The sequence below is a fragment of the Phyllobates terribilis genome, unplaced genomic scaffold (genome assembly GCF_046119375.1).
Source record: "Phyllobates terribilis strain yellow unplaced genomic scaffold, ASM4611937v1 Scaffold_5__5_contigs__length_657084704, whole genome shotgun sequence".
Classification (NCBI taxonomy): domain Eukaryota; kingdom Metazoa; phylum Chordata; class Amphibia; order Anura; family Dendrobatidae; genus Phyllobates; species Phyllobates terribilis.
In genome coordinates this window covers 231,728,523-231,872,701 of record NW_027362765.1, presented here as the reverse complement: position 1 = coordinate 231,872,701, position 144,179 = coordinate 231,728,523, and the positions used below count along the sequence as shown (strand labels likewise).

The following is a 144,179-nucleotide window of genomic DNA, read 5'->3' as shown; positions in this document are numbered from 1 at the left end:
TCCTGAGGGCTTATAGACTAATATACTCCCTGCTCCTATGAGTTTACAATATCATATACAATATACAGGGTGCTCCTGAGGGCTTATAGAATAATATACACCCTGTCCTAGTGACGCGCCCCTGGGCCTGTGTCACGCTGCGTTGCGCACGCGGGAGCTTACCCGGAGCCGGATCTGTTGAGGGTTGTAGTCTCGTGGCGGTGATCCGGTCCGTGCCCAGGGAGTCAGACTAAGTGGCGCTGTTTTAGCGGTAGATGTTGGACGACTACGCCACCCGTTGAGTGCAGCCAGGGAGCTGCTGCTGCAGGGCAGACCGCTGAGGCCGGTGGTAGGATTGTGCAGCGTGATAGTATAACCCCCAACGGGAGGGGTATGGCCTCAGGGCAGCCGACGTGGATGATGGGGGTAGCAGGAACCACTCGGAGACGGTACTGTGTAGTTCAGGGTCTTTACTGGTGACAAAGATAGACCCTCCCGGAGTACTGGCTAGCGATTGGGGCCTGGTCAGTCCTTGAGCAGATGGGATCTCCCCTGGCCAGGCGGAGTTGTAGGCCTCCCAAACTAACGATACTCTTCTGGCTACCTTGCTAGAGGCGGGTATAAGTAGCCCACGTCCCTGAGTGTACCGTGTGGTGCTCACCCGTATGGCCGGTGACTCGGGGCCTTCGGGTTTCTGGGCCAGAGGACCTGCAATCCCCTGCCGGTCGGTTTCTGCTGCTGGATAGGAGTTAGTCCCCACAGCCTCGGACTCCGGGTCCGGTGATAACTTCTCAGTCAGGGCGAGCTCTGCAGCTGCCAGCCCCTGACTCCTTGTAACACTGCTCCCACAGAGCTCCTGTTGTTTCTTCCTATATTTGCTTCTTTTCTCTGCTTCTTCTCTACTCACTCACCCTGCCTCAGCCCTAGGTTTATATAGGGGAAGTTCTTCCCCTCCCAGGACTGGGCAGGAGGTGTGGCATGCATAGGATCCCTGACCAAGAGACCTCCCACCTGCTCTCAGACATAACATTGCTGTTACAGTGGAAAACCAGACCCCTGGGGTGCCACACTAGGAGCTTACAATCTGATATACAATATACAGGCTGCTCCTGAGGGCTTATAGACTAATATACTCCCTGCTCCTATGAGTTTACAATATCATATACAATATACAGGGTGCTCCTGAGGGCTTATAGAATAATATACACCCTGTCCTAGGAGCTTACAATCTAATATACAATATACAGGCTGCTCCTGAGGGCTTATAGAATAATATACACCCCGTCCTAGGAGCTTACAATCTGATATACAATATACAGGCTGCTCCTGAGGGCTTATAGACTAATATACACCCTGTCCTAGGAGCTTACAATCTAATATATAATATACAGGGTGCTCCTGAGGGCTTATAGAATAATATACACCCTGTCCTAGGAGCTTATGTGGGTTCAGTCGCCACAGAGGTATAGCATCTCACCCAGAGGTGTGGTATCTCACTCTCAGGTAAGGAAGGAGTACTAATAACACCATACTCACAAGGATTTCAGGAACATCACGTCCAACTCCATTGAAAATCTAATTCACAAACAAGACTCTCAAAAATAAGAGAGCTTATACGACCAGAGTTTTTCAGAAAAAATAATACTTTATTTAAACATTACATATTAAAATATTATGGTGCTGCAAAAAGAGGGTACAGCTCACTCACATATTATTCAACAGGAGTATATGTCAGAGATATAATAATCCAGCGTCATTGAAGTGCATACGAAGTATATCAAAAGTGAGTGTTGGGCTATGGATAATATATGTCCTTCAACCATAATATAGAATCCAATCAATATTGTAATATAGCAGGTTAAAGTGAACAGTGCATAGTGCATAATAAGTCATGTAAACATTCACAACCTTGTTGGACTCATAGATAGCCCGTCGATTTATAACAGCACATTCATGTGCCTATAGATCTGTTAATCACTCTGACATTAGGACTATGCCTGGCATTCAGACCCTAATATAAGGTTCCACCTCTGTCAAGAATTCATCTGGCTAATAGCCATACCTCCACATATTAATCAAGAGTACCTACCTGTGGAGGTGAATGAGTGTCGCTCATGCCCTCACGCCCCTACGCACGTTTCGCCCTCGCTTCGTCGGGGGGCGGGTATCTTAGATATGAGCTCATATTGCCCGGAAGGAGTACTGCCCGGGACCCTAACACCTGCATCCAGCACTACACTTCTCCAGGCCAGCAGGAAGGGCAAGATGCTCTGCTACACGGCTGAGCCCTGTCCCTGGCTGGAGTGGGGGGTACCAAAGTAGGGGGAACCATGTAGTGGGTGTGGGTGGAGGAAGCAGATTAGGGGAGCACTTGAGAAGGAGGATATAAAAAGGGGAAGCCATCTTGTGAGGAGTGGTCAGTCTGCTGAGTTCAGTCAGAGGAAGAGTGTGTGGAGCAGGAGCTCAGCAGGAGCTCTGCTCAGGAGGTGGGCCTAGTGAGAGAGGCCCAGGACAGAAAGAACAGAGGAGAGGAGCAGGAAGGCTCCAGTAAAGCAGAAAGGATCCCAGGGGTACGGGCTGTGCAGGAGGCCACCCGTACGCCCGAATCTACCAGGCGGTGGAAGGATTGAGCCGCTGAAGGGAACCGGCCCCTAAACTAGCAGAGTTCTTCAAGTCTCATCTAGGTAACCGGAGGGTGCAGCATTTCAGGTGCTGCAGCCAAAAGCCAAATCTAACTAACCAAAAAGGTGGCCATAGAGGACCCAGGGGACAGAGAAGACGTCGCCCGACAAGGTCCGCGGTCACTGGCTTGGGACACTGGGTGTGAGGTGCAGGGAGACGGCCAGAAGGAACACACAGAAGGGGGTCCCGTTATGTACTCCGGAGGTACCTGTGGGTTTGCTGAACCCCTCCCTGAGTAAGCACAAGATGACGTGGGAAGTTACCCTGGCCCTGGTAACTTGGAGTCTAAAAATCGTGAGTAAAACCCTGAAAACTGCACACCACTGTCTCTGCGAATTATTATTGCGCCATCATCCCCTGCACTACACTGCACAGCAACATCTATAACATCACCATTTCCTGCCCTGGAGTTAAGCTCTGCCTGTGGAGAGCTGAACCAACTCTGCTGCACTAACATCAGCTCCAGAGGACCTGCTCCGCAGCGGCGGCTCCCTTTTGCCGAATACCACAGGTGGCGTCACGAACTTTATATAAAAATTATAAAACCCCTGTAAATGAACCCTTTTATTGACCCCCCTGGGTCACGGACCGGGTCACCACCACTGTGACATCTCCCCAGCCCAACGACCGGCCCGGCTACCGAGTACCCCACGGCCCAGGGGGCGCGTCACTTACAATCTAATTCCATGAATACTTTGCTGATCTAATAAGCAATAGATATTCTGCTGCCAAAGGTACATTTACACTCCACGATTATTGCGAACAAGTTATCTAGGGACGATCGTTCACGATAATTGTGCCGTCTAAACAGGCTGCCGATCATCCAATGAATGAGCAAAACGCTCGTACGTCAGGTGAAATGATCTTTTGTAGCGCACAAAAAGATCACCGTTCTTGGCAGCACATCATCCTGTGTAAACAGGACATGTGTTGCCGAGAATATTACACACTGAATGATTTATTACAGATCGTTCATTGAACATCTGAAGCCGAGTCTACCAGTGGGAATAAGCCGCACATCGGGTAATGTAATGCACCACAAGGATTCTAAACATCCATCCAAGGCCGGAGTTAAGGGCGCAAACTGTATAGTTTCCCATACACAAAGCGTCCCCCTGCTTCTGCCTGGCATACCGTATTTTTATAAAACGCACTTTTTTCCCTCCAAATTTGGGAGAAAAATGGGGATGCGTTTTATAATCCGAAGGTAGCTTGCAGGGGGGCAGCTGCGGTGGACCGGGTCACAGGAGGCCGGGTCACTGCTTCAAGAGGCCGGCAGCGGCAGGAGTGGGGCGATGCTGCAGGTCCTGGGCTCTCATAAGATGTCAGCGTGGGCTTTGGGACAATGGCCGCCGGATGTGTCGCATGCGCAGATTCAGATCTCAGGAGGTGAGATCTCATTTTCTCAGATCTCAGTCTCCGCATGTGCCACCTCCAGCTGCCATTTTCCCAAAGCCCACTGCAGGGAAATAAATTGGAAAGGGGACTCCGCTCACCGATGCCGACATCTTATGAGAGCCCAGGGCCCGCAGCATCGCCCCATTCCTGCCACCACTGGATTCCTGTTGCAGCGACCTTGCCACCTGTGACACTGCTACGCTGCCGCGCTGCTGGTCAGCTACTGTTAAAACGGACTATAAGACCCATCTCCATTTTATTTAAAAAATTTTTTTTCTATTTTTCACCCCATATCTATGTACAGTACTTATCCCTTCTGTCTGTCTGTCTGTCCAGGAAATCCCGCGTCGCTGATTAGTCCAGCCGCGGCCAATCAGTGACGCGGGATTTCAGAAAAAGATGGCGGCCGTTAGCGGCTCATCTGCCGCATGGAGGTCAGCAGCAATTTTGGCGCCAAATTTAAACACGCTCTCCCGTCTTCACTAACACAGTTCGCTGATTGGTCGCGGTCGCCGGCCGCGACCAATCAGCGATTATGGCGTCAAATTTAAACACCGCTTTGCTGATTGTTCGCGGTCGGCGGTCGCGACCAATCAGCAATATTGGTGCCAAATTTAAACACTGCTTTGCTGATTGGTCGCGGTCGCCGGCCACGACCAATCAGCGATTTTGGCGCCAAATTTAAACAACGCTCTGCTCATTGCGCCCGGTCGGCCGCATACATATTCTAGAATAACCGATACGTTAAAATCGGGCCACCATCTAGTATATAATATAATAGAGTTGCAGACTCTGAAGAGACTTTGATCAGACTGTGATCAGAGTGCATCAGTTTTGCTCGGAGGTGGAGAGTAAAGAAAAAAAAAATTTTTTCCACCCTCTCCATTTTATCAGTCTGTGAAAATCAGAAAGTATATACATGTATATGACGCGCCCCTGGGCCTGTGTCGCGCTGCGTTGCGCACGCGGGAGCTTACCCGGAGCCGGATCTCTTGAGGGTTGTAGTCTCGTGGCGGTGATCCGGTCCGTGCCCAGGGAGTCAGACTAAGTGGCGCTGTATTAGCGGTAGATGTTGGACGACTACGCCACCCGTTGAGTACAGCTAAGGAGCTGCTGCTGCAGGGCAGACCGCTGAGGCCGGTGGTAGGATTGTGCAGCGTGATAGTATAACCCCCAACGGGAGGGGTATGGCCTCAGGGCAGCCGACGTGGATGATGGGGGTAGCAGGAACCACTCGGAGACGGTACGTTGTAGTTCAGGGTCTTTACTGGTGACAAAGATAGACCCTCCCGGAGTACTGGCTAGCGATTGGGGCCTGGTCAGTCCTTGAGCAGATGGGATCTCCCCTGGCCAGGCGGAGTTGTAGGCCTCCCAAACTAACGATACTCTTCCGGCTACCTTGCTAGAGGCGGGTATAAGTAGCCCACGTCCCTGAGTGTACCGTGTGGTGCTCACCCGTATGGCCGGTGACTTGGGGCCTTCTAGTAGCTTCCGCTCCACGACGGCGGTGCTGGTCCCACGCGTGTGACCGTGCCTTCGGGTTTCTGGGCCAGAGGACCTGCAATCCCCTGCCGGTCGGTTTCTGCTGCTGGATAGGAGTTAGTCCCCACAGCCTCGGACTCCGGGTCCGGTGATAACTTCTCAGTCAGGGCGAGCTCTGCAGCTGCCAGCCCCTGACTCCTTGTAGCACTGCTCCCACAGAGCTCCTGATGTTCTTTTCCTATATCTGCTTCTCTGTCTCTACTTCTTCTCTACTCACTAACCCTGCCTCAGCCCCAGGTTTATATAGGGGAAGTCCTTCCCCTCCCAGGACTGGGCAGGAGGTGTGGCATGCATAGGATTCCTGACCAAGAGACCTCCCACCTGCTCTCAGACATAACATTGCTGTTACTGTGGAAACCAGACCCCTGGGGTGCCACATTCCCCCCTAGTGAAATTTAGTACTCCGGGACTAAACATATTTTAGAAAAACATAACAAGATATAACAATAACAATACAATAAAGAAACACATAAAGGTGGTCACGGCATGTCCGTAACCGGGTGCAGTCTTTGAAGAAAGCAAGGTGTCCATTTCACCAAAACAGGGAGACGTAACCAGGTAGGGGTCTGTCCTGCCCCGAGTCCTTAACAGTCTTTAGTCCGTCCTGGGTTACGCTCCAACTATGTACACAGGATTCCCGGTAAATCCACCAAAGACTCCTATAAACAACTGTTGCCGTCGCATCAGTGCCCGGATCTCTTTTTGGAGCACTCGCTGCTCGCCGGAGCTGGCGTTCTTGGCAACCTGCTGTAAAAGGAAAATCACCTCTTGCCATATGTCCGGGTTGATTACAGCGGCGGCAGATGGGTCGTCCGTCCTCGTTGTATCGGTCGCTGGGTCTTCCTCTGGCCGGTGGGGTCCTCCTTGGTCGACGCCACGGGATGTCCTCCGGTCCGGATGCCAGCTGGATCTTCCCTGGAGTAGAAACCTGTAAAGACTGCACAGTTCGGGTTAGCGCAGCAACGCTTTTAGCTAGCTCTTGGACCTGATGGTGCAGGTCTGGAGCCGGGTCATTGCTCAAAGCCTGCGCATCAGCTCCCACAGGCCCTGCCGACAAGGGCGCCGCCTCCTGGTGGTAAGTGGTAGTGGGGCGTCTGTGGGTCACAACGCCACCTGGTGCCGGTTCTCGGAGCACCCAGATGGCTCTGTCCTTGAACTGTGCAAATCCCAGATGAGGGTCCTGTAAGGCCATTGCCCGCAACTGGGTTCGGTGGGCATTGCAATATAAACCCTCTATAAATTGTTCAGTCAACAGCCTGTCCTCGTCTCCCACGCCGTCAGGGTCGGTCTGCTTAATGGCTCTCAGGGCTTCTTGTAGGTTTAATGCATAGTCCCTTATACTCTCATGTGCCCGCTGTTTGCACCCGTAGAATCTGAGCTTGATCTCGGCTGAGGTGCGGGTATCAAAGGTGTCCCTCAGCCGGGCCAGTATCCCTGCGACAGTCCTCCCCCCAGGTGGCCAGGACTTTACCTCCCTTTGGGCTGCCCCGGTTAATTGGGCCACCAGGATGCTCACTTTTTGCTCTTCTGTAAGGGGGTACACCTGGAAGAGGCTATCCAGCTTTTCTCTAAAGTCATGCAGGGTATGCGATTCCCCTGAGTACTGGGGTAGCCAGGCTGCCCCCGGGATATAGGGCATGGTGAAAGGCATGACCGCATCAGCGGTGGCGCTGGCGGGGGTTGAAGCGGTGAAGCTCTCCTCCGTATCCGACATCCTTCTCCCCCCTAGTGGACCGTGGCCTACCTTGCGATGATCCTCTTCCGTAGGCCGCGGCTCCGCAGTGGATCGTCAGGGTTGAGGACCTTCCGTCGCGCTCCTGTGACGTCGGCGTCTGCTGGGCTCCTTCCAGGACCTTACGCAACGTCCGGACGTGAGGCGGGACTTCAGTTCTCGCGCGCTTTCGGAGTCCACGCCCCTCTTCTTCCCGCGCGGCGTCCTCAAGATGGCGTCCAATGGCGGGAAACCTCCACGGATGGCGGGAAGAAGGCCGAAGATGGCGCCGGATGGCGGGAAAGCTTCGCGGATGGCGGGAAGAATGTAGAAGATGGCGCCGGACGGCGGGAATCTTCACCACTGGTAAGTTTGAACAGTCTTTTTCAGGCACGCAGTACCCGGTGGTTGCGGGCACGAAATCCTGCCGACTACGCCAAAAGTTGACGCGCCCCTGGGCCTGTGTCTCGCTGCGTTGCGCACGCGGGAGCTTACCCGGAGCCGGATCTCTTGAGGGTTGTAGTCTCGTGGCGGTGATCCGGTCCGTGCCCAGGGAGTCAGACTAAGTGGCGCTGTATTAGCGGTAGATGTTGGACGACTACGCCACCCGTTGAGTACAGCTAAGGAGCTGCTGCTGCAGGGCAGACCGCTGAGGCCGGTGGTAGGATTGTGCAGCGTGATAGTATAACCCCCAACGGGAGGGGTATGGCCTCAGGGCAGCCGACGTGGATGATGGGGGTAGCAGGAACCACTCGGAGACGGTACGGTGTAGTTCAGGGTCTTTACTGGTGACAAAGATAGACCCTCCCGGAGTACTGGCTAGCGATTGGGGCCTGGTCAGTCCTTGAGCAGATGGGATCTCCCCTGGCCAGGCGGAGTTGTAGGCCTCCCAAACTAACGATACTCTTCCGGCTACCTTGCTAGAGGCGGGTATAAGTAGCCCACGTCCCTGAGTGTACCGTGTGGTGCTCACCCGTATGGCCGGTGACTTGGGGCCTTCTAGTAGCTTCCGCTCCACGACGGCGGTGCTGGTCCCACGCGTGTGACCGTGCCTTCGGGTTTCTGGGCCAGAGGACCTGCAATCCCCTGCCGGTCGGTTTCTGCTGCTGGATAGGAGTTAGTCCCCACAGCCTCGGACTCCGGGTCCGGTGATAACTTCTCAGTCAGGGCGAGCTCTGCAGCTGCCAGCCCCTGACTCCTTGTAGCACTGCTCCCACAGAGCTCCTGATGTTCTTTTCCTATATCTGCTTCTCTGTCTCTACTTCTTCTCTACTCACTAACCCTGCCTCAGCCCCAGGTTTATATAGGGGAAGTCCTTCCCCTCCCAGGACTGGGCAGGAGGTGTGGCATGCATAGGATTCCTGACCAAGAGACCTCCCACCTGCTCTCAGACATAACATTGCTGTTACTGTGGAAACCAGACCCCTGGGGTGCCACATATATACAGTGGTGGCCAAAAGTATTGGCACCCCTGCAATTCTGTCAGATAATACTCAGTTTCTTCCTGAAAATGATTGCAATCACAAATTCTTTGGTATTATTATCTTCATTTAATTTGTCTTCAATGAAAAAACACAAAAAGAATTGTCCTAAAGCCAAATTGGATATAATTCCACAGCAAACCTAAAAAAGGGGGTGGACAAAAGTATTGGCACTGTTTGAAAAATCATGTGATGCTTCTCTAATTCGTGTAATTAACAGCACCTGTTTCTTACCTGTGGCACCTAACAGGTGTTGGCGATAACTAAATCACACTTGCAGCCAGTTAACATGGATTAAAGTTGACTCAACCTCTGTCCTGTGTCCTTGTGTGTACCACATTGAGCATGGAGAAAAGAAAGAAGACCAAAGAACTGTTTGAGGACTTGAGAAACCAAATTGTGAGGAAGCATGAGCAATCTCAAGGCTACAAGTCCATCTCCAAAGACCTGAATGTTCCTGTGTCTTCCGTGCGCAGTGTCATCAAGAAATTTAAAGCCCATGGCACTGTGGCTAACCTCCCTAGATGTGGACGGAAAAGAAAAATTGACGAGAGATTTCAACGCAAGATTGTGCGGATGGTGGATAAAGAACCTCGACTAACATCCAAACAAGTTCAAGCTGCCCTGCAGTCCGAGGGTACAACAGTGTCAACCCGTACTATCCGTCGGCGTCTGAATGAAAAGGGATTGTATGGTAGGATACCCAGGAAGACCCCACTTCTTACCCCGAGACATAAAAAAGCCAGGCTGGAGTTTGCCAAAACTTACCTGAGAAAGCCTAAAACGTTTTGGAAGAATGTTCTCTGGTCAGATGAGACAAAATTAGAGCTTTTTTGGAAAAAGCATCAACATAGAGTGTACAGGAAAAAAAAAGAGGCATTCAAAGAAAAGAACACGGTCCCTACAGTCAAACATGGCGGAGGTTCCCTGATGTTTTGGGGTTGCTTTGCTGCCTCTGGCACTGCACTGCTTGACCGTGTGCATGGCATTATGAAGTCTGAAGACTACTAACAAATTTTGCAGCATAATGTAGGGCCCAGTGTGAGAAAGCTGGGTCTCCCTCAGAGGTCATGGGTCTTCCAGCAGGACAATGACCCAAAACACACTTCCAAAAGCACTATAAAATGGTTTGAGAGAAAGCACTGGAGACTTCTAAGGTGGCCAGCAATGAGTCCAGACCTGAATCCCATAGAACACCTGTGGAGAGATCTCAAAATGGCAGTTTGGAGAAGGCACCCTTCAAATATCAGGGACCTGGAGCAGTTTGCCAAAGAAGAATAGTCTACAATTCCAGCAGAGCATTGTAAGAAACTCATTGATGGTTACCAGAAGCGGTTGTTCGCGGTTATTTTGGCTAAAGGTTGTGCAACCAAGTATTAGGCTGAGGGTGCCAATACTTTTGTCTGGACCATTTTTGGAGTTTTGTGTGAAATGATCAATGATTTGATTTTTGCTTCATTTTCTTTTGTGTTTTTTCCTTGCAAGCAAATTAAATGAAGATAATAATACCAAAGAATTTGTGATTGCAATCATTTTCCGGAAGAAACTGAGTATTATCTGACAGAATTGCAGGGGTGCCAATACTTTTGGCCACCACTGTATATAGGGTGTTGATGTCATTAGTCAACACCCCTCCTCATTACAGAGATGCACATCACCAGATTTACTTAATTGGTAGTTGTTTCTCAAGCCTATGCAGCTTGGAGTAGGACAACATGTATAAAAAATATCATGTGAACAAAATACTCATTTGCCTAATAATTCTGCACGCGGTGTATATTGTACATGTGATACAGTGGTCACCAGTAGTATTATACACAAGAATGTGGACATTACACTATATGATAGTTACAGAGGGGGACAGTATGCTAAATGGAGGCCAAAAAAAGCGACCGACGTTATACTAAATGGGGGTCTGAGAGGGGAGCATTATTCTATAGGAGGGCCAGAGAGGGGAGACATTATACTGTATACAGTATGAGGACCATACAGAAGAACATTATAATAATTATGGGCCACAGAAAGGACATACTATATGGGGGCAACAGAATGGGAAATTATATTGGAAGGCTGTCAATTATTGAGACATTATACTTTACGGGGACCAAAACAGTTGACATTATACTATATGGGGTCCAAAGAAAAGAACACTATACCATATATAGGCCAAAGAGAGACATTATACAGTCAGGGGCCAAAGAGGGCGACATTATACTACATGAGGGCCAAAGACGAGAATATTAAACTATATACTGACGAGCAAAAGGGTAACAATGTTTAAGCTTTTGACTTTCAGGCTCCATATCTCATCATCCATTACTGCTTCGATCATGAGACTACCATCATTTCATAGACAATCATCTTGGTTATGTCATACATAAATTTGACTTGCAACTATTTTGCATATAATTAGTTATGCAGATTCTTGTCATGTCACTGCATTGTTACCGTTTTGCTCCTGGTGGTGTAAAAATCAATTTTTTCTCATATACTACAAAATATAAACTGTTCTTACATTCCCTAATGGCTCAATGTGTTATTATGTTGATTCTCAAGGAAAAGGTCACTGGTTCGAATCGAGGAGCAGCCATGAAGAAGATTTCCCAAGAAAAGAGAAACAGCATCATCCAGCTCATCGATAGCAGCGAATAAAATTGCCAAACTGCATTATGTGAGTGTCATAAAAGTTGGAAGTATATGAAATCAAGTCCATCCATCCATTCAAAAGCCAAGAGGTAGACGCCCAGGCAAAATATCAGAGTCAACAAATCGGCTCATCACAAGGTCTATCAGTTCTGGCTCAACAAACATGGCAGTGAAGGTGGCTCCAAACATGGCAGTGGAAGTGCTTAGCCGGGACCTCCAGCTCAAGGGCACCACCCCACCATCAGTGGTAAAAGAACGCCTCCACTGGCTCCCAGGGTACACCCGTCCAGAGCCCCATTAAGTGCCAGATCAGCCGACCATAATTCCATCCTGAAAGTAATCATTCATATAAATTCCCCCCATAACAAATTCCACCAACTCCAAGGACCCCCCCCCCACTGCCAACGCAAACGCACTCTGAAACGTCAAGTGCGTGCGCCCCCAACCAACTCCAATGCCCGCTCCATCCCCTCCTGGATAGCGAGTACCCACAGATTTATACCAACTGCATTTAGATGAACTCTATCGTTTCTCCAGAAATTTCAATCACCCGTTTCAAAATCATAATGACGTACTCCGACACCCCCATAGCTGTGTTCAATTTAATCCTTGCTCTATTAATTCCCCTCTCCGATCTTGCTCCCCGCCAAACTTTTCTGGGCACTATATCCGACCACACTACTATCGTTTTTGGAGACACCGTCCAAAAACGCAAAAGGTCAAACCATATATCTTTAATCAGTTCCCTAACTGACCTAACCCCCAAGTCATTGCCTCCTACGTGTAACACTAGAATGTCAGGCATTCTATCCAAACGCGTCGCCTTATGCAGTTCCGGTAAGACCCTATTCCACACCATACCTCTGAATCTGAGCTATCTAATAATTAAGTTGTCTCTTTTGAAACCTAGTTGTCTGCCTTTGAGTCTGATATCAGGCCCCCCAATGCATCTAGGAATGGCTAAAAAGCCAGGCTAAATATGGACCTCCATCTGCAATAGATAACCAAATAACAAAATCGTCACAAACCAAACTGTCTAATCTTAAAACTACTATAACCAATCCGCATTAATGACGTACAGTGAAGTAAATAATTATTTGATCCCTTGCTGTTTTTGTAAGTTTGCCCACTGACAAAGACATGAACAGTTTATAATTTTAAGGGTAGGTTAATTTTAACATTAAGAGATAGAATATCCCCCCAAAAAATCAAGAAAATCACATTGTATAAATTAGATACATTTATTTGCATTTTGCAGTGAGAAATAAGTATTTGATTCCTCTGGCAAACAACACTTAATACTTGGTGGCAAAACCCTTGTTGGCAAGCACAGCAGTCAGATGTTTTTTGTAGTTGATGATGAGGGTTGCGCACATGTCAGGAGGAATTTTGGTCCACTCCTCTTTGCAGATCATCTCTAAATCATTCAGATTTTAATGCTGTTGCTTGGCAACTCGGAGCTTCAACTCCCTCCATAAGTTTTCTATGGGATTAAGGTCTGGAGACTGACTAGGCCACTCCATGACCTTACTGTGCTTCTTTTTGAGCCACTCCTTTGTTGCCTTGGCTGTATGTTTTAGGTCATTGTCTTGCTTCGAAAACCCAGCCATGACCCACTTTTAATGTCCTGGCGGAGGGAAGGAGGTTGTCACTCAGGATTTTACGGTACATGGCTCCATCCATTCTCCCATTGATGCGGTAAAGTAGTCCTGTGCCCTTAGCAGAGAAACACCCCCAAAGCATAATGTTTCCACCTCCATGCTTGACAGTGGGGATGGTGTTCTTTGGGTCATTGGCAGCATTTCTCTTCCTCCAAACACGGCGAGTTGAGTTAATGCCAAAGAGCTCAATTTTTGTCTCATCTGACCACAGCACTTTCTCCCAATAACTCACAAAATCATCCAGGTGTTCATTGGCAAACTTCAGATGGGCCTGCACAGGGGCGGACACAGACTGTAGTGGGCCCCTGTGCAAGAAATTTTTGGGGGCCCCCCCCCTGCGCTTCATAAGGCAACAAAGTTATGTAAACATAACCCCCCATGTGCAGCTCTCATCCCCCCCATGTGCAGCTCACCCCCCGATGCATCTCTCATCCCCCCCGTGCATCTCTCATCCCCCCCGTGCATCTCTCATCCCCCCCCGTGCATCTCTCACCCCCCCGTGCATCTCTCACCCCCCCATGTGCATCTCTCATCCCCCCATGTGCATCTCTCATCCCCCCCATGTGCATCTCTCATCCCCCCCATGTGCATCTCTCATCCCCCCCATGTGCATCTCTCATCCCCCCCATGTGCATCTCTCATCCCCCCCATGTGCATCTCTCATCCCCCCCCATGTGCATCTCTCATCCCCCCCACTCCTAGTTAATTAATTGTATTTAAGAAAAATAAAACTTGTTATACTTACCCCCATGCGATCCCTGCAGAATCCTGGCGCTCGTCCACGTCGCTGCCACCAGGCTCTCCTGACGTTCGGCCATGTGACGGTGCCACATACATAGCCAACAGCTTTTGTTTTGGCCAAAAGATTTTTAAAGCCGCCACCACGATAAGGTAGACTCTTCTGGCCGGGCCCTACTCTAACCTATTAAAATTTTCTTAAAATATCCAATACTCTTTTTAGATATATTTTTATTTAGTTTTCTTTAAGGGAATGTGTCATATACATTTTTTTTTAAAATGACCAATAATACCACATACAGGGAATACCGCCACACCATCACCAGACCACATATTACCACAACACAGTGACCGAATAATACCACACAGAAGGGAGAAAAACTGCCACACCATGACCAGACCACATATTACCACCACATTACTAATATTACCACCACATTACTAATATTACCATAAGTGTCATTATACACGGGAGCTCTATACATGGTATGTATAATGTAAGTGTCCAGGTAATCTAGTGATCACCAGTGACATTATACACAGGAGCTCTGTATATAGTGTCAGTGTACAGGTAATACAGTGATCACCAGTGACATTATACACAGGAGCTCTGTATATAGTGTACAGGTAATACAGGGATCACCAGTGACATTATACACAGGAGCTCTGTATATAGTGTACAGGTAATACAGGGATCACCAGTGACATTATACACAGGAGCTCTGTATATATTGTCAGTGTACAGGTAATATAGCGATCACCAGTGACATTATACACAGGAGCTCTGTATATAGTGTCAGTGTACAGGTAATACAGTGATCACCAGTGACATTATACACAGGAGCTCTGTATATAGTGTACAGGTAATACAGGGATCACCAGTGACATTATACACAGGAGCTCTGTATATAGTGTACAGGTAATACAGGGATCACCAGTGACATTATACACAGGAGCTCTGTATATATTGTCAGTGTACAGGTAATACAGTGATCACCAGTGACATTATACACAGGAGCTCTGTATATAGTGTCAGTGTACAGGTAATACAGTGATCACCAGTGACATTATACACAGGAGCTCTGTATATAGTGTACAGGTAATACAGTGATCACCAGTGACATTATACACAGGAGCCCGGTACATAGTATATAGCAGGGGTCTCAAACACGCGGCCCGCGGGCCGCATGCGGCCCCTGAGGCTGCTTTATGCGGCCCGCAGGCACCACAGAGTCAGACCCCTTGACGATCCCGACCTGGTCCAGGAGGAGCCGCCGACAGCAGCGCTGAATTGCCACACAGAGACTGTTTCCCAGCACAGCATTTCCAATGACAGCCGCTGGCCAATCAGAGGCCAGCAGCTGATATCTGCGTGTCGGCGCAGCGAGTATGACGTCATTGCCATATGCAGATGTCAGCTGCTGGCCTCTGATTGGCCGGCGGCTGACATTGAAAATGCTGTGCTGGGAGACAGTCTCTGTGCGGCAATGCAGCGCTGCTGTCGGCGGCTCCTGGACCAGGTCGGGATCGTCAAGGGGTCGGACTCTGTGGTGCCTGCGGGCCACATCTGCAGGAAGGCCGCCGAGGGAACGGAGGACAGGTGAGAATCATCTTTTTTTTTTTCTATTTTATGTGTGTGAAGAACAACACAGGGGGCACATAGCCACAAGAGGGGACCTGGATGGGGCACATAGCCACAAGAGGGGACCTGGATGGGGCACATAGCCACAAGAGGGGACCTGGATGGGGCACATAGCCACAAGATGGGGACCTGGATGGGGCACATAGCCACAAGATGGGGACCTGGATGGGGAACATAGCCACAGGATGGGGTCCTGGATGGGGCACATAGCCACAAGATGGGGACCTGGATGGGGCACATAGCCACAAGAGGGGACCTGGATGGGGCACATAGCCACAAGATGGGGACCTGGATGGGGCACAGAGCCACAAGATGGGGACCTGGATGGGGCACATAGCCACAAGAGGGGACCTGGATGGGGCACATAGCCACAAGATGGGGACCTGGATGGGGCACATAGCCACAAGATGGGGACCTGGATGGGGCACATAGCCACAAGATGGGGACCTGAATGGGGCACAGAGCCTCAAGATGTGGACCTGGATGGGGCACATTAGTACAAGATGGGCGCCAGGATGGGGAACGTTGCTACAGGATGGGGACCTGGATGGGGCACATAGCCACAGGATGGAGACCTGGATGGGGCACATTAGTACAAGATGGGGACTTGGATGGGGAACATTACTACAAGATGTTTTCCATTATTACTATATGATGCTAATTGTAAGACAATATTACTGTATGTGGCCAATTGGGGGAAATAAAATTGTAAAAAAAATAAAAAATAAAATAAAGCATGAAAAAATATTGGGCACTAAAAATGCTGTTTTATATGTAAACTAAAGTAAACACAAAAAAGTGCACGTTTATTATCGCCACATCCATAACGACCCAAGCCATAAAAAAATAAACACGGCAAAAATGTTCAAAAGGTGTATACAAAAAAAATGGTATCACTAAAAATGTCACATTGAACAAAGAATGCGGCCCCCCAAATTCAAATTTTTTCCATGTGCGGCCCATATACCCAGCCGAGTTTGAGACCCCTGGTATATAGTGTAAGTGTACATGTAATGCACTGACTCACTGATGACGTCTCTAGGTGAAGTCCTTCAGCTACGCTTTTCTCCTTCATCCAGCACAGACCGCCATCACGTCTTCCAGCCAGGACTCGTCTCTGCATAAAATAACACAGTTATCTAGAGCACATTCCCCAACTTCTACATTACGCAGCTGAATACAGACGTGCATCCACCATCAATATATGGTTAGTTATTATGCAACCTACCATTCCAAATATAAATTGTAATCCACCACGGTGCCCCCATTAACTGTAAATAGGCACTTAATATATAATTTAATTAGAACCTCTACTCTATACTTCCTGCTCCCCGCATTCATTATTTACATGCACCCCCTGCCCCAATTCATTATATCATGTCCGTGCTCTCCCCACCCCATCGTCATTTATCATTTACTCTCCCCCACCCCACATTCATTATGTGCAGCTCATTATCCCCCTACTCCTAATTCCCCCATGTGCAGCTCATTTTCTCCCAATTCCCCCATGTGCAGCTCTCACCCCCCCATGAGCAGCTCTCACCACCCCCCCATGTGCACATCTCTCATCCCCCTCCCCCACATGTGCCCCTCTCTCATCCCCCTCCCCCACATGTGCCCCTCTCTCATCCCCCTCCCCCACATGTGCCCCTCTCTCATCCCCCCCCATGTGCAGCTCTCACCACCCCCCCATGTGCCCCTCTCTCATCCCCCTCCCCCACATGTGCCCCTCTCTCATCCCCCTCCCCCACATGTGCCCCTCTCTCATCCCCCCCATGTGCATCTCTCATCCCCCTCATGTGCATCTCTCATCCCCCCATGTGCATCTCTCATCCCCCCCATGTGCATCTCTCATCCCCCCCATGTGCATCTCTCACCCCCCCACATGTGCACCTCTCTCATCCCCCCATGTGCATCTCTTATCCCCTTCCCCCACCCATGTGCATCTCTTATCCCCCTACCCCATGTGCATCTCTTATCCCCCTCCCCCATGTGCATCTCTTATCTCCCCCCCATGTGCATCTCTTATCTCCCCCCATGTGCATCTCTTATCTCCCCCCCATGTGCATCTCTTATCTCCCCCCCATGTGCATCTCTTACCCCCCCCCCCACATGTGCACCTCTCTCATCCCCCCCACCCCATGTGCATCTTTTATCATCCCCCTCCCCCCACGTGCACCTCTCTCATCCCCCTCCCCCCACGTGCACCTCTCTCATCCCCCTCCCCCCACATGTGCACCTCTCTCATCCCCCTCCCCCCACATGTGCACCTCTCTCACCCCCCCCACCCCATGTGCATCTTTTATCATCCCCCCCCCATGTGCATCTCTTATCACACACACACACACACACACACCTCCCATTCCCCCCACTCCTAGTAAATTGTATTTTGAAAAAAACAAAACTTGTTATACTTACCCCCATGCGATCCCTGCAGAATCCTGGCGCTCGTCCAAATCGCTGACACCAGGTTCTCCTGACTTCCGGCCATGTGACGGCGCCGTCACATGACCGGAAATCAGGGGAATCATGAAGGCGCTGCCGCAGGAGCGCAGCGCAGCGCTGAGATGTCCCGGACCCGGCGCTTAGCATGGGGCCGGGGGCCCCATGAGGAGAGAGACTCACAAGAGGGGGCCCCCAACGGGGCTCCAAGGGGGCCCCTACCGGCTGGGCCCCACACTGGAGTCAGGGCAGACATGCCCTGATGGCGGCCCTGCTGGAGGCTGGAGGGGCCCCCTCTCCCTCGGGGCCCCCGTTCAATGAACCGGCTGCACGGGCGGTAGTTCCGCCCCTGGGCCTGCACATGTGCCTTCTTGAGCAGGGGGACCTTGCGGGCACTGCAGGATTTTAAACCTTTGAGGTGTAATGTGCTACCAATGGTTTTCTTGGTGATTGTGGTCCCTGCTGCCTTGAGATCATTAACAAGTTCCCCCTGTTTAGTTTTAGGCTGATCTCTCACCTTCCTCATGATCAAGGATACCTCACGAGGTGATATTCTGCTTGGTGCCCAAGATCGATGTTGATTGACAGTCATTTTGTATTTCTTTCATTTTCTTACTATTGCACCAACAATTGTCTCCTTCTCACCCACCGTCTTACTTATGGTTTTGTAGCCCACTCCAGCTTTGTGCAGGTCTATGATCTTGTCCATGACATCCTTAGAAAGCTCTTTGGTCTTGCCCATGTTGTGGAGCTTAGAGTCTGACTGATTAATTGAGTCTGTGGACAGGAGTCTTTTATACAGGTGACTATGTAAGACAGCTGTCTTTAATGCAGGTAACGAGTTGATTAGGAGCGTCTAACTGGTCTGTAGGAGCCAGAACTCATAATGGTTTGTAGTGGATCAAATACTTATTTCTCACTGCAAAATGCAAATAAATTTATCTAATTTATACAATGTGATTTTTTTGATATTCTATCTCTCAATGTTAAAATTAACCTACCCTTAAAATTATAGACTGTTCATGTTTTTATTAATGGGCAAACTTACAAAAACAGCAAGGAATCAAATAATTATTTCCTTCACTGTATATATGACCGATAGCGATTAGAGTTCCACCTCCCTATTTATTCACTGTATTTCTTCCAGTCCAAAACCCCTGTTTGCTGCCTCCGTTGCTGCATATTTCTGAAAAGAGTGAGAAGCAAATCAAGAAGAATCCAAGCCCAACGTGTTCAAACGCTTCCGCATCACAGCCGTAAACTGATACCTAGGGAGAAAAGAACCATCCTCATGTCTAAGCAATGGGCCCCTTCTCTCCTTTCCCAGCCTTTTATATTCCATGAAACAATGCACTGGGCATATCACCGACCCAGCCACTGACCTCAGAACAACTCTTCTGCTCCCACCAGCCTGATCAGTTTTTGACCTCCTGATCCAAAATTCCAGAGAACTATCTGAACAACAAATGTCCTCCTGCAGCAAACCACCCTCTGTACTTTAACTTGGTGCCACTAATTCTCCCACTCTCATCGCCCCAAAGAAAGCCAATGAAAAGGCTAACCTACAGTACAGACCAAAAGTTTGGACACACCTTCTCATTTAAAGATTTTTCTGTATTTTCATGACTTTGAAAATTGTACATTCACACTGAAGGCATCAGAACTATGAATTAACACATGTGGAATTATATACTTAACAAAAAAGTGTGAAACAACTGAAAATATGTCTTATATTCTAGGTTCTTCAAAGAAGCCACCTTTTGCTTTGATGACTGCTTTGCTCACTCTTGGCATTCCCTTGATGAGCTTCAAGAGGTAGTCACCGGAATTGGTCTTCCAACAATCTTGAAGGAGTTCCCAGAGATGCTTAGCACTTGTTGGCCCTTTTGCCTTCACTCTGCTGTCCAGCTCACCCCAAACCATCTCGATTGGGTTCAGGACTGGTGACTGTGGAGGCCAGGTCATCTGGCGTAGCACCCCATCACTCTCCTTCTTAGTCAAATAGCCCTTACACAGCCTGGAGGTGTGTTTGGGGTCATTGTCCTGTTGAAAAATAAATGATGGTCCAACTAAACGCAAACTGGATGGAATAGCATGCCGCTGCAAGATGCTGTGGTAGCCATGCTGGTTCAGTATGCCTTCAATTTTGAATAAATCCCCAACAGTGTCACCAGCAAAGCACCCCCACACCATCACACCTCCTCCTCCATGCTTCACGGTGGGAACCAGGCATGTAGAGTCGGACTCATCAGACCAAAGCACAGATTTCCACTGGTCTAATGTCCATTCCTTGTGTTCTTTAGCCCAAACAATTCTCTTCTGCTTATTGCCTGTCCTTAACAGTGGTTTCCTAGCAGTTATTTTACCATGAAGGCCTGCTGCACAAAGTTACCTCTTAACAGTTGTTGTAGAGATGTGTCTGCTGCTAGAACTCTGTGTGGCATTGACCTGGTCTCTAATCTGAGCTGCTGTTAACCTGCGATTTCTGAGGCTGGTGACTCGGATAAACTTATCCTCAGAAGCAGAGGTGACTCTTGGTCTTCCTTTCCTGGGGCGGTCCTCATGTGAGCCAGTTTCTTTGTAGTTCTTGATGGTTTTTGCAACTGCACTTGGGGACACATTCAAAGTTTGCCCAATTTTTCGGACTGACTGACCTTCATTTCTTAAAGTAATGATGGCCACTCGTTTTTCTTTACTTAGCTGCTTTTTTCTTGCCATAATAAAAATTCTAACAGTCTATTCAGTAGGACTATCAGCTGTGTATCCACCTGACTTCTGCATAACACAACTGATGGTCCCAATCCCATTTATAAGGCAAGAAAACCTGACAAGGCACACCTGTGAAGTGAAAACCATTTCCAGTGAATACCTCTTGAAGCTCATCAAGAGAATGCCAAGAGTGAGCAAAGCAGTCATCAAAACAAAAGGTGGCTACTTTGAAGAACCTAGAATATAAGACATATTTTCAGTTGTTTCACACTTTTTTGTTAAGTATATAATTCCACATGTGTTAATTCATAGTTTTGATCCCTTCAGTGTGAATGTACAATTTTCATAGTCATGAAAATACAGAAAAATCTTTAAATGAGAATGTGTGTCCAAACTTTTGGTCTGTACTGCCAGTGGAAAAGCCAGACTTCACATGCCAGAAATGCAAGCTTGTGTCCCTGTTGGAGGAAAAGTTGCGAAATCTAGAAGAGAGGTTAACTACCTTGAAAATCATTAAGGAAGGTGAAGAGTTCTTAGACAGAGCAGAATTATCTCTTCATGATTCAGAAAGAGAAGAAATTCGAACTGCACCTGACGAAACAGAGGAATGGAAGCATGTGACCCACAGAAGCAGGAGGATCGAGAGGCAGTCAGCACCCATACTGCTCAGGAACCAGTACCAGGCTCTCACACAGGAGAACCATGAAGAAATACAGCAAGATAAGACTTTGCCAGCAATGAATAACCTTGTAAGCCCTCAGAATCCTCCTGGATGGAGAAAGAAGAATGTTGTGAAGAAAAAACGGAGAGTGGTGGTCATGGGGGATTCCCTGTTAAGAGGAACAGAGGCCGATATCTGCAGACCAGACATAACCTCAAGAGAAATGTGCTGTCTTCCAGGAGCAAAAATTAAAGATGTGTCTGACAGGATATCAAGACTCTTCAGACCTACAGATCACTACCCATTCCTGCTAATACATGTGGGGACAAATGACACCGCAAGAAAGGACCTGGAAACCATCTGCAGTGACTTTGAAGACTTAGGCAAGAAAGTGAAAGAATTGGGAGCGCAGGTGGTCTTCTCATCCATCCTCCCAGTGGATGGCCATGGAACAATGAGGTGGAATAAGATTCTACAGGTGAACAACTGGCTACGTCGATGGTGCCGTCAACAAGGATTTGGATTTCTGGATCACGGAATGAATTACCTATACGATGGACTACTTGCTAGAGATGGGGTGCACCTTACGAAGACTGGAAAACATGTATTTGGAAGTCGCCTTGCTACACTCATCAGAAGAGCTTTAAACTAGAACAATGTGGAAAGGGAAGCAAAAGGCCAGAAAAAGCCATACAGCTGACAAATACTATTGAGATCTCTGCTACTGGAAGTGGAAAAGAAGAACAAAGACAAAAAAATCTAAATAATAAAAATATGGGAGGAAGAGAAACCAATCACAAACTAAAATGTTTTTATACAAATGCACAAAGCATGGGCAACAAACAAGGAGAATTGGAACTACTAATGCAGGAAAAGGAATATGATGTCATTGGAATCACTGAAACTTGGTGGGACGATACACATGATTGGAATAAAAGGCTAAAAGGATATAACTTATTTGCAAGAAACAGACTTGATAAACGAGGAGGAGGTGTTGTATTGTATGTTAGAAAAGCGTATATCTGCACAGAGATTGAAGCTTCAGAGACTGGGAGTTCTGTGGAAACTGTTTGGGTAAGAATACAAGGAGAGAACAACGGAAAGGACACCATTGTAGGCATTTACTACAGGCCACCTGGGCAAGCTGAAGATATGGATGAACTCTTTATGTATCAAATGACCAAGTTCTCCAAAAAATATGACATAGTGGTCATGGGAGATTTCAACTATCCAGACATTTGTTGGGAATCTCTCTCAAGTAAAACTAACAGGTCAAGCAAATTCTTATCCTCTCTTGCTGACAACTTTATCTTCCAAAAGGTAGGGGAGAAAACAAGGGGATCTGCTACTTTGGATCTAATTCTTATAAACAGGGAGGAAATGGTTGAGGAGGTAAAGGTGGCTGGGACCCTAGGAGGCAGCGATCATGCTATTATAGAATTTTGGATAACTAGAGGAGGAAGACATGTGAAGACTCAAACTTCAAGGTTAGATTTTAGAAAGGCAGATTTTAAGAGACTCAGAAAGAGAATAGGAGGGATCCAATGGCTGGATGTCCTTAAGGACAAAAATGTCCAGGAAGGATGGGAAATTTTTAAAAATGAGATTCTCAAAGCACAATCGTTAACAATCCCGAAAAGTAGGAAGAATGGGAAGCATTTAAGGAAACCAGGATGGATGAACACAGAACTTAAACACATGCTAAAAAGAAAGAAAGAAATGTTTATTAAATGGAAAGAGGGAGGCATATCTAAAGAAGATTATAATGCAGTCTGCAGATCCTGTAGGGCACGTATCAGGTTAGCTAAAGCTGACAATGAATTAAGGCTTGCAAGAGATGTCAAAAGCAATAAAAAAGGATTTTGGGGGTATGTCAAAAGTAAAAGAAAAGTCAAAGATGCTATAGGATTTTTACAGGATGAAAATGGAGAAATGGTAAGAGAGGATGTTGAGAAGGCCGAACTTTTTAATTCCTATTTTGCATCTGTTTTCTCTCAGAAAGAAAATGTAACATCAACTGATCTTCACTGTCCTTTTAAAGGAATAGAGGAATCCAAGTTATCAGTAAACAGAAAGATTGTGAGGGAATATTTAGCTAACATAAATGAGTTCAAGTCTCCAGGTCCAGATGAATTACACCCCAGAGTACTGAAGGAGATTGTAGAAGAAATTTTAGAACCACTCTCCATAATCTTTGAAAATTCTTGGAGAACAGGAGAAGTCCCAGAAGACTGGAGAAGAGCAAATGTTGTTCCTATCTTCAAAAAGGGGAAGAAGGTGGACCCAGGGAACTATAGGCCGGTGAGTCTGACTTCTATACCAGGAAAGATCTTTGAACAAATTATTAAACAACATGTATGTAAGTACATGGATAAGAATGAAGTGATTAACCAGAGTCAGCATGGGTTTGTAACTAACAAGTCATGTCAGACTAACTTAATTTCCTTCTATGACAGAATCACTGACTGGGTGGATCAGGGAAATGCTGTAGATATAGTATATCTTGACTTCAGCAAAGCATTTGACAAAGTATCTCACATCATCCTTATTGAAAAAATGACCAAGTATGCAATGGACCAGGCAACTGTTAGGTGGATTCATAACTGGCTTAGTGATCGGACTCAAAGGGTGGTTGTAAATGGCTTCACATCCAGCTGGATGAATGTCTCAAGTGGGGTACCACAGGGCTCCGTCCTGGGACCTGTATTGTTCAACATCTTTATCAATGATTTAGATGAAGGAATTGAGGGTAAACTGATTAAATTTGCTGATGACACAAAGCTAGGAGGGATAGCTAATACTAGAGAAGAGAGAGAGAGGATTCAAAAAGACCCAAATAAACTGGAGCAGTGGGCAGCAACCAACAGAATGGTTTTTAACAGGGAAAAATGCAAAGTACTACATCTGGGCAATAAAAATGAAAAAAGCATATACAGAATGGGAGGAATAGAGCTAAGCAACAGTACATGTGAAAAAGACTTAGGTATACTAATAGATCATAGACTGAACATGAGTCAACAGTGTGATGCAGCAGCAAAAAAGGCAAATACAATTCTGGGATGTATTAACAGAAGCATACAGTCTAGATCACGTGAAGTCATTATCGGTCTTTACTCCTTTTTGGTCAGACCTCATCTGGAATACTGTGTACAATTTTGGGCACCACATTTTAAAAAAGACATAGACAAACTGGAGCAAGTTCAGAGAAGAGCGACCAGAATGGTGACTGGTCTGCAAACCATGTCCTATGAGGAACGGTTGCAGGATTTGGGAATGTTTAGCTTGCAAAAAAGAAGACTGAGAGGAGACTTAATAGCTGTCTACAAATATGTCAAGGGCTGTCACATTGTAGAAGGATCATCTTTATTCTCATTTGCACAAGGAAAGACTAGAAGCAATGGGATGAAACTAAATGGGAGGAGACACAGATTAGATATTAGAAAAAACTTTTTGACAGTTAGGGTGATTAATGAGTGGAACAGGCTGCCACGAGAGGTGGTGAGTTCCCCTTCAATGGACGTCTTCAAACAGAGGCTGGACAGACATCTGTCTGAGATGATCTAGTGAATCCTGCTTTGAGCAGGGGGTTGGACCAGATGACCCAGGAGGTCCCTTCCAACTCTACCATTCTATGATTCTATGATTCTATGAAATCTCTTTCAAAGGCCAAAACACAGACTAAAACCAATTGGCCCCCAAGTCTTTCCAAAATTTCAAATGATACCGGACTCCTTTTATCCTTCATTAAATGTCCCTTTCTATAACCTTTTAAAGCTTGACTAACCATAAACTCTTTTGTCACATCTTTTTGACCCCGAAGCTTAAAACCAAATGCCAATGCTGTTATAAAGCTATTAACTTTTGACACTGACCAGCTCCGCAGCTCGACCGACAAAAAACAACACAGCAAACATTCTGTCCATATCTGAAGTAGCATCGCTCCAATACATTAACCAGCTGCACCAATTCGTACGACTCCCATGTACGGTCAGCCACTAAACCGCAAATCAGTCGTCTGGCTCCGAGGTAACCAGTCTCCACAGGTGCCCTGGACATTCCAAACCAGACTCCTGTGCTTCCGTGACCAAGCTCCGAAAACGATCCCACTTAAAATAAAGAATCAGCAATAGAATTCTCAATTTCTGGAACATGAACCGCCACAATACTCGCATTTAATTCCAGGCACCGTAAAACTAATTCCCTAAGCAATCTTATTACAGGCGGGGATGAAGCTGTAAGACTGTTAATAATGGCTACCACCCCCATATTGTCACAATAAAACCTGATTCTATTATTCTTGAATACTTCTCCACAAATGGATACTGCTACCACAATTGGAAATAACTCCAACAAAACGAAATTCTTTAAAAAACCTTGTCTTCCCCATTCCTCCGGCCCCTCACCTGCACACTATTGCCCATTACAATAAGCTCCAAAGCCAGCACTACCCGTAGCATCCTTGTAAATCTCCAGATGAACATCATCCTGCACCTCGTTTTGAATGATGGACCGACCATGAAGTTGACGCGCCCCCTGGGCCGTGGGGATACCCGGAGCCGGGCCTGTAGATGCTGGGGGTTGTAGTCACCGTGGCGGTGACCCGGTCCGTGACCCAGGGCGGTCAAACCAGGGGTAGTTTATGTATATCAGTTATATAGTCCAACTACGCCACCTGTGGGATGCGGTTATTGGGAACCGCCGCTGCGGAGCAGGCCACTGAAGCCGATGGTGTGTGCAGCAAGGTGATGTGACTCCCCACAGGAAGAGTGGAGCTTCAGGGCAGCGTGTATGGATGATGGTGGTGATGGTGCAAGGTGTCGCGGTGCAAGAATAATCACAGAGTCCAGATGATGCAGTCCCAGATCCTTTACTCACGGTTTAAGCAGTTCCAGTTACAGGGCCAATGTAAGAGCCCACGGTGTCCTGTGCTCATGCAGTAAGGGGCTCGGTCGACCCTCAGGTATCTCTGGAGCATTTAGCAGGACCCCCTTCTGTGTGTCTTCTCTGGCCTCTCTCCTTGTACCTCACACCTAGCGGCACCTCTGTCCAGTGTCCTCGGGCCTTGGCGGGCGACGTGTGTTCCGTCCCCTGGCCCTATGTGGCTACTTTCCTAGTGGTTGGTGTGGGCGGCCGGCTGTACTTGAAGTGCTGCAGCCTCCGGTTCCCAGTTGAGTCTTGTAGTCTCTGCTGGCTGGGGGACCCGGTTCCCCTTCTTTGGCCTAACCCCCCTACCTGCTGGCAGCGGCAGGCGTACGGGTGGCTTGCTGCACGGCTCGTACCCCTAGGGTCCCTTCTTTCCTCGTCCTGGAGCCTCTCCTGCTCCCCTTTCCTCTCCTTTCTCCTTCAGGCTCAGGCCTCCTGACTAGGCCCACCTCTGGAGCAGAGCTCCTACAGAGCCCCTGCTCCTACATTCTCCTCCTCTGACTGAACCCTGATCTAAGATGGCTACTCTCTTTTATATGCTCCTACTACAGTGCTCCCAGGATCTACGTCCTCCACCCATCCACTACATAGTTCCCCCTCTCTAAGTGGTTCCTCCCCACTCCAGCCAGGGATCAGGGACACTTGTGCTCTCCCGTAGGAGCATTATCGCCCTGTCCCCCGGAAATGTGGTGTAGTGGATGTAGTGTTAGGGTCCTGAGCCATACTCCTTCCTTACCTGAGATTGAGATACCACACCTCTGGGTGAGATGCAATACCTCTGTGGCGACCGAACCCTCAGGGGCGCCACATAATTATCCAAAAACCTGCTCCAAACCGCCAAGTCCTCCCTATGGTCCTTTTTTAATCGCACATAATGGTTCGGGGCTCTTACTTCCGCTGTTGCAGCCGCCAACCTCCTACTAAAAATCCTGCCCATAGGCATAATCCTATATGCGAAATTCAACTTTCCCAACAATGATTGCAATTCCTTCAATGTCAATTTATGCAAATGCTGGGCCATTTTTACCTCCTGTTGTAACAACAACACCTTATATTCCGGAAGGCTACACTCCATGGCCACTGAGTCTATTTAGATGCCCAAAAAACACACGTATTCGTCCGTTCTGTTTTATCCCCACCTAAAGGTACTCCAAAACGTTTTGCAACCCAAAACATGGTTACTAACAAATTCTTACACATTGTCGACTCAGGTGGCCCTATGAATAAAAAGTCTTTCAGATAATGAATGACTGACCGGATACTAGAAACATGTTTATCTACCCATTCTAAAAATGATCTAAATGCTTTAAACAATAAACAAGAAATTGCGCAACCCATCGGCAAGCACCTATCCAGGTAGAAACCTCCTTCCCAAAAACAACCCAATAAACGTATACTCTCTGGGTGAACCGGTAATAACCGAAAAGACGATTCACTGTCCGTCTTAGCCAATAGCGTCCCCGGCCCATATTTCCGCACCCATATAACCGCCTCGTCAAATGACGTGTAAACTACCGTACATAATTCAGGGTCAATTCCGTCATTCACCGACAGACCCTTCGGATACGAAAGGTGATGAATGAGACTAAATTTATTCGGCTCTTTTTTGGGTACGTCTCCCAACGGTGACACAATTAAACCCGCTATTGGAGGAGATTGAAAGGGACCCGCCATACATCCTAACTGTGCCTCTTTTTGACGTTTTTCAGCCACAACCCCATAATAAAGCCGACCTTCAATTCTTTTTTTGAAAACGGAACCTGATGCTGCAGAGCTGGAATTTTAAAACCTTCTTTAAAAGCTTGGACAATACACTCTGCCCTCACCGTATCTGGGAATCTATTTAGAAAGGGGACCATCGCGGGAATACTCACCGGTGTCTCCCCCTTTTCTACTATTGTAGCCACCCCTTCCCTTTCCTTTATTGAAACACCTCGCTGCTCCATGTGATGAGCAGATATGGCTAAATTTACAACTTGCCCTATATCTACATTGCCCCTCATTGAACTGCCAGCATGCTCCTGGTTTCTCTTTTTCTCCTTGACTACCGACCACCCCCCGTTCCGAATTGATTCCCCCCACCTGTGCCCCTGAGAAAGGACTGCCCATACTGGTATGGCGCCATCACTTTTAGCCACAGTCCGATATCATTTTGATTCCATCTGATGCTGGGATGCCCCGCCTTCCTTTGACAAAATTGCTCGTCATAACAAAGCCAAGCTTGTCCCATGTATGTCCTACGCGCTTCCCCTATAGAGTCCATATAGAAAAAAAGAGGGGAACAATTTTCCGGTGCTTTTTCACCTACCACACTTGCTTAAGATAGCGAAGGCTTGAAGCCAATTTATAAAAGTCTGTGGTATCAGACGCCATCTTCGCTTTTCCTCCTCCTCTTTTTTGCTATCGTCCTTCTTTCCTTTTACTAATTTAAATTTTTCAAGTGGCAGCAAAGAAAATATTTTTACGTATTCATCCTTCCAAATTTTCTTTTATTTCCTTTTTAAATGTGCCCCCCTTCAAAACACACATACACCTCTCCTTTTGCTCTGTCGGCCAATTTTATAGCATCATTTTTTTTCTTTTTCAGTTTGGACTGACACTGACACCCCTCCCAAAACTGATTCCGTTCCCGGGCAAACACTACCACCTATATTCACCAACCCCGCCGGGTTAACTTGATTTGCTACCCAGGTCGCAGTTGAAGTTGGGGATGCTATGACCCCCAGACCCGATCCCCGCTCCACACGCACTGAGATCTCCCTCACGCTGCTTAATAACTCCCACACATCATACCTTCCACATCATTCCCACATTCACTAGGAGCTGCCATCTGGATCTATGACTGCCCCCCACCCCCCCGCTCTCAGTTAATAGTCTATTATTTGGAAATGGACAAAACATGGATCCATACTCACCAGGCTGCACAGTTGTTGAGACCCTGCCAGCCGTAGATCCCGCATCCAGCCGATCTCCCCTGGGTGCTCCTTGTCCCGCTGAGTCTTGCCCATTCCTGTCGACCCTTTGATCCTCACCCCTCACCTCCGATGAGGCCGGGGGTATTTGTAGTCCGCCTGAATTTTCTTCTTCCTTCAGGCCAGCCGTTTGCTGCCCACTCCTGCCCCCGTGCCATTGCTGCCGACTTCTCCCTGTGGCCCGTTTGTTTCCTCCACTTATTCCATCCCTCCTCCTCTGTCCCCGATTCCTCTTGTGATGAGCAGGCCCTGCCCCTGAAACATCAGGACCAGGACCCACCGTTCTCCTGCTCACTGCCTGTTGTCAAGCTGTGTCACCAGTCGTCATTCTGCCTGCAATATCCGCGGCTTCCACTAGATGTTCCTCTTGGCTACCTGTTTCTTCAGCCGTCTTCTTGCCTGCAGTACCCGCTGCTGCACCGCTGACTTCCGGTCTTCTAGGAGAAGCAGGCCTTGCAGCCCGCTCCCGCCGTGGCCTGCTTCCTTCTGCGGCCCCAGGCTGGCTGATCGGATTCCTCCCAGGATGCGGGGGACGTCCGGATGGGAAGTTCGTGCCCCCGCTTCCCGGAGCTTCCCAAGAGGGGCTTCGGAGCCTACGCCTGGAGCGTGGAGTCGTTTCGGGGCTCAATCTCTCGGGCGGCCTCGTCCTTCTAGACCGCCGACCAGCAATCTCCTGCACTGGCTGTAGCACTACTGCTCCCAGCAGTCCGAACAACTGCTCCTCCAGCCATGTCTCACTTCTAATGCCTGCAGCTGCTCTCAGCTGGCCCAGGACGGCTTCCAGGTTAGCCATCCCGTCTCTAGCAGTTAATGGGGGTTGATGGGGGATATACTGTTCACAATAGGATACCCCTATAATGGCCCCTTTTCCCGCACTTTTTCCCTTTATAACCCCTTTCATTACTCCACCCCCCTTTTTTTCATCCAATGCCCTAACCCTATACTCTCCTGGCCCAATCACAGTCATGCGGGCCTTTTCCTACAAGTATGGCTCCGGCCCTTTTTATAGACTAGGCTCTGATGGGTGCAAATGGCTCTGGGAGAAAGAAGGGACAAAGGGGCTAACAGATCAAGAAATTGAAGGAACTGTCAAGTTTGGTGGAGGAAGCCTGATGATCTGGGGTTGTTTCACAGTCAAAGGTGTTGGATACTTTACCAAGATTGATGGTGGCCTCAATGCTGAGCTATATGTGAGTATCCTACAAGACGAGTTACTTCGTACACTTGAGTACTATGGGTATGAAAAGGATGACATAGTTTTCCAGCAGGACAAAAAGCATACATCGAGATTGGCGAAGAAATGGTTCAATGACAATGAAGTAGAGGTGCTGCATTGGCCCCCACAGTCCCCAGACCTCAAACCAATCAAACACTTGTGGGTAGAGTTTAATAAAAAGCTGTATACATACTCAAGTGAATCGACCAGTATGCACCAACTTTGGGAACTTGTAGAAGAGACCTAGGATCAGATTTAGGTTGAGACATGCTTAAATCTGATCGAGAAGATGCCCAGAAGGATTTAGGCAGTGTTGAAAGCTAAAGCTGGATTTACAAAATACTAACAAATAATACAAATTAAAATTTTGATTTTTAGGAACAAAAGAGTAACAATGCAGTGACATGACAAGAATCTGGGGACATTATATAATATAATGGGGGCACAGATGTCACAAATAGTGGTGTACACAAACAGAGGAAGGCCACTGTGCAAGAACAGTATATGGGCTAATTGCGCTAATTGGGGATGGAAGGGATTTTTAATAAGAAGTAAAATGTAGAATTGCATGTTTTTACAAGCATTATGCTATTTTATTAATCATGTTCAGACAACCCTTTCAAAGAAAATTAAATTCCCATCTTTACTTTAAGACTATCGACATCTTTCTGAATCCAAGACCTAATTTGTGTTTTTTTGGTATTTTTCTAATTATAGAGTATGTGCTTGACGTATCAGCAACTCTAGAATTACACCAAAAACTGGCAGCATTTTGGTAGTCCTACATAGTAATATACTGAATTTCAAAAGGAATACATTTACAATCCTGTGTCCAATTTAACAATTTGCTATGTATATCTTTAGCCCACAACACAGTAAAAATGGTTGTCCTGTAAGATGAGGAATACATACACAAAATATTTATGGCTTGCTTGGTAACCCGACAAGACCACAATACTTACTGCATGATGATTCTTGTTGTCGGGTGTAGCCAGACTGCAATCTGGTGAGTATTTCCAAGTTTAGATGTTATTCCCTATCTGTGGATTGGGGAATAACTTCCCATTTGCTCGACGTTTGACTGCCGGGACCCAGCGGTTCTATATGCAAATGTAACATCACCTAGAATAAAGTTTTGAGTTGAAAACTGTTTGATTTCAGTGTGTAATAACCTGCTAATGCATATAATTTCAAAAATGACCATTTTTTTGTTCTTTATTAAAATGAAAAGGTTGAAAACTCTGCTGTGCATAATAATTTGGAACATGCATTTTGAGTGCAGTTTGAGTGTTTTATTTTTTTAAAAATATACTGTTATCATAGGCAGTTTGTACAAAAACCTTTCAATTGTACTCTAATAGTTATTTGACTGGAAAATTACAATGTCTGCAATTCATATAGGTAATTTGGGAAAATCTGAGAAAATATTATTTGCATAATAATTTGGAACACAGTGTACATATGTAGTGAAGAATATTTCCTTTGAAAACTATGTGTAAATGATCTAGACAATTCCCCTATGTAAAAGCATATGTTAAAATCGCATTACAATCGGATCGCATATGCATGACAATCGAATGTAAATCGGATGCTAGGTGAGAAAGTTGCATGGTACTTGCATGAAACTCGCATGACACTTGTCCGTTTTTTTGGTCCCGATATCGGAACGTTTTTTTTTCTCACATATGGGTATAAGCCCCTAGTTACATCTTCTGCACCAATCATGGTATCACCTACAATAGTTATGAGAAATCTTTACCTTGCGTTAGAATAAAAAACTTCTTTTTGCATAAAGAGAAATTTATTGTTGCTAGGCGACTGACAATTTAATAATACTGAAAAGCCACCCATAACATTTAAGCAAACTGTGCAATCTATGGGAACAGTAACATAGAAGCAATCTGGAGTGATCCAGTGAGGCCATGATCTGGAACTGGAGGTCTAGAATGGCTCATTGTCAATGAATCGTCTGAACATTTGAAAAGCCTCCAAAGGTTTGTCCGTCGGCACCATGTGACCGGCTCCCTGTCAATCAAAGAAAGGAAAACATTTAAAATATTGTTTTTTTCTAATATTCAGGATGTGGGATCTCCAGAGAAAGATTGGATTTTAGGAGAGTATTATACTGTGCTATCTAATGTTATTGTAGAAAGTAAGCAAAAAAGGAAAATCAGACATACTGTATATCAAGACAATAAATAATAAGTGTTAAGTCAAGGGCACCAGAAGTATCAGGGTGTGTGCACACATTCAGTATTTGCAGCAGAAAAATCTGATGCAAATATTGGACCGTTGGCTGGAAAAAAAATTGTTTTTTATGTGTCTTTTGATTATTTTCCCGCTCACTAGTATGGATGAAAAATGCTGCAAAAACTCTGAATGAATCAACATGCTGCAAATATGAAACTGGTTCAAGTCTGCAAAGATAAAATAAGCAATGTGTGAATGAGATTTCACATTGCCGGTACAGTAAAATTCAGAATTTTTTCTCTGGTAAAATGCACTGAAAAAACGCATGAGGAAACTAGTCAAAAACGCAAAGTGTGAATGTACCATAAGAAACTGAATGCAAAAGAGGAGAGGAGGCTTTCTTCCAGTGAGAAGAGACACTGTCACTGTATTATTGTGTAGAGGAGGTCTGTGAGAAACATTCATAGTTTGCATTGCCAGTTTATTGATTTTAATAGAAATGTGTCATTTCCCCCCACGATGAACACTTGCTGCCAGGCCTTCCCGCAAAATACAGTAGGGGTCCTAGCAGCAAGAGAACTTAGTTGGAAGGTGGCGTCTAACAAAAATATATTGTGACAAATATGTTTAGAGCTATTTTCTAGCAAATAAAAGTCCGGTATGAACTCTGAATGCTTTGGCTCGTGCACACGACCGTTTTAATTTGACAAGTGCTTTTCCTGGTTTTTACAGATAGCACTGTTAGGCCACGGCCCCAACTATCAGTATTTGGTCAGTATTCGGTCAGTATTTTTTCTCAGGAGTGGGAGCCAAAACCAGGAGTGGGTGATAAATGCAGAATTGGTGACTTCTTTCTATTATACCTTTTCTCTGATTGTTCCTCACCTGGTTTTGGCTGCCACTCCTGAGAAAAAATACTGACCGAATACTGACCAAATACTGATAGTGGGGCCATGGCCTTACTCATGTTATTCAATAGCGCTGGACACATGTCTGATTATTTTATCGGACTGAGTGGTCTGAAGAAGAAAAATCCCAACATGCACGATTTACCTCCGAGAATCGGATGGCATTCGCCCATTCAAGTGTATGGATCCTTGAAAAAAATCTGATGACATCTCAGTGAGGTCCAATTTTCACAGACTGGCATAATGGAGGATTGTGGAAAAAACTTTCTTTCTTCCACCTCTGAGAAAATTGGGTCCCACGCTGATCAGAGTCTGATTAACACAATCAGACCGATTTACTGGTGTAGAAAGAAAAGTGGTCGTATGTACCTGCCCTAACACTTAGAACAATAGGGAATAATTATGCATTAGCCACTTATCCAGTGGACAAACATACGAGCTGACACATAACCAAAAAGAAGTTTAGTTGCATTTTCTTACATTGTTTATTGCATTTACATTTGTTTAATGCTATTTAATCTTGTAAGTGTTCGAAATGTCTTTGATTAACGTTGCAGCATTTCTATACCTACATTCCAGCCACTTTTTTTTATTTCACTTTTTTTTAAATTAACAGGGCGAGAAGTTGGCAATGATGATAATTCAGAGTAAGTAAAGAATATACGTTGAGAAAATATAGCAACGAAAAATTAAGAAACAGAAAACTGCATGCAGTCCTGTTGTAAAGACCAGATGGAAAAAAAGACACGTCTATACCTTTACAGTTAGAAGGGTAAGGTTGGCATATTGTTTTGCGTAACCAGCAATCTGTGACTGCTTTCCTTCTTTGTACATCCAAGGATGGTATGATTTCTCTACCTTAGATAAAAAGAGGACATAGTGTGTAATGAGTACATATCAAAAATTTACTGAGTGGCAGAAATAGATCTCAGAGATTTATTACATTAGTCTTCTTACCTCTAGGTCAAGGTCATGCACAAACCACTCAATACCCAGAAAGTTGCACGCCATGTCTGTGTCTCCACTAAACACCAGGATGCGGTACTTCTGCAGGAAAGGATTGACGACAATTAGTAGTAATTTTCTGCATGCTTTCCCAGCAACAATGGGGTATATAATGCTCAAAAAAAGGGAATACTTAAACAACACAATGTAACTCCAAGTCAATCACACTTCTGTGAAATTAACCTGTCCAGTTATGAAGCAACACTGATTGTGAATCAACTTCTCCTGCTGTTGTGCAAATAGAACAGACAACTGGTGGAAATGATAGGCAATTAGCAAGATACCCCCTACAAAGGAGTGGTTCTGCAGGTGATGACCACAGACAATTTTTCAGTTCTCTTCCTTTTTGGATGTTGTTTTGGTCACTTTTGCATCTTGTTATTGCTCTCACTCCTAGAATTACAGTAGCATGAGGCAGTGTTTACAGTACAACCCACAGAAGTTGCTCAGGTAGTGCGGCTCATCCAGGATGGCACATCAATGAGAGCTGTGGCAAGAGGGGTAGCTGTGTCTGTCAGCACAGTGTCAAGAGCATGGAGCAGATACCAGGAGACAGGACAGGACACCAGGAGACGTGGAGGGAACCGTAGTAGGACCCAATCCAGCAGCAGGACCGCTCCCTCCTCCTTTGTGTAAGGAAGAGCAGGAGGAGCACTGCCAGAGCCCTGCAAAATGACCTTCAGCAGTGCACTAACATCCATGTGTCTGCTCAAACTATCAGAAACAGACCCCATGAGGGTGATATGAGGGCTTGACATCCACAAGTGAGTGTTGTGCTTACAGCGCAACACCGTGCAGGGCGATTGGCATTTGCCAGAGAACACCAAGATTGGCAGATTCAATATTGGCGCCCTCTGCTCTTCACGGTTGAGAGCAAGTTCACACTGAGCACATGTGACAGACGTGACAGAGTCTGGAAACGAAGTGGAGAATGTTCTGCTGCCTGCAACATCCCCCAGCATGACCGGTTTGGCAGTGGGTCAGTAAAGGTGTGGGGAGGCGTTTCTCTGGAGGCCCTCCATGTGCTAGCCAGAGGTACCCTGACTGCCATTAAGTACCGGGATGAGATCCCCAGACCCATTGTGAGAACGTATGCAGGTGCAGTAGGATCCTTCTGATGCATGACAATGCTAGGCCTCGTGTGGCTGAAGTGTATCAGACATTCCTGCATGATGAAGGCATTTATGCTCTCGACTGGCCTGCCTGTTCCTCACACCTGAATCCAATCGAAAACATCTGGGACATCAGGTCTTGTTCCATCCACCACAGACTGTCCAGGAGTTGATAGATGCTTTCATCCAAGTCTGGAAGGAGAACATCCGCTGCCTCATTAGGAGCATGCCCAGGCATTGTAGAGAGGTCATACGTCATACATGGAGGCTACACACACTACTGAGCATCATTTCCTTGTCTTGAGGCATTTCCACTGAAGTTGGATCAGCCTGTAATTTGATTTTCCACTTTGATTTTGAGTATTATTCCAGGGAAAATATATATTTTTGTACCATGTTAGCCAGTAGATAGAAAAATATTTAGATTTGAGAGTCCTCAATGGTTGATACTTTTTAATCGCTAACTGAAAAGATGTTAACAAATTGCAAGCTTTCGAGACTACTCAGGCCTCTTCATCAGTCATAGTATCATAGTATAACATGAAATCTAAAGAGTCACATATTTATACACAATAGGACAGAGAAATAATGCAATAGATAAGACAAGTGAAGTGAAGCAGAACTTTGAGTATAGGAGAGGGGATAAACAGCTGTGGCCGTAAATATTAGAGCAGTTCATAGATAAGGACTGTGAAAGTTTTACTGTTCGGTGATTGAAGTCTGGTCGAGTTTTGTGATGACCCCACAGGTTTGAACTGCACATTCCTTAGTTGATGCAGAATGACATAAATCCATGTGACACATTCATTCCAGCATTGAGTGTGTTGAAGGATGTAATAAGTTTATATTCCCAGACTCTTCTGTTTCTCTGAGATTTTAAATTACCTTTTAATACCAGTAATTTTATGTCCTTGGTGTTGTGCTCAGGGAGACAAAAATGTTTTGCCACAGGTAGATCTATTCTTTTTTCTTTTATTGTGTGCTACATTGTGTGCTACATTCAACAGTGTTTGGTCAGTGTGTCATCAGTGTTTTCACAGATGGATAAATACATTTCAAATCTTCTCAATCCTTTGCAATGTTAAATACGCATGTGTGCTGTACGTGTGCCCATAGACTTATATTGGCCCTTTTCATCTGTAATACCAGAGAAAATCGGACATGTCTCCATGAGTTTTGCACAGACACATGGTTCTTGAAAAAACATGGACACCTCCATAGATTATAATGGGCACGTGTTGTACCCATGACAAAAATGGATATAACACCTACAGTACAGACCAAAAGTTTGGACACACCTTCTCATTTACAGATTTTTCTGTATTTTCATGACTATGAAAATTGTACATTCACACTGAAGGCATCAAAACTATGAATTAACACATGTGGAATTATATACTTAACAAAAAAGTGTGAAACAACTGGAAATATGTCTTATATTCTAGGTTCTTCAAAGTAGCCACCTTTTGCTTTGATGACTACTTTGCACACTCTTGGCATTCTCTTGATGAGCTTCAAGAGGTAGTCACCGGAAATGGTCTTCCAACAATCTTGAAGGAGTTCCCAGAGATGCTTAGCACTTGTTGGCCCTTTTGCCTTCACTCTGCGGTCCAGCTCACCCCAAACCATCTCGATTGGGTTCAGGTCTGGTGACTGTGGAGGCCAGGTCATCTGGCGTAGCACCCCATCACTCTCCTTCTTGGTCAAATAGCCCTTACACAGCCTGGAGGTATTTTTGGGGTTATTGTCCTGTTGAAAAATAAATGATGGTCCAACTAAACGCAAACCGGATGGAGTAGCATGCCGCTGCAAGATGATGTGGTAGCCATGCTGGTTCAGTATGCCTTCAATTTTGAATAAATCCCCAACAGTGTCACCAGCAAAGCCCCCCACACCATCACACCTCCTCCTCCATGCTTCACGGTGGGAACCAGGCATGCAGAGTCCATCCGTTCACCTTTTCTGCGTCGCACAAAGACACGGTGGTTGGAACCAAAGATCTCAAATTTGGACTCATCGGACCAAAACACAGATTTCCACTGGTCTAATGTCCATTCCTTGTGTTCTTTAGCCCAAACAAGTCTCTTCTGCTTGTTGCGTGTCCTTAGCAGTGGTTTCCTAGCAGCTATTTTACCATGAAGGCCTGCTGCACAAAGTCTCCTCTTAACAGTTGTTGTAGAGATGTGTCTTCTGCTAGAACTCTGTGTGGCATTGACCTGGTCTCTAATCTGAGCTGCTGTTAACCTGAGATTTCTGAGGCTGGTGACTCGGATAAACTTATCCTCAGAAGCAGAGGTGACTCTTGGTCTTCCTTTCCTGGGGCGGTCCTCACGTGAGACAGTTTCTTTGTAGCGCTTGATGGTTTTTGCAACTGCACTTGGGGACACTTTCAAAGTTTGCCCAATTTTTTGCACTGACTGACCTTCATTTCTTAAAGTAATGATGGCCACTCGTTTTTCTTTACTTAGCTGCTTTTTTCTTGCCATAATACAAATTCTAACAATCTATTCAGTAGGACTATCAGCTGTGTATCCACCAGACTTCTGCACAACACAACTGATGGTCCCAACCCCATTTATAAGGCAAGAAATCCCACTTATTAAACCTGACAGGGCACACCTGTGAAGTGAAAACCATTTCCGGTGACTACCTCTTGAAGCTCATCAAGAGAATGCCAAGAGTGTGCAAAGCAGTCATCAAAGCAAAAGGTGGCTACTTTGAAGAACCTAGAATATAAGACATATTTTCAGTTGTTTCACACTTTTTTGTTAAGTATATAATTCCACATGTGTTAATTCATAGTTTTGATGCCTTCAGTGTGAATGTACAATTTTCATAGTCATGAAAATACAGAAAAATCTTTAAATGAGAAGGTGTGTCCAAACTTTTGGTCTATACTGTAAGTGTAACACAGATATGTAAATGAGGCCTTAGATGCAGTGTTTTACTATTAACAGCTCACAAGCAGTTTAAATACCTTTTTATTCAGAAGCTGAAGGTATTGGTCGCGTGCACTTTCAATTTCTATCTCAAAGTTCCTAAACACTTCATCGCTGTGAACAAACAGAAGTGGATTAAATATAGGCATTAGGATATAAACAGTTGCGTAACTAGAGTCTTATGGGCCCCAGTACAAGATTTGGACTGTAGCTCCCTCATAAATAAATTATGTGTACAGTATATGCATCCTCTATCCTATATATTTATTCATGTAAATCCCCTCTGAGGCATCGTTTTTCTAAGCTAAAGAGCTCAACTTTTTCAACCTCTCATCATATCAGAGGCTTTCCATTCCTTGTAATAATCTAGTTGCCGGCCTTTGAACTGATTGTAACGTCTGAATATCCTTTTTAAAATGTGGAGCCAAAAACTGGATCCCATATTCCAGATGTGGCCTCACCAGTGATTTATAAAGGGGTAACAATGTGTTGGGATCGCGGGATTTTATTTCTCTTTTTATACACCCTAAAATCTTGTTTGCTTTTGAGGCTGCTGCTTGACATTGAGTACTGCTGCTCAGCTTACTTGTAACCAGAATACCCAAATCATTCTCCTGTTCTGAAGTCCTGAGTATACTCCCATTTAATGTATATATAACAATAGGATTACTCCGTCCTAGGTGCATTACTCTACATTTATCTACATTAAACCTCATCTGCCAAGTGTTTGCCCATTCAGTCATCTTATCCAGATCGTTCTGCAATATCGTAATGTCAAGATCAGATTTTAATATCCTACATAGTTTGGTGTCATCAGCAAAAACTGACACTTTACACACAATCCCATCCCCAATGTCATTAATAAAGAGCTTAAACAGAATCGGTCCTAGCACAGATCCCTGTGGCACCCCCCACTGCTGACTACGTCCCATTTAGATAATGTACCATTTATGACCACCTTTTGTTTCTTATCATTTAGCCAATTCCTTACCCATTTACATATAGTTTCCCCAAGTCCTTGCTTCTGTAACTTCAGTTTAAGGCTGTTATGTGGTACAGTATCAAATGCCTTTGCAAAGTCCACATAAATCATATCAGCCGCATTACCATCATCCAGATTTGCACTTACCTCCTCATAGAACCCCAACATGTTGGTTAGACATGGCCTATTTTTCATGAATCTGTGCTGATTATCATTTATTATATTATTCTCTGTGATATAACTCTGCAGGTCATTTGTTATGATGCCCTTAAAAACTTTGCACACTACTGATGTCAGACTTACCGGACGGTAGTTACATGGATCCACCTTCTTACCTTTCTTAAATACAAGAGAGTCTAACAATATGAGATACAGCGGATTGTCAATTACTGAGCTCAATTCCCTCAGTATCCGTGGATGAATACCGTCTGGTCCAGGAGATTTTTCAATGTTTAATTTGCTCAGATGCAGGCGTACTTCTTTTTGTGTTAAATTACCGTATTTTTTGGACCACAAGATGCACTTTTTTCCCCCAAAATTTTGGAGGAAAATGGGGGAAAATGGTCCGAACCTTACCAGATACTTGCGCTGGTGGGTGCGGTGGCAGGGCCAATGCAGCAGAGCGACGGTGAGTGCGGCGGTGAGGCAGAGCGGCTGTGCTGCGGCGAGGCAGAGTGGATGGCAGCGCGGCGGCGAGGCAGAGCGGCGGTGGGTGCACAGTGATCTACAGGAAAATGGCTGCCCGAGCCGGGGAGCTCGGGCGGCCATTTTTCTGTGGATCACAGCTTCATGAAGATGGCCGTGGCCACTGGAAAGCAGCACCCACCACTGCTCTGCCGCACCGCTGCACAGCCGCAGCCACCGGACAGCAGCGCACGCCGCTCACAGGCCCGGGACTCCGCCCTGGCTCCATCCGGACCACAGACCCCAGCCAGGCTCCAGCCCCACCACAGGCCCCAGCCAGGCTCCAGCCCCACCACAGGCCCCAGGAATCTCGCATCTGTAGCGCCCCGAGGGTTCGGCCGCTACAGAGGTATTGCATCTCAACCAGATGTGCGATATCTCACTTCCAGGTAAGGATGGAGTGTGGATCAGGACCCTGACACCTGCATGCATTACACCACATTTCCGGGGGGCAGGGCCACCGATATGCTCCAAGTAGAGCACGACAGTCCCTGTCCCTGTCTGGAGTGGGGGGAGGGAACACTGAGGAAGGGGGGACCCTGTAGTGCATAGGAGGGAGAGGGCAGTTCCTGGGTGCATTGAGTAGGAGGTATAAAAGGTGGGCACCATCTTAGTTCTGGGTTCAGTTAAGTCAGAGAGAAGAAGAGAGAGCAGGAGGCTGGGAGCAGAGGCTCTGCATAGGCTCTGCTCCGCAGGCAGGCCGGAGAGAGCGGCGGGAGCCTGGAGGAAGGAAGGAAGGAAGGAAGAGGAGTGGAGGAGGCTCCAGGAACAAGGGAACGAAGGGACCCCAGGGGTGTGGACCGGCAAGTCGCCACCGCACGCCCGAATCTACCTGCGTAGGGGGGTCAGGCCAAAGGGGGAGACCGATCCCCGAAACTAGTGGAGGCGGGGAACTACCCTCAGCTAGAAACCGGAGGCTGTGACATTTTATGTGGCGCAGCCCCTCGCTACACCCGCTAGGAAGGCACCACATAGGGTCAGGGAAACGGCACCAACGTTTACCGGAGAAGGCCCGAGGCAGCCGGACAGAAGCGAGGTCACTGGCGGGGTATGACAGGCCAGAGAAAGGACACACAAAGGGGGTCCTGCGAAACGCTCCAAATTTATCCAAATTTATCTGGGAGTAGGCCGAGCCCCTCACCTGGTGAGCACAGTGCGACGTGGGACGTTATGACCAGCTGGAGTAACGTGGATAAAGAACTGTGAGTAAATACTCTGGACTGCATTAGAGGACTCTGTGTCATTACTGCTGCAGAAGGAGAAGAAAACCGGGGGGCAGGGTGTGGCTTGGATCAGTCTCGGCAGACCACACCCGGAGATGGCGAGCAGCACCGACTCCAGCACCCTGACGGGTGGCCTGCTGCAGGCCGAGGCTGTCCCGTACAGCCTCACTGTAAAAGGAAGTGTCCCAGGTTATACTTACATATAATGCCCTCACGTCGCCCCATGTTTCCCTCATATGAACGTCCCCCTTATAATAATGTCCCCATGCATATGCCCCTGATATAATATGCCCAAAGAGTAAGGTTCTCTAGGGACAGGTCCCCTCACTTTAAGGTATTTGCCACTTCAACCCTTGCTATTGTGAAGTTCGTAAGGGATGGATTGAATGTCTGTTAGAATCAGACGGTGTTTCTTCCCGCAGTCTACTTAGGTATTGTGACATCACTCCCTACTCGAGAAATTCTGTCCTGACTAGTAAAGATCTGCGTATCTGTTCATGGAGGAACCGCCTCAACGATCTTCTTTAATCAACACTACAGGGGAAGAGCAAAAGCAAAGTCGTTCCGGAGCAAAGGCAAAGTCGTCCCTGAGCAAAGGCAAAGTCGTCCCTGAAGGGAGTCGTGCCTCCGCTGAAAGAATGCTGTGAGGCCCAACTACAGACTGTGACACCCAGCAGTCTCATCAAGCCAGACATACTCAAAACCCAGCGGAAACAAGCTGTCGGAGAGTAACGGAAAGTCTGGCAAGGTGAGGGGTGTACACGAGATGATGTTGGCCGACCTATGGACTGTGAGGGTGAAAGCCAGTCCAGAGTCTGACCAGTAAAATGATGGCTCTGGGATAAGCGATTACCTGAAGATTGCCAGAACCAAGGAAAGACTGAGACGGAAAAAAAAAAAAAAAGACTTTGATGACAAAAAAACTTTGATTAAAGACCAAGAAAGAAGCCAGGTGTTTTCTATGGATGGAGACGTTAGATTACGGTGAACGGCAGGGAAGAACTGATGGCCACGTGGGTGATGTCTAAATACCAAAGTGCAGAATTAGACTTTATTCCATCCTGAACTGTTACCAGTTATTTTGAGTTTGAGTAGGCAAATAAATCCCAGTACAACACTTCCCTCAAATTTCATTGTCGTGTTCTCGACAACAGGGGGATTGTAAAAGGAAGTGTCCCAGGTTATACTTACATATAATGCCCTCACGTCGCCCCATGTTTCCCTCATATGAGCGTCCCCCTTATAATAATGTCCCCATGCATATGCCCCTGATATAATATGCCCAGGACAAGAAAGTCTGGGCATATCAAAAGAGGTGGACATCTGTCCATCTTATTGTCTGTGGCTATGTGCTGACATGGTCAATTACCATGTCAGTAGATAGTCACCACACTGCTAGGACAAAAAGGATGAATGAGATCCTTTGTCCTGGAGCAGACACTGCCTGCAGGGGTCTGAGCAGCAGCACTGATATAATCATATCAGTGTGGATGCTCTGCACTTCAAAGTGCCCTGCCGACAGGTCGCGCGCAGATACCGGCAGGGATGCGTGTGCCCAGAGATTTGCTAGGCTCTCGCACCCTGCATGCACACCTTCAGGAGGCAGATGGGGGTGTGGCCAAACGGGAGCGGGGGGTGTGGCCTAACGGGAGCGCGCCCCGCTGGATTTAAATACCCAGCAGCAGCAGTGCTCCCACTCTTCTTCTTTAGCTGACACCTGCCCTCTGTGCTTGCTCCCCTCTGTGTCCCCTCTCCTGCCCCACGTGTCCTGTCTGCCCCTCTGTGTCCTCCCAGCCACTGTCCCTCTGCCCTCTCCTCTGCAGACCTGCCAGCAGCATCTGTGTCTGTGTGCAGCAGCTTGCAACTGACCTCTCACAGCATTACACTCTGCTGCTCTGCTTCTACTCCCCTTCATCTCCCTACCTCTCAGCCCCAGCCTTAACCCTTTGAGTCCCCTTTTCTGCCTCTCCTTATTCAGCAGCACATCTGCAGCCAAGGCATCTTCAAGTGGCTAAGTATCACTGCTTGTAACCTCTTTTCCTCCATAGGGATAGTATAGTGATAGGCGGGTGGGCTGTAATTAATGTATGTATGTTTTTAGGTAAGTAGGCGGGACGTGTAACTAGGTTATTGTGGGGTTAATTGTATATCCGTATTATTATTGTTATATTCAGTGTCAGTGTGGTATTAAATAGTAGAATTAACTGTAGACTTGTGTAATAAATATATTTTATTGATAACACGGTTTTTGTCTCAGTTAGTCGCCATTTAGTATAGTGTATAGTAAAGGAATCGGAGTAGTAACAGGCAAGGTATTAGCCGGATATTGATTATTGATAGTCAAGCCTGACACTAATAATTAATACACGGAATACCGCCCTGTAACACTCACGGAGCTGATGGCTCAGCTCCCTGGAGAAGACCCGGAGTTCCTTCGGACTGCACTGGAGGATCAGGACCGGAGGATGGTCCAGGCGCAGCAGGAGGCCATAGTGGGATGAAGAGAGGAGATGGCCCGGCGGGTCGCGACCCAGCAGCAAGTGATGCCGCCAGCACCGGCCAGCGAGCCAGCCTCTGAGGACGAGGAGCAGAGGCTGGAAGCCGAGAGCAGCGCAGCCCTGGAAGCAGGTAAGGGGGACACCCCTGCCACCAGCCCTGATGCTACAGACCTGCCTCTGGACCCCATCGTGGAGCCAGACGTCCCGGGAGTCGCTGCGCCTCCCCCGCTCCTGCCGCCGGCACCTAGGCCCCAAGCCGCGAGCACAGCCGCCGGACCACGCCCCACGCCGTGCCCCGTGATCCCGGGTGTGGCCGGGAGCGGCCCGCTCCAGGCCCGGTCGCAAGGCCTGACCTCCCCAGGCGCCTTCTAACAGCGTGCGCCCCCGGTCCCGACGATACCACACCTAGGGACCGACCTATACAGCCAGCTCGCCGGGCCCGATGGAGAGCCGGTCCCCCTGCCACGCGGATGGGTTCACCCCTGCCACCGGAGGGACCTGTCCGCAGGGGCCGAAGCCCCGCCTGCTCCACAGCCAGTCGCCATCCCCCAGCTCCCTGAGGAAGAGGTCCAGATAGAGTGGGACCAGAGCGGGGAGGACCTGATGGGGTTCTCGCAGGAGACGTGGGCAGCCGAAGCCCGCAGGTGAGAATTCTGTCGCCGGGAGGTGGCGCAGCTGGAGAAGGAGGAGCAGACGCGGCGCCAGAAGAGGGAGCAGCTGCAGGCCCGGAGCGCGGAGGAGAAGATGCGGACCCGCCGAAACCCCCAAGCTGAACGCGGTCCCAAAATTACCAGGACCGTGGTTAAATTCCACCAGGAGAAGGGGTGGGGTTTTATCCGGGACCCAACGACAGACACGGACCTTTTTGTTAATAGAAGGGACGTGGAGAGCCACTTGCCCGAGGGTCACCGGGGATGGGATCTGTTTCCGGGGGACCTGGTGTCCTACACCCGACATCGAGGCCTGCGGGGGTTGTATGCCCTCAATGTCCAGCGGGTAGAGGAAGAGCACTACCCTGAACCCTACTACCCAGAGGACCCGGACAGGTCTGAAGAGTATGGCGAGGAGGAGGAGCGTCCACAAGAAGGACATCCCTACTAATGAGCGACAGTCTGACTGTATATAGTTGCCCGTCAGGGTGAGAGAAGAAAAAGTTTGATAAAAGTTCACCCCGGCTGGGGACTGTTAATTGTTGTTTTGTCAAAAGTTACCCGGAAACGGGTCAGTAATATCTGTCTGAGGACTGGGAGCAGCCAACCCTCTGTGAACTATCCGGCTGAGGACTGGGAGCAGCCAATCCATGTAAATAGTTGCACTTCCTAAAGTGCCCTCTATTGGTTTTATAAACGTTTCAACAACGGACCTCAGAACAAAAATCCGTTTGGCGTGGCGGAAGACGTGGTCCAACGACCGGATCACCTATGCCCTGCAGCCACGCCCAGGGCCTACGTTGAGGGTTTATGAACGGGTCCCTCATGTTCAAAAGTTTTGCCAAAAATTTGCACCTTAAGAAGAATGGACACCTGGTCGCGGAAAGGACTATGACCTGTTGAAAAGAGACTTCGCCGTCGATATGCTGCTGCTGATGTTTTATATGTTTTCTACTAAAAAGAATGTTTTATATGTAGGTGAAAAGAGAAACTGTTCCCCATAAAGGGAAGTAGTATGCAGTTGGCAGTTTTATGGTGTGAAAAGTTAAAAAAAAAAAAAAAAGATTGCATGTCCTAATTTGCATTGTCTTTTGCTCTGTTCCAGCCCGCGGACGTGCTGTGATTTACCAGGGGGGAATGTAGCGCCCCGAGGGTTCGGCAGCTACAGAGGTATTGCATCTCAACCAGATGTTCGATATCTCACTTCCAGGTAAGGATGGAGTGTGGATCAGGACCCTGACACCTGCATGCATTGCACCACATTTCCGGGGGGCAGGACGACCGATATGCTCCAAGTAGAGCACGACAGTCCCTGTCCCTGGCTGGAGTGGGGGGAGGGATCACCGAGGAAGGGGGGACCCTGTAGTGCATAGGAGGGAGAGGGCAGTTCCTGGGTGCATTGAGTAGGAGGTATAAAGGTGGGCACCATCTTAGTTCTGGGTTCAGTTCAGTCAGAGAGAAGAAGAGAGAGCAGGAGGCTGGGAGCAGAGGCTCTGCATGGGCTCTGCTCCGCAGGCAGGCCCGAGAGAGCGGCCGGAGCCTGGAGGAAGGAAGGAAGGAAGAGGAGCGGAGGAGGCTCCAGGAACAAGGGAATGAAGGGACCCCAGGGGTGTGGACTGGCAAGTCGCCACCGCACGCCCGAATCTACCTGCGTAGGGGGGTCAGGCCAAAGGGGGAGACCGGTCCCCGAAACTAGTGGAGGCGGGGAACTACCCTCAGCTAGAAACCGGAGGCTGTGACATTTTATGTGGCGCAGCCCCTCGCTACACCCACTAGGAAGGCACCACATAGGGTCAGGGAAACGGCACCAACGTTTACCGGAGAAGGCCCGAGGCAGCCGGACAGAAGCGAGGTCACTGGCGGGGTATGACAGGCCAGAGAAAGGACAGACAAAGGGGATCCTGTGAAACGCTCCAAAGTTATCTGGGAGTAGGCCGAGCCCCTCACCTGGTGAGCATAGTGCGACGTGGGACGTTATGACCAGCTGGAGTAACATGGATAAAGAACTGTGAGTAAATACTCTGGACTGCATTACAGGACTCTGTGTCGTTACTGCTGCTCCCGCGCAGCATCACCCCCAACATCTGCACTCGCTGCCCTGAGGCTATACTCCTCCCGTGGGGAGTTGTACTACTCTCTGCTGCACCCACAACACCAGCCTCAGCGGTCTGCTCTGCAGTGGCGGTTCGCTCTGACCTCAATCCACGGGTGGCGTAGTCGGACATTTAATCACAAAACCCCTATAAATAGACCGCCATTTGGGTTGACCACCCTGAGCCACGGAACCGGGTCCCCGCCACGCAAGGACTACGACCCCCAGCATCCACAACAGGTCCGGTTCCGGGTATCCCCACACAGGCGAAGCCCAGGGGGCGCGTCACATCCAGGGTCCACAGCATTCATCCACTTCCACCGGCTTCCTGAAGGACCCTGCCTCCTGTGACCCTCGCTCCAACGCCCTCCAGGTAAGATACCTATTCAGACTATAAGACGGACCCCCATCTTATAAAAAATATTTTTTTCCTATTTTCCACCCCAAAATTTGGGGTGCATCTTATGGTCCGGTGAGTCTTATAGTCCAAAAAATACGGTAGTTATATTAAGAGGTGAACTTTGATTTTTGCCCTGTTGAAAGATTCCTGGGACAGACTGTTTGTTGGTGAACACGGATGAAAAGTGTCTGTTTAATATCTCAGCCTTTTATTTGTCCTATATAATTATCTCGCTATTATCGTCTTTTAAAAGGTCGATACCATCTGATTTACTTTTTTTGGCATTGATGTATGTATAAAATTTTTTGAGTTTAAATTTAATGTCCCTGGCGATTTGTTGCTCTGTAGATAGTTTTGCTAGCTTGATTTCTTTTTTACATTTCTTATTTGGCCTTTATACTCCTGAAATGTTTTTTCTATATTCTCAGCCTTCAATAACCAGGGGAGGAGTCCTGAGGAGATAATTTGCATATTCCCACTGCATTTTGGGGTAAGTGAAGAGTCTCCGCGAGCTCAAAGAACACTGGATTTTGGCTGTTGGAGCTGAAAAGAGGACATCGGTAAACCGCGCGCCTACCGGCGCGCGCATTTTTAAGCTTTTTTTTTAAGCTTTTTTCACTGTTTTCAGAACATTAACAATAAGAACATGGGAGAGTCCAGGAGCCATTTGGTGAGCTGCATATCCTGCTGCATGTTCACAGACTTGCCAGTGGAAAAGCCAAACTTCACATGCCAGAAATGCAAGCTTGTGTCCCTGTTGGAGGAAAAGTTGCGAAATCTAGAAGAGAGGTTAACTACCTTGAAAATCATTAAGGAAGGTGAAGAGTTCTTAGACAGAGCAGAATTATCTCTTCATGATTCAGAAAGGGAAGAAATTCGAACTGCACCTGACGAAACAGAGGAATGGAAGCATGTGACCCACAGAAGCCGGAGGATTGAGAGGCAGTCAGCACCCATACTGCTCAGGAACCAGTACCAGGCTCTCACGCAGGAGAACCATGAAGAAATACAGCAAAATAAGACTTTGCCAGCAATGAATAACCTTGTAAGCCCTCAGAATCCTCCTGGATGGAGAAAGAAGAATGTTGTGAAGAAAAAACGGAGAGTGGTGGTCATGGGGGATTCCCTGTTAAGAGGAACAGAGGCAGCTATCTGCAGACCAGACATAACCTCAAGAGAAATGTGCTGTCTTCCAGGAGCAAAAATTAAAGATGTGTCTGACAGGATATCAAGACTCTTCAGACCTACAGATCACTACCCATTCCTGCTAATACATGTGGGGACAAATGACACCGCAAGAAAGGACCTGGAAACCATCTGCAGTGACTTTGAAGACTTAGGCAAGAAAGTGAAAGAATTGGGAGCGCAGGTGGTCTTCTCATCCATCCTCCCAGTGGATGGCCATGGAACAATGAGGTGGAATAAGATTCTACAGGTGAACAACTGGCTACGTCGATGGTGCCGTCAACAAGGATTTGGATTTCTGGATCACGGAATGAATTACCTATACGATGGACTGCTTGCTAGAGATGGGGTGCACCTTACGAAGACTGGAAAACATGTATTTGGAAGTCGCCTTGCTACACTCATCAGAAGAGCTTTAAACTAGAACAATGTGGGAAGGGAAGCAAAAGGCCAGAAAAAGCCATACAGCTGACAAATACTATTGAGATCTCTGCTACTGGAAGTGGAAAGGAAGAACAAAGACAAAACAATTTAAATAATAAAAATATGGGAGGAAGAGAAACCAATCACAAACTAAAATGTTTTTATACAAATGCACAAAGCATGGGCAACAAACAAGGAGAATTGGAACTACTAATGCAGGAAAAGGAATATGATGTCATTGGAATCACTGAAACTTGGTGGGACGATACACATGATTGGAATAAAAGGCTAAAAGGATACAACTTATTTGCAAGAAACAGACTTGATAAACGAGGAGGAGGTGTTGCATTGTATGTTAGAAAAGCGTATATCTGCACAGAGATTGAAGCTTCAGAGACTGGGAGTTCTGTGGAAACTGTTTGGGTAAGAATACAAGGAGAGAACAACGGAAAGGACACCATTGTAGGCATTTACTACAGGCCGCCTGGGCAAGCTGAAGATATGGATGAACTCTTTATGTATCAAATGACCAAGTTCTCCAAAAAATATGACGTAGTGGTCATGGGAGATTTCAACTATCCAGACATTTGTTGGGAATCTCTCTCAAGTAAAACTAACAGGTCAAGCAAATTCTTATCCTCTCTTGCTAACAACTTTATCTTCCAAAAGGTAGGGGAGAAAACAAGGGGATCTGCTACTTTGGATCTAATCCTTATAAACAGGGAGGAAATGGTTGAGGAGGTAAAGGTGGCTGGGACCCTAGGAGGCAGCGATCATGCTATTATAGAATTTTGGATAACTAGAGGAGAAAGACATGTGAAGACTCAAACTTCAAGGTTAGATTTTAGAAAGGCAGATTTTAAGAGACTCAGAAAGAGAATAGGAGGGATCCAATGGCTGGATGTCCTTAAGGACAAAAATGTCCAGGAAGGATGGGAAATTTTTAAAAATGAGATTCTCAAAGCACAATCGTTAACAATCCCGAAAAGTAGGAAGAATGGGAAGCATTTAAGGAAACCAGGATGGATGAACACAGAACTTAAACACATGCTAAAAAGAAAGAAAGAAATGTTTATTAAATAGAAAGAGGGAGGCATATCTAAAGAAGATTATAATGCAGTCTGCAGATCCTGCAGAGCACGTATCAGGTTAGCTAAAGCTGACAATGAATTAAGGCTTGCAAGAGATGTCAAAAGCAATAAAAAAGGATTTTGGGGGTATTTCAAAAGTAAAAGAAAAATCAAAGATGCTATAGGATTTTTACAGGATGAAAATGGAGAAATGGTAAGAGAGGATGTTGAGAAGGCCAAACTTTTTAATTCCTATTTTGCATCTGTTTTCTCTCAGAAAGAAAATGTAACATCAACTGATCTTCACTGTCCTTTTAAAGGAATAGAGGAATCCAAGTTATCTGTAAACAGAAAGATTGTGAGGGAATATTTAGCTAACATAAATGAGTTCAAGTCTCCAGGTCCAGATGAATTACACCCCAGAGTACTGAAGGAGATCGTAGAAGAAATTTTAGAACCACTCTCCATAATCTTTGAAAATTCTTGGAGAACAGGAGAAGTCCCAGAAGACTGGAGAAGAGCAAATGTTGTTCCTATCTTCAAAAAGGGGAAGAAGGTGGACCCAGGGAACTATAGGCCGGTGAGTCTGACTTCTATACCAGGAAAGATCTTTGAACAAATTATTAAACAACATGTATGTAAGTACATGGATAAGAATGAAGTGATTAACCAGAGTCAGCATGGCTTTGTAACTAACAAGTCATGTCAGACTAACTTAATTTCCTTCTATGACAGAATCACTGACTGGGTGGATCAGGGAAATGCTGTAGATATAGTATATCTTGACTTCAGCAAAGCATTTGACAAAGTACCTCACACCATCCTTATTGAAAAAATGACCAAGTATGCAATGGACCAGGCAACTGTTAGGTGGATTCATAACTGGCTTAGTGATCGGACTCAAAGGGTGGTTGTAAATGGCTTCACATCCAGCTGGATGAATGTCTCAAGTGGGGTACCACAGGGCTCCGTCCTGGGACCTGTATTGTTCAACATCTTTATCAATGATTTAGATGAAGGAATTGAGGGTAAACTGATTCAATTTGCTGATGACACAAAGCTAGGAGGGATAGCTAATACTAGAGAAGAGAGAGAGAGGATTCAAAAAGACCTAAATAAACTGGAGCAGTGGGCAGCAACCAACAGAATGGTTTTTAACAGGGAAAAATGCAAAGTACTACATCTGGGCAATAAAAATGAAAAAAGCATATACAGAATGGGAGGAATAGAGCTAAGCAACAGTACATGTGAAAAAGTCTTAGGTATACTAATAGATCATAGACTGAACATGAGTCAACAGTGTGATGCAGCAGCAAAAAAGGCAAATACAATTCTGGGATGTATTAACAGAAGCATACAGTCTAGATCACGTGAAGTCATTATCGGTCTTTACTCCTCTTTGGTCAGACCTCATCTGGAATACTGTGTACAGTTTTGGGCACCACATTTTAAAAAAGACATAGACAAACTGGAGCAAGTTCAGAGAAGAGCGACCAGAATGGTGACTGGTCTGCAAACCATGTCCTATGAGGAACGGTTGCAGGATTTGGGAATGTTTAGCTTGCAAAAAAGAAGACTGAGAGGAGACTTAATAGCTGTCTACAAATATGTCAAGGGCTGTCACATTGTAGAAGGATCATCTTTATTCTCATTTGCACAAGGAAAGACTAGAAGCAATGGGATGAAACTAAATGGGAGGAGACACAGATTAGATATTAGAAAAAACTTTTTGACAGTTAGGGTGATTAATGAGTGGAACAGGCTGCCACGAGAGGTGGTGAGTTCCCCTTCAATGGACGTCTTCAAACAGAGGCTGGACAGACATCTGTCTGAGATGATCTAGTGAATCCTGCTTTGAGCAGGGGATTGGACCAGATGACCCAGGAGGTCCCTTCCAACTCTACCATTCTATGATTCTATGATTCTAGATGTACCACGTCAATCTCATCAAGTTATGGCAAGACAGAGAGGTTGTTGAAGCTCCGTGCTTACTGGTCAAACCAGAAGCCGAGGTTGGAGGAATCGCAATAGCGAAGACGCTGACGAAGGCCCAAAAACAGCAGTGCCGGAAGTTACTGCAGAAGAACAGGGATCTGTTCTCGGAATTGCCGGGGCGCACAAGGGTCATAGAACACAAGGTTCTGACAGAGCCACATGTGCAGGTGAACTTGAAGCCCTATCGGATTCCTGAGGCCCGACGAGAGTTGATCTCCAAAGAAGTGAGTCGTATGCTGAAACTCGAGGTCATTGAGCAATCCAAGAGCGGTTGGTCGAGCCCGATTGTCCTGGTCCCAAAACCCGATGATGAATGGACATTCTGTAATGATTAGGAAAATGTTAAAAAATAGAAAATTTTATTGGGAAATTTTTTTTTTTAAATATGATAAAATAGAAACCTCAGGAGAACCTGACGCGTTTCAGGTGCAGATCGCACCCTTAGCCATAGGATTTCAAACATAAAACATAGAGTGATGTTATATATATTAGAGACCAATGTCAATGTCAGTGATTAAATAATTGACCAATACCAAGGTTGTTACAACAGGTGTTTCACACACGTATAACATGATTAGCAAAAGATGTTACCTAAAATAAACAACAATAAATCTCTATGATTAGTTTAGGATGCTGGAATGCAATAAATGCAATAGATAGTAATATCTAACAATATCTTATGAAATCGCTGAATGTAAATTTACATATCAAAGGACTGCAACATCCCACCTAGTCCGGACAAATAGAAGCATATGCAGTGTACTAAACACAGACAAAAGCCGGCGGTGACAAAGGAAGGCAGAAAAGCATGCAACAGACACCACACGTCCCAGCCAGACCAGAACCTGGATGAAAAGAGCACTGCAGTCAGTAACAAGGGAAGGCAGAAACACATGCAAAAGAGTTGTGAAACAAGCAAGAGGCACCACAGGTCCCAGCCGACCTGGACAGGAGAGATCTGCGGTCGATAAGGTGAGTATAAATTTGCTACAATAGTAGAGATAGCAAACGTGCCGATAATACAACACCGAACTAGACAAATGCCATGTTCAGAAAAGAACATGTTGTATGGTTGTCCTGAGGAAGGAGTTTGTGGACTCTGAAACGCGTAGACAATAAACCTACATTTTTATCCATACTAATGGTTTGTCGTTACTCCAGAGAGCGCAGAAACAACTTCCTTTATCAGCATCTATCTCTGACATATCCATAGGAAGCTGCAGCATTTGGAGTCCAGGCTTTATAGGTGTTGTGTCCCACACAACCCTACTAGGTGAGCAGTTTTTAATACTTTTGTGTAACATTTATTAATTGGATAAGACCCTATTGCGCTCTTGCATTTTTCCATATGTTCAGAAAAGAGACAGACCATATGTCCCAACGGTGCAAAAAATACAAAAAACATAAAAATGAAAATCAACATAATGAATTGAAATAAACCAAAACATAGATAAATCAACATGATAAATATCGCCATGCACTTAGGACTATAGGAAGCAAGCCACTATCTCGAATTATAATATAATGCATGAATGAGAAAATCATATAACAGTAGAACATGTAATGAAAATATTCACAAAGCAAACATATTTGTAGAAAAACATTCTAATAAATATATTCATGTAGGTGAAATACAATATATTATAGATAACACTATTTCACACATATCAGGAAAGTTCATGATAATTGATGAGAATCCACTGATCAATCAATACCCTTTTTTGTATACACTGACAACTCTTTTCATGATCCCTTGGTTAGTCTATAAGGAGGAATTAATAATGTGTGGTCTGTTGCTAAATGATGAAAGAAGATACAGTTCAGACAATTGGAAAAATGTGCAGCGCGTTAAATACAAAAACTGTGACACACACCACATAAATATAAGACAGCCAATGCAATTCCTAAAGGGGAATTTGTCAAACAAGAAGGATTTGCTCTAACAATGACAGTTTCATTAAAAAAGGCAAAATCATTACTGATAGACTTCTAGACAGAGGTTACCACAGATCCAATATTCGTCGCACATTTGAGCAAGTTAAAGGCACCCCACGGAAAGATTTCCTGTATGGTATAAAAAGTAAGCCTATAGTGTCCTCTCCTAGTCGTATTGTATTTTCTACGTCTTAGGGCTCTTTCTCACGTCAGTATCTCCGGTACGAGTGGTGACAGTTTCCACACATACTGGAGACACTGACACACGCTTACCTGCACATCTCAGTGTTTTTTCACGGACCGTCTGGCCGTGTGCTTCACATGGAGACAAGTCCATTTTTTTGCAGATACACGGTCTGCAAAACGTACCACACGGATGACATCCGTGTGTCATCCGTGTGACATGTACCGATGCCTGGGAATGGCGCTGTTTCCAAGCGCCGGTGCTGACCGCTGCCCTCATCATGGTTCCCTGCCGGTGCTGCGATCAGCACCAGCAGGGACCATGATGAGGGTAGTAGTAGTCTTCTCCCGGTATCCTCACCTGTAAAAAGAAGAATAAAATAATAAAATCCATATACTCACCTCTCCTTGGTGTCCCCAGCTGTAATCCATGTGACCGCTGAAGCCGAGAAGCCGGAGCTGCAGCTCAGTGACTGACAGGACACCGCTCCTTCTCCCTGGCTCCTCGGCAGCAGCGGTCTCATGGATTACAGCGGGGTACATCTAGGAGAGGTGAGTACATGGATTTGATTATTTTATTTTTATTTTTACAGGTGGAGACACTGGGAGAAGATTACCACTATCCTCATCATTGTCCCAGCTGGCGCTGATAGCAGCGCCGGCAGGGAACCATGATGAGGGCAGCGTTCACCACCCGGAGCTTGGGAACAGCTCTACCTGTAGCGCTGATTCCCAGGCGCTGGTACGTGTGATCCTGATATGGCACATGGGCTGCACACAAATGCAACGCGTAAAACACACGCGGACACACAGGACATGGATATCTACGGTACCGGAGATATGCGGACGTGTGAAACTGGCCTTATAGTAGACAATTTGAATCCATTAAGAATATTATCCTGAAATATTTGCCAATAGTGAATCAGGACAGGTGTCTTTGTACTATTCTGGCAGGAGGTTGCCAGGTGGCAGCCAAAAGGGGCATGACACTCGGTGCCATGCTATCACCCAGCATGGTGTGTAATACTAACCCACCAGGCTCATGGCTGTCTGTTTCTGTTTTTTTAAAATGTGCATTGAGTAGGTGTAATATGTGCCGATTTGCGGGTAACAAAAAAAATGTTTTTCACTCCTTGCAGACTGTCCCTCATCCAATACAACACATAAAATCTTTTATAAACTGTGAGACTAGCCACGTGGTGTATTGTATCTTTTGTAGTAGTTGCCAGATGCAATATATTGGCTATGACGCGCCCCCTGGGCCGTGGGGTGCTTGGCAGCCGGGCCTCTGGTTGCTGGGGGGATATCATGGTAGCTGGCCTGGTCCGTGACCCAGGGCGGTCAGTAAAAGGGGGGACTAGTTTATAGGGGATTTGGGAAAGTGTTCGTGATGCCACCTGTGGAATGCGGCTAAGGGGGTGCCGCCACTGCGGAGCAGTCCTCTGGAGCTGGTGTTACGGCAGCAGGGATGGTGTGGCTCTCCTTAGGTAGAGCTAGCTCCAGGGCATCGTGGGGTGTAATGGATGGTGGTGCAGGGGAGATGGGACCCAGCCGGGTCAGAGGAAGAACAGACACACACACCGGGGCTAGTTTCAGTACCTTTACTGCAGATGGTAGTCAGGTACGGTCCGGGGTACTTGTAGGTGGTGTGCACTTCTGGTCTTGCTCCCCAGTGAGCGGGTGTAAGGCCTCCTTTCTGTATCTTCCTGTCTCTCTCCCTGGAGCTTCTGACCTGCCTGGAACAGGGTCTAGCTCCCTTGATGTTTCTCTCACCCGTCTTGCTTGGCTGCGAGGGCTTTCCCACTGGTTACCACGATCCCTGGACGCTGGGGCCTTCGTGGTACCTAGTCCTCTGAATGTGCGGTATTCACGGGTGGACTGAGGGATATGAAATCCTCCTCAGTATGCCGGATTCCCTACTGGGCATAGAGATCCTAATAGGCTCGGGTCCGGTGCCCTGCTTGCAACAGGGGACGAACTCTCTGTGGTTCCTCTGTCCCTCATGGCTCTTCTCTTCCTTCTTGCCTTCTAGCCCATTCTAGGCTCTCACTGGCCAGACTAGCCCGCAGCTTGGGCCTAGCCTGGCTTTCAGCCACACAGACTTCAGCTTGTCTGGTGCTGCAGCATCGTGTTACACTCCCTGACTGACTTCCTGAACTCCACCCCCCAGTATATATATACCTGACAGGGCTCCATCTAGTGGACTTGGGTGGAGGTGTCTGCATGTATTGAGGCCACTGGGGAGAATCCCATCTGTGCAACACCAAGGAGTTCTGTGACAGCCTGCAGCTGCAGGGCGTCACAGCTACACCATACGAAAGTTAAAGAAAAGAGTTGCCGAGCACATCAGCAATATTGCCAGCAACAATCCAGGGTATTCTGGCGATGCAAAACACTTCATTGCCATACATGAAGGAGATATTTCATCCGTATCGTTCTATGAAATTGAAAAAGTGGATAATGTGGCTTGTGGTGACAGTTGGCAAAATCAACTGGCACTAAGGGAAGCGTACTGGATTTTGACGTTAAACACAAAGTACCTCAATGGAATGAATTTCAAAAACGATTTATTTTTTATTTATTGAACATGACCTTATTGTCGGTTTTTATGCCTGATACTTACCATCCTTAATACATGTAGAATCCATTCATATTTTGGCATAATTTATTGGCTATTTACAGTTAGGTCCATATATATTTGGACAGAGACAACATTTTTCTAATTTTGGTTCTAGACATTACCACAATGAATTTTAAACAAAACAATTCAGATGCAGTTGAAGCTCAGACTTTCAGCTTTCATTTGAGGGTATCCACATTAAAATTGGATGAAGGGTTTAGGAGTTTCAGCTCCTTAACATGTGCCACCCTGTTTTTAAAAGGACCAAAAATAATTGGACAGATTAAATAATTGTAAATAAAATGTTCATTTCTAGTACTTGGTTGAAAACCCTTTGTTGGCAATGACTGCCTGAAGTCTTGAACTCATGGACATCACCAGACGCTGTGTTTCCTCCTTTTTGATGCTCTGCCAGGCCTTCACTGCGGTGGTTTTCAGTTGATGTTTGTTTGTGGGCCTTTCTGTCTGAAGTTTAGTCTTTAACAAGTGAAATGCATGCTCAATTGGGTTGAGATCAGGTGACTGACTTGGCCATTCAAGAATATTCCACTTCTTTGCTTTAATAAACTCCTCGGTTGCTTTGGCTTTATGTTTTGGGTCATTGTCCATCTGTAGTATGAAACAACAACCAATTAGTTTGGCTGCATTTGGCTGGATCTGAGCACACAGTATGGCTCTGAATACATCAGAATTCATTCGGCTGCTTCTGTCCTGTGTCACATCATCAATAAACACTAGTGACCCAGTGCCACTGGCAGCCATGCATGCCCAAGCCATCACACTGTCTCCGCCATGTTTTACAGATGATGTGGTATGCTTTGGATCATGAGCTGTACCATGCCTTCGCCATACTTTTCTCTTTCCATCATTCTGGTAGAGGTTGATCTTGGTTTCATCTGTCCAAAGAATGTTCTTCCAGAACTGTGCTGGCTTTTTTAGATGTTTTTTTTAGCAAAGTCCAGTCTAGCCTTTTTATTCTTCATGCTTATGAGTGGCTTGCACCGTGCAGTGAACCCTCTGTATTTCCTTTCAAGTAGTCTTCTCTTTATGGTTACGCCTACCTCCTGGAGAGTGTTGTTCACTTGGTTGGCTGTTGTGAAGGGGTTTCTCTTCACCATGGAGATTATTCTGCGATCATCCACCACTGTTGTCTTCCGTGGGCGCCCAGGTCTTTTTGCATTGATGAGTTCACCAGTGCTTTCTTTCTTTCTCAGGATGTACCAAACAGTAGATTTTGCCACTCCTAATATTGTAGCAATCTCTTGGATGTTTTTTTTCTGTTTTTTTCAGCTTTAGGATGGCTTGTTTCACCTGCATGGAGAACTCCTTTGACCGCATGTTTACTTCACAGCAAAACCTTTGAAATGCAAGCACTACACCTCAAATCAACTCCAGGCCTTTTATCTGCTTAATTGAGAATGACATAACGAAGGGATTGCCCACACCTGTCCATGAAATAGCCTTGGAGTCAATTGTCCAATTACTTTTGGTCCCTTTAAAAACAGGGTGGCACATGTTAAGGAGCAGAAACTCCTAAACCCTTCATCCAATTTTAATGTGGATACCCTTAAATGAAAGCTGAAAGTCTGAACTTCAACTGCATCTTAATTGTTTTGTTTAAAATTCATTGTGGTAATGTCTAGAACCAAAATTAGACAAATGTTCTCTCTGTCCAAATATATATGGCCCTAACTGTATGTTTAGTCCGATGTTGCATCGCCAGTATATTTTTGCCACCTCCATTAGTGAAATAGATTCACATTTATTGCTACTGGCTGCGATATTTTTCCTGGTTTTGATATGGTTTGAGTGTAACCTGTGGTCCCCTCGGGCTGTCTTATATTTATGTGGTGTGTGCCACAGTTTTTGTATTTAACGCGCTGCACATTTTTCCAATCGTCTGAACTGTGTCTTCTTTCATCATTTGGCCACAGACCACACATTATTAATTCCCCCTTATAGACCAACCAAGGGATCATGAAAGGAGTTGTCAGTGTATACAGAAAAAAAGGTATTGATTGATCAGTGGATTCTCATCAATTATCATGAACTTTCCTAACATGTGAAATAATGTTATCTATAATACATTGCATTTCACCTACATGAATATATTTATCATTATGTTTTTCTACAAATATGTTTGCTTTATGAATATTTTCATTACATTTTCTACTGTTATATGATTTTCTCATTCATGCATTATATTATAATTCGAGATAGTGGCTTGCTTCCTATAGTCCTAAGTGCATGGCGATATTTATCATGTTGATTCATCTATGTTTCAGTTTATTTCAATTCATAACGTTGATTTTCATTTTTATGTTTTTTTGTATTTTTTGTACCGTTGGGACATATGGTCTGTCTCTTTTCTGAACATGGCATTTGTCTAGTTCGGTGTTGTATTATCGGCAAGTTTTCTATCTCTACTATTGTAGCAAATTTATACTCCCCTTATCGACCGCAGATCTCTCCTGCCCAGGCTTCGGTCTGGCTGGGACCTGTGGTGCCTCTTGCTTGTTTCACAACTCTTTTGCATGTGTTTCTGCCTTCCCTTGTTACTGACTGCAGTGCTCTTTTCATCCAGGTTCTGGTCTGGCTGGGACGTGTGGTGTCTGTTGCATGCTTTTCTGCCTTCCTTTGTCACTGCCGGCTTTTGTCTGTGTTTAGTACACTGCATATGCTTCTATTTGCCCGGACTAGGTCGGATGTTGCAGTCCTTTGATATGTATATTTACATTCAGCGATTTCATGAGATATTGTTAGATATTACTATCTATTGCATTTATTGCATTCCAGCATCCTAAACTAATCATAGAGATTTATTGTTGTTTATTTTAGGTAACATCTTTTGCTAATCATGTTATACGTGTGTGAAACACCTGTTGTAACAACCTTGGTATTGGTCAATTATTTAATCACTGACATTGACATTGGTCTCTAATATATATAACATCACTCTATGTTTTATGTTTGACATCCTATGACTAAGTTTGCGTTCTGCACCTGAAATGCATCAGGTTCTCCTGAGGTTTCCATTTTAGCATCATGTTTTAAAAAACAATTTTCCCAATAAAATTTTAAATTTTTTAACATTTTCCTGGTTAGATTGTTGGTTCAACTCCTTTCTACATTTTGTCTGCGATCACCAATGGGTGCGGTACCCACAGGATGGACTCCGGTTGAGGCTATTTGGTTTTCAACGTGGTAAGCTTCGAATCTCCATTTCCCTCTTACCTATGCTGCATTGATCTGTATTGACTATCGGAAGTTGAATGAGGTCTCCAAATTCGACGCATATCTGATGTTGCATATCCTACGCCGGACGGATGCTTCCAGTATGTCCGGATGCCATTTGGACAGCAGGGGGCCCCTGCCACCTTCCAGAGAGCCATGGATCGAATCCTTGCGCCCCATAAGAAATACTCCGTGGCATACCTGAATGATATTGTTATCTTCCGCCCAGACTGGGAAAGTCATTTGGAAAAGGTCCAGGCGGTGTTTGATGCTCTAAGGAAGGCGGGGTTTTCTATAAATCCGAAAAAAATGTGCCATGGGGAAGGAAGAAGCCAAATACCTGGGATATGTAGTGGGTAGAGGCGAGATCAAACCCCAAACCACTAAAGTGGAAGCAATCCAGATTTGGCCGAGACCGCTGTCGAAGAAGCAAGTTAGAGCCTTTCTGGAAATCGTGGGATACTACAGGAGGTTCATCCCAAACATTGCCATGATGGCCGCACCCCTGACTTCCCCTGAAAAAGGGGAAGAAATGCTAGGGTCACCCGCTGGTTTTTAGCCCTACAGGATTTCAACTTCCATGTGGAACATAGAGCAGGGAAGCTACATGGTAATGCCCATGCACTCTTGAGAATCCCCTGTCTAATAGTAGAAGGTGCCAAGCCCCATGGCTTTAGGCAGAGGGGGGAGGTATGTAAGGTGGCTAATGGACGCATAGTTGATGGGACGTATGTATCACAGAGATGGCTGTTCTCTGTGATGTAACCTGGAGTGTTGGTCTAGTGCACGTAAGCACTAAGAGGACTGCTTGGTGCACCTGGGACTGGGTTACGGGTAGTTTGAGAGATGGGCGAGTCTTGCTATCAACATACCTCCCCACTGGGTGTGGTTGACAACCTATAAAATGAAGGCTGTTGTTTGGCATATGGTCTGTGTTTGAAGGGAGAAGGCTTCCTGTGTGTTGTTGTCTCCAGATGGAGCCAGGATACTGGATGCTACCCAGCCTGTGTGCCCACAGGACTGGCTAACCAGAGTCATTGCTTAAAGGACTGTTTACTTTTTTTTTTGCCTGCACAAAAAACTGTTTGTTTTTCTTTTGCTGGGTTTATGAAGTAATAAACCGACATGGACATATCAATGAAAACGCTTCTTGTTTGCCTCCAGACACACTTTAGTGAGTAGAAATCCCACAGGGGCAATCACTTTTTCACACAGGGCCCTGTAGGTTTGGATTTCTTTTTCCCTTAATAAAGACCTTCATTTAAAAATTGCGTTTTGTGTTTACTTGTGTTATCTTTTTCTAATATGTAAATTTATTTTGTGATCTGAAACATTTAAGTGTGACAAACATGCAAAAGAATAGGAAATCAGGAATGTGGCAAACACTTTTTCACATCACTGTGTGTGCAATTTAAAAGGAAATCTGTAAGTAAGATCAAACACTCTCCCTCAACTGCATATGTAGACATTAAATAATTAAAAGCTAAATTCATAGACACCTTTATATATTCTATCTGTTGCTGCATTCCTAAAGATGCCGCATTTTAATTTGTATTGAAATGAGGCATTAAAAAATTTTCATGCTGAACTGGACACACAATGTAATAGTGGTTGCATAGCAGAATGATACGTCTTTGTTATTGCTTTATTTTGCCTCTCCAAAGCGGAGATATTAAAGCACCACTCCAGCTTTTTTTTTATTTCAGCTCTGGAGTGGTGGTACTAATCTAAGTTCCCTGCCCCAGTATTACACTTACCAGCCGACGTCTTCAGCTCTTCCCGGCGCTGCTCCAATCCTGTGCCGCCATCTTGTAACCACAACTTCTGACTGACCAAGTAATGGTCATAAGCTCTCAGTGCAAGTCTATGAAAATGTCATTCTGGCTCTTAAAGATTTACATTGAGTTGTGACTTCTCTTCTGTCCAGCAAGCACTGGAGCGATCTGGCAGGTCACAGACTGTTGAAAATGACTGGAGCGGCACCAATAACAGATAGAGATGGTGGCTGGTAAGTGTGATACTAGGTGCAGGGAATTAAGATTAGAGGCACCATTGCAGAGGTAAAATAAGAAAAAACATATGCTGGAGTGGTTCTTTAACAATGAAATTATTTGGCCCTTAATGTGTTAATTTTCATTAAGTCAAAGTAGATGTTGTCAGATAGTAGACAGTTTTCACTGTGGGCATGTACTTCTTCCTGTATGATGCTGACCAATCATAGGCAGCCAGCAACACTCATAGAAAAGAAGAAAACGCCTCCTCCATAGCTTATAGCAGGTTTCTCAGTGTTGGAGGAGGTGTAATAAGATTGCTCTCAGTGGGAAGAACAAAATGATAATCTTGTAGTTATGATACCTTTTAATTGGTAACAAAAATAAAATAAATGATGTTACAAAGCAAGCTTTCGGGACTACTTAGGCCTCTTCATCAGGCATGGTGTAACAAAGTATTTGAAAAAACACAAATACATCCACATTTAAATAAACAAACAAAATGAGTTTAGAGAGTTAATCCCTAATTAGATTAGATTAGTGGTATGAAAATTTTATGGTTCCAATATCTCTGTAAGATCAGAAACCTGGTGCCCTCCTGTCTCTGGAGCAGATTCTTCAGATATTAGTAGTATTAGTAGTGAGTAGTGTTGAGCATTCCGATACTGAAATATCGGGTATCGGCCGATATGCACTGTATCGGAATTCCGATACTTAATTCCGATACTTTTATAATATCGAATACCGGAATCGGAAGTTCCCATAATGCCTGCGCTCTGCAGTGTCTGTGAAGGATGACAAGCTGGGTGGCTGCGCTCAGCTGCGATCCAGCCTGTCATCAGAATGCCATCCCAGCGTGGGAGAATTCTCCTGATTGTTTAAAAGCCGGCGGGCGGTAAAAAGCCGCCGGCTTTTAAACAATCACACAGCCCCATACTGCTTCCCCGCAGCCTCCCACCCCGATCCTCCGCTCCCCTCACCACCTCCCATCCTGATCGTAAATTAGGACCGGGCGGGGAGCGCAGCACCAAGGAGTGAAGGACCCGGGCGGGGAAGCCGGCAGTGAAAAGACTTCACCGCCGGCTTTCCCGTTCTGTGCTGCGCTTTCCCGCCGGTTATTTCAAATGAACAGCTGAAGTCGCCGCGGTGCCCTCAGAGGGTTCATGTGAGTTCATGCTTGACTGCATTGCATGAACTCACATGAACTTTCCCACGGCCGCACAGGTCAGCCTCACCTCCCGGACCCGTCATGATTAGTGTGTGTGCGGGGTGTGTGTGCGGGGTGTGTGTGCGCGGGGTGTGTGTGTGCGGGGTGTGTGTGTGCGGGGTGTGTGTGTGCGGGGTGTCTGTGCGGGGTGTGTGTGTGCGGGGTGTGTGTGTGTGGGGTGTGTGTGTGCGGGGTGTGTGTGTGCGGGGTGTGTGTGTGCGGGGTGTGTGTGTGCGGGGTGTGTGTGTGCGGGGTGTGTGTGCGGGGTGTGTGTGCGGGGTGTCTGTGCGATGTGTCTGTGCGTGCAGGCAGACATAGGCCGATGTGACACTACTACTCCCATCGGCCTATGTCTGTCCCCCGTCCACTCGTGCCAGCAGGATCAGCTTGATGGGAGCAGTAGTTCCCATCAGCCTGATCCTGCTATTTAAATTGCCCTACTGTGTCCCCAATAAATGTTAGATACATGTCATTGGTGGCCAGTGGTTACCTAAAAGAAATTAGTTCATACATTACCTGTCCCCGCCGATCGCCACCTAAAATAAAGTAAAAAATAAAAAACTACACCTATACTCACCTAGACACCTAATTCCCCGAAGCCATCGATCTCCTGTAATAAAATATAAAATAATAAACCACAACCTTATCCTTACCCCTCCGTAGTAGTCCACGAGTGTCCCACGAAGATCTCCAGTTTAGAGCAGCCACATAGAATGTGACCACTCTGAACCGCTGCCGCCGCTAGAATGACGGGGCCGTAAGGGTTCACCGGAGTTCAGGCAGCGCTGCTCCGGTTAGCTCCTTTACGGCACTGCTGTATCGTGAGAAATTCCCACGGTACAGCAGTGCCGTAAAGGAGGTCTCCGGAGCTGCGCTGACTGAATGCACTCCGGTGACCTCAGTCAGTGGCTCCCGCTGCCGGGAGCGGACGTGTTCCCGGCAGCGTGAGCTTACAGCAGCCATGCACAGCTGTCACCTTCTCCAGATGTGACAGCTGTGCATGGGAGATCAGCGCAGGAACGTGGACAGGTAACTATTTTTTTTTTAGTAAACTAAGAATTAAATAAAATGGTGTGTTTTATTTCAAATAAATTATTTTTTTCTGGGTGTAGTGTGTTTTTTCTTTTTAACACTTTGTAGGTTAGTAATGGGGGTGTCATATAGACGGCCATCATTACTAACCTGGGCTTCATGGCAGCTGGCGCTGACATGAACCCCACCACTATTACCCCACTGCCACCGCTACAGGGCAGTGGGAAGAGCGAGGCTAAGTGCCAGAATTGGCGCATCCTATGGATGCGCCATTTCTGGGGCGGCTGACGGCTGGTGTTTCTAGCCTGGGAGGGGGCCAATATTCATGGCACCCTTCCTGGGCTACTAAAATCAGCCCCCAGCTGTCTGCCTAGCCTTTGCTAGCTATTAAATTAGGGGCGACCCCACGTTATTTTTTTGGGGGGGTTCCCCCATTTTAATAGCTAGTAAAGGCTATGTATTCAGCTGGGGGCTGATATTAGTAGCCTGGGAAGCTCCGTGGGTATTACCCCCTTCCCAGGCTTCAAACATTTGCCCCAGCTGTCTGCTTAACCTCCGCTAGAGCCTAAAATTAAGGGGAACCCCACGCCAATTTTTTTAAAAATAAATCCTTTATTTTAACACTAAATGACAAGTACAGTAATCAACACTGTCACTGTACTTCATATATATGTGACTGACATGTTTCTATCTATCTAATCTATGTATGATTCTCTATTCTTTCTATTCTAAATTGTCGGGTACAGATGCTGAATTGCCGGCCGGCTTTTTTAAAGAGACGGTGCACGAAAACACTAATATTTTTTTAAATAAATCCTTTACACTAAATGACAAGTACAGTAAGCAACACTGTCACTGTACTTCATATATATGTGACTGACATGTTTCTATCTATCTAATCTATGTATGATTCTCTATTCTTTCTATTCTAAATTGTCGGGTACAGATGCTGAATTGCCGGCCGGCTTTTTTAAAGAGACGGTGCATGAAAACACTAATATTTTTTTAAATAAATCCTTTACACTAAATGACAAGTACAGTAAGCAACACTGTCACTGTACTTCATATATATGTGACTGACATGTTTCTATCTATCTAATCTATGTGTGAAGCTCTATTCTGTCTGTTCTAAATTGTCGGGTACCGCTGCTGAATTGCCGGCCGGCTTTTTTAAAGAGACGGTGCATGAAAACACTAATATTTTTTAAAATAAATCCTTTACACTAAATGACAAGTACAGTAAGCAACACTGTCACTGTACTTCATATATATGTGACTGACATGTTTCTATCTATCTAATCTATGTGTGAAGCTCTATTCTTTCTGTTGTAAATTGTCGGGTACCGGTGTATGCGCTGATGAATTGCCGGCTTTTCATGTCATTCTACATTATTCTTAGTTGTTTTACTTCATGTAGAATTAACCTACAAGGAAAGAAAGGGTTTATTTTCATTCCGATATTTGTGTCCCATTGACTTGCATTGGTTTCCGGTATCGGAATCGGCGATATCCGATACTTTTTGGGTATCGGCCCGATCCAATCCGATACGATATTTCCTGATATCGGAAGGTATCGCTCAACACTAGTAGTGAGTCATAAATCCTCCTGACAGACTTAAGCCCCCGTCTCACATAGCGAGATCGCTAGCGAGATCGCTGCTGAGTCACGGTTTTGGTGACGCAACAGCGACCTCACCAGCGATGTCGCTATGTGTGACACTTTGCAACGACCAGGCCCCTGCTGTGAGGTCGCTGATCGCTGCAAAGTGTCCTGGACCATTTTTTGGTCGTTGCTCTCCCGCTGGTCAGCACACATCGCTGTGTGTGACCAGCGGGAGCAGCGATCAGGCTGGTAACCATGGTAAACATCGGGTTACTAGGGGCACACGCGCACCTAGTAACCCGTTGTTTATCATGGTTACGAGCCTGCTAAAGTGAGCGGTAACCTCCCGCTCACTGTAGCAGAGTGGTAACCATGATAAACAACGGGTTACTAGGTGCGCGTGTGCCCCTAGTAACCCGATGTTTACCATGGTTACCAGCCTGCTCCTGCTTCAGAAGCAGGACATCGTGGAAAGATTCTTTCCACGATGTCGCTGCTCCCCTGATCGTTGGTGAGCCTGCCTGTTTGACAGCTCACCAGCGACCACATAGCGACGCAGCAACGATCCCTGACAGGTCGTATCGTTGTCGGGATCGTTGCAGCGTCGCTTAGTGTGACGAGGCCTTTAGTCCTGTGTGGAGGGTATCAAGGACTCTAATCAGTTTGCATTTCCAGACCCTTTGATGTTTTTTGTCATTTGAGGAGATGTAATGATACAGCCCTAATCTCCTGGTCTAACCTCCTGCAGGAGTCACTTTGGAGGGAGAAGCAGTGTGGTTGAGTTACAGCTCTCCTCCTTTCATAGCACTTTGGCTGGTGGAAAGTGCAGTCTCCCTGGCCTGGACAGTTTCTGCCAACTGAGCCATCTGCTGCTGAAACTGTTGCTGCTACTGCTCATACTGTTGCTGCTGCTCTAATTATTGCAGATACGGCTGCTGCACATGGAACAACTGATTATAGTGAACCTGTCATCAGGATTTTGCTAAGTAAACTACAGGCAGTGTCAGGTTGGCACTGCTACACTGATTAAAATAATACCTTGGTTGATGAAATTCATCCTGTGGTTGTTGTTTAATCTTTGATTGCAGTTTGGAGATAATGATATGCTCGTGCTCTGGAGCGGGCCAGTGGGCGGGGCTTTTCTTGGCACTCTGTTCTCATATTCATCCATACGGGCTTAAATGACAGGTCACTTAGTGACCTGCCTCCTACTCTAAATACTGCATTTGCACAAATTCATATTGTGGTCTTTTCAAAAAAAAATTTTAACTCCAGAAAAATGGTGCCCATGCATGATCAGTAACATCTATCGCGCCGTGGCCATTTTGTTGGAGCAAAAAAAAAATTGGCTCCAGCAAAATGGCCACGGTGCGTGCACAGTAGCATCTATCAGCAAGTGATGCTCTTATTCTGCACAAGCCCCACCCACTGGTGGGCGGCACATGTGCAGTAGCATTTATCGCTTGTGGATACATGCTACTACGCACGCACCGCAGACATTTTGCTGGACCCAATTTTTTTTTTTTCTCCAACAAAATGGTCCGGCTCATGCACAGTAGCTGGCGACATTTTGCTGGAGTTCATTTTTTTTTTTTTTTTAAAAGACCACATTATGAACAGTGCAAGCGCAGTGTTTAAAGTAGAAGGCAGGTCACTGAAGGTGCTCAAGCATATCATTATCTCCAAACTGCAATCAAATATTAAACAACAACCACAGGATGGATTTCATCATCCCAGGTATAATTTTAATCAGTGTTCGGCACCAACCTGACACTGCCTATAGTTTACGTAGCAAAATGCTGATGACAGGTTCGCTTGGACAAACTTCTCCTTGCTTTCTGACTGTGTTTGCAATGCTGTAGCTGCCTTTACCCAGGACATTTAGTCTTTACACTGCAATCACCTGTGCTCTTTGGGACTTCACACCTGCATTCTCCACCAATTGTAGGGATTCACGCTCTCAGGTAGGCATTAGGTAGCATTCACACAGACAATGTGGTTTGGTGCAAAGTGCAGTTTTATTGCTTTAATAAAACTCCAAGGGATTCAAACCAAAATAGCTCCTTCTGGGCACAAAAGTATAAAAGCAAATAAACAGTTCATTCAGCAGGCACATATATGTCAGTGCGGGCTCACCCGAACAGATTACAGCTTCTCCCTTTCCAGATTACAGCTCTCTCTCTCAGCTCAGCTCAATCACCAGCTCCAACACACTCCACTCTGCTCAACTTCCCCAGCAGACTGAGAGACCAAAGTGAACACATGCCCTGGTTCTTAGTCAAAGTTAATCAGGTCCTCTAGTCAAGACCTGCAGTGCTAAGATTTAACTCAGGTCCTATCTGGCTTTCCTGTAATATATATGGTCTCTAGCTTTATTGCCATAGACACACTTCTTGCACAGGGGCCCAAAGTTGTATTGTCCTACCCTGAGATAGAAGGTTTCTATACATTTACATTTTAAAGATTTACATGCCCATACACAGTATGTGGTTTGGGGGTTTGATCTTGCTGACAAATTCCCCATGAAGGACTGTTTTTTTAATTATGTGAAAGCCTCAAATAGACACTCTAAGTAAAAGAAAATCTGTCTCAACCCAACTACTACTTCCACAATTGGACAATCAATTCAATAAAAAAAAGTGATATCAATGTGTCTCTAGTTTCAAGCCAACTGGTTTCCCGTCATCACTAAATAATAATGGTAAATTCTTCCATAATGAATAGGTAAAAACAGTGCCATTTAAAATAATTACTTGCAGGTCTCCCACCGGGGCAGTTCATTCGGGATGTGTAATGCTGACCGCACCTCTGGGTTGTTCATGTAGGTAGAGAGGTCTGTATCATTCATACAGGGAAGACCCAGTGATATTGGCTTGTTTAATCGAGATATATCTCTCAATTTCTGTCGAATAATAAAGGACAATTTCTAAATTAAATCAAAAATAACATCTACTGAAAATAGTCTTTTATCTCATTCAGATATACAAGGTCATGAGCAAGTGCAATCATTCATTAGCATGTCTTAGCTACTATCATTGATTTGCCTATTGAGTGCTTGGTATGTTTTCTTCATTTACGTACCTGACTGAATTGGGCATGACGTTCAATAGACATTGTGCCAGGGTGATAAGCCTTAATATGGTCCCCGTAGTCCCTGCAGACAGAAAATGTATAATTTCTTTTTTTTTATTTGTTTTTGGACTCCTGCTTAAAGAGAATATGTCAGCACAATTTTAAAATGTGAAGTAAACACATGTCTGTAATGGCGCTGTAACACTGATTATATTGATACCTTTGGTGAAGAAATCTGCTTTGTGGTTCTTCTTTAATCACCCTTTGTAGTTTTCTGCTAATGAGATTTTGGTGCACAGGGGCCAGACAGAACACTGGGTCTTCTCCTCCCTGTCTGTGATTCCATATACTTATAATGTCCCCCATTCACTTATTATGTTCCTCTTTGTGGCCCCCATAAACTTATAATGTTCCCCATTCTGGCCCCCATAAACTTGTAATGTTCCCCATTCTGGCCCCCATAAACTTGTAATGTTCCCCATTCTGGCCCCCATAAACTTGTAATGTTCCCCATTCTGGACCCAATACACTTGTAATGTTCCCCAGTTTGGACTCCATGCATTTATACTGTCGCTCATTCTGGCCCCTATACACTTATAATGTCTCCTATTCTGGCCCCCATAAACTTATAATGTCCCCACATTCTGGCACCCACTCACTTATGTCCCCCATTCTGGCTCCATACATTTTTGGTGCCCCATTTTGGCCCCCATATACTTATAATGCACTCTATTCTGGCTCCCATACACTCATGATGTCCATCTTTATGGCCCCCATACACTTGTAATGTTCCCCGATAAACTTGTAATGTTTCACATTCTGGACCCCATACACTTGTAATGTTTCTCATGTTGGCCCTATATTTTTATAATGCTCCTAAACACTTAAATTGTACCTAAATTCTGTCCCTATCTACTTATAGTGCCCCCCATTCTGGTCCTCAGAAACTTATAATGCCCCCATTATAATAATAATAATCTTTATATAGCACCAACTTATTCCGCAGCGCTTTACAATTCAGAGGTTCATATACAACAGTCATAAGTAACATAGCGAAAGATAATACAATAATTAAAGCAAAAATAATGATGACCCTGCTCGTAAGAGCTTACAATCTACAATGAGGTGGGGGTGACACAAAGAAGAGGGGCTTATTTACAATGATGGTAAGTAGTAGAGAATTCATATAATCCATCAAACTGAATCTGACAGGTGCTCCGCCCCTATAAAAGTGTATCAAATGGGCTAACCCCTCCCCTTTCTGCAGAGCGTGACCCCGCCCCTATGCTCCAATTAAATTGATAGTGTTATATTAGTGTATCAATTAAAATTCATAGGGTGCGTTATCAAATCATTTAATTTTGATTAATTGATTTGATAATGTTACTATCAATTAATTGTCCGATTATTATTAACACGTTGTTGTTCTGCACAGTAAATTTAATAGACACTTTATAAGTTTTAATGATTTTATTAAAAAAATAGAATGTATCAGACACATCACATTTTAGCCAAATTAGAGAAGGATATAAGGCATTACAATAACATAAGATGTTGGATTTAATAAAATATGTTTTACAAGCGTTCAGAATAACATATAACTAAAAAGTATTTCATAATATATAGTAGTATCTGCATTTTACAAGTGTGTCTCAGACCGCTGACCTCTACACATTTAGGGTGAAGCAGGGCCAGCATAATTTTCAGCACGACCAGAGACTGTTTTAGAGTGATTACTGGCTACGTGCCCTGGCTACCAGATAAAGTGGCCACTAACCCAGCACCGCCTCATCCTGACCAGATAGTGTCCAGTGTTAGCAGCTGATAGAGTGATGTGGCCGTGTGGACGACTTGCGGCCATCAGAGAGAGTAATCAAGAGACCCGCCGCCTTCATTATCAACACGGATCCCTCGGGGCGCCCCGGCCGACACTGGATATTGATAGTGCTCTGCAATGATAAAAAAGCCATATTTTTCGATAGCTACGGGTTGGAGCCAAATAATATTTTATTTCCCTGTGATTTTGTGACATTCTTGAATAGGAACTGTGCGACATATGCCTATCAAAATTGCCAGTTGCAAGATACATTTAGCAGTGTGTGCGGACATTTCTGTGTTTTTTTTCTGTATCATTTTGCCCGGGGACTGACCTATACCAAGATATTGAGCTTCTTCAATGCGAATTTAAATTTACAGATGCAATAATGAATTCTTTGACTGCAGACATAAATTAGGTTTATTTTCTAGTGCGTAAAAATATACTTTTTCTGTGTTACTCTTAGTATGGCGGCATTTAGCTGACAATGCGATGTATAATTGCTTTTAGCTGACCACACGGCCACATCACTCTATCAGCTGCTAACACTGGACACTATCTGGTCAGGATGAGGCGGTGCTGGGTTAGTGGCCACTTTATCTGGTAGCCAGGGCACGTAGCCAGTAATCACTGTAAAACAGTCTCTGGTCGTGCTGAAAATTATGCTGGCCCTGCTTCACCCTAAATGTGTAGAGGTCAGCGGTCTGAGACACACTTGTAAAATGCAGATACTACTATATATTATGAAATACTTTTTATTTATATATTATTCTGAACACTTGTAAAACATATTTTATTAAATCCAACATCTTATGTGATTGTAATGCCTTATATCCCTCTGTAATTTGGCTGAAATGTGATGTGTCTGATACATTCTATTTTTTTAATAAAATCATTTAAACTTATTAAGTGTTAGGCGTAGGGCGTTTGCTGGATTCGAAATGGGTTCAGAACCACCAGTGGATTCTGTGGTCTTCCATTCCGGTCCAGCCAGAGCATCAACGTCAGTCCCAATGCCTAGCTGGTGCAAGAGATGTACAAGTTGTCTCTTGGGTCTTTGTTCCTAGCAACATGAAACGTAGGTTGCGGAGGGAAACAGGGCTGCTACAGCCTAAGTCCAGGATTCACGGCACTGAGCATGCCCGTGACATGGCGGACCGTGATTGGTGGTTTGGGAGTCAGCTGATCCGGTGATCTGGCACCGCCTGATTGGTCGCGGGTGATGTCACCAATAGTGCGACGGTGGGCAGGGCTTAATCTTTCAATAGCCCGCCCACAAACTCTGATCATTGAGCAGTGATGGTGTTGTGTGGACGCTTGGTCGTTTAGGCTCCACGTGTGCTTTAGCTTGATTCAGGCAGGTATAGCGGGGGATAGGCAGCCTTAGATGGAGGGGGGCAGGTAGCTTCGTCTGACAGTCTGGCTCCGACAAAGGGCTCGCCATACACCCCGAACAGTCTGCAGACGCCGTATTCCCGGCACCGCTTGTAAGCCACGTGGAGAGATACTCCTCAGTCCGGAAGCACGCCGGCTGGGAGCACTTATACGCCGGCGTGTATCACACACGCATCCTAGCGCCTGCTGTGTAGTCCCTGTGCTGTAACAGGACTACAGATACATTATTTATCGCACATCTCTCGTGCAGTTAACGGAGATGGTGCGAATCCCTATTCCCGTTCCGGTGTGCAGTAACACAGAAGGGATTGTTGTTTAAGCTGGTTATTTTACCTTCTCACCCGGAAGGTGTTCGGCCGCAGTCCACCAGGCTGCATCGCGGACCCCGGGTTCGGTTGCTTTCCATTATTTAATAAAGTTGTTTGCAACCGTTCCCTTAACAATTAAGTGTCTATCAAATTTATTGTGCAGTACAACAACGTGTTAATAATAATCGGGCAATCAATTGATAGTAACATTATCAAATCAATGAATCAAAATTAAATTATTTCATAATGCACCCTATCAAATTTTAATTGATACACCAATATAACACTATCAATTTCATTGGGGCATAGGGGCGGGGTTAGCAAAAAGGGGAGGGGTTAGCCCATTTGATACACTTTGATAGGGGCGGGGCACCTGTCAAATTGAGTATGATGGATTATATGAATTCTCTACTATTATGGTGGGGCCATCTTGAGGGGATTGAGGGATAGATAAAGGCCGCATAAGCTCGTCACCAGCCAGTAACTGTAGTGCTTTTGGGAACAGTGGAGACTTATGTTTGGAGAAATAATGAATGGGCTATAAAAATATAAAAAGGACTTTGATTAGGGAACGTGATAGGCCGCCCTAAACAGGTGTGTGTTTAGAAAGAGCCTAAAACTGTGTAAGTTGTGGTTCGTCCTAATTTCTTGGGGTAGAGCATTCCAAAGAATAGTCGCAGCTTGGGAGAATTCTTCGAGCCGGGAGTGGGAGGTACGGATTAGTGCGGATGTTGGTTGAAAGTCGCTTGCGGAGCGTAGAGAACAGGTAGGCCGATAAACAGAAATGAGGGAAGAGATGTAGGGGGGTGCCACACTGTGGAGAGCTTTGTGAGTGAGAACAAGCAATTTAAATTGGATCCTGTAATTCATGGGCAGCCAGTGCAATGACTGACATAGATCGGAAGCATCTGAGTAACGATTAGCCAGATAGATGACCCTGGCTGCAGCATTAAGGATGTACTGGAGAGGGAAAAGTCGAGTGAGGGGGAGTCCAATTAATATAGAGTTACAGTAGCCAAAGCGGGAGTGGATCAGGGCAACAGTGAGGGTTTATGTTGTTTCCAAGGTGAGAAAGGGGTGCATTCTAGAGATGTTCTTCAGGTGCAAGTGAGAAGAGCGGGCGAGAGATTGTATATGGGAGGTGAAGGAAAGATTGGTGTCAAACACCAATGCTGGTTTTGCGTTATTGTGGTGCCACACATGGAGAGGGAGATGTCAGATTTAGGGAGGTGAGTAGATGGCGGGAGCAGAAGAAGTTCAGTTTTGGAAAGGCTGAGTTTCAGATAGAGAGCGGACATGATGTTGGAAACTGCGGCCAGACAGTCACTGATGTTCTGTAGTACAGTGGGGGTAAGGTCAGGGGATGAGGTGTATAGTAGAGATGAGCGGTGTTCGACTAGAACTGTTCGCCAATCTCAAATTCGAGCTGTTTTGGGCGGTGTTCGAGTTGTTCGACGAACCCGAACGATTTGCAAAAAATTCGGCTGTTCGAGGTTATGTTCGATAACTGTTCGTGCACCAAAAGCGTGTCCTGCATGTCTGGCGCTATTTAGAGCACCAATCATGCAGGGATTGTCTGCCACTCACTGTAATGCCACAGCCATGGTGGTTGTGGCATTACAGTGATTGCCCAAATCGATGGGAACAGTGCCAACAGTGAAACATGAAAAGCCGGCAATTCAGCAGCGGCATACACCTGTACCCGACAATTTAGAACCGAAAGAATAGAGCATCACACATAGATTAGATAGATAGAAACATGTCAGTCACATATATAAGTAGTACAGTGATAGTGTTGCTTACTGTACTTGTCATTTAGCGTAAAGGATTTATCAAAAAAAATAATAGTGTTTTCATGCACCGTCTCTTTAAAAAAGCCGGCCGGCAATTCAGCAGCGGTACCCGACAATTTATAACAGACAGAATAGAGCTTCACACATAGATTAGATAGATAGAAACATGTCAGCCACATATATACGAAGTACAGTGACAGTGTTGCTTACTGTACTTGTCATTTAGCGTAAAGGATTTATCAAAAAAAATAATAGTGTTTTCATGCACCGTCTCTTTAAAAAAGCCGGCCGGCAATTCAGCAGAGGTACCCGACAATTTATAACAGACAGAATAGAGCTTCACACATAGATTAGATAGATAGAAACATGTCAGTCACATATATATGAAGTACAGTGACAGTGTTGGTTACTGTACTTGTCATTTAGTATTAAAATAAAGGATTTATTATTAAAAAAATTGGCGTGGGGTTCCCCTTAATTTTAGGCTCTAGCGGAGGTTAAGCAGACGGCTGGGGCAGATGTTTGAAGCCTGGGAAGGGGGTAATACCCACGGAGCTTCCCAGGCTACTAATATCAGCCCCCAGCTGAATACATAGCCTTTACTAGCTATTAAAATGGGGGACACCCCAAAAAAAATGACGTGGGGTCCCCCCTAATTTAATAGCTAGCAAAGGCTAGGCAGACAGCTGGGGGCTGATATTAATAGCCCAGGAAGGGAGCCATGAATATTGGCCCCCTCCCAGGCTAGAAACACCAGCCGTCAGCCGCCCCAGAAATGGCGCATTCATAGGATGCGCCAATTCTGGCACTTAGCCTCGCTCTTCCACGCTGCCCTGGTGCGGTGGCAGGGGGTAATAGGGTTGGGGTTGATGTCAGCTTATAATGCCAGCTGACATCAAGCCCAGGTTAGTAATTGAGAGGCGTCTATAAGACACCCCCATTACTAACCCCATAGTCAAAGTTAAAAAAAACACAAACACCCAGAATAAAGTCCTTTAATTGAAATAAAGACACAATCCTTTATTGTTCTAAATTAAACCATACTTACCGTCACGCCCATTCCAGCTGAAGCCAACGATCTCCTGCAATAAAAGAAAAATAATAAAGCAACCTCATCCTTACCTTTCCATGGTTCCCACGACAGCTTCAGCTCTGCTACATCGAGATGACAGGCTGGACCGCAGCAGAACGCTGCCATCCAGCCTGTCATCCCGCAGACACTGAGAAGCGCAGGCTTGCTTGCGCTGCTCAGCGTCTCTCTGTGACGACATCCAGATGAGCCGAGTTCATGTCCAATGAACTCGGCTCACCTCATGCACGTCACTGACAGCGTGGGAAAATTCTCACGCTGAAGCGGTGAGTGCAGGAGAATTCTCCCACGCTGTCAGTGACGTGCATAAGGTGAGCTCATATCCAATGAACTCAGCTCACCTCCTGCACGTCACTGACAGCGTGGGAGAATTCTCCTGCACTCAGCGCTTCAGCGTGAGAATTCTCCCACGCTGAAGCGCTGAGTGCAGGAGAATTTTCCCACGCTGTCAGTGACGTGCATAAGGTGAGCTCATGTCCAATGAACTCAGCTCACCTCCTGCACGTCACTGACAGCGTGGGAGAATTCTCCTGCACTCAGCGCTTCAGTGTGAGAATTCTCCCACGCTGAAGCGCTGAGTGCAGGAGAATTTTCCCACGCTGTCAGTGACGTGCATGAGGTGAGCCGAGTTCATTGGACATTAACTCGGCTCATCTGGATGCCCTCACAGAGAGACACTGTGGAGCGCAAGCAAGCCTGCGCTTCTCAGTGTCTGCGGGATGAGAGGCTGGATGGCAGCATTCTGCTGCGGTCCAGCCTGTCATCTCGATGTAGCAGAGCTGAAGCTGTCATGGGAACCATGGAAAGGTAAGGATGATGTTGCTTTATTATTTTTCTTTTATTTCAGGAGATCGTTGGCTTCAGCTGGAATGGGCGTGATGGTAAGTATGGTTTAATTTAGAACAATAAAGAATTGTGTGTTTATTTCAATTAAAGGACTTTTTTCTGGGTGTTGTGTTTTTTTAAATACTTTACTAGAAATTCATGGTGGTCATGTCTAATATTGGCGTGACCCCATGAATTTCGGGCTTAGGGCCAGCTGATAATGCCAAGCTGGCCCTAACCCCTTTATTACCCAGTGAGCCACCGCATCAGGGCCCTGGATGAGTTGGGTACAGCGCCAGAAGATGGCGCTTCTATGAACGCGCCATTTTCCGGGGTGGCTGCGGACTGCAATTTGCAGCGGGGGTGGCCCAGAAAGCTTGGGCCTCCCTGCGCTGCGGATTCCAGCCCCCAGCTGCCTAGTTGTACCTGGCTGGACACAAAAACAGGGCGAAGCCCCACGTCAATTTTCTTTAAATTATTTCATGAAATAATTAAGAAAAAAAAGGGCTTCCCTATATTGTTGTGTCCGGCCAGGTACAAATAGGCAGCTGGTGGTTGGGGGCAGCCCGTTCCTGCCTGCTGTACCTGGCTGGACACAAATATAGTGCGAAGCCCCACGTCAATTTTTTTTAAATTATTTCATGAATTTCCTGAAATAATTTAAAAAAATTGAAGTGGGGCTTCGCACTATATTTGTGTCCAGCCAGGTACAGCAGGCAGGAACGGGCTGCCCCCATCCACCAGCTGCCTATTTGTACCTGGCCGGACACAACAATATAGGGAAGCCCTTTTTTTCTTAATTATTTCATGAATTTCATGAAATAATTAAAAAAAATTGAAGTGGGGCTTCGCACTATATTTGTGTCCAGCCAGGTACAGCAGGCAGGAACGGGCTGCCCCCAACCACCAGCTGCCTATTTGTACCTGGCCGGACACAACAATATAGGGAAGGCCTTTTTTTCTTAATTATATCATGAATTTCATGAAATAATTAAAAAAAAAGTACGTGGGGCTTCGCCCTATTTTTGTGTCCAGCCAGGTACAACTAGGCAGCTGGGGGCTGGAATCTGCAGCGCAGGGAGGCCCAAGCTTTCTGGGCCCCCCCCCGCTACAAATTGCAGTCCGCAGCCACCCCGGAAAATGGCGCGTTCATAGAAGCGCCATCTTCTGGCGCTGTACCCAACTCATCCAGGGCCCTGGTGCGGTGGCTCACTGGGTAATAAAGGGGTTAGGGCCAGCTTGGTATTATCAGCTGGCCCCAAGCCCAAAATTCATGGGGTCACGCCAGTATTAGACATGACCGCCATGAATTTCTAGTAAAGTATTTAAAAAAAACACAACACCCAGAATAAAGTCCTTTAATTGAAATAAAGACACAATTCTTTATTGTTCTAAATTAAACCATACTTACCATCACACCCATTCCAGCTGAAGCCAACGATCTCCTGCAATAAAAGAAAAATAATAAACCAACCTCATCCTTACCTTTCCATGGTTCCCACGACAGCTTCAGCTCTGCTACATCGAGATGACTGGCTGGACCGCAGCAGAACGCTGTCATCCAGTCTGTCATCCCGCAGACACTGAGAAGCGCAGGCATGCTTGCGCTCCTCACTGTCTCGCTGTGACGGCATCCAGATGAGCCGAGGTCATGTCCAATGAACTCGGCTCACCTCATGCACGTCACTGACAGCGTGGGAAAATTCTCACGCTGAAGTGCTGAGTGCAGGAGAATTCTCCCACGCTGTCAGTGATGTGCATGAGGTGAGCTCATGTCCAATGAACTCAGCTCACCTCCTGCACGTCACTGACAGCGTGGGAAAATTCTCCTGCAATCAGCGCTTCAGCGTGAGAATTTTCCCACGCTGTCAGTGACGTGCATGAGGTGAGCCGAGTTCATTGGACATGAACTCGGCTCATCTGGATGTCGTCACAGAGAGACGCTGAGCAGCGCAAGCAAGCCTGCGCTTCTCAGTGTCTGCGGGATGACAGGCTGGATGGCAGCGTTCTGCTGCGGTCCAGCCTGTCATCTCGATGTAGCAGAGCTGAAGCTGTCGTGGGAACCATGGAAAGGTAAGGATGAGGTTGCTTTATTATTTTTCTTTTATTGCAGGAGATCGTTGGCTTCAGCTGGAATGGGCGTGATGGTAAGTATGGTTTAATTTAGAACAATAAAGGATTGTGTCTTTATTTCAATTAAAGGACTTTATTCTGGGTGTTTGTGTTTTTTTTAACTTTGACTATGGGGTTAGTAATGGGGGTGTCTTATAGACGCCTCTCCATTACTAACCTGGGCTTGATGTCAGCTGGCATTATAAGCTGACATCAACCCCAACCCTATTACCCCCTGCCACCGCACCAGGGCAGCGTGGAAGAGCGAGGCTAAGTGCCAGAATTGGCGCATCCTATGAATGCGCCATTTCTGGGGCGGCTGACGGCTGGTGTTTCTAGCCTGGGAGGGGGCCAATATTCATGGCTCCCTTCCTGGGCTATTAATATCAGCCCCCAGCTGTCTGCCTAGCCTTTGCTAGCTATTAAATTAGGGGGGACCCCACGTCATTTTTTTTGGGGGGTCCCCCATTTTAATAGCTAGTAAAGGCTATGTATTCAGCTGGGGGCTGATATTAGTAGCCTGGGAAGCTCCGTGGGTATTACCCCCTTCCCAGGCTTCAAACATCTGCCCCAGCCGTCTGCTTAACCTCCGCTAGAGCCTAAAATTAAGGGGAACCCCACGCCAATTTTTTTAATAATAAATCCTTTATTTTAATACTAAATGACAAGTACAGTAACCAACACTATCACTGTACTTCATATATATGTGACTGACATGTTTCTATCTATCTAATCTATGTGTGATGCTCTATCTTTCTGTTCTAAATTGTCGGGTACCGCTGCTGAATTGCCGGCCGGCTTTTTTAAAGAGACAGTGCATGAAAACACTATTATTTTTTTAAATAAATCCTTTACACTAAATGACAAGTACAGTAAGCAACACTATCACTGTACTTATTATATATGTGACTGACATGTTTCTATCTATCTAATCTATGTGTGAAGCTCTATTCTTTCTGTTCTAAATTGTCAGGTACAGATGCTGAATTGCCGGCCGGCTTTTTTAAAGAGACGGTGCATGAAAACACTAATATTTTTTTTAATAAATCCTTTACACTAAATGACAAGTGCAGTAACCAACACTGTCACTGTGCTTCTTATATGTGTGACTGACATGTTTCTATCTATCTAATCTATGTGTGATGCTCTATTCCTTCTTGTCTAAATTGTCGGGTACCGGTGTATGCCGCTGCTGAATTTGCCGGCCGGCTTTTTTAAAGAGAGTGTCTTCTGAGCAGTTTGTCAGCTTTTGGACACCTTTGCAGGTGTTTTCTATGTGTTTCTATGTGTTTTTGTTTGCCTGCCATTGGTTTTAACGGTGTTTGACGGTGTTCTAAGGTGTTCGACGAACAGTTCGACGAACAGTTCCTCGAACATCCCGGTGTTCGACGAACCGAACCGAACCCGAACACTACGGGGGTGGCTCAACACTAGTGTATAGTTGTGTGTCATCAGCATAAAGATGATACTGAAAGCCAAATTTTCTGATGCTCTGTCCAATTGGGGCTGTGTAGAGAGAGAAGAGGAGAGGGCCAAGTACTGAACCCTGAGGAACCCCAATAGGGGGGAAGAAGTGGAATCAGCGAACGATATACTGAAAGAGCGGTCAGATAGGTAGGAAGAAAACCAGGAGAGAGCAGTGGCCTTTATGCCGATTGAGTGGAGCATAGAGAGTAGGAGGTGATGGTCAATGGTGTCGAAAGCTGCAGAGAGATCAAGAAGAATGAGGTGAGAGTAGTCACCATTACGTTTTGCTGTCAGAAGATCATTGGTTACTTTGATGAGTGCTGTTTCTGTAAAATGTAGGGGGCGGAAGCTAGACTGTGATGGGTCTAGTAGAGAGTGAATGGAGAGGTAACGGGTAAGGTGGGAGTAGACCAGGCGCTCCAAGAGTTAAGAGATGAATGTGAGATTGGAGACTGGTCTGGAGTTGTTTGTGCAGCAAGGGTCAAGAGAGGGCTTTTTTTTAATAATGGAGTAATGATGGAGTTTTTGAATGAGGAGGGGAAGATACCAGAAGAGAGGGAGAGGTTGAAGATTTTAGTTAGGTGAGTAGTGACAGCTGAAGAGCGAGACTGAAGTAGATGTGAGGGAATGGGGTCAGTGGTGCATGTAGTGAGATGAGTAGAAGAGAGGAGCCTGGAGACTTCTTCTTCTGTGACTGGGTCAAATGTGGAGAGTGATCCAGAGGTGATGTGGGGAGGGATGGGAGTCACGGCACTTGATGGCTGGGAGCTGATTTCCTGACGAATGGTGTCTATTTTCTCTCTGAAGTAGGAGGCCAAGTCCTCAGCACAAATGTCCGTGATGGGGGCCTGCGCTTTAGGACTGAGGAGGGAGTGAAAGGTGTCAAAGAGTTTTTTGGGGTTGTTGAATTATGAGATCAGGGTTGTGAAGTAGGACTGTTTGGCGAGGTGAAGGGCAGAGTTATAGCTTTTTAACATAAATTTATAGTGGATAAAGTTTTCTAGTGTGCGAGTTTTCCTCCATAGGCGTTCGGCACTTCTAGAGCATCGCTGGAGAAGCCGGGTTTGCGGTGTGAGCCAGGGCTGTTTTACTCTATGTTTAGAGGTTCTGAGGGTGAGGGGAGCTACTTCATCCAGGGTGCTTCTGACAGTGTCATTGTAGTGATTTACAGCCAGATTAGGACAGGAAAAAGAGGAGATTGGGGACAGTGATGAGTGAAGGGAGTCTGTAAGTATATGAGGGTTAATGGACTGTAGATTTCTGAATGTGTGATAGGTAGGAGTGTGCTGGGGCGGGCGAGGATTTGTGAGCGTGAAAGAGAATGTTATGATCAGAGAGGGGAAGAGGGGAGTTTTCTAGGTAGGGGATTGAACAAAGCCGGACAAAGACCAGATCAAGGATGTTTCCGTCTTTGTGTGTCTCAGAGGTTGAAAGCTGTGGAGGCCAAGAGAAGTGGATAAAGATAGAAGCTGGGATGTGGATGGGGAGGTGGGGCTGTTTATGGGGATGTTGAAGTCTCCCAGGATAAGGGCTGGTAAATCTGAGGACAGAAAGTACGGCAACCAGGCAGAAAAATGGTCAAGGAACTGAGTGGGTGAACCTGGGGGACGGTATACAACCGCTTCTCTGAGGGAGAGGGGATGGAAGAGCCTGATGGTGTGGACCTCAAAAGAAGGGAAGGAGAGTGATGGAACTGGGGGGATGACCTGGAAGGTGCATTGTGGGGATAGGAGTTAGCCGACTCCACCACCAAGTCTGTTCGCAGATCTCGGGGAATGGGAAAAATGCAAGCCGCCATGAGAAATAGCGTCAGGGGAGACAGTGTCAGAATCCTGGATCCAGGTTTCAGTGAGGGCTAGCAGATTGAGAGAGTTGGTCAGAAAGTAATTGTGCAGGAAAGAAAGCTTGTTGCATACAGCCCGTGGATTCCACAGTGCACAATTGCAGGAGGGAGATGAAAGAGTACAATTGATGTTAATAAGGTTAGCAGGGTTTCGATGTGTGATGGGGGAGGCGTTGAGGTTGGCGGAGAGTGGACCGGAGTTAGGAGAGATATCCCCTGAAGTGAGTAGCAGCACTAAAAGAGAAAGAGCAGATCGTTTTTGGATTTGTGACATGATTTCTTGTGCAATATCTTTGGATAAGATAGAGTGAGATTTTTCAGGAAATTACAAAGAGCATGGGAGCTGTACAAAGGAGAGGGCAGGAGAGAGGGGCAGATGTGGATGAGTGGTGATGGAGGGGGGCATGGGGCGGTGAATGTGGATGAAAAAAGCACTCAGGAATATGGACATAGGAATAAAGTACATAGTTAGAAGAGAGTACAAAGTGTGTGTTACCTGACTCCTGTCCTGAATGACTGCCATTCAAATGACTGTCAGACACTTGTTGAATAGGACACTTTGCTGAAGAGGACACGTGCTTGCACCCCACACCACGTGCACCCCTTATGATGCATCTAGATATACAGTACAGACCAAAAGTTGGGACACACCTTCTCATTTAAAGATTTTTCTGTATTTTCATGACTATGAAAATTGTACATTCACAGTGAAGGCATCAAAACTATGAATTAACACATGTGGAATTATATACTTAACAAAAAAGTGTGAAATAACTGAAAATATGTCTTATATTCTAGGTTCTTCAAAGTAGCCACTTTTTGCTTTGATGACTGCTTTGCACACTCTTGGCATTCTCTTGATGAGCTTCAAGAGGTAGTCACCGGAAATGGTCTTCCAACAATCTTGAAGGAGTTCCCAGACATGCTTAGCAGTTGTTGGCCCTTTTGCCTTCACTCTGCTGTCCAGCTCACCCCAAACCATCTCGATTGGGTTCCGGTCTGGTGACTGTAGAGGCCAGGTCATCTGGCGTAGCACCCCATCACTCTCCTTCTTGGTCAAATAGCCCTTACACAGCCTGGAGGTGTGTTTGGGGTCATTGTCCTGTTGAAAAATAAATGATGGTCAAACTAAACGCAAACCGGATGGAATAGCATGCCGCTGCAAGATGCTGTGGTAGCCATGCCGGTTCAGTAAATCCCCAACAGTGTCACCAGCAAAACACCCCCACACCATCACACCTCCTCCTCCATGCTTCACGGTGGGAACCAGGCATGTAGAGTCCATCCGTTCACCTTTTCTGCGTCGCACAAAGACACGGTGGTTGGAACAAAAGATCTCAAATTTGGACTCTTCAGACCAAAGCACAGATTTCCACTGGTCTAATGTCCATTCCTTGTGTTCTTTAGCCCAAACAAGTCTCTTCTGCTTGTTGCCTGTCCTTAGCAGTGGTTTCCTAGCAGCTATATTACCATGAAGGCCTGCTGCACAAAGTGTCCTCTTAACAGTTGTTGAAGAGATGTGTCTGCAACTAGAACTCTGTGTGGCATTGACCTGGTCTCTAATCTGAGCTGCTGTTAACCTGCGATTTCTGAGGCTGGTGACTCGGATAAACTTATCCTCAGAAGCAGAGGTGACTCTTGGTCTTCTTTCCTGGGGCGGTCCTCATGTGAGCCAGTTTCTTTGTAGCGCTTGATGGTTTTTGCAACTGCACTTGGGGACACTTTCAAAGTTTTCCCAATTTTTCGGACTGAATGACCTTCATTTCTTAAAGTAATGATGGCCACTCGTTTTTCTTTACTTAGCTGCTTTTTTCTTGCCATAATACAAATTCTAACTGTCTATTCAGTAGGACTATCAGCTGTGTATCCACCAGACTTCTGCACAACACAACTGATGGTCCCAACCCCATTTATAAGGCAAGAAATCCCACTTATTAAACCTGACAGGGCACACCTGTGAAGTGAAAACCATTTCCGGTGACTACCTCTTGAAGCTCATAAAGAGAATGCCAAGAGTGTGCAAAGCAGTCATCAAAGCAAAAGGTGGCTACTTTGAAGAACCTAGAATATAAGACATATTTTCAGTTGTTTCACACTTTTTTGTTAAGTATATAATTCCACATGTGTAATTCATAGTTTTGATGCTTTCAGTGTGAATGTACAATTTTCATAGTCATGAAAATACAGAAAAATCTTTAAATGAGAAGGTGTGTCCAAACTTTTGGTCTATTCTGTATAGGAAGGACTATAGCATCAGGTGAGAGGGATTGTGGGAGTTGCTTATGAATAAATTAGCAGCTGCTCAGCTCACCAGGGGAGTGCAGCACTGATCAAAGACTCTATGCCTGACACATTGTAACACCTTCCATCAGATAGAGTTTACAGTGATGGAGGGACAGACATATATCAGTAAATATTGAATACAATGCAACAGATAACATAACACAAATATAGCAAGCAGAGACATTATACCAAAAATTGTTTCAAGATGAAAATTCAGCAGATGAAAATTCATCCCATTATGGCATCCATATACTTATAATGCCTCCATACTCTTATAATGCCCACATTATGGCCCACAGACACTTATAATGCCTCCATTCTGTCCCCCATACACTTTTAATGCCCCCATTCTGGCTCTATATACTTATAATGTCTCCTTTCTGGAACCCATACACTTATAATTGCCCGATTCTGGCCCCATATACTTATAATGCTGCCATTCTGCCCCCTAAACTCTTATAATGTGTAGCATCGGCGTCTCTGCCCTCTGCCAGGCAGAGACGCCATCCCTCTCACCTCCTCGCTCCCCGTGCTCCCCGATCAGTGTCCTCCAGCGCTCCTCTTCCTGCTGCTGCCGGCGCGCGCAGCTTCCCGGGCACTGTGCTTAGGGCGCGCGCACGCTCCCTCTCTCTTAAAGGGGCCACGCGCGCCATCCTAAGGAGTCCCCGGCCAATTGCCGGAGGACCTCCCATATATAAGGCACCCCCTCCAAAATGGAGGTGCCCGAGCAACAGTTGTCGCACAGTATACTTATCTATGCTTCAGCCCTCAGGTCCCACTGCTAGCCTGACTAGTCCTGCCTGTTACCTGCCGTGCCTGCCAGCCCGCCTACCTGGAAGCACCTGCCTGTTACCTGCCTGTTACCTGCCGTGCCTGCCAGCCTGCTTACCTGGAAGCACCTGCCTGTTACCTGCCGTGCCTGCCAGCCCGCTTACCTGGAAGCACCTGCCTGTTACCTGCCTATTACCTGCCGTGCCTGCCAGCCCGCTCACCTGGAAGCACCTGCCTGTTACCTGCCTGTTAACCTGCCGTGCCTGCCAGCCCGCTTACCTGGAAGCACCCGCCGTCACTTGCCGTGACCACCTGCCAAGCCGACCCGGAGGCTCCAACCGTCACTTGCCATGACCACCTGCCAGCCTACCTAGAGACTCCTGCCGTCACTTGCCGTGACCACCTGCCAGCCCACCTAGAGACTCCAGCCGTCACTTGCCGTGTCTACCTGATAGCCTACCTGGAGGCTTCTGCTCGCCAGCCTGCCTGCTGTGCCTACCTGCTATTCCGGTCAGTCCCTGCCATCTGTACCGTGGGAGTCACCTGCTCCCTTACAAGGTCGTCCCCAGAGTAGCACCTGGTCCCTCGGCTCGGTCCTTCCCTGGTCACGGAGTCATTAGCCACCGTACGACCAGGGTTGGTCCGGGTTGATACTTAGTTACGCCCCTCTGGGTCTCTCCTTGCACCGTAGCACAGAGGTTCCACCCCCAGGACCCATAACATAATGTTCCCTGATCTGGCCTAGTACTCTTATGTGGGGGCCGGAATGGAGGACATTACAGGTATATGGGGGTCAGAATGGGGACATTATACTTGTAATGTCCCCTGTTGTAGTTCTCTTCACATAGAAAGTAATTAAAAACAGCTATACTTCGCACCTGTCCTCGCTCAAAGGACAAGCGGCTACTTCTTCATCTGACATACGGGGCATAATGAAGTAATGTCATTGCTTTGCCTATGATGACCCCACATGAGCTGCTTGCGTCTGATAGGCTGGCGGTGTGTAAAGCTATTGTAGTGCAGGGAGCCAGTGGCTCTCTGTACTCCAATAGAGTTCAACTGGATGTGTGTCCAAGAATGCACATCCAGCTGAAAATACAACTTGTGTCGGCAGGATCCCAAGCGCTCCAGACCAAGTCGCATCCTCAGTGACCGCTGGTCTCTACCAATATAATATTTTACAACATCACTACATCATCTGAAAAGATTATTCTAGAAGGTTTGCCCTTTAAGTATGCCACCACCTTAGAGTGGTCTGTAAGGTAGAAAGTGTAAACATTATATATACACAGAACAGATTTACATATATATGACCTATGTACCTTATCTCACCAGGCTCTCCCTCCACACATGGCTGATAAATATTATATATATTCAGCTTGGAGTTGTGTGACTTGGAGAAGGCAAGGTTAGTCTAGAAAGAGAATAGTCACCATTATAGTAATGAAAGTTGTAGATTTCATTATTGCTGACATTGTGGCGTTATGTCAGGTGACACTTTAGTGATCAGACATTGTGTTCACATATCTTATGTGTTACAGTATTTCAGTACACTTACATTGTGATATGATTTTTGCTATTTACCATGTGTATTGTGCAATGTGAATTTTCACAGAACGCTTGTGATCAGTCAATGACCATAATACTTACTGCTATCTTACATGCCAGGCTGCTGGAAGTAAGAAAATCACAACCTTTTTTTGTACAGCAAAAGTGCTCCAGACGTGACCAGGTCCTATATCAGGGATAAAAGGAAAGCTATAAAGAACAGTGGACTAAGAATTAAAAGGCATTATGGCCCAAATTCATCAAAGGAATGTTGCCAGAATTATGGTGTAAATTGCTTTGAAAAGTTGCAAAATTTGGGATCTACTAAGAGTTGTGCAAAAATTTTGCAACTTTTGGCGTTTTCACACCAGTTTCTCCCATCTCTGCCAAAATGGGCAAGATGATGGCGTAGTAGACACCTCAGCTTGTCTAATTCATGACCAGCTGTAGCGTTCCTTATGCATTTAAGCATACTGGAGCAAGATTTTTGGCTAGGTGCCCAGAGGTGCACGCAACTCGTCAGGTACATTGCATTTAAGAGGCATGTGCCTAGTAATGAAAAAGGAGTGTCTGACTCCAACATGTTCCTCATCAAATCCGGCAAAAAACATTATTTAATTTGCTCCTTTTTTTTGTTAACTTTAATTTGTTTTTTTGCAATTTCTTTTAACAACGTGGGCATGATTTTCCTTATCTAGATGTTTTACACAAATTCATCATTTGCGACTTTGCAAATTTTTTTGTGCAATTAAACTCTAATACCCTAAGTTCAGTATAAAATCTGGCTAATTTTAACTTTTGTGCAAAATTCACCAATCCGCCTGCGCCATTTCAAAGAATTTGACAAAAAAAAGTCAATGAATACCCCAAAAACGAAAAAATAACCCACTTTCTTTTGTATGTAGCGAAAGATAAACATATAGGACATATACACATATCTTTTACATATATATTGAACATATGCTCACTTTTTACTTACTTTATATCCAAAAGACCATGGTAATATGCAAAATATAAAACGGAATTGTGATCCAATGTAAAATCTGTAATACCATTTCCTATAGCAAGTCCCTGAAATTAAAAGATAAAAAATATAGTGTTAATATTATCCTTTAGAATTACTCATCACCTCCTTTTATTCTCTGGGTCCTGTTGCTGACATATACAGTATACTTTGAAAAAGTTATAGGCAAGTGTGGAAAAAATGCTGCAAAAAAAGCAAATAATTTATTATCATCAATTAACAAAATGCAAATTGAATGAACAAAAGAGAAATCTAAATCATATCAATATTTGTTGTGATCTTTGTGTTCAAAACGCATAAAAGCATAAATTCTTCTAGGTACACTTGCACACAGTTTTTAAAAGAACTCAGCAGAAAGGTTGTTATAAACATCTTGAAAAACTAACCACAGATCTTCTGTCATTAAGAATGTCATTAAGAGCTATATTCAGCAAAAGAAGACTGATGAATCCTGGAAGTGATGATATCGCCCCCACAGAGACCTGATATCAACATCATCAAGTCTGTCTGGGATTACATGAAGAGACAGAAGGTTTAGCACAAACCTACATCCACAGAGGATCTATGGTTAGCTCTCCAAGATGTTTGGATGTTCAAAAATTGATTTAATTTAGATTTCTCTTTTGTTAATTCACTTTTTAATTTGTTAATTGATAAACATAAACTATTAACACTTCTATTTTTGAATCATTTTTACTCTGCATCTTTTTTTCATAGCCAGTGTTCAAGAGTTTTTCACTCGAAATGCGTATGGCATTTTTTATACACACTACCCCATAATATATGCTTTGTCGTCTGAAATGTCCATTTTTTGTCTTTTCTACAAATTTTTAAAAGGATTTGCCAATAAAGATTGTTGAATTTTAATTAATTGCCCAGTGTGTTGAGCTGGATCCATCTTCACTTCCTCATCTTTTTTTCCCACATACAGTGGGGAAAAAAAAGTATTTAGTCAGCCACCAATTGTGCAAGTTCTCCCACTTAAAAAGATGAGAGAGGCCTGTAATTGACATCATAGGTAGACCTCAACTATGAGAGAGAAAATGAGAAAACAAATCCTGAAAATCACATTGTCTGATTTGGAAAGAAATTTTTTTAATATTTTGGTGAGGGTGGGGGTGATTTACAGAGTGTGGGAGATTTGCATATATGCGGTCACATGGCGACTAGACAAGCGTGGCCTCACTCAATGAAAATGAATTGAGTGAGGCCGGACACGTCTAGTTGGAATGTGGCCAGAAGTATACAAATCTTGCATACTTGTGCAAGGGAGAATCCTAAAAATGTGCAGTGCATGCCCTGTGAGAATTCAGAAGCCTGTAGTCACCTAGAGAGACTGCAGACTTTTATCTCAAACCAGAACAAGCCCTTTAATTATAAAAATGAAGCCCTTTTATTGTGCTTTGCTCTATCTATAGCTTTTATTAGCATGTATAACATAGCTCATGGCTTTTTTCCAAAACTTCCAAAACTGTGTCATTAAATGTAATAACATAATGCCTATTAGAACCATGCACATTGTACAAATACAATACTGTGCAAAAATTTGAAGCAGGTGTAAAAATTAAACTATTTAGACTTCTATTTTTAAAGGCATTCTTACTTTATAGCATTTTATTTTCCACACCTGTCTAAACCTCTTGCACAAAACTGTACGTATTATGCATATTATACCAAATTAAGACAATTGAAGGAACCTGGCATGTCCCAAAATGCTATTTATTTGCGGCTTTTTGCAGTATTAGCAAAAGCTATGAGATTTCAGAAATCTCATGCACAAACTTTTTTTCGTGAATAAAACTGCATTAAACATGCAATGTAGACAAATGACACATGTAACCTGCACCCAAAAAAGCAGCAAAAACACACCAAAACCTGATTTTTATAAGCAGCTTTTTTACTGCCAAGAAAGCAGGTTTTGCCTGCAGCAAAAATGCAGCAAGAACGCAACATGTGAACATAGCCTAACAGAGTAACAATGTTTTCTGGCTGCTTTACTGAAAGCCCGGCTACCAGGAGAAAATGAACTTTATTAACCCTTTCACAACCTTAGACGTACTCAGTACGTGCTGGTTGGGAATGGACATACTGAGTACGTCCAGGTGATTTTGCATGCACAGACGCTGGGCGTGAACGATCGCTACCAGGTACCAGCTGAATCTGACAGCTGACCCCAGGCTCTCAGTGCCGGTACAGGTGTCCCCACTGCTCCTGGCACATTAACCCTCTAAATGCTGCGATCGCCAGCAATCACAGTATTTAGCAGGCATGCAGAGGGAGGAAGCCCCCTCTGCTCAAGGATCCTCACACCCGCGACGTCATTGGTCATGACAACATCCGGGTCACCTGGCTCCAGCAAGTTAGTTAGTTCATGTGACTCGCCCCCTGGGCCGTGGGGCACTCGGATCCGGGCAATAGGGGGAACGATGGGAGTAGTAGTGGCAACCCGGTTCCGTGGCTCAGGGTGGTCAGGCCAATGGTAGTCTGCTACGTGCTTTAGATAATGTCCGACTACACCACCCGTGGATTGCGGTTATTAGGAACCGCCGCTGCAAGGCAGTCCGCTGGGGCTGATGACGTGTGCAGCTGAGATGGTGTGACTCCCCACGGGAAGAGTGCGGCCCCAGGGCAGTGTAGCGGATGGTGGGAGTGATGGTAGCGAGAGTCCCGGTACCGATAGTGCTGGAGGCGCGAAGGAGCACACAGACAACAAGTTACAGTCCAGGGTCTTTACTCACAGTTAGTTTCCAAGTCACTTCAGCTGGCAATGACTGCCCGAGCCGTGCTGCGTCCACCAGGTGCGGGGCTCGGTCAACTCCCAGGCAGTTCAGGAGCATGGCACAGGACCCCCTTTTATCCTTTCTCTGGCCTGCCTCACCAGTGACCCACTTTTGTCCAGCTGCCGCGGACCTGTGCGGTTAAACGTGGGCCCCGTCCTCCGCTGTCCTATATGGTGACTTCCTAGCAGGTTTGATGAGGTGTCGCACCAATATATGATCACGACGACCGGTCTTTGGCTGAGGGTTGTTTCTCCTCCACCAACTTGGGATCCGGTACCCTTAATCTGCCTGACCCTGCACCCTGGATTCTCGTGGGTTCTTAGGGTCCCTTCCACCTTCTTGTTCCTGAGCCCTTCTGTTTCTCTGTCTCTCCTTCTTTGCAGTTCCTTTCTGCTCCTGTTCCTTTCTCTTGGAGCTGAGATGAGCTAGAATCTCAGCTCCCCTTCACCTCCTCCTCGGCCTCTTCTCTAGGCCCACTTCTCCTTCTCCTCTCAGGCCCCGGCCTCTTCCCTAGGCCTGCCTCTGGAGCAGCACTCAGCCTGAGCTGCTGCTCCCTGTCAGCTCTCCTCTCCTCACAGACTGAACCTAGATCTAAGATGGTGCCCACCTTTTATACCTCCTTCTAGCCATGAGCCCAGGTGACCAGCAACCAATGGGCTCCTACCTACGCTCAGGAACCAACCCCTATCTGCCCCTACAGCACTGGGTGTTCCACCCCTCCCTCCCCACTCCAGCAGGGACATGGTCGGTCGTGCCTGCACTTCTGTCTAGTGGGAGCACCGTTGAGCTGTCCCTGGGAAATGGGGTGTGTGTGCTGCATGCAGTTAACTGAGCCCTGGTCCATTCTCCATCCTTACCTGGGAGTGGAATATCACACCTCTGGGCTGAGGTGCAATACCCCTGTAGCGGCCGAACCCTCGGGGCGCTACACATGCAAAGAACATGATCTAACTAAGTTGTGTCAGTGCAGAACTGACAATTACAAAGCATAGCAATGCTCCTGCATTGCTATGCTTTATAACTGTAATCAGATTGCTAAAAGTCAAAGTCACAAAGTGGGAGTAAATAAAAAATGTAAAAAAAATTGTACAAATATTTTAATATATATGTATTGTACTGATACATTTGTAATTGTCTGTAAAAAAAATTATAAAACAAAAATACACTTGTTTGGTATTGCCGCGTCCAGAATGACCTGCCCTATAAAACTGTCACACTAGTTAACCAGTTAACCCCTTCAGTGAACAACATAGAAAAAAAAAAACACGGGCAAGAAACTATGCTTTTACATCATACTGCCGAACACAAAGTGGAATAAAACGTGATCAAAAACACAAATGTAAATATAAATGGTATCGCTGAAAACATCATCTTGTCTGGCAAAAAACAAGCCACCATACAGATCCGTCAACGCAAAAATAAAAAGTTATAGCTCTCAGAATCATCGATGCAAAAATAATTATTTTTTTCTATAAAATAGCGTGAAAGCGTCAAAATATAAAAAACTATATAAATGTGGCGTTGCTGTAATTGTACTGACCCAAAGAATAAATCTGCCTTATCAATTTGATCACATGCAGAACGGCATAAAAAAACGCAAAAAAACAATTCCTGAATTGCTTGGTTTTGTTCATTCTGTCTCCCAAAAATCGGAATAGAAAGCGATCCAAAAATTTGAACGAAAATGCTACCATTAAAAACGTCAACTCGTCCCGCAAAAAACAAGCCCTCACATGACTCTGTTGGCAGAAATATGGAAAAATTATAGCTCTCAAAATATGGTGATGAAAAAAATAGTCTTTTAGTGTGTGACAGCATCCATACATAAAAACCCAATATAAATCTGGTATCGCTGTAATCGCACTGACCCAAAGAATAAAGTTGTCTAATCACTTATACCGCACAAGGAATGGCGTAAAAAAATAAATAAAACCAATTCTTCAATTCTGTTGATTTGTTCATTCTGCCTCCCAAAGATCGAAGTAAGGCAGATTTTGTTATGGATTGTGGGTGCTATGACCTACTGAGAGATCCCCTGATCACTACACCCCTAGATGAATTCATGAGAGATATAGTTTATAAAATGGAGTTACTTATTGGGGGTTCTGTTGTTCTGGCACCTTAGGGGATCTCTCAATAGGTCATAGCACCCACAATCCATAACAAAATCTGAACTCCAATGCCATATTCTTCCATTCTGAGCTTTGCACTGTGCCTCAAAAGTAGTTTTTGACCACATATGGGGTATCAATCTACTCAGGAGAATTTGCACAACAAATTTTGGGGTCCATTTTCTCCTGCTATTCTTGTGAAAATGAAAGAATTTGGGGCTAAAACAACACTTTTGTGGGAAAAATATATTTTTTTCATGGTCACAGATCAATGTTGTAAAGTTCTGTGAAGCGCCTGTGGGTTCAAGGTGCTCACTACACATCTAGATACATTCCTTGAGGGGTCTAGTTTCCAAAATAGTCACTTGTGATGGGTTTCTACTGTTTAGGCATATCATAGGCTCTCCAAACGCAAAATGCCATCTGCACTTGATTACAGCCAATTTTGCGTTCAAAAAGTTAAACGGTGCTCCTTCCCTTCGGAGCCCTGCCATGCGCCGAAGCAGTAGTTCTCCTCCACATATGAGGCATCGGCGTGCTCAGGAGAAATTGAACAACAAATTTTGAGGTTCATTTTCTCCTGTTACGCTTGTGAAAATAAAAAAATTGCACATCGCAAAAATTCCAGTGAAGCACCTGAAGGATTAATAAACTTCTTGAATGTGGTTTTGAGCACCGTGAGGGGTGCAGTTTTTGGAATGGTATCAATTTTAGGTATTTTCTGTCATATAGGCCCCTCAAAGTCACTTCAAATGTGATGTGGTCCCTAAAAAAATGGTTTTGTAAGTTTTGTTGGAAAAATTAGAAATTGCTGGTCAACTTTTAACCCTTCTAACTTCCTAACAAAAAAAAAATATGTTTAAAAAATTGCGCTGATGTAAAGTAAACATGTGGGAAATGTTATTTATTAACTATTTTGTATGACATAACCCTCTGGATTAACTCCTTTCCTGCCCTAGGCGTACTAATACGTATCTGTGCCCTGGGCCTTATGGGCCAGATACGTATTAATACGCCTTGCCGATTTCGCCCACACACAAGCAGTGCTATGTGCAGGGAGCGGTCCCGCACTGCTTCCTGCACATTAAACCCTGAAATGCTGCGATCGATTTTGATCCGGCGGCAAGAGGAGGTAAGCGTGATACTTACCTTCTCTGCCGGCGTCCCATGGTGTCTGAGTTCGGTCCTGGATGTTGTCATGGTGACCCAATGTCATCATGACCACATCCGGGTCACCAGGAGGCAGGAAGTTACTTTGGTCATGCGCAGTGCACGACCAAAGTAACTTCTCCCTGTGCAGCGCTGACAGGCTGCATAGCACAACCTGACAAATTCAATGAATGAGAGAGTTCAGAAGCTCCTTTCGAACAAGGGGTCCTATGTGCAAATGTAACATCACCTAGAATAAAGTTTTGAGTTGAAAACTGTTTGATTTCAGTTTGTAATAACCTGCTAATGCTTATAATTTCAAAAATTACCATTTTTTTGTTCTTTATTCAAATGAAAAGGTTGAAAACTCTGCTGTGCATAATAATTTGGAACATGCATTTTGAGTGCAGTTTGAGTTTTTTATTTTTTTAAAAATATACTGTTATCATAGGCAGTTTGTACAAAAACCTTTCAATTGTACTCTAATAGTTATTTGACTGGAAAATTACAATGACTGCAATTCATATAGGTAATTTGGGAAAATCTGAGAAAATATTATTTGCATAATAATTTGGAACACAGTGTAGTTAACCCTTTTAGTGAAAAAAAAAAAAAAACGAAACGAAAAAAAAAACGAAACCTAAACTTTAACATCATACCGCCAAACAAAAAATGGAATAAAACACGATCAAAAAGACGAATGTAAATAAAAATGGTACCACTGAAAACGTCATCTTGTCCCGCAAAAAACAAGTCACCATACAGCTCCAACGGCCAAAAAATAAATAAGTTATAGCTCTCAGAATAAAGCGATGCAAAAGAATAATAAAGCTGCCTTATCAATTTTACCACACGCAGAACGGCATAAAAAAAACCCCAAAAAACAATTTCTGAATTGTTGGTTTTTGTTTATTCTGCCTCCCAAAAATCGGAATAGAAAGTGATCAAAAAATCAGAAAATTAGGGTTGGGCTAGGGTTAGGGTTGGGCTAGGGTTGGGTTAGGGTTGGGCTTGTGTTGGGGTTGTGATTTTTTCAGAAGTAAAGAAAAAAAATGATGATGATATGGCAACTAATGTTGAGCGCAAGTACTTGCTACTTGAGTTTGCATCGGGTGCTCGGGTATGCACCGAGTATAGCGTGTGTTCGAATGACCTGCTCGAGTCTCCACCCCAAATGTTTTGCAGCTGTTATACAGCCAAAAAAAAACTCACGGGGATTGCCTGCCATGCACGAGCGATCCATGCATGTTTTTTTTTTTGGGTGTCTACTAACCGTGAAACATGCGGGTGGGGACTCGAGCATGTCACTTGAGCACCCGCGGTACTTTGTGCATACCCGAGTACCCAATGCAAACTCAAGTAGCAAGCACTTACGCTCCAGACTAATGACAACTTATTCAATATGATGACCTAATGTTATCAAATTCTGTGTCATACCTCTGAGTTCAAGATGTTCACTATACCCCTTGATAAAATCCTTGAGGGGTCTAGTTTCCAAAATGGAGTCACTTGGGGGAGTTTCCACTGTTTAGGCACATCAGGGACTCCCCAAACACAACATGGCGTCCACTAATTATTTAAGCAAATTTTACATTCAAAGAGTCAAATGGCAAATTTTTCATTCAAAAAGTCAAATGGCTTATAAAATGTGTTCAAAGTGCTGCCCATTGTGTTGAATTGTCAATGCAACCCTCCGCTCCCACTCTTGACACACTGATAGCAACACCGCAGAAGAAATGGTAGCACAGGCTTCCAGTATCTGTTGTTTCAGATGCTGCACATCTCGTATCTTCACAGCATAGACAATTGCTTTCAGATGACCCCAAAGATAAAAATCTAAGGGGGTCAGATCGGGAGACCTTGGTGGCCATTCAACTGGCCCACAACGACCAATCCACTTTCCAGGAAACTGTTCATGTAGAAATGCTCAGACCTGACACCCATAATGTGGTGGTGCACCATCTTGTTGGAAAAACTCAGGGAACGTGCTATCTTCAGTGCATAAAGAGGGCAACACATCATCATGTAGCAATTTCAGATATCCAGTGAAATTGAGGTTTCCATTGATGAAGAATGGCCTCACTATCTTTGTACCCCATATACCACACCATACCATCAAGATACGAGATGTGCAGCATCTGAAATAACTTATACTGGAAGCCTGTGCTAGCATTTCTTCTGCGGTTTTCTATCAGTGTGTCAAGAGTGGGAGAAGAGGTTTGCATTGACAATCCAACACAATGGGCAGCACTTTGAACACATTTTATAAGTGGTCATAAACTTGTAAAAAACTCATGAAAGAATAAAGTTACGTTAAAACCAAGCACACCATTGTTTTTCTTATGAAATTTTCAATAAGTTTGATGTGTCACATGACCAACTTCCCATTGAAAAAAATAAAGTTGGATCCAAATGGCCAAGTTCAAAATGGCCACCATGGTCACCACCCATCTGGAAAAGTTTTCCCCCTCCCATATACTAATGTGCCACAAACAGGAATTTAGATGTATCCATATAAATGGCCCACCCTGTACAGCAAGTATTGTGCCATCTACTTCAGCATCGCCGCTGAGGCCAGTGATTGGTTGCAGCGGTCATTGCTAAAGTCTTGTTAAGAAAGGCCGGTGGATGGAGCAGCTGACAAATGACATTGAAGTGGCAGTGGCTTCAGCAAGTAAATAACACTTACTTACCTTTGGCCCAATTTTGTCTGATCTAAGACATCTCCTTCAACTGTTATAGGAAAGGTCACATGCTGATTTTATACATACCGTAAATATTATACACAAATCTACTATTAAACATAGCTAAGCTATAAGTGAGTAGATGACACAATATACAGAGTTCAAAGAGAATCTTTCACCAGGTTGTTGCTACCACATCTGAGAGCAGCATGATGTAGGGTCAGAGTCCCTGATTCTAGCAACGTAACACTTCCTGGGCTGCTTGCTGCAGTTTGGATAAAATTATTGTTATATCTGCTGCAGATCTATGTTATGCTAGTGTAGCAACTCACTCGGGATAATAGGTAAAACTTAAAACTGCAACTGACCCTTTCAGTTCCTCTACAGACTAGAGATTCTCACCCCACGGTCCCTAGTGGTTTCTGCATGAGATAGCCCTAACCACAAACTAGAAGATGACAACTCAGACCTAAACTGCCTAAAAGGCCCCCGAGTGCTTCATGTTCCTCCTAAAGAACCGGAGGGCAGAGCAGAGTGTGAAAGGGAAAGTGTGCTGAAAAAAAGGAAAGATCCCAGAGTGAGTCGATAAACCACAAAATACAAAATAAAGTATAAAGTATGTACAAAGAGAAAAACCTTAGCTGGAATTTCACTGACCGGGTTTAAACAAACAACAGAATGTCTGAACATCCGAATGAAACTATCACCAGTGGGAAATTCCGGTAGGGGGAAGAATATAAAGGTGATAGGGCAGACAAATGAAAACAACTGTATTATGCTAAACAGACTGCAGCCAAAATAGCAGAACCTAAACCCCCAGCGAAAAGGTGTGTCTGTTGTGGCTCGGTGGAAAGATAATCTGATCACAAAACACAAGCTCAAGGGTTCAAACCCAGGAGCATGACAGTACCTCCCCTTCTACAAGGGGACATTGGACCCACAGAGATGCCCAACCGCAGACACCACTGACAGAACTCCTTCACTAGGTGACCCGCATGCAAATTTTCCACATCAACCAAGGAATTATCCTCTGAACCGAAACCCTTCCACTTAACATGACGTTGCAGTCGACATCTGACACTTCTGGAATATAACACTCTCTCCTCCTCATACTCTGGAACAAAACTGTGATAAAGCTTCAGCCTTATTATTCTTAGTGCTAGATATGTTACAGAGATCAAAGTAAGCAAAAAAGAGAGCCCACCAAATCTGTCTAGCATTCAAGTACTTAGCGGCATCAACACACAGTAAATTGTTGTGCTCTCAGTAAAGACCGTTACTCTATGTCTATCCCCCTTCAACCAATGGCTCCGTTCCTCAAAAGCTCTCTTAACAGCCAAGAGTTTCTGATCACCTATATCATAGTTGAATTCTTCTTGTGAGAATTTCCGTGAAAAAAAAACACAAGGATGAAAGCAACCATCCTTCTTCTGTGAAAGAACAGCATCCATCCCTAAAGAAGACGCGTCTACCTCAACCACAAAGGGCAAATCAACATTGGGTTGACTGAAGACAGGAACTTTAGAAAAGGTTGACTTGAGAGCAGTAAAAGCATCAACAGCCTCAGTAGACCAAGAGAAAAATCAGTACCCTTCTTGGTCATATCAGTAAGAAGCTTGCCTATGACCAAAAAGTTCTTAATGAACTTATGATAACGATTAGCAAAACTTAAGAACCTCTGTAAAACTTTAAAATTAGTTGGTTGTACCCAATCAAGGACGGCCTGTACCTTAACTGGATCCATCTAAGCACAATGATAAGACCTATTCGGAGGAAGAACTTCACATTCAGTCTCATAAAAAACATCCTCAGAATCAAGAACAAAATCGTGAGGAGGAGATCTCATAGATGACAGGGATTTAGATAAACTACTGGAAAAACTGAAATTCCCCCAAGACTTAACCTGGTGAGTCTCCCAGTTGATTTGTGTTTCAGCAACAAGGGCATACCCAACACAACTTTAGCTGGCAAGGAAGGAAGAACAATGAATGAAATAGATTCTGTGTGTAACACACCTACTCTCATGCACACATTCTCAACCTTAGAAATAACTTGAGTTTGGGTAAGGGGATACTTGAACAGGATCACCAAGACTTGCAACTGTGTATCCACACTTGAAGGCGGAACCTGAGTCAACAAATGCAGAGGTAACTATAACTCTAGATTTGGTAACCAAAGTCACTTGTAAAAATCAACCAATAGTATGCATGAGAGGTAACCTCAAACCTTCAGAAACAGTGTCCTAACATATTAATGATTCTTTCCTTGTCTTTAGAAATTCATTATTGTATTTGAAACACTGAATCATTACATGACCCGTTGAACCGCAGAATAGACAGAAACGAGCAGCTGATTTAAGTTTAATTCCCTTCTGGAACTCTTGGCAGGCCCCAATTTGCATCGGTTCTTCTGCCCCAACAGGATGAGAGGGAGAAGGCACTAAAACATCCTCAAATGTTTTCTTATCCCTAAGATGTCGGTCCAAACGTACTGCCAGTGACATGGCTTCAGCCGGGGACAACAGGGACTGACTATAAGCCATCATATTTCGTATCTGACTAGTAGGGCCCTGGCAAAATTAACTGCGGAGAAGGTCATTCCAGGAGGTCTCCACTGCCCAGAGTCTGAACTGAGGGCAGTAGTCCTCCACAGTACATTTTCCCAGAAAAAAACTGCGGATCATTTGACGCGCCCCTGGGCCTGTGTCGCGCTGCGTTGCGCACGCGGGAGCTTACCCGGAGCCGGATCTCTTGAGGGTTGTAGTCTCGTGGCGGTGACCCGGTCCGTGCCCAGGGAGTCAAACTGAGCGGCGATGTAACAGCGGTAGATGTAGGACGACTACGCCACCCGTTGAATGCAGCTATGGAGCTGCCGCTGCAGGACAGTCCGCTGAGGCCGGTGGATGGATGGTGCAGCGTAGATGGTATAACCCCCAACGGGAGGGGTATGGCCTCAGGGCAGCAGATGTGGATGATGGGGGTAGCAGGAACCACTCAGAGACGGTGCGGTGTAATTCAGGGTCTTTACTGGTAACAACGTTAGACCCTCCCGGAGTACTTGCTAGTGAACGGGGCCTGGTCAGTCCTTGAGCAGATGGGATCTCCCCTGGCCAGGCGGAGTTGTAGGCCTTCCCAACTAACTGTACTCTTCTGGCTACCTTGCTAGAGGCGGGAATAAGTAGCCCACGTCCCTGAGTGTACCGTGTGGTGCTCACCCGTATGGCCGGTGACTCGGGGCCTTCTAATGGCTTCCGCTCCACGATGGCAGTGCTGGTCCCACGCGTGTGACCGTGCCTTCGGGCTTCTGGGCCAGAGGACCTGAAATCCTCTGCCGGACGGTTTCTGCTGCTGGGTAGGAGTTAGTCCCCACAGCCTCGGACTCCGGGTCCGGTAAGAAATCTTCTCAGTCAGGGCGAGCTCTGCAGCTGCCAGCCCCTGACTCGTTGTAACACTGCTCCCCACAGAGCTCCTGATGTTTCTTGCTATGCTGCTTCTCTTCTCTACTCTTGTTCTGTCTTCTTTCTCCCTAACCCTGCCTCAGCCCCGGGTTTATATAGGGGAAGTCCTTCCCCTCCCAAGACTGGGCAGGAGGTGTGGCATGCACAGGATCCCTGACCAAAGGACCTCCCACCTGCTCTCAGACGTAATATCTCTATCACTGTGGCAACCAGACCCCTGGGGTGTCACATTCCCCCCTAGTGAAATTTAGTACTCCGGGACTAAACATATTATTTTTTTTTTTTTTTAGAAAAACATAACAAGGTATAACAATAACAATACAATAAGAAAAACACATAAGATGGTTACGGCGTGTCCGCAACCGGGTGCAGTTTTGAAAAGCAAGGTGTCCATTTCACCAAAACAGGGAGACGTAACCAGGTAGGGGCCTGTCCTGCCCCGAGTCCTTAACAGTCTTTAGTCCATCCTGGGTTACGCTCCAACTATGTACAAGGATTCCCGGTAAATCCACCAAGGACTCCTAAAAAGAACTAGAAACACAAAATTATACACAAGCAACTATAAACAAGTAAACATTATAAGATAGCTTAAACATTTAGATCCTCCAACGTGCGGGTAGCTGGCCTCTAGTGGCCCTAGTGGACCTACGGAGCTGACTGTCTGGCCCTGAACTACAGGGTGTAGGAGCTGTCAAGGGTAAACTGGGCAGCTGTCTATGGGCCCTCTGGCTCACTAGGGGTATGGCAGGCTCACTATAAGCAGAGGGTTGATTTTCCGGGTCTGCTTGTGTAGAGTCTTCTGCCTCCTGGAACGGCTGTTCTTCCAGCTCTACCGGTTGCTCCGTAGGTTCTTGGGATGATGGTTGGAGGAAGGTGAGTACGGGTACCACAACTGCACCATTGACTTGAGTCCAAGACCGAGGGAAGTCCCCGAGCACGGTACTAACCATATCTTCCCTTTCCTCTACGGGTCGATGGTCTTCTTGTTCCTCTTCAGGGTTCCTCAGTTGTTCGGGACACTTCTTCAGGTGGTCCCGGGATACAATGGCTGTGGTTTCCCCTCCGTCTTTACTGATGGTACAGACCTTCGGGTTTTCGTGGCTTGAGGGCAGTACGGTGTACGGGTCCTTCTCCCACTGGTCGTCCAACTTGTGGAGCCGTCTCTTCCTCTTCAAGACCTGCTCTCCGGGTACCAGGGGAACAGCGGGAGCATACTGGTTGTAAGTTTTCTCTTGTCTTTCCCTAGCCTGACAGAGACTTCGCTCCACGCTCTCCTGTACTCTCCGGTACTGCTGCTGCCTCTCTGTGTCCCAGTCTGTTTCTGGTGAAGTGTCCTCGGGTGTCAGGACTCCCATTTCCAGGTCAACAGGTAACTTACCAGGTCTTGCCCTCATTAGGTAAGCCGGGGTACAGTTGGTGGAACCTACCGGGATGTGGTTGTATAGGTCCACCAGATCGGGCAACTTTTCAGGCCACAGACTGCGTTCTTCCAGGGGCAACGTTTTTAGAAGATCCATTACCACCTGGTTCATTTTTTCACAAAGTCCATTAGTCTGCGGATGGTAGGGTGTCGTCCTTATCTTCCGGCAGCCATACAGATTGCAGAATTCCTGGAAGACCTCCGCTTCAAAGGCAGGTCCCTGGTCCGTCAGCACTTGGTCCGGGTACCCGTGTGGACGGCAAAAGTGCTGCTGGAAGGCTCTAGCTGCTGTTTGAGCCGTTAAGTCCTTGACGGGGACGACAACCAGAAACCGGGAGTAATGATCCACGATGGTTAACGCGTAGACGTAGCCACTTCTGCTTGGGGTCAGTTTTACATGATCCAAGGCTACCAGTTCCAACGGTTGCCGGGTGACGATGGACTGCAGGGGAGTCTTCTGGCTGGCGCGGTCCTTCCTTCTCAGGTTGCACGGGCCACAGTCTCTGCACCACTTCTCAATGGTTCCCCTCATGCCTACCCAGTGGAATCGCTCGCGCAGCAGGAACTCCAGCTTCTTCCACCCGAAGTGTCCAGCTCCGTCGTGGTATGCCTCCATCACCATGGCTGCGTCTCTTCGTGGCACCACTACTTGCCAGAGTAATTCATGCGTCCGGGAGTTAACCATTCTGCGGCACAACTTCCCTTTGTAAAGGAACAGTCGACTCTTCTCTGCCCATAGTTGTTTGGCTTCCTCCGGAGCGTCTGGTTCAAGGCGAGCCTCCGGCCGAGTCAGCATCTCCTTCACCAGTCGGACGGCAGGGTCGCTGTCTTGCGTTTCCGCCCAGTTGTAGTGAGGTAAGGGGTTCAACGTAGCAGCCTGCTTACTCCTTACCCAGTGGGAATACTGGATAGTCCCACGACGGTGGAACGCAGGGAGTTCAATCTCTTCCAGTCCCTCCGGATCTTCTCCTTCGTCCGGCAGGTTGGGCATCCTGGACAGGGCGTCCGCGTTAGTATTGGAGCGCCCTGCCCGGTATTTGATTATGAACTCGTAGTTGGACAGACGGGCCATCCACCTCTGCTCCAGGGCACCGAGTCTTGCCGTGTCCAGGTGTGTCAACGGGTTGTTATCCGTGTACACGGTGAACCGGGAAGAAGCAAGGTAATGCTTAAAGCCCTCAGTGACTGCCCATACCACGGCCAGGAACTCTAGCTTAAATGAACTATAATTCTCGGGGTTCCTTTCAGTGGGTCGCAGTTTTCGGCTGGCGTAGGCGATTACTCGTTCTTTCCCCTGCTGGATCTGGGACAGTACGGCTCCTAGCCCGATGTTACTGGCGTCGGTGTAGAGGATGAAGGGCTGGCTATAATCCGGGTACGCCAAGATTTCATCCCCCGTGAGGGCCATCTTCAGCTGGCGGAAGGACTCTTCTTCTAGCTCTTCCCATTTGAAGGGCGGCTTCTGGTTCTTGGCCTTCCGGGACTGGCCTATCAGGAGGTCCTGCATAGGCGCTGCCTTTTTGGTGAAACCGGGAATAAACCTTCGGTAGTAGCCTACCAACCCGAGGAACTGCCGCACTTCTTTTACGCTGGAGGGGCTTGGCCATCCCTTAATTGCGGTGATCTTATCGGGGTCGGGAGCCACTCCGTCAGTGCTCACCACGTGTCCCAGGTACTGCACCTTTGGTTTCAGGAGGTGACACTTGGAGGGTTTCACCTTTAGGCCGTAACTCGCCAGAGCTTCGAACACCTCCGCCAGGTGTTTCAGGTGGTCCTCATAAGTTTTGGAGTATACGATGACATCGTCCAAGTACAACAGGACCGTCTCGAAGTTTCTGTGGCCCAGACAGCACTCCATTAATCGTTGGAAGGTTCCTGGGGCGTTGCAGAGTCCGAACGGCATGCAGGTGAACTCGCTAAGTCCCATCGGGGTGGTGAATGCGGTCTTCTCCCGGTCCGCCTCTGCTACAGGAACCTGCCAGTACCCGCTAGTGAGATCCAAGGTAGAGAAGAAGTTAGCAGACCTTAAAGCAGCCAATGACTCCTCTATCCTTGGTAAGGGGTACGCATCCTTGTGTGTGATACGGTTGATTTTCCGGTAATCTACACACATCCTCATGGTGTTGTCTTTCTTTTTGACTAAAACTAGCGGGGCTGCCCAGGGGCTACAGCTATCCCGGATTACCCCAGCCTCCTTCATGTCTCTAAGCATCCCCTTGGCGTGTTGGTAATGTGCAGGGGGTACGGGTCGATATCTCTCTTTTATGGGAGGATGATCTCCCGTGGGGATGCGGTGTTCTACCCCCTTGACTCGCCCGAAGTCTAACGGGTGTTTACTAAACACTCTCTCATACTCTTGAACCACCCGGTAGACTCCCTGTTTCTGGTGGGAGGGAGTGGAGTCAGTTCCCAAGTGTAGTTGCTGACACCAATCCTCCATTACTTTCTTAGAGCCGTTACCTTCCTCCGGGTGAGATGGAGGCAAGGGTTCCACAGACTGTATAGAGTTTTGGTTGATGGTATATAATTTTGCTAGCGTGGCATACCGGGGCAGGTACACTTCCCTCTCCCCGATATTGATTATGCGAACGGGCACCCTCCCATGGCGTACATTGACCACCCCCCGTGCTGTCAAAATGGTGGGCCTACTGTCTGAGTAAACTGGTTCTACCATTGCCTGGTAATCTCTACCTCTCAGACCAATAGCTGCCCGGCACCAAATCATCATTTCACTTTTTGGGGGCATGGCAATAGGGAAAGGGTCACACATTCTTACGCTACCAATCTCACCGCCGGAGAGTTCCACCTGTTGCCGTCGCATCTGTGCCCGGATCTCTTTCTGGAGCACTCGCTGCTCGCCGGAGCTGGCGTTCTTGGCAACCTGCTGTAAAAGGAAAATCACCTCTGCAAGACAATTTTCAATTACATTAGTTCCTAGAGTTATTTTTGGGTGGCTCTCATGTTTGTCAATGTCTACAATGATCAGTCCCTGTGCTGCCAGTTCGACTCTACCGATTTTGATGGTCACCTCTTTAAATCCGATCTGTGGCACGGGCTGGCCATTGCTGGCGATGATACTCAAGTCGTCGTCAGGGTAGCGGGTAATATCCGAGTCATTCCAGTACTGCTTAAAGAGCACGTACGGGATGGTGGTGACCTGTGACCCGGTGTCCAGTAGGGCACTCATGGGAATGCCATCCAGTACCACAGGCAAGACTGGACGTCCTCCCACATATCTGTCGCGCCAGTTCGATGGGCCTGGTGATCTTTTTCCTGGGGGTTGGCCCTCTACCCCAGGTTGTGCCCGTTTAAAGAACAGTACCTTTCCATATGTCCGGGTTGATTGCAGCGGCGGCAGATGGGTCGTCCGTCCTCGCTGTATCGGTCACTGGGTCTTCCTCTGGCCGGTGGGGTCCTCCTTGGTCGACGCCACGGGATGTCCTCCGGTCCGGATGCCAGCTGGATCTTCCCTGGGGTGGAAACCTGTAAAGACTGCACAGTTCGGGTTAGCGCAGCAACGCTCTTAGCTAGCTCTTGGACCTGATGGCGTAGGTCTGGAGCCGGGTCATTGTCCAAAGCCTGCGCATCAGCTCCCACAGGCCCTGCCGACAAGGGCGCCGCCTCCTGGTGGTAAGTGATAGCTGGGCGCCTGTGGGTCACAACGCCACCCGGTGCCGGTTCTCGGAGCACCCGGATGGCTCTGTCCTTGAACTGTGCAAAGTCCAGATGGGGATCCTGTAAGGCCATTGCCCGCAACTGGGTTCGGTGGGCATTGCAATATAAACCCTCTATAAATTGTTCAGTCAACAGCCTGTCCTCGTTTCCCACCCCATCAGGGTCGGTCTGCTTTATGGCCCTCAGGGCCTCTTGTAGGTTTAGTGCATAGTCCCTTATACTCTCATGCGCTCGCTGCTTGCACCCGTAGAATCTAAGCTTAATCTCGGCTGAGGTGCGGGTATCAAAGGTGTCCTTCAGCCGGGTTAGTATCCCTGCGACAGTCTTCCTCCCAGGTGGCCAGGATTTTGCTTCCCTTTTGGCTGCCCCAGTTAGTTGGGCCACCAGGATGCTCACTTTTTGCTCTTCTGTGAGGGGGTACACCTGGAAGAGGCTATCCAGCTTTTCTCTAAAGTCATGCAGGGTATGTGACTCCCCTGAGTACTGGGGTAGCCAAGCTGCTCCCGGGATATAGGGCATGGTGAAGGGCATAACTGCAGCAGCGGTGGCGCTGGCGGGGGTTGAGGCAGTGAAGCTCTCCTCCGTATCCGACATCTTCCTCCCCCCTAGTGGACCGTGGCCTACCTTGCGATGATCCTGTTCCGTAGGCCGCGGCTCCGCAGTGGATCGTCAGGGTTGAGGACCTTCCGTCGCGCTCCGGTGACGTCGGCGTCTGCTGGGCTCCTTCCAGGACCTTACGCAACGTCCGGACGTGAGGCGGGGCTTCAGTTCTCGCGCGCTTTCGGAGTCCACGCCCCTCTTCTTCCCGCGCGGCGTCCTCAAGATGGCGTCCAATGGCGGGAAAACTCCACGGATGGCGGGAAGAAGGTCGAAGATGGCGCCGGATGGCGGGAAAACTTCGCGGATGGCGGGAAGAAGGTAGAAGATGGCGCCGGATGGCGGGAAACCTCCACGGATAGCGGGAATCTTCACCACTGGTAAGTTTGAACAGTCTTTGCTTTTCAGGCACGCAGTACCCGGTGGTTGCGGGCACGAGATCCTGCCGACTACGCCAAAATTGACGCGCCCCTGGGCCTGTGTCGCGCTGCGTTGCGCACGCGGGAGCTTACCCGGAGCCGGATCTCTTGAGGGTTGTAGTCTCGTGGCGGTGACCCGGTCCGTGCCCAGGGAGTCAAACTGAGCGGCGATGTAACAGCGGTAGATGTAGGACGACTACGCCACCCGTTGAATGCAGCTATGGAGCTGCCGCTGCAGGACAGTCCGCTGAGGCCGGTGGATGGATGGTGCAGCGTAGATGGTATAACCCCCAACGGGAGGGGTATGGCCTCAGGGCAGCAGATGTGGATGATGGGGGTAGCAGGAACCACTCAGAGACGGTGCGGTGTAATTCAGGGTCTTTACTGGTAACAACGTTAGACCCTCCCGGAGTACTTGCTAGTGAACGGGGCCTGGTCAGTCCTTGAGCAGATGGGATCTCCCCTGGCCAGGCGGAGTTGTAGGCCTTCCCAACTAACTGTACTCTTCTGGCTACCTTGCTAGAGGCGGGAATAAGTAGCCCACATCCCTGAGTGTACCGTGTGGTGCTCACCCGTATGGCCGGTGACTCGGGGCCTTCTAATGGCTTCCGCTCCACGATGGCGGTGCTGGTCCCACGCGTGTGACCGTGCCTTCGGGCTTCTGGGCCAGAGGACCTGAAATCCTCTGCCGGACGGTTTCTGCTGCTGGGTAGGAGTTAGTCCCCACAGCCTCGGACTCCGGGTCCGGTAAGAAATCTTCTCAGTCAGGGCGAGCTCTGCAGCTGCCAGCCCCTGACTCGTTGTAACACTGCTCCCCACAGAGCTCCTGATGTTTCTTGCTATGCTGCTTCTCTTCTCTACTCTTGTTCTGTCTTCTTTCTCCCTAACCCTGCCTCAGCCCCGGGTTTATATAGGGGAAGTCCTTCCCCTCCCAAGACTGGGCAGGAGGTGTGGCATGCACAGGATCCCTGACCAAAGGACCTCCCACCTGCTCTCAGACGTAATATCTCTATCACTGTGGCAACCAGACCCCTGGGGTGTCACACATTGATTCAGCAACAGCAACTTTATCGGGGTCATCATTAATGAGCCCCAGAGCAGAGAAAAAAGTGTCAACTGAGGAAAGCACTGGAGAAACCTCAGGCAGAGAAAATGCCCAAACCTGAGGATCTCAATAGAGCAGCCACAAAACAATACCCACGTGTTGACTCTCTTCTCCTGATGAGACAGGACAGAGACAAAAATAAAACACCTTACAGTTAGAAAAAAAAATGGAAAACTTACTTCAGTCCCCATCAAAACAAACTGGCAAATTTATCTTAGGCTCAGAAGGCAGTTTTAGGTGTTGTAGAACCTGCGCAGCGGCGGTTAGCACATGCTGATGTTGCTCCTTGAGATCTGTCACCTTCAACGATAAGGACTGCAATTGTGTGGTCAAGGTGTCAATAACGTTCATCATGGCTTCTTAGCTCACAAAAAAAGGAGTGGTCTGGTGATAATGCTAAGCTAATGCTAGCGTAAGGCTGTGTGCCCACTATGCGTTTTTTAAACGTTTCCGCAGCGATAATTCCGCTGCAGAAACGCTTAAAAAATGCTTGGTAGAAGGTCTGCCATGTTCCCCAATGATAATCCGCATGTGCTGTGCATATGCTGCGGAAATTTCCGCTGCGGATTATCATTGCTGAAAAATCCGCAGCACTACCAATTATTTTGCGGAAGCGCGGCGTTTTCGCCGCCATTGACTAGCATTGGAACGCATGTCATCTGCATCACTGAATCTGTACATGCGGATTCCATGCGTTTCAATGTGCGGATGGTACCCGGGTTTGGAGAAGAGGAGACTCCTCCGGACCCGGGTACCATAGTACCTGTAAAAAAAGAATAAAATAAAAAATAAATATTATACTTACCTTGTGATGGCCCCCGGTATCCTTGTCTCGGCTTGCCGGCAGCTCACGGTAGACCAAAAGGACCTGCAGTGACGTCATTTAGTCATGTGACGGGTCACGAGACCGCTGACGTCGGCAGGTACTTTAATCTACCGCAAGCTGCCGGCAAGCCTTGACAAGGACACCGGGGGCCATCAGAAGGTAAGTATAATATTTATTTTTTACCATTATTTCGGTCAAACTATATAAATCCATGCCGGTTGCATGGATTTATATAGTGTGACCAAGTTGTCAAGCACTTTCCAAGTGATGCTAAAATCGCTTGGAAAGCGCTTGACAACCCGCATGCGGAAATAAATGTGAAGAACGCTTCACTTCCGCTTGTCCCTGGCAGGAAAAATGCATGTTTAATCCGCATGCGTTTTTTCTGCCAGGGAGATGCAGAAATGCTCAGGAAAAATCCGGAGCATTTCTGCATCGTGAGCACATAGCCTAATAGGTAAAACTTAAAACTGCAACTTACCCTTTTGGTTCCTGTACAGACTAGAGATCCTGACCCTGCAGTCCCTAATGTTTCCTGCATGAGCAGAGATAGTCCTAACCACAGACTAGAAGATTGCAACTCGGAACTATACTGCCTAAAAGGCCATCAAGTGTTTCACATTCCTCCTAAAGAATCGGTGGGCAGGGTAGAGTGTGAATTACCTACAAAAGGGAAAGTGTGCTGAAAAATGGAAATCCAAGATCCAAGAGTAGAATAAACCACGAAATATAAAATAAAGTATAAAGTATGTACTATAAGCTAGTATGCCGCCTACTGTATATACTCGAGTATAAGCCGACCCGAATATAAGCCGAGGCACCTAATTTTACCACATAAAACTGACAAAACTTATTGACTCGATTATAAGCCTAGGGTGGGAAATACAGCAGCTACTGGTAAATTTCCAAATCCTAGTAAGCACTGCCCACTCAACACCAATCCTGGTAAGCATTGCCCACTCATCACCAATCCTGGTATGCATGGCCCCCCCATCCCCAATCCTGGTATGCATGGCCCCCTCATCCCCAATCCTGGTATGCATGGTCCCTTTATCCAAATCCTGGTATGTATGGCCCCCTCATCCCCAATCCTGGTATGCATGGCCCCCCTATCCTGGTATGCATGGCCCCCTCATCCCCAATCCTGGTATGCATGGCCCCCTTATCCTGGTATGCATGGCCCCCCCATCACTGCACACATGAAAAAAATAAACACTTCTACTCACCTTCCTTCCCCCTGCTCCAGCGCTGCGTCCTGTTCTGCCCACAGCTGATCTCAGCATCTGAGTAGTGCATGACATCACTGCAATGCACTCTCAGATGCTGAGCTGAGCTGCGGGGATATTCACTCCTCTCCATGTACTCTCTAATAGTGGGTACACAGGATTGCTGAGCCGCTGCAGGAGCTGGCGGCTGCGATTGACAGTGTGCGCTATTAAGGAGAATGAATATTCACTCCTCTCCACTCCCATGGGCTTGGAGAAGAGTGAATATTAATCTTCTTTAGCAGTGGGCACACGTGGTAGCTCCAGCAGCCGGCTACTGCCTGTGAACTGCTCCTCCGCTGCCGCAGCACCACCCACCACCCTCCACAGCCGGAATATACTATAATATAAGCATATACTTCAGTATAAGCCGAGGGGGGGTTTCAGCATAAAAAATGTGCTGAAAAAGTTGGCTTATACACGAGTATATACGGTACTTCTTAAAAAGAAAAAGAAGGTAGGTGCAAAGTAGAGTACAAAAACAGCAAAGAGAAAAACCTTAGCTGGAATTTTACTGACTTGCTTTCAACAAACAGAATGTCTGAGCATCCAAATGAAACTATCACCAGCAGGAAATGCAAGTAAGGGGAAAGAATATAAAGCTTCACCGAAAGGTGATAGAGCAGACAAATGAAAACACCTGTGTTGCGCTAACAGACTGCAGCCAGAATAGCAGAACCTAAACTGTTGTGGCTTGGCGGAAAGAGAAGCCGATCACAAAACACAAACTCAGGGGTTCGAACCCAGGAGCATGACAATCTACCAGTTCTCTGAATCCTGATCTCTGTATAAGCCCGTCCCCACACCACTGATTGGCAGTTTTCTGTGTACACCGTGTATAGGCAGAAAGTTGCCAAAAATTGGTTGTGGGGTTATACAGAGTTCATGAATGTGAAGGACTACAAGGCAGCAAGTTTTCCAGTCCTCTAATGATAATCTCCTGCTGATAAAACAGTGATCTTATCAAACTTATAGCAAGCAACCCAGTAAGTGACATGTCACTAGAATTAGGGTCTCTTCCTCTATATTATGTTGTTCTCAGACTAGGTGACACAAACCTGGTGACGGATTCCCTTTAAATAGCTTCCTTTTGGAGGCAAATGTAATGTAGCCCCTTGACTTTTTGGACCAAAATTTTATAGCTTTTGCTGGTATATACAAACCTATGGAAACACCTGTGAAAGCGTGCACTGTCTTATAATGCTTGGCCTAAAATTGTGTAATCATTTTTTTATCTTTATAAAACTCTTTACTTGTCTGCAGATCTGTATGTAGTTGACCATGGTGATAGCACATATATGTTATACTAATATAAAGGTACATATAAGATGTTTTCTTACTTTCAAGTTTATAGAGCTGTCCTTTGTAACCTCCAGTGCTAGACAAGGAACATAAAAGCCTCCATAACTCTCCCCTGTTATGTAAAAGTCATTGTTAGTAAACTCTGGGAACAGGCGGAAAAAATCTTTCAGTGCCTGGTAGTTATCCTGAGCAGTCTGGAAAAGAAGAGGGGAAAATATGTCAAGTAGCACATACAGTACAACCTACTTACACTATATGAGATTGTGCAAGCTACAGAGCAGAGAAGTGTCATAGACCTCAAGGTCTAGAGGGAAGGAAGCAGATGGTCCTCACAGCAGGTAACGATGGTACCCATTTTAGCTGGTCATTTTATGCTATATCATGGGATTAATAGCAGAGCATAGAGGAACAAAATACAGGGTGAAGTCTAGGACTCAAGAAAAGAAAACATGAGACCCAACTGGAAGTAAGAACGCCATATTTAGGAAATGCACAAAATGTGATAGAATCTCAGGAGTGTGTGCAGGGAGAGAAAAAAGGAGCAGTCAATTGATTTTTTAAATAAAACTTTCACACATTATTTCAGTCTCCAGAAAATGATGGAGTACAATATATAAACTTCTATAAAATAGGAGATGCATATTGCATACAGAGCATTTGTAAGGTGCCCCAGCGAGGTAGTCGTGGGCGAGCTGTAGCCCCCTCTCGCTCTGGCACCCTACAGACAATACGTGTCCTCTCTCTGATGTGTGGCTGTGTATGTGGTGTTCTCCACTTACTTCAGACCATCCGATCACGGCCGTCTCCAGGCATTTCTCTTCTGGGACCAGGGCAGCAATAAATTCAGAGGACACGAGGTTCTTAACCAGAACTTGGACTTTACTTGGGGAAGAGGAATATGTACAATATTTACAGGCAGATATAATGGATAAGGCCCGACAGGCTATTATCTCCCTCACAGGCGCTGGCAACATCTTCAGCCCTGGTTCCCTCTTTAAGTGAAGCATCTCTGTGACTCTAATCTAGCCCAAGAGACTCTTCTGCAATACCAACAGTGTTCCGGATCCAAAATCTCCCCCACATCTTAGCCTGGAGTCCTATTTATCTTCCTCTGCTTCCTGCAGACTAGAAGTGCCCCGGGTCCTCAATACCTGTGTTGAGTTTCTCCGGCCGGTTAACAGGACTCTTGCGTAGGGAGATTTTTACACTGGTGATCCCACTGTCTGAGGGTATGGAGCTCCCGTCTACCCTAGCAGCCACCATATATTCAGGCTGCCCATACGGTTCACTGTCTTATCCCTTAATGCCCATCACTTCCTGCTTCAGGAAACTAAGCAAGGATTTTCCTAATGTGCCCACCCTCTGTGGGCTGTCATCACACAGCATTAACCCCATCACTGTCTGTAACACTGCTGGCAGACTCAACCTGACATCTGCACCCGTGACAGTGGCATCTCGTGGCTGGTTACAGGTACTGCAGCCCACAAGGAATTATGCCAGGAACAAGCTCTATAACACTCAAGGTTTGATCAGGGCACTAAGTTCCCCCCTCTACTCTACTGACTGGACCACTAGAGCTAACCCCTTTTCTTGGCCTACCAACAGTTTAGAGAGGTCTAACTACAGGAACACTTTCTTTAACTACTTCAGTGCCAAAGGAAGGCTATGTCCTTCCCCACTATTACACATTATCTATTTGTACATATTTTTCATTCTTCTCAACCTTTGGAAATTCTTCTCCCAGGGAATTAGTAGTGTGTCTGCGAAGTGTTATTCTGAATTATTTTTAAAACATAAGCTTTCCCCTTTTACAAACTATACCATTTTCAGTGCCCTTTTCCTGGCCCCTGAATAATTTTTAAAGCATAAGCTTATCCCCTCTTGCAGTTCATGCTCTTTTCAGTGCCCTGTTCCTGACCCTTGAATGTGTGGCTATGCTTTATGATGGGCTATGCTTTATGACGCAGCATAACGATACCTTGCACAGAAAACATTCAGTGAGCACTGCTTTATTAGAGGCTTATCCAGTGTCCAGTAAGTTTGCCAATTCTGCTACCTATAGAGTTACTATTCTTCCAAGGGTGTACATAGAAATCATAGGGCCCCGTAGCTGAAATTCTAATTGACCCCCCCCCCCCCCTCAAAAAAAATTAAATAATTGTCGGGGTCACAGAAGAGCAGATTTCCAGCCTTTACATAGTAATTGTCCTCCTGCTGAAGTCCTAGATTCCTCTCTCATTGCCCTCATAAAGTATTATTCAAACAAAAGTGCCTGCCGACCACAGTATGATACCCCCATGGTGAATTCCTCCACATGCACAGTATAATGACCCTATTGTACCCCACCTCAACTCCCATGGCAAAGTATGGTGACCCCAACACAGTATGATCCCCCAACTGTGACCCCCACACAATTTTCCATGCACATTAATGGGCCTACATACAGTATAATGGCCTGGCCCGCACTAGCCCTCCATACAGTATAATGGCCCCACACACAGTATTATGGACCCCAAACAAACATTCAAACTGTATAATTGCTTGCATACAGTATAATGGCCCCCCACATATTATAATGGCACCAGATTGCCTTCCATATAGTATAATGTGCCCCCCATAATCCTCCATATAGTATAATGCACCCCCCATAGTTCTCCATACAGTATAATGCACCCCCATGGTCCTCCACACATTATAATGTACCCGCCCATCGTCCTACATACAATATAATGCACCCCCCATGGTCTTCAATACAATATAATGTAGTTCCCCATGGTCCTCCATACAGTATAATGCACCCCCATAGTCATCCATGCAATATAATGTGCCCCCATGGACCTCCACACAATATAATGTGCCCCCCATGGTCCTCCACACAATATAATGTGACCCCCATGGTCCTCCACACAATATAATGCGGCCCCCATGGTCCTCCACATAATATAATGTACCTCCCCATGGTCCTCTAAACAAGTATAATCCTTCTTCCATGGTCCGCCATACAATATAATGCACCCCTCATAATCCTCCATGCAGTATAATGCACACCCCATGGTCTTCCATACAGTATAATGCACCACGCATGGTCTTCCATACAGTGTAATGCACCTCCATGGTCCTCCATACAGTATAATGGACCCCCATGGTCCTCCATACAGTGCAATGCACCTCCATGGTCCTCCATACAGTATAATGCACCCCCATGGTCCTCCATATAGAATAATGCATCCCCATGGTCCTCCATACAGTATAGTGCACCCCCATGGTCCTCCATACAGTATAATGCACCACCCATAGTCCTCCACACAATATAATGCACCACCCATACTGTATTTTGGCCACTGGTCACTGATTTAAAAAAAAATAAATACAGAACTCACCTCTCCTGGTTCCACCTGATGCTCCAGTCCCCTCAGTGTGTGGTGTGAAGCACCGGGCATCTCAGAGCAGCGTGCGCCCTGTAATGATGTCATCGTGCCCGCTGCTCTGAGACGTTAGACGCCAAGGAAGAATTATGGGAGTGGAACTGTCTGCTGATACTCCCTCCTCCATCATCATTGCTTGTACCGGGCCCCCCCCGGCCGTCAGCGTGAGCAATGATGACACAGGAAGAAGCGTCTGTGCGGGCGGCCGGGAAGTGCGGATGGTGACGGGCGGAGGTGGGGCCCAGTGCGGGAACGGCCCGGTGCGGTGAGGGCCCGGTGCGAGCCCCCCGGCTCATGGCCCCCCAATCATTTTCTAAGTCAGTCTATTCAGCAAAGATGACAAATGAGCGGCAGACAGAAATTATCAGCTTATTGTGTTGCTAGTCTGAAAACTTTTAGAGTTCAAGATTGATTTTTAAAAATACAAAAAAAATTTTAATCAAAAACCTCACTTAATTAATATGCCACTTTCTTGTAATAGTTATACAAGCTCCTACCTGTGCATCACCTATTACATAATTTTTGTCATCAGAATAGGAAAATCCAACTCCGGCAGGAGATTCCAGATACAGAACATTTGCAATCTAAAATATAAAAGAAGAATTAGAAGAACAAGGTGTTTGTAGCAAGGTGACTCATTGGTTAGCACTACTGCCTTGTTGCACTACGGTCTTGGTTTTACAGTCAGCCATGTCAAATTCTATATGTGCTATTCATGCTCTACCCTTGTTTGCTTGTGCTTGACTCTATTCACATGGTATGCTCCCGACATACAGTATATACTGTCAAACAGATTGTTAAGGGGTATAGAACTATATAGTTATCCAAAATCCAGGGGCGGACATGAGGAAGGTAGCAATGCCACTTGTAATAAATATGGGTGAGAAGAGGGACTTATAATGAATTGTGGGATGGGGAGGATGCTATACAAAGACTTATAATGAACTGGGGTGGGTGGGAGATGATGCTATACAGTAACATATATTGAATAGGGGGAAAGAGGACATTACAGAGATTTATAATGAATTGAGGGTGGGGAGGATGCTATATTGGGACTTATAATGAATTGGGAGTAGTAGAGAACACCATACAATTACTTATAACTAATCTGGGGGTGGGAGATAATACTATACAAGGGCTTATAATGAATTAAGGGGTGGAGGATAATGCTATTCGGGGACTTATAATGAATTAGGGGATAGCTGATGAAACTATACAGTGACTTAATAAATTGTGGGAGATAACGTTATAAAGGGACTTAAAATGAATTGAGGGGTAGGAGATAACGCTATACAGATATATATAATGAATTGGGAGTAGGAGAGGACAGTATACTGGGAATAAAATTAATTGGGGATGGGGGTTGAGGACACAGGAGAGGCACTTAGAATGACATGAGGGAGAGAGTCACAGCAAATAATTAATATTTGTTGGGCAGTGGAAATTATAGTTAATGGTGGCATAGTGCTAGCTTATCAATTTATATTTTGAAAGGTGCATGGCTAATTGTATATTAACGGTACTCTACATTTTTGTATTTAGGGGCACAGTGTGAGGTTTTTCTTATTCAGGAGGTAAATATATACATATAGCATATGTGAGTTTGTTATTTTCAGGGCCATGTTGATTAGTGTGATAAGATAAGTCATGATTGGAAGATGTCAATAAGAAGGTCTGACCAGGTGGAAAAGAAACTTTAATTAGATGAGATGTCTCTGGTCAGTCACTTGATGTATCTGGGTGGATGTGTTCTGTATAACATTTAGAGAGATTATCGGAGTAATACTATTGTTTGTAAAACAACCTCCCTTAGTCTACATTCACACATTCATGTGAAATGTCTGTGTGATGCCTGATATTTTTATCAGATGGCACATGGACCCGTAGAATTTCATAGATCCATTTAAACATCTGTAAAATTCACGGATCCAAAAATGAGATCCATGAATCTCAGAGCATGTCCTATTCTGATCCAATTTTGAGGATCAGAATAGAACATTATGGGTATACTGATACTTCACACGGATGTGTAAATGTAGGCATATTATGTATAGTGCCGTCCTTTAGTGTACAGTGTTCCCACTTATTATGTATAGTACTGTCCCTCAGTATATAGTGTAATCTCTTGTTACAGTGGCTTGCAAAAGTATTCACCCCCTTAGCATTTTTTGTGTTTTGCTACCTCACAACCTGGAATGTTTTTTTTAGGGCTTGCATCAGTTCATGTAAAGAACATGTCGACAACTGTAAACGTTTGGTTTTCTTTTTATTGTGAAGCAAACAACAAATAGGACAAAATAACTGAAAACTTCAGTGTGCATAACTATTCACCTCCCTAAAGTCAGTACTTTGTAGAGCCTCCATTTGTGGCAATTACAGCTGCAAGTGGCTTTGGATAAGTATGTATTCGCTTCCCACATCTTGCCTCTGGGATTTTTGCCCAATTCTTCATGGCAAAACTGCTCCAGCTCCTTCAAGTTAGAAGGTTTCTTCTGGTGAACAGCAATCTTCAAGTCTGACCACTGATTCTCAATTGGATTAAGGTCTGGGCTCTGTCTAGGCCTCTCCAAAACATTTACACCTTTCCGCTTATAACACTCGAGTGTTGCTTTAGCAGTATGCTTTGGGTCATTGTGTTGTTGGAAGGTGAACCTCCGTCCCAGTCTCAAATCACTGACAGACTGAAACAGGTTTTACTGAAGAATATCCCTGTATTTCGCACCATCCATCTTCCCTTCGACTCAGACCATTTTCCCTGTCCCTGCTGCACAGAATGATGCTGCCACCACCAAGTTGGGGTGATGAGCTGTGTTGGTTTAGAGAAAGACATAGCGTTTACCTTGGTGACCAAAAAGTTAAATTTTGGTCTCATCTGACCACAGCACCTTCCTTCATACATTTGGGGAGTCTCCCACATGTCTTTCGGCAAACTCAAAACAAGCCTTACAGTTTTTGTGTGTAAGTAAAGGCTTTTTTCTGCCCACTCTTCCATAATGGCCACCTCTATGGAGTGTATGGCTTATTGTCGTCTTATGGACAGATATTCCAGTCTCTGCTTGGGAACTCTGCAGCTCCTTCAGGGTTACCTTTGATCTCTGTGCTGCCTCTCTGATTAATGCCCTCCTTTCCCGCACCGAGAATTTTGGTGGGCAGCCCTTTCTTGACAGGTTTTCTTGTGGTATGATGTTCTATCCATTTGATGACAATGGATTTGATGGTGCTCCGGGGGATCATCAGAGATTGGGATATTTTTTCATAACCCAACTCTGACTTGTACTTCTCAACAACTTTGTTCCTCACTTCTTTGGAGATCTCCTTGGTCTTCATGCAGTTGTTTGGTTAGTGGTGCCTTTTGCTTAATGGTGTTGCAATCTCTGTGGCCTTTCAGAAAAGGTGTGTATATACTGACAGACCATGTGACACTTAGATTGCACACAGGTGGACTTCCTTTCACTAAGCAGGTGACTTATGAAGATAATTGCTTGCACCAGAAATTTTATAGCAAAAGGGATGAACACATATGAACATGCCAATTTTTAGTTATTTGATCCCATAAATTCAATTTATGCCTATATTTTTTTCACTTCCCTTCACCAACTTAGACTAGTGCTGATGCATCACACGCAAACCGGATTACAAAAGTATTTAAACACAGGTTGTAATATAACAAAATAGGTTAAAAGCCAAGTGGGTGAATACTTTCGGAAGCCACTGTATGTAAAGTGGCTTCCCGTAGTATACAGTGTACTTTCTTGTTATGTATAGCGCCGTTTCTTATTACATAGTTTCCCCTCTTATTATGCATAGAACTGTCTCATATTACATACCATCCTCTCTTCTAATGTACAGCGCCATTCCTTATCACATAGCATGCTTTTTTTTATGTGTGATGCCACCCCTTATTACATAGTGTCTTTTCTTGTTATATATAGTGCTGTCTTATTATTACATAGTATCATCGCTTGTTTGTATAGCACCTTCCCTTACAAAGCATATTCCTTTGTTCTTTTTGTTATTCATAGCGCTCTCCCTTTATTACATAAAGTCCTCTCTTATTAAATATAAAATGAATACTGATGTAGCAGCATCTATAGCTTTGTCGCCGTAAAAGGAGAGGGTCCCAGGCACACTTCTTGCAACAAGCTATCAGTGTATGCCACTGCATAGATCATACATAGGTAATGCATGAGGTTGCTTTCCTGTACAGCACTAGAAAGGGATATACCAAAGTACACCAGCCTGCCAAATATCAAAGCCCACTTGTTTGGCATCTGTCAAATATGAGTGCATGTAGAAAAAAAAGATAGAGTCAGCTCGCCCATATGGAGACCAAACGCATGGAGCAAGCAGTGCCGCGTGGAATCCAATCTAGAGAAGAAGATTTTCCCGTGTATAAGTATTCTGTAAAAATATCAACTTTATTAGTGAAGTTAAAATAAATCAAAAATCAATCCATAGTCACAACCGCAGCAATGGTTAGAAATGATATTTAGCAAACGCGTTTCAGATAGTGATCCTTAATTATTGCATATCCACACGTGCCAAAAGCTGGCGTTTTATGTCATATCCTACAAAAGCACATGGTACAAGTTCCCCAATCCAATATCAGTTAAAATGTAACTACATAGTTATATTGAAAAACCTTTAAAAACACACATACAACCCCTGGCAAAAATTATGGAATCACCGGGCTCGGAAGATGCTCATTCAGTTGTTTAACCACTTCGCGCCAGAGCCTGTTTTTGCCTTCATGACCGGGCCAATTTTTTCAATTCTGACCACTGTCATTTTATGAAGTAATTACTCTGGAACGCTTCAATGGATCCCCCTGATTCTGAGATTGTTTTTTCGTGACATATTGTACTTTATGATAGTGGTAAAATTTCTTCGATATCACTTGCGTTTATTTGTGAAAAATCGGAAATTTGGCAAAAATTTTGCAATTTTCAAAGTTTGAATTTTCATGCACTTAAATCAGAGAGATATGTCACACAAAATAGTTAATAAATAACATTTCCCACATGTCTACTTTACATCAGCACAATTTTGGAACAAACATTTCTTTTTTGTTAGGGAGCTATAAGGGTTAAAAATTGACCAGCGATTTCTCATTTTTCCAACAGAATTTACAAAAACATTTTTTTAGGGACCACATCATATTTGAAGTCACTTTGAGGGGTTTTTATGACAGAAAATACCCAAAAGTGACACCATTCTAAAAACGGCACCCCTCAAGGTGCTCAAAACCACATTCAAGAACTTTATTAACCCTTCAGGTGCTTCACAGGAATTTTTGGAATGTGGAAGAAAAAAATTAACATTTAACTTTTTTCACAAAAATGTTACTTTAGACCCATTTTTTTTTTATTTTCGCAGGGGTAACAGGAAAAAATGGACCCCAAAATTTTTTGTGCAATTTCTCTTGAGCGCGCTGATACCCCATATGTGAGGGAAAACCACTGTTTGGGCGCACTGCAGGGTTCGGAAGGGAAGGAGCGCCATTAGACTTTTTGAATGTAAAATTTGTTTGAGTAATTAGCCGACGCCATGTTGCGTTTGGAGAGCTCCTGATGTTCCTAAACAGTGGAAACCCCCCACAAGTGACACCATTTTGGAAACTAGACCCCTTAGGGAACTTATCTAGATGTGTGGTGAGCACCTTGAACCCCAAGGTGCTTCACAGAAGTTTATAATATTGAGCTGTAAAAATAAAATTTTCACATTTTTCCCACAAAAATGTTTTTCATCCCTTAATTTTGCATTATCATAAGGGTAATAGGATAAATTGCACCATAAAATTTGTTGTGCAATTTCTCCTGAACACGCTGATACCCCATATGTGGAGGCAAACCACTGTTTGGGCGCACGGCAGGGTTTGAAAGGGAAGGAGCGCCATTTGACTTTTTGAATGTAAAATTTGTTTGAATAATTAGCAGACGCCATGTCGCATTTGGCGAGCCCCTAATGTGCCTAAACAGTGGAAACCCCCCCACAAGTGCCACCATTTTGGAAACCAGACCCCTTAGGGAACTTTTCTAGATGTGTGGTGAGCACCTTGCACCCCCAGCTGCTTCACAGAAGTTTATAATATTGAGCCGTAAAAATAAAATTTTCACATTTTTCCCACAAAAAATGTTTTTCATTCCCTAATTTTGCATTATCATAAGGGTAACAGGAGAAATTGCACCATGAAATTTGTTGTGCAATTTCTCCTGAGTACGCCGATACCCCATATGTGGGGGAAAACCACTGCTTTGGTGTACGGCAGGGTTCGGAAGAGAAAGGAGCGCTATGTTGGCTGGGATAGGCAGCAGACACCATGTCACATTTGAAGAGTCGCTGACATGCCGAAACAGCAGAAACCCCCACAAGTGACCCCATTTTGTAAACTACACCTCTCAAGGAATTCATCTAGGGAACTAGTGAGTATTTTTTAATTTTTAAATTCATACCATTGGGCAGTGAAAAAAGCATAATTATATTTTTACCACAAAAAAATGTTTTACCCTCAGATTTTACATTTTCACGCAGGGCAATGGGTAAAAATGGTGCCGAAATGTGTCACACAATTTCTTATAAAAGTGGCAATACCCCATATGTGGCTGTATCGTACTGCTCAGCCATACGGCGAGTTCTGGGGGGGACGGAGTGCTATTTGACAATTTGGAGAACAAATTATTGTAGAATAGGCATTTGGATTTGGGAGCACAAAATTTTCTGAATTTCTTTTGGGGGGCAAGGGCCATTTCGCTTTTCCAGAGCCTTTCAGCTACCAGTAACTTGGAAGTCCCTTATATTTTTAACAGATGACGGACCTGAGTGGGGACTAGCTTTTTTTGAGGACTGAGTTGAAGCTTTTATTGGGAACATTTTACGTAACATTTATCCGGCGCTCTAGGCTGAGCACTTACATCGGGGTTTCCATCTAAATTTCCAAGTGATGCAATTCAGATGAAACCCCTGCGGGATCCATTCACTATAATGAGGCAGCAGAGTTACTTTGGACTCCGTCTGGCCTCTGTTTAGCGGTGTTCTTTTTTCAGAAGTGCACAAAACTGTGGCCAACCGCACTTTTATGCACGCCTAAAACAAATGACACCGTGGGATCACAGGCCAGACGGCATCCACAGTGCCTATATCTGCCTCATTGCAGGGAATCTTCCGTCATGGGTTCCATCTGAATCACGTATTTCAGAGATTTACATGGAAACTCTGGTGTAAGCGCTTAGCGCAGAGCGCAGGATAAATGTGGGCAGAGCCTTACTGCGATCTTTGGGAGACATAATAAACAAATCAGTAGCAGGTGAAGAATTGGTTTTATTTATTTTTTACGCCGTTCCTCGTGCGGTACAAGTGATGAGATTACTTTATTCTTCGGGTCGGTGCGATTACAGAGATACCAGATTGATATCGGGTTTTTATGACTGACAGCTGTCACACACTAAGAGACGCTTTTTTTTGCAAAATCTAGTTTTTGCATCGCCATATTTTGAGAGCTATAATTTTTCCATATTTCGGCCGACAGAGTCATGTGATGGCTTGTTTTTTGCGGGACGAGTTAACATTTTTATTGGTACCATTTTTGGGTACGTGACGTTTTTTGATCGCTTTCTATTCCGTTTTTTGGGAGGTAAAATTAACAAAAACCAACAATTCAGAAATTGTTTTTTGAGGTTTTTTTTTATGCCGTTCTGCGTGTGGTAAAAGTGATCAGGCAGCATTATTCTTCGGGTCAGTACGTTTACAGCGATACTACACTTACTGTATATTTTTTTTATGTTTTGGCGCTTTTACAAAATAAAACAATTTTATAGAAAAAATATTTTTTTTGCATTGCTTTATTCTGAGCGCTATAACTTTTTTACCTTTCGGCTGATGGAGCTGTATGGCGGCTTTTTTTTTTGCGGAACAAGATGACGTTTTCAGCGGTACCATTTTTATTTCCATTTTGCTTTTTGATCGCATTTTTTTCCCTTTTTTGTTTGCCGATATGATGAAAAAGCATATTTTTTTGCTCCGTTTTTTATTTATTTTTATTACGGTGTGCACAGAAGGAGTTAATTAGTGTGACAGTTTTATAGATCGGGTGGTTTCGGACGCGGCAATACCAAATATGTGTACTTTTTTTGGTTTTGCATAAATATACGGATTTATTGGTTTAATATTTTATTTATTTTTTTTTATTTATTTTGTGATTTTTTTTAACAGTTTAAAAACATTTTTTTTTACTTTTTTTTTTTACATTTTTACTTAGTCCCTGTATGGGACATTAATTTTTATTTTTCTAATCACTGATCTCATCCAATGTAATAGACATGTATTACATTGGATGAGATCTTTGCTGACTGTTTCACAGTCAGTGTGTCCTGCCAGGCTTCAGCTGCAGGTTGAGCCTAGCAGGACACCATATATGGCAGATCTGGAGGCGGTCATGTGACCTTCAGCTGCCATAGCAACGCCAGGTCCTGGAAGTTATCAGGGGTCGTCGGAGAGGTAAGTATACGACCCCCCCTCCTCTCACTATATTCTATATGCCGGGATCACTATAGATCGCGGCATATAGAACATAGCTAAGGGTTAACATCATTGGGACCTGATCCAATCAGGTCCCGATGATGTCCCCTGTCAATTTTTTTCAGACCAATCAGAGGGAAAAAATTATGGAATCACTCAATTCTGAGGAAAAAATTATGGAATCATGAAAAATAAACATACAAAAAAACACTCCAATACATCACTAGTATTTTGTTGCACCACCTCTGGCTTTAATAACAGCTTGCAGTCTCCGAGGCATGGACTTAATGAGTGACAAACAGTACTCATCATCAATCTGGCTCCAACTTTCTCTGATTGCTGTTGCCAGATCAGCTTGTCAGGTTGGAGACTTGTCATGGACCATTTTCTTCAACTTTCACCAAAGATTTTCAATTGGATTGAGATCCGGACTATTTGCAGGCCATGACATTGACCTTACAGTTAGGTCCATATATATTTGGACAGAGACAACATTTTTCTAATTTTGGTTCTAGACATTACCACAATGAATTTTAAACAAAACAATTCCGATGCAGTTGAAGTTCAGACTTTCAGCTTTCATTTGAGTGTATCCACATTAAAATTGGATGAAGGGTTTAGGAGTTTCAGCTCCTTAACATGTGCCACCCTGTTTTTAAAGGGACCAAAAGTAATTGGACAATTGACTCCAAGGCTATTTCATGGACAGGTGTGGGCAATCCCTTCGTTATGTCATTCTCAAGTAAGCAGATAAAAGACCTGGAGTTGATTTGAGATGTGGTTCTTGCATTTGGAAGGTTTTGCTGTGAAGTAAACATGCGGTCAAAGGAGCTCTCCATGCAGGTGAAACAAGCCATCCTTAAGCTGCAAAAACAGAAAAAACCCATCTGAGAAATTGCTACAATATTAGGAGTGGCAAAATCTACAGTTTGGTACATCCTGAGAAAGAAAGAAAGCACTGGTGAACTCATCAATGCAAAAAGACCTGGGCGCCCATGGAAGACAACAGTGGTGGATGATCTCAGAATAATCTCCATGGTGAAGAGAAACCCCTTCACAACAGCCAACCAAGCGAACAACACTCTCCAGGAGGTAGGCGTATCAATATCCAAATCTACCATAAAGAGAAGACTGCTTGAAAGTAAATACAGAGGGTTCACTGCACGGTGCAAGCCACTCATAAGCATCAAGAATAAAAAGGCTAGACTGGACTTTGCTAAAAAACATCTATAAAAGCCAGCACAGTTCTGGAAGAACATTCTTTGGACAGATGAAACCAAGATCAACCTCTACCAGAATGATGGAAAGAGAAAAGTATGGCGAAGGCATGGTACAGCTCATGATCCAAAGCATACCACATCATCTGTAAAACACGGCGGAGGCAGTGTGATGGCTTGGGCATGCATGGCTGCCATTGGCACTGGGTCACTAGTGTTTATTGATAATGTGACACAGGACAGAAGCAGCCGAATGAATTCTGATTGTAGCGTCGGTGTCCCTGCCTCCTGCTAGGCAGGGACGCCGTTCCCCTCACCTCTCCGCTCCGTGCCCGGCGGCTTCCTCCCGCTCTGCTGGCAGCACGCGCTGCTTCCCGGCCTCTGTGCTTAGGGCGCGCGCGCGCTCCCCCTCTCTTAAAGGGGCCGCGCGCGCCGTCCTAAGGAGTCCCCGGCCAATGGCCGGAGGACCTCACCATATATAAGGCACCTCCTCCAAAATGGAGGTGCCCGAGCAATGTTGTTGCAAAGCCTTTCAACTCTGCTTCAGCCCTCAGGTCCCGTTACCAGATACCTGCCAGTTACCTGCCAGATCTCTGCTTGATACCTACCTGATTCCTGTCTATCTGCTTGCATTCCTGCGGTCCGACAGTCTGCCTACCAACACCTGTCAGTCTGTCTATGGATCGGCCCGCCCGCTCACCTGGGACCGCTCACCTGCTACCTGCCTGCTAGCCTACCTGGAGGCTCTGCTGTCACTTGCCGTGACCACCTGCCTGTCCAGACACTCTTGCCCGCTCACCTGGGAGCGCTCACCTGCTACCTGCCTGCTAGCCTACCTGGAGGCTCTGCCGTCACTTGCCGTGACCACCTGCCTGTCCAGAGACTCTTGCCCGCTCACCTGGGAGCGCTCACCTGCTACCTGCCTGCTAGTCTACCTGGAGGCTCTGCCGTCACTTGCTGTGACCACCTGCCTGTCCAGAGACTCTTGCCCGCTCACCTGGGAGCGCTCACCTGCTACCTGCCTGCTAGTCTACCTGGAGGCTCTGCCGTCACTTGCTGTGACCACCTGCCTGTCCAGAGACTCTTGCCCGCTCACCTGGGAGCGCTCACCTGCTACCCGCCTGCTAGCCTACCTGGAGGCTCTGCCGTCACTTGCCGTGACCACTTGCCTGTCTAGAGACTCTTTCCCTGCTGTCACTTGCCGTGACCACCTGCCTGTCTAGAGACTCTTATCCTGCTGTCACTTGCCGTGACCACCTGCCTGTCTAGAGACTCTTACCCTGCTGTCACTTGCCGTGACCACCCGCCTGTCAAGAGACTGTCCCCGTCACTTGCCGTGACCTCCTGCCCTTCTCCCCAGAGACTGTCCCTGTCACTTGCCGTGACTACCTGCCCGCCTTCCCTGGGAGCCACCCGCTTCCTTACAAGGACTGCTCCTTTGTATAGTTGCTCAGAGGTTCCACCTCCCAGACCCGTTACAGTTTGCTCAGGCCATGGAACCCGGTGGCACCCAAGCTCCCTCGCTCTCGGACCTATGTCATGAACTTTCCTGTCAGAGGTCCCAACAGGACTCCATGCTGAGTCACCTGCGTAGTGTTAACTCCCGCCTGGACACATTGACTGCCTCATCGGGAGCGGCCTCCACTCGCACACTTACTACCCCGGCACAGCCGCTGCCCATCAATACCATGGCATCTCTTCCTGGTCCCCGCCTCTCCGCCCCGCCTCGTTTTGGCGGAGATCCCGGCCAGGCACGGGGCTTCATTAACCAGTGCACTCTGCACTTCGAACTGTTGGCACCCCAGTTTTCCACCGACCGAGCCAAAGTAGCCTTCATCATGTCCCATCTCACGGGGGAGGCGCTGGCTTGGCTAAATCCTCTATGGGAGAGAGGAGACCCCCTGGTGTCCAACCTGCCAGCCTTTCTCACAGCTTTCCGGAAAGTCTTCGACGAACCAGGACGGAAGACCTCATCCGCCTCATCCCTGCTACGTCTCCGTCAAGGAAGTCTCACCGTGGGCCAATATGCCATATGGTCCTGTACCCTTGCTTCGGAGCTTGCCTGGGATAACGACGCCCTGGTGTCCGTCTTCTGGGAAGGTCTGTCCGGCCGTATTAAAGATGAACTCGCCGGTCGGGACATTCCTACCACTCTCAACGACTTAATAACACTTGCTACCCGGATTGACATCCGGTTCCAGGAGCGCACCAAAGAGGCCACCCGTGAGAGGAGGTTTCCACGCCTTGCCCCTACCTTCCAGAAACCCGTCACTTCCTCCGTTACTCCCCAGGCGCACTCACCCGAGCCTATGCAGGTCGACCAGACCAAGATGGTCAAAACCCGTCAAGAGTTACGCCGTGCCGAGGGGAGCTGCTTCTACTGTGGCAGTAAGGAGCACCGGATCCATTCCTGCCCGGAGAGGTCGGGAAACGCCTGTGTCTAGGATCGCTCAGAGAGGTCGCCCTAGACAAGAGTAAACCCTCTCCATCTCTGATGCTGTCGGTCTCTATCATCTGCGGGGAGAACCGTTATTTTGAACTGGCTCAACTTGACTCTGGAGCTGCCGGAAATCTCATTTCTCAGTCCCTGGTAGAGAAATACCGCATTCCCACCAAACCTCTGGCTGTACCCTTATCTGTCGCCGCCATGGATGGGGGCCTCTTACCACATCCCATCCAACTCATCACCGAATCCATAACTCTGCAGGTGGGAATGCTGCACTCTGAGAGCATCTTCTTTCATGTTCTGCCTGGACTCTCTCACGCCCTCTTGCTAGGCCTACCTTGGCTTCAGAAACATGCACCCGTGCTTGATTGGCAGACCGGAGAAGTCCTTCGCTGGGGACAGGACTGCCATAAGGCTTGTTTAGTTCCCGTTCATCCTGCCCGTCCTTCTCCTACCCCAGCCAATCTACCCGGCCTACCGGTTCCCTATTGGTCTTATGCGGACGTCTTTAATAAAAAAGAAGCAGAAACATTACCCCCTCATAGACCATACGACTGCCCAATCGACCTGATACCCGGCGCTACTCCTCCCCGTGGGCGTATTTACCCTTTGTCCGCTGCTGAGACCCGGTCCATGTCTGAATATATTGAGGAGAATCTGGCCCGGGGATTTATCCGGAAATCTACCTCCCCGGCGGGAGCAGGCTTCTTCTTCGTCAAAAAGAAAGACGGCTCACTCCGTCCCTGTATAGACTATAGAGGCCTTAACCAGATCACGGTAAAAAATAAATACCCCCTTCCGCTCATTCCTGAATTATTTGACCGTCTAAGGGGGGCTAGAATCTTCACCAAGCTGGACCTCCGTGGGGCGCATAACCTGGTCCGTATCCGTCAGGGGGATGAATGGAAGACGGCATTCAACACCCGGGACGGCCACTATGAATACCTTGTAATGCCCTTCGGTCTCTGTAACGCTCCCGCCGTCTTTCAAGAGTTGGTCAATGACATCTTCCGTGACCTTCTCTACTCCTGCGTGGTGGTGTACCTGGACGACATCTTGGTCTTCTCTCCGGATCTCCTCACTCACCGGAAGGACGTTCGTCAGGTCCTGCTCAGGCTCAGGCAGAACAACCTCTACGCTAAATATGAGAAGTGCCTCTTTGAGCAGACCTCGCTTCCGTTTTTGGGCTACATAATCTCTCAGACCGGCCTACGAATGGATCCTGAGAAACTGTCTGCCATCCAGAAATGGCCCCGACCAGAGGGGTTGATGGCTATTCAGCGGTTCCTGGGCTTCACCAACTACTACCGCCTCTTCATTCCGCACTTCTCTTCCCGGACTGCCCCTATCTCGGCGCTCACCCGTAAGGTCGCTAATCCCAGAGAATGGCCGCCCGAAGCTGAGGAGGCCTTCCTTTCCTTAAAACAAGCTTTTTCCTCCGCCCCTGTGCTGCATCGTCCGGACGGCAACAAACAATTCTTCCTAGAAGTCGACGCTTCCTCCTCCGGAGCCGGAGCGGTACTTACCCAAAAGTCGTCTTCCGGAAGAATGGTAACCTGCGGCTTCTTCTCCAAACTCTTCTCGTCTTCTGAGCGCAATTATTCTATAGGAGACCGAGAATTATTGGTCATTAAGCTGGCACTGGAGGAGTGGCATTACCTGCTCGAGGGGGCTCTTCACCCAGTAATAATTTACACGGACCACAAGAACTTGGCTTACCTCCAGAGTGCCCAGAGACTTAACCCGCGCCAAGCCCGGTGGTCCTTGTTCTTCGCCCGCTTTAATTTCATTCTTCATTTTCGCCCGGCTGACAAAAACATCAAAGCTGATGCCTTGTCCCGATCCTTTTTGGTCTCTGATCTTGAGGAGGAGCCTAAACACATCATCGACTCCGCCAAAGTAATGCAGGTGGCCCCCGTGAATCTAAATCGTCTTCCACCCGGTAAGACGTTCGTAACTGTACCTGATCGTGAGAAGGTCCTACACTGGGGACACTCGTCCAAGCTAGCTGGCCACGCTGGTCAGAAAAAGACCCTCCAGCTTATTACCCGGCATTACTGGTGGCCTACCCTGCACAAGGACGTAATAGACTTTGTTTCAGCCTGTGTGTCCTGCGCCCGCAACAAGGTTCCGAGACATCTGCCAGCCGGCCGTCTCCTTCCTCTTCCTGTACCTGCTGCCCCGTGGCAGCATATAGCTATGGACTTTATAACGGACCTCCCTGTCTCTGCCGGTTGTACGGTCATTTGGGTGGTCGCTGACCGCTTTTCCAAAATGGCTCACTTTATTCCCCTGCCGGGTCTCCCGTCTGCATCAGAGTTAGCTAAAGACTTTATCCATCATGTCTTCCGTCTTCATGGTCTTCCTCTCCACATCGTATCCGACCGAGGGGTTCAGTTCACCTCTCGCTTTTGGCGAGCCATGTGTAAATTGCTGGGGGTCACCTTGGACTTTTCTTCTGCATATCACCCACAGTCCAATGGCCAAGTAGAACGGATCAACCAAATTTTAACCAGTTTCCTCCGGCACTTTGTTAATGCTCACCATTCCGACTGGGTGGATCTTTTACCGTGGGCCGAATTTTCCTACAATAATCACGAGAGCGAATCTTCCTCCAAATCCCCGTTTTTTGTAGTCTTCGGTCAGCATCCTCGGATCCCGTTTCCCGTCTCCACCTCGGTGGACAATCCGGCTGCGGAATCTCTCGTTAACGAATTTTCCTCCATTTGGGAGAGTACCAGATCCGCACTTCTTCAGTCATCCGAGCGGATGAAAAAACAGGCTGACAAAAGACGTCTGGATCCACCACAATTCCGTCCTGGAGATAAGGTCTGGCTCTCGTCCAAATATGTCCGGGTCAAGATTCCTTCCTACAAGTTAGGGCCTCGGTTCATCGGTCCACTGGAAGTTATCAAACAAATCAACCCGGTGGCCTATAAATTGAAACTCCCGGCCAACTTGCGGATCCTTAACTCCTTCCATGTATCTCTCCTCAAACCTGTGGTACTTAACTCTTTTTCCAAGTCTACAGGTACGCCTCCTGCTCCGGTTTCCGCTGAAAACGAGTTTGAGGTAGAGAACATTCTGGCCACCAAAAGGGTAAGAGCAAAGTCCTTTTTTCTAGTGGATTGGAAGGGGTTTGGTCCTGAGGAGAGAACATGGGAGCCCCGGGAGAACATCCATGCCCCTCTCATCCTTGATAAATTTCTCTCTGGCCTAAAAAAGGGGGGGCCTAAAGGGGGGGGTACTGTAGCGTCGGCGTCCCTGCCTCCTGCTAGGCAGGGACGCCGTTCCCCTCACCTCTCCGCTCCGTGCCTGGCGGCTTCCTCCCGCTCTGCTGGCAGCGCGCGCTGCTTCCCGGCCTCTGTGCTTAGGGCGCGCGCGCTCCCCCTCTCTTAAAGGGGCCGCGCGCCGTCCTAAGGAGTCCCCGGCCAATGGCCGGAGGACCTCACCATATATAAGGCACCTCCGCCAAAATGGAGGTGCCCGAGCAATGTTGTTTCAAAGCCTTTCAACTCTGCTTCAGCCCTCAGGTCCCGTTACCAGATACCTGCCAGTTACCTGCCAGATCTCTGCTTGATACCTACCTGATTCCTGTCTATCTGCTTGCATTCCTGCGGTCCGACAGTCTGCCTACCAACACCTGTCAGTCTGTCTATGGATCGGCCCGCCCGCTCACCTGGGAGCACTCACCTGCTACCTGCCTGCTAGCCTACCTGGAGGCTCTGCCGTCACTTGCCGTGACCACCTGCCTGTCCAGAGACTCCTGCCCGCTCACCTGGGAGCGTTCACCTGCTACCCGCCTGCTAGCCTACCTGGAGGCTCTGCCGTCACTTGCCGTGACCACCTGCCTGTCTAGAGACTCTTTCCCTGCTGTCACTTGCCGTGACCACCTGCCTGTCTAGAGACTCTTATCCTGCTGTCACTTGCCGTGACCACCAGCTTGTCTAGAGACTCTTACCCTGCTGTCTCTTGCCGTGACCACCCGCCTGTCAAGAGACTGTCCCCGTCACTTGCCGTGACCTCCTGCCCTTCTACCCAGAGACTGTCCCTGTCACTTGCCGTGACTACCTTCCCGCCTTCCCTGGGAGCCACCCGCTTCCTTACAAGGACTGCCCCTTTGTATAGTTGCTCAGAGGTTCCACCTCCCAGACCCGTTACACTGATGTATTCAGAGCCATACTGTGTGCTCAGATCCAGCCAAATGCAGCCAAACTGATTGGTCGTCGTTTCATACTACAGATGGACAATGACCCAAAACATAAAGCCAAAGCAACCCAGGAGTTTATTAAAGCAAAGAAGTGGAATATTCTTGAATGGCCAAGTCAGTCACCTGATCTCAACCCAATTGAGCATGCATTTCACTTGTTAAAGACTAAACTTCAGACAGAAAGGCCCACAAACAAACAGCAACTGAAAACCACCGCAGTGAAGGCCTGGCAGAGCATCAAAAAGGAGGAAACCCAGCGTCTGGTGATGTCCATGAGTTCAAGACTTCAGGCAGTCATTGCCAACAAAGGGTTTTCAACCAAGTACTAGAAATGAACATTTTATTTACAATTATTTAAGCTGTCCAATTACTTTTGGTCCCTTTAAAAACAGGGTGGCACATGTTAAGGAGCTGAAACTCCTAAACCCTTCATCCAATTTTAATGTTGATACCCTCAAATGAAAGCTGAAAGTCTGAACTTCAACTGCATCTGAATTGTTTTGTTTAAAATTCATTGTGGTAATGTCTAGAACCAAAATTAGAAAAATGTTGTCTCTGTCCAAATATATATGGACCTAACTGTATGTGTCTTCTTTCAAGGAATGTTTTCACAGTTTTTGCTCTATGGCAGGATGCATTATCATCTTGAAAAATGATGTCATCATCCCCAAACATCCTTTCAATTGATGGGATAAGAAAACTGTCCAAAATATAAATGTAACCTTGGGCATTTATTGAAGATGTAATGACAGCCATCTCCCCAGTGCCTTTACCTAACATGCAGCCCCATATCATCAATGACTGTGGAAATTTGCATGTTCTCTTCATGCAGTCATCTTTATAAATCTCATTGGAACGGCACCAAACAAAAGTTTCAGCATCATCACCTTGCCCAATGCAGATTCACGATTCATCACTGAATATGACTTTCATCCAGTCATCCACACTCTACGATTGCTTTTCCTTAGCACATTGTATCCTTGTTTTTTCTGTTTAGGTGTTAATGATGGCTTTTGTTTAGCTTTTCTGTATGTAAGGCTATGCGCCCACGATGCAGAAATGCTCCGGATTTTTCCTGAACGTTTCTGCATCTCCCCTGGCAGAAAAAACGCATGCGGATTGTACATGCGTTTTTCCTGCCAGGGACATGCGGATGTGAAGCGTTCTTCACATGCATTTCCGCATGCGGGTTGACAAGCGCTTTCCAAGCGATTTTAGCATCACTTGGAAAGTGCTTGTCAACTTGGCCACACTATATACAGTACAGACCAAAAGTTTGGACACACCTTCTCATTTAAAGATTTTTCTGTATTTTCATGACTATGAAAATTGTACATTCACACTGAAGGCATCAAAACTATGAATTAACACATGTGGAATTATATACTTAACAAAAAAGTGTGAAACAACTGAAAATATGTCTTATATTCTAGGTTCTTCAAAGTAGCCACCTTTTGCTTTGATGACTGCTTTGCACACTCTTGGCATTCTCTTAATGAGCTTCAAGAGGTAGTCACCGGAAATGGTTTTCACTGCACAGGTGTGCCCTGTCAGGTTTAATAAGTGGGATTTCTTGCCTTATAAATGGGGTTGGGACCATCAGTTGTGTTGTGCAGAAGTCAGGTGGATACACAGCTGATAGTCCTACTGAATGGACTGTTAGAATTTGTATTACGGCAAGAAAAAAGCAGCTAAGTAAAGAAAAACGAGTGGCCATCATTACTTTAAGAAATGAAGGTCAGTCAGTGCGAAAAATTGGGAAAACTTTGAAAGCGTCCCCAAGTGCAGTTGCAAAAACCATCAAGCGCTACAAAGAAACTGGCTCACATGAGGACCGCCCCAGGAAAGGAAGACAAAGAGTCACCTCTGCTTCTGAGGATAAGTTTATCCGAGTCACCAGCCTCAGAAATCGCAGGTTAACAGCAGCTCAGAATAGAGACCAGGTCAATGCCAAACAGAGTTCTAGCAGCAGACACATCTCTACAACAACTGTTAAGAGGAGACTTTGTGCAGCAGGCCTTCATGGTAAAATAACTGCTAGGAAACCACTGCTAAGGACAGGCAACAAGCAGAAGAGACTTGTTTGGGCTAAAGAACACAAGGAATGGACATTAGACCAGTGGAAATCTGTGCTTTGGTCTGATGAGTCCAAATTTGAGATCTTTGGTTCCCAACCACCGTGTCTTTGTGCGACGCAGAAAAGGTGAACGGATGGACTCTACATGCCTGGTTCCCACCGTGAAGCATGGAGGAGGAGGTGTGATGGTGTGGGGGTGCTTTGCTGGTGACAATTTTGGGGATTTATTCAAAATTGAAGGCATACTGAACCAGCATGGCTACCACAGCATCTTGCAGCGGCATGCTATTCCATCCGGTTTGTGTTTAGTTGGACCATCATTTATTTTTCAACAGGACAATGACCCCAAACACACCTCCAGGCTGTGTAAGGGCTATTTGACCAAGAAGGAGAGTGATGGGGTGCTACGCCAGATGACCTGGCCTCCACAGTCACCAGACCTGAACTGTACCGCAGAATGAAGGCAAAAGGGCCAACAAGTGCTAAGCATCTCTGGGAACTCCTTCAAGATTGTTGGAAGACCATTTCCAGTGACTCCCTCTTGAAGCTCATCAAGAGAATGCCAAGAGTGTGCAAAGCAGTCATCAAAGCAAAAGGTGGCTATTTTGAAGAACCTAGAATATAAGACATATTTTCAGTTGTTTCACACTTTTTTGTTAAGTATATAATTCCACATGTGTTAATTCATAGTTTTGATGCCTTCAGTGTGAATGTACAATTTTCATAATAATGAAAATACAGAAAAAGCGTTAAATGAGAAGGTGTGTCCAAACTTTTGGCCTGTACTGTAAATCCATGCAAACAGCATGGATTTATATAGTGTGATCGTAAAAGAATGGTTAAAAAAATAAAAATAAATCTATACTTACCTTCTGATGGCCCCCGCAGTCTTGCTTCGCTCCGTTCTCCCTTGTCTGCAGCTCGCGGTATACTGCACTGAAGGACCTGCCGTCAGCGCAGGTCCTTTAGTCCACCGCGATCTGCCGGCATGAGAGAACGAGCGCACCGCGGGCCATCAGAAGGTAAATATAACATTAATTTTTCATTTTATTCTTTTTTTCACAGGTTCTATGGTACCGGTCTCCGGAGGAGAGTCTCCTGTCCTCTACACCCGGGTACCATCCGCACATTGGAACGCTTGGATTCCGCATCTACATATGTAGTGATGCGTAATCCATGCGTTCCAATGCAAGTCAATGGCGGCGAAAACGCAGCACTTCCGCAAAATAATTGGTAGTGCTGCGTTTTTTTCCGCAATGATAATCCGCAGTGGAAATTTCCGCAGCATGTGCACAGCACATGCGGATTATCATTGGGGACCATGGCAGGCCTCCTAACATGCATTTTTTAAGCGTTTCTGCAGCGTTTTTGCTGCTGCGGAAACGCTTAAAAAATGCATCGTGGGCACAGAGCCTTAATCCCATTTCCTTTAGGCGGTTTCTTACAGTTCGGTCACAGACATTGACTTCAGTTTCCTCCCATTTGTTCCTCACTTGTTTTGTTGTGTATTTCCTGTTTTGGAGACATATTGCTTTAGGTTTCCGGTCTTGACGCTTTGATGTCTTCCTGGTCTACCAGTATGTTTGCCTTTAACTACCTTCCCATGTTGTTTGTATTTGGCGCAGATTTTAGACACAGCTGACTGTGAACAACCAACATCTTTTGCAACATTGCGTGATGATTTACTTTCTTTTAAGAGTTTGATAATCCTCTCCTTTGTTTCAATTGACATCTCTCCTGTTGGAGCCATGATTCATGTCAGTCCAGTTGGTACAACAGCTCTCCAAGGTGTGATCACTCCTTTTTAGATGCAGACTAACGAGCAGATCTAATTTGATGCAGGTGTTAGTCTTGGAAATTAAAATTTGCAGGGTGATTCCATAATTTTTTCCTCAGAATTGAGTGATTCCATAATTTTTTCCTCCTGCTTGGTCTGAAAAAAATTACCCTTACTGAGTACCACATTTTTTATCTTGATTTCTTTTAGTGTTTCTTAAAGCCCTAAAGTTGCCATTTGAAATGACTTTAGTTTTGTGCCATGTCTGTGATCTGCTTTTTTTCAACAACATTAAACAACTGAATGAACATCCTCTGAGCCTGGTGATTCCATAATTTTTGCCAGGGGTTGTATAGCAATAGAGTAGTAGTATCACAATTCATTCAAAGTGGTAGATTAACTCATGTTTTAAATTCATTCCTTTTGGAAACCACTTAGTTAATTCATATATCCCCCTTGATTCCTGATTCAATAGCCTTCTTCGGTGATCCCATCCCTAAAAGGTCTTTTAACTCTCTCAATTCCTATTACAAGACAATCTGAGGTATCTCCTCCATGTTCAACACTAAAATGCCTGGAGGCTGCTGAACACCTGGTAATCAATTTGTTTATTGCGTCTGATAAATGGCGTCTAAGGCGAGTTTTTAATGAATTGGTTGTGCATCCCACATATTGAATATTGCATTTTTTGCATGTTATAAGATAAACGATATAAGTGGAATTGTAATAGGAAATGAGAGAGTTAAAAGACCTTTTAGGGGCGGCTATATGAAATAAATACGAGGTTTACAAAAGGATTGAATTTAAAACATGATTTAATCTATCACTATGAATGAATTGTGATACTACTACTCTATTGTTATATGTGTGTTTTTAAAGGTTTTTCAATATACAGTAACTATGTAGTTACATTTTAACTGATATTGGATTGGAGAACTTGTACCATGTGCTTTTGTAGGATATGTCATAAAACGCCAGCTTTTGGCACGTGTTGATATGCGATGATTAAGGATCATTATCCGAAACGTGTTTTCTAAATATCCTTTCTAACCCTTGCTGTGGTTGTGACTATGGATTGATTTTGGATTTATTTTAACTTTACTAATAAAATGTATATCTTTATGGAATACCTATACACTGGAATATCTTCTCTAAATATGAGTGCATGGTATATATCTCAGGAGGATATCTATATCAAATACAATACTCTTTCAAACAAAACCTCTATTTGCAAAGGAAATGAAAATTGCTCATGTGTTAACCTCTAAGCTACGGCTAACGCAGCTAACTGAGAAGCCATATGATAAGAAGCAGCTGTGAGCAGCTTAGATATCTTAGTAGCCCACTGGGAAATGCTTTATACTAAATACATGAAGATAAAATAACACCACACATAATAGTGCAGAATCTCAATGTTTAACTAACTGAATTACATAAAAGGTTATGAAAAATATTTAGATTTGAGAGTCCTCAGTGGTTGATACCTTTTAATGGCTAACTGAAAAGATGGTAACAAGTTGCAAGCTTTTGAGACTACTCAGGTCTCTTCATCAGGCATAGTATAACATAAAATCTGAAGAGTCACATATTTACACATTGTAGGACACAGAAATAATGTAATAGATGAGACAGGTGACGTAAAGCAGAGCTATTACTACTCATTCTACGTCAACTAAGGAATGTGGTCCTCAGAACTGTGGGGTCATCACAACCCTGGACCAGACCTCAATCACCGGATAATAAAACTTTCACACTCCTTATCTATGAACTGCTCCAATATTTACAGCCAGAACTGTTTATCTCTCTCCCATAGGAATAGCTCTGCTTAACGTCACCTGTCTCATCTATTACATTATTCTTGTGCCCTGTTGTGTATAAATATGTGACTCTTCAGATTTTGTGCTATACTATGCCTGATGAAGAGACCTGAGTAGTCTCGAAAGCTTACAACTTGTTACTATCTATTCAGTTAGCCATTAAAAGGTATCAACCACTAAGGACTCTCAAATCTAAATATTTTTCTATCTACTGGCGAACACTGTACAAAAATATACAATTTATCTGTATAAAAGGTTATGAAAATTGTTACCTTATTCCAAGAATATCTGTTGTTCTTCAGGGTTCTGCCATCTGGATTAATCTATCATAAATGCAAATAGAAAAATGGTAAATATATAATCTCAGAAAGAAAAATTACCAATAGTCCAGAATCTACAATGATCTACTGGACGCACCAGGAAAGGACCATGCTCAGTTATTAAACCAATGAGGCTGCTGCAGCCTGGACCTCCATTCAGCCACAAGACCAAAGGACAAGAGCTTGGATCAGTCTGACACTCCACAAACCTGTAGAGAAAATGAAGGTGATCACATATGGAGAACAGGTCTGGATAGGTAATTAGTCAACGATAACTCACCAATAATGGAAATATTTTCCATCTGATGCATTCAAAAATCCAGAAAACTGTCGAAATGAGGCTTGGTTAATTAGACCAGGGAGATCGGTGATTTGATCTGCTTCAGGAGCAGAAAATGTTAGAGGCACCCCCAGAAACAGTGCACAAAGAAATAATGGTAACATCTGTAACACATAGTAAAATAGAGAAGAAAAATGGCTGAAAGACGATTATATCACAACCAAGCTACATCTTCATACAGACTCAAACATCACTCGGAAAGTCAACTTTACAATCCAAGTTTTGGCCAATAAGTCAGGAATACACATAGCTATATTATATATTTGTTGGCAGATCCCATCAGTTTTGGTTGGACTAGCAGACAATCCCATACCTATAGGCGCTCTTGAGAGGTTCATACACAAAAGTCAGTTGACAATCTCATGTGTATGAGGGTCTGCCAGCCTGCCCACGTCACATTGAATATGGTTTTAGAACTGCAAGTGGTAGAAGACGTAGAGCAGATTGATATAAAGTTTTGCAGGAAAAGATTTAGTATAATGTTTTATTAGCTCTTTGTATGTTTAAGAGATGAGTGGGATCCTATTTAGTGATTAGCAGCATTCCCTATATAGACATAGCTGTGAATCAATATGAAGCATAAAAAGAGCAGGGATTCATATGTATTGTATAACAAACAACTTATACTAAATCATTTTCCACAAACCTTTATGTTAATCTGCTCATCTCTCCCTGTTCCATATCTTCTGGCCCTCAGATAAGACTGCATATACAATATAACAGCAGATGACTGGTGGAAAGATGATTAAGGCATGTTGGATCCTTTGTTCCCTTCTCAGCTGCCATAGGTGTCTGGCAAAATGTCTATAATCCTCACCATGTCGCGGTCTTGGTCTTGGCACACTATGACTTGGACACTTAAGAAATAAGTCTTTATAGGCAAACGCACATGACAACCTCCGTTATCAGTCATATGCAGAGAAACCATTAAGCACTTTAATATCTATAACTGGAATCATACTAAACTTATCAACACATCAGAAAATTGGCTACAATCACTATGAAGAAAAGAAAGCAAAGTAAGTTTATGGAAAAAAGTGCTGCAGATTTGTTACATACAGTGTGACTATGTCAGGTCATATGATCGGAATCCATGTTATCTTATCTCAGCAGAGACACGTTAAACCAACAGATAAACTATCATAACCCTCATATATGATAAGTACACAGGAATTTCATAAGTATGACAACTTGGGGGCCAATAAGGTCATGGGATCCCAATTATACAGTAAGCCAGTTGGCACAACACCTTTCTTTCCAGCAATATGGATTAGGTTGAAAACTGTCTTCATTCATTTTTTTTTAACTTCATGCATCGCAAAATAAAAGCAAAATAAATCCTCAGCCATCTGGCCACTTACTAAACCATTTCAGCGTCTCTGACTATGAAGCCCTGGGTCTAGCGCTCATGTTCCCGAAACACAACTTCAGATGCAAATGGAAGCAGAGAAATCCTATTGATTATTATTGGTTAGTGTTACGCTTTTTTAGAATGGAAGAAAAAGTTCAGCATAATGCCCTTTTCTTCTATTTTAAAAATAGCCACACATAAAGGAAACTAAACTGTCCCTATTATAATCAATGGGGCCCCTCTTTTTTCAATTGTATCAGTTATCAAATGGGTCCATTCTGGGCATGAATTCTATGTAGGAGAAACTGATCCAGCTCACCAAACGTCCAATATTTAAAAAAATCAAACGTTTAATAGATAAATGTAAAAATCCATTCTTGTGATTGCAAAATGTAGACAATCAAAAATTCATATATAGGATGAGGGGAAACATGGGATGAAGTTCTGATTACCAGACACGTTTCGAACAATACTTTTTCTTAAACTTGTTATAAATTTCTCACTTTATCCCATGTTTCCCCTCATCCTATATATGGATTTTTGATTGTCTATATTTTGCAATCACAAGAATGGATTTTTACATTTATCTATTAAACTTTTGATTTTTTTAAATATTGGACGTTTGGTGAGCTGGATCAATTTCTCCTATATCTCTGTATCCAAGCGCTGGCAGAGCTGTTGATTGCGTGCTCCTGGACTGACCAAGACTGCTGCTGGGTGAGCCGGTTTAATCCTTTTTCTTGTCATGAATTCTTCGTGCCTTTTCTAAAATGGAACAGACAAATGGAACTCTCAAATAGAGATGTGAACAGAGCGTAAGTCTCAGCTGAAATTCCAACCTGACCTGAGATTCCTGTTGCCTGAACCATGGGCAGCATGAATCAGATATTGGCAGCATTTTAGCAGCTGTGAACGTTTCACTGAAACACTGTTTCGTTTCAAAGAAAAATATGGACCCAATTCATTAAACATGGCGTTGTTCTCTCTAGTCTGACTGAAGCGGTGTTTTGGAGTAGGATGCGTCAAACTAATTAAGGGGCAAACGCCAATTATTGAATTCAGCACATCTTCTCAGTGGTGTGCACCTCCATGTGCCTCACCAAAAATGCTACTGCATTAAGGAACTAGAGTAACATTTCTGGGGGAAAAAAGGTTTCATTATTGATGAATTTGATGACCGGCCTTTGCCAAGTCCTTTCCCGCCCCCGCTCCTCTGAAGCTCTATCCTTTTTGGTGAAGCTGCCTGAAAACGCCAAAAGTCACAAAATATTTGCACAATTCCATTTTGTGACTTTTTAAAGTGTTTCATGACAGATACATTTGTTGAACTTGGATAAATCGGGGCTTCAGTTTGTAAAGTCAGCCAGGGCTTATGTGTCAGGGATGATTAGCCCAAGAGGCAGGTCCCTGGCCACTTCTACCCAACTTTGCTCTCTAGCCTGGCAGGCCTCTCCTTATATAAAAACACATGATGAGTCCTGCCAGTCTAAGTGAATGGAGCAAGGAGAAGCTTCCGGGAGATCGGCTTCTTGGACTAGTCATCCCAGGCACATAAACCCCAACCGGCTTTTAAAAGTATGTTTTCTCTTAAACATCAGAGTATCTCACAGTTAAACATACATGACTGCAATAACATAGCTGTGGTTCAGGCAGCATGAGTCTAATGTTGGGTTTCCCTTTATTATTATTTGGCCAACTCAAATATGGATGGGTGGAATGAGAGCCCTCCTTTACCTCTCTCCACTAAAGAAGCCAGGCCTTATTCCAAGTTTTAAACCAAAGCCAAAGAAATAACTCTTTCTCGGGTGCACACATTCGCTGGTTGCCTAAAATACTGCACCTTAGTGGAAGAAACATGCCCACAGCTGTCCTGCCACAGAAGTAAGACACAAAGGAAGGAAAACAAAGTTTACTGTAAAGGCTGTGACCCAATGGACTTGTAATCTTTTAGAAAATAATCATAAAATATACTCAAATTTTTGAGGGCTGGTAATATATATCAAATAATAATTTTAAAAATTAGAACTCAGAGACTCTGGTCTTCCTGCTGTCACGCACCTGAATGCTCTTTCTACAATGTAGTTGTGTCCCTTCAGGTGATGGGTCCTACTGAATGTACTTTACCTTCCATTTTAATAGTTATAGGGAACCTATCACCAAAAAAAAACTCTATTAACCTGCACATATGGGGTTTATCTGCAGGTTTATAGTGTTACTAACCTGCCCGGTGCCTGCACATAGCCGAACGCAGCGGAGAGAAAATAAACTTTATTCTCTCTGCAGAGTTTGGATTTCAGTCACAGGGGCGGCGTGGGTTTAGTCACTGCTCTGAGAATACAGAGCACTCTAACTGTGCCCCTGACTGACACTCTGCATTGGGGCTCAGATGTCAGCAAGTGCCAGAGGCGCGGTAACAGCGCTCTGTATTTTCAGTGCGGTGACTAAACCCGCGCCGCCTCCATGACTGAATACCAAATGCTGGTGGGGAGATTAAAGTGCATTTTCTCTCTGCTGCATTTGGCTATGTGCAGGCGCCGGGCAGGTTAGTAATGCTATTAACCTGTAGATTAACCCCATATGTGCAGGTTAATAGCTTTTTTTCTGGTGACAGGTTCCCTATAAACACTTAGTTCCTACACTGTGTCAACAATTGTTAGACAAATTAGTATTTTGACCAGATCATCATCATTTTTATGCAGATTTTCCAACTCCGAGCTGTATAAACTTGAATGTTTATTGGATGAAGCAGATCAGGTGATGTGTATTTGTGCAATGAGGAAGAATATCACCACCCTTTATCATGGTGTGCAGAATTATTATTAGATTTAAATGACTCTGAAAAGTCGAACATTTTTAAAACTCTTACAGAGGAATGCAACACTCTTGAAATTGTTAAGATATTTGGACAAGATCATAGAACCATAAAAATTTTGTTGCAAACAGACAACAGGTTGACAAAAAATATGTTGAGAAAAAAAGACGCAACTAAAGAGGTTGTCTGTTACTTTATCATTGATGACCTATCCTTAGGAAAGGTCAATAATGTCTGATGGGTCAGGGTCTCACCCCCAGCACCCCTGACGATCAGCTGTTCTTGGTGGCGGCAGCGGACGCTGTCCGGAAATGCTCAATTGCGGAGCTGCTCAGTCTTCTGATAGTGGCCGTGGCAGGGATCTGCACATCCGCCTCCCTTTGATTGGAATAGGAGAATAGAGAGCAGATCTGCAATTGAGCAGTTCCGGTTGGCGGCAGCCATCAACGACACTGAAAATAGCTGATTGGCGGGGCTGCAGGGTGTCGGACCCTGAATAATCAGTCATTAATGACTAGTGTTGAGCCACCCCCGTAGTGTTCGAGTTCGGTTCGGTTCGTCGAACTGTTCGTCGAACACCTTCGAACACCGTTAAAACCAATGGCAGGCAAACAAAAACACATAGAAACACATAGAAAACACCTTCAAAGGTGTCCAAAAGCTGACAAACTGCTCAGAAGACACAACTAACACATGGAAAAGTGACAAGTACATATAGTCATGCGAAAAGAAAAGAGGTGGAGGAGTAAAAGGAGGGGGAGACACAGATATAGGCATGTCATGCCCTTCTAAAATCCAAAAAGTGAGAAGCCGAGACGGCCAGTCCGCTCCTGCCCGTGCCACCTCCGTGTCGCCGGGTTTGTGCCAGAGCCGCGGTGAACCCTGACGGCCAGCCCCCCTCTCCCAATACTGGTGCCTGTCCGCTGGTGGGTCGAGAGAGCCCCCCTGTGGTGGAGGCAGCTCTAAGCTTTTTAATTTAAATTGTCCCTCTAATTTGAATGAATACACTTTAAATCCATTTACAAGGATCTATTGGAGGGCAAGTCTCATGCCAGCAGCCGCGTAATTCCAGCTCCAGTAGCGTCCACTAAAGCTGCTGCAGTTAAAAAGCTTTTATAAGGATCGAGCTCGGCTGTCCACCGCAAGGCATCCTAGTGCCAGTCCCAGCCCCTATGCCTTGGGGTGCCTCCTGATGCTCTTCACTAAGTATCCCGTGGTCCCGAAGCATTTCCTTTGAAAAAATTAAGTGTCCAAACTACAGGTGGTGTAGCTTGCTTAACAGCCGGGATAATCCGCTGACTAGCAGACACTGCTACTAGGCACAAAGTATTTCCTGGGCTAGATGCAGTTAAAAATTTGTAAGTAGATACTCTCGTTGGATGCTGAGAAAGCATTCCATAGAGTCTCCTGGCACGCCATATATGATTCTCTTAAAAAGCTTGGGGTAGGGGTCTAGGGGACCCTTTTATAGCCAAAATCACGGCCCTGTATCACAATACGTCACCAAGGCTGAAGATAAATGGAACTGTAGCACCGAGGGCTCGGTTGCTACAGACGTATTGCACCTCACCCAGAGGTGTGATATCTCACTCTCAGATAAGGATGGAGTGTGGATCAGGACCCGACACCTGCATGCATTACACCACATTGCCGTGGGGCAGGGCGACCAATATGCCCCTGAGATGGGCACGACAGTCCCTGTCCCTGGCTGGAGTGGGGGGAGGGAACACTGAGGAAGGGGAACCCTGCAGTGCAGGAGCAGGGAGGAAGCAGTTCCTGGGTGCATTGAGAAGGGAGTATAAAAGGTGGGCACCATCTTAGTTCAGTGCAGAGAAGTCTGAGCAGAAGTGGCAGGGAGCAGGGGCTCTGCATGAGCTCTGCTCCGGAGGCGGGCCTAGTAACAGAGGCCCAGGCCTGCAAGAGGGAGAAGGAAGGAAGAGGAGCGGAGAAGGCTCCAGTAACGAGGAATGAAGGGATCCCAGGGGTGCGGACGGGCGAGTCGCCACCGCACGCCCGAATCCACCTGCGTGGAGGGGTCAGGCCAAAGGGGGAGACCGGTCCCCGAACTAGTGGAGGCAGGAAACGACCCTCAGCTAGAAACCGGAGGCTCTGACATTTTATGTGGCGCAGCCCCTTGCTCCACCCGCTAGGAAGGCACCACATAGGGTCAGGGAAACTGGCGCCAAGTTTACCAAGAGGAGGCCCGAGGCAGCCGGACAGAAGTGTTGGTAAGAAAGGCCAGACAAAGGACACACAAAGGGGGTCCTGTGAAGCGCTCCAAAGTTATCTGGGAGTTGTCTGAGCCCCTCACCTGGTGAGCACAGTACGACGTGGGCAGCCGTTACCTGCAGACGTGGTCTGGATAATAAGAACTGTGAGTAAAGGCCCTGAACTGCATCACTGACTCCGTGTCGTTACTGCTGCTGCCCTGCACCATCACCCCCATCCTCCACATACACTGCCCTGAGGCTATACTCCTCCCGTGGGGAGTTATGCTACGCTCTGCTGCACCCACAACACCAGCCTTAGCGGTCTGACCTGTAGCGGCGGTTCACTCTGACCGCAATCCACGGGTGGCGTAGTCGGACATTTAAACATCAAAACCACATAAATAGTTCCGCCACTGGTTTTACCGCCCTGAGCCACGGAACCGGATCGCCGCCACGAAGACTACAACCACCAGCATCCACCAAAAAGGGTCCGGCTCCGGGTGTCCCAAGGCCCAGGGGGTGCGTCAGAACATTTTCATCACCTTTCACAATCACCAATGGGACAAGGCAGGGATGTCCTCTGTCCCCTCTCTTATACATCCTAGTGACGGAGCACCTGCTCTCATCAATTCGCCATAACCCCAATATTAGGTGGATTGAGGTGGGAGGCACCGAGTACAAGTGCTCTCTATTTGCTGATGATGTCCTAGTATATATCACTCAATCACATATATCCATCCCTGCTGTTATGGCTGAAATAGATCACTTTGTTACATGGTAAAATTTTAAAATCAATGCAGCGAAGTCTGAGGCCCTCGATGTCTCCCTCCCTAAATCCATATAGGATTCCATCCAGTCCAACTTTCCCTTTGCCTGGCCCTCACAGGGTATCAAATACTTAGGAATTCCTATTCATAGAGACCTCTCCCATCTATGTTATCTTAATTTTGGGCCCTTTATTGAACAATTCCATACAGACCACGGTTGGCAAGTTAGAACTGTAAGATTCACTACGTGAACCACTGGTGTTTTGTGGAAAAGCACATGTACACCGCGTTCCAAATTATTATGCAAAAAGTGTTTAGGAGTGATAAGGGAAGAATTTGTTTGTTTGTCAGTTAAACTCATTGATGGTGATGTGTGTCAGGGCTCTTTATATCACTGTAAGCAATTGCAGACACCTGTGCTAATTAGTTTGGCAGGTGTGTCCAATGAAAGGCAAGACTACTTAAGAAGGCTCTCTCACATTATTAAGCAGCCTACATTTTCTGCCAAAATGGGAAAGAAAAAGGATGTGTCGGCTGCTGAGAAGCAACAAATTGTGGAGTGTTTAGGTCAAGGCATGACTACAATCAACATTGTGCGATGATCAGGATGAAGTGTCTTGGCAATCAAGAAGTATGTAGCTGATTCACAGTACACACGTGTGCGTGCTGATAAGGGCAAATTGAGGACTCTTTCCTACAGGCAATTACGTCAGGTTGAAAGAGCAGCGGCAAAAAAGCCTTGTCACAGCAGCAGACAAGTTTCTGAAGCTGCTTGTGCCTCCAACGTCCCCCGAACAACAAGATGCAGGGTCCTTCAGAGGTTTGCAGCTGTGCATACGCCATCCTGTCGACCTCCTCTATCCACTTCACACAAGCAGAAACGGCTCCAGTGGGCCAAACATTACATGAAGACTGATTTCAAAACTGTTTTGTTCACGGATGAGTGCCGTGCAGCGCTCGATGGTCCAGATGAATGGAGTGGAGGATGGCTGGTTGATGGACACCCCACGCAAACACGGCTACAGCGCCAACAAGGAGGAGGTGGAGTAATGTTTTGGGCTGGAATCATGGGGAGAGAGATTGTCGGCCCCTTTAGGATCCCTGAAGGCGCTAAAGATGAACTCCATAATGTATGTGGATTTTCTCAAACAGCACTTCCTGCCATGGTTCAAGAAGAAGAACCGTGTATTTCACA

At 45.7% G+C, this 144,179-nt stretch overlaps 1 protein-coding gene across 2 annotated transcripts; it reads right to left on the bottom strand.

Moving 5' to 3' along the window:
• Positions 1-32,182: 32,182 nt before the first annotated feature.
• On the bottom strand, positions 32,183-136,821 carry LOC141272824 (lysosomal protective protein-like). 2 transcript variants are annotated; one of them, XM_073683901.1, is made up of 15 exons: positions 136,662-136,821; positions 135,785-135,948; positions 135,602-135,713; positions 135,457-135,507; positions 113,624-113,710; positions 109,740-109,895; positions 86,867-86,958; positions 85,990-86,074; positions 85,662-85,753; positions 68,646-68,718; positions 68,318-68,466; positions 38,596-38,671; positions 34,459-34,548; positions 34,258-34,359; positions 32,183-32,428 (listed from the first exon to the last, which is right to left on the bottom strand). In XM_073683901.1, exons 1-15 carry the CDS (start codon positions 136,770-136,772, stop codon positions 32,345-32,347), a joined length of 1,524 nt encoding a protein of 507 aa, XP_073540002.1. In that variant the 5' UTR covers positions 136,773-136,821; the 3' UTR covers positions 32,183-32,344. The 2 variants fall into 2 exon arrangements, with proteins under 2 accessions (XP_073540002.1, XP_073540003.1); XM_073683902.1 differs by lacking the exon at positions 136,662-136,821 and adding an exon at positions 136,491-136,638.
• Positions 136,822-144,179: the final 7,358 nt, after the last annotated feature.

Bases quoted from the DNA above. Each gene is read 5' to 3' on its own strand.
- LOC141272824 (XM_073683901.1), bottom strand. From the start codon at position 136,772: ATGGTTTCTCTGCATATGACTGATAACGGAGGTTGTCATGTGCGTTTG. The intron at 135,714-135,784 runs GTGAGTTATCGT...TTTTCTCTACAG, and splicing joins GGAAAATATTTCCATTATTG to GTTTGTGGAGTGTCAGACTG. The intron at 135,508-135,601 runs GTGCGTCCAGTA...CATTTATGATAG, and splicing joins CTGAGCATGGTCCTTTCCTG to ATTAATCCAGATGGCAGAAC.